We start from the raw sequence: 144,179 nt of genomic DNA, 5'->3' as shown, positions 1-144,179 counted from the left end.
TGTGATGTATCTGACCCCAGGAATGTGTCAATAAAGTTTCCCCTTCCTGGGACAATGAATTCACGTTGTTCTTATTTCAATTTCCAGGAGTGTATTTATAACAACGAAAGCAACCAATTGCTGACAAAATTATTTAGTTGGACAGATAAAAATCTACTCACGAAGTGGCAGCAGAACATGCACGTAAGTGACGGTTGCAAGATTTCGGAGGCACTGGCACTTCAGGTAGAAGTGTTGAAGGGGAAGGAAGAGGGGTGAAGGAAAAGGGCTGGAGAGGTCTAAAAAAAGAGTTAGATTGCTGGAAAGCCGTTCAGAACCTTGGGTCTGTGTAAAATTACGGTAAGGGATGAGAAGGAAACACTGATTGTTGGGGATTGATTGCATGGGACGAGATTAGAAAACCTGAGAGCTTAAAGGAGGAAGACAGGGTAATATACAGACAGAAATTACTGCTTAAACATCATTCATGAGTTAATAATAATGAAAAGCTACGTGCATTGTATGTAACAGTGGTAGGAGATGGGCTGTGAAAACTAGACGGGACAGGCAATGAAAGATGTAGAAAACTGAACAGTAGTGAAGCAAAGAGTAGTTAGAGTGACAAAATGCTGAGACACAAGAAATTAATGTATATTAAGGCCAGATGGATGGCGAGAACCAAGGCCATGTTATAGTGCTAGTTCCCACCTGCAGGGTTCTGAGAAACTGATATCTGGGGTAAGAATCCAGATGGCATGTGTGGTGATACAGACACTGAAATCATGACTGTCATGCTGTAGAGCATGCTCTGGAAAAGGATATTATGAGTTGCCAGTATTCACTCTCCGCCTATGCCAGTTCATCCTAAATGATAAGTTGGTGGTAGTCATGGCAATGTAGAAGGCCAAACAGTGTTTACATAACACTTGGTATATGACATGTGTCATTTTGCCGGTGGCTCTCCCTTTGATAGTGTATGTTTTGCCCATTACAAGACTATTATAGGTGGTGGTAGGTGGGTCCATAGGGCAAGTCTTGTAGTGGGGGTAGAGTCATATAGTAGGGAGATGGGTGCAAAAGAAGCATAATGTCTAACAACAATATTGCGAAGATTGGGAGGGCAACGGAAAGCTATTGTAGGTGTGGTAGGCAAAATTTCAAACAGAATGGATCTAATTTCAGGGCATGACTTTAGAAGTCATGGCCCTGTTATATTAGCTGATTTACACATTCCAGACCAGGATAATACTGAGTCACCAACAGTGTGTGCCGAAGCTGTTTTGTAAAGGGATTGCAGTACTAGGATTGGATGTGATGGCCTGGGAAATCTGCTTTTTAACTAGGCTGGTGGGGTAATTACATGCAGTGAAGGCTGAGGTGAGAATGGTGGTGTATTGCTGTAAAGAGTCTGCATCCGAACAAATAAGTTTGCCTTGAATGCCAAGGCTGTATGTAAGTGAGGGAAAGTTTGACACTGAAAGGATGGTAACTGTCAAACTGTAAGTACTGCTGTTTGTTGGTAAGGTTAATGTGGATAGAAGTGTGTAGCTAGCCTTCAGTGAGGACGATATCAGCATCAGGGAAAGTGGCATAGGATTCAAAACAGGGCCTTGTGAAATTTAACTGGGAGAAAGTATTCAGAGATTCCAGGAATTTTAGTACTGTAGGGTTGCGGAATAGTAAAGAGTTGGAATCGTGGAATATTGTCAAAGTTTTGTTGCCTATGCCGACAGCCAGAGGCAGTAGGTTAGCCAAGAGGTAAGAGGACTGCACATGTACCGGAATGTGTAGTCACGCAGGAGCACTGGCCTGATTACACACAACAGGTGAGAGAGAATTGCTTAGCACGAGGGTTTGTGTTAGACGTAACTCTGTCACAAGAACACCTAAGGAGCGAGTACGAGAGATGAATCAGCAGTATAAGTGGAACGAATGAGTTGATTAGAAATGAGCATGACGTCAGGACGTGGCTCGTGGTTCCTTTAAATACGCCAGCTTTGACAGCAGTTAGACTTGCAATTAGATGTGTTCTGGGTCGCTGCATAGTGCTCAGCTCGGTGATCGACATGTTACTCTTTATTAAGGAGATGTTGCAGTAAGGGCGGCCCATCCAGCAGCAGACATGATGGGACAGTACCAGCTCTGGTCCTCTCTGCTGCCACTGTCAATCCTCAACCCAGGATTAGGTGACATCTCTGCAGACTTGCTCACTGCCAATGCTGATCACACCAGTGAGCCGTTGTCGAGATCGTGCGAGGCGTAGGCCCTGTGCATCCGCCGTCACAACCGGGTGAGCCGATGATGCTTTGGGATTGCAGCCCGTTCAACCCATCCACGGCGGACGAGACACCAGGAGGAGCAGGGAAGAAGACGAGGTGGGATAGAGTACACTCCGCACTACGAGAACCCCTCTCATGCTGACAGGGAACGGGACTCCAACCCAGAGCCTCCTACATGCTGCGGCTTCCTGTCTGCCAATGAGCCGGCCGGCCAGCCATGCACCACCAGCCACGCGCAGCCGAAGTAAGGGCATTCCAACGCTACTACACAGCACGCGGCGCTGCACTAGCAAGACTGGTGTGGCCCAGAGCTGGTGTCATCGCTACAAGTCAGCGAGGACTCAGGAAAGGTCGTTGATATCACCAAGCTCAGACAGCCTGTGCTACGCAGGCAACGTTGCATTCGGCAGGAGTAATGGTGTTATGCATTAGTAATGTTTCTTTGGCGTTTCTGACGCGCCCACTGTCATTTCCTATAATTCTGACAACTGGAGGGGTCACCGCTCGGCCTCCAGTGCACTTGGACGTCTACAGTACATTAGCCTCGTCATGAGTTCATATAGTAAGGATGTCATCAACGTATCTACACCAGACCAGGGGCTGAAGATTTATGGATCCCAGGAAAGCCCCTCCAAGCGACTCATGAAAAGGTTGGCATAGGATGGAGCCATCCTGGTTCCCATGGCAATACCTCTGATCTGTTTGTATGTCTGCCCCCTCAAAGGTGAAGTAGTTGTTGGTAAGTATAAAGTTGATTAAGGCGAGTAGGAAGGATGTCATAGTTTTGGAATCAGGTGGGCTCTTAATGAGGAATTGTTCAGCAAAAGACAGACCATGTATGTGGGAGATGTTGGTGTAGAGGGAGGTGTTGCATCAATTATGACAAGCAAGGTGTGTGGTGGTAGTGGGACAGGCATGGATTTCAGATGATCTAGGAAATGGATGGTATCTTTGATGTAGGAGGGGAGTCTTTGTACTCTGTGGGTTGCAGGTGTTGATAAACTAAAGCAGATATATGTTTGGTAGGTGCTTTCAAGCCAGCAACTATAGGACAGCCAGGATGATAGGATTTGTGGATATTAGGAATATGGTAAAAGTATTAGGAATATGGTAAAAGTAGGGGGTAGTTGGACCATGGCCATTATCCACCCACTACACGAGTATGGGGATAAGAGCAATCCGGACAACTACAGACTGCCCATACAAAATTTTAACCAAGATCCTACACGGAAGAGTCAAGGAACACTTAGAACAGAAGTTAGGGAAAATCCAGTGAGGTTTCAGACCATGGAAAAGCTGTGCAGAGCAGTTCATTACTTTAAAATTGATTATGGCTTACTTCCAGAAACAACAAAGAATCTTGGACTCCACAAAAATTATTTCAACTAAAGGACTTACTCTAACCAATACTAAATACAAAGTGAAGTTTAGAAGAAATTTATGAACTATTCCTCATACAAAAAGGCTTAAGACAAGCTGACTGTCTGTCACCACTGTTCCGCAGCTGTGGATTGGAATACATAATGGGAAAATGGTACAATGATAACTCAAAGAACATAAGAATTGGAAATGTAAAAAATGATGTAAGTTTAAACTGCTTGGGATTTGTTGATGATCTTGCTCTCTTAGCCCACAGTGTTGAAGAAACCAGGTAACATGTTAAATCACTACAAGAAATAGCATAGAAAATCAGCCTTAGAATATTATTTGAAAAAACAGAGATGATGCTAGGTGACCCACCACCTGCAAACAAAATTACAACGGACGAACAGGAGATGAATACTATTGATAAATTTAAATAATTAGGTGAAATTTTAACATACAGACCAAATGAGAAACCAAAATGGCAAAACAGGATAAAAACTGAACAAAGCAAATTATTACAAAAAATACAACAAGGAAACCTATCCACAGAGGCAAAATTGAAATGTTGCAAAACTGCCACACAACCACAAATAACATATACAGGTGAAACTATATTCAAAACAACTAATACAGCAGAAATTTACTAAATACTAAAGACAGAAAGGAGAAAGTTAGAACATGAACAAATAAACACATGGGTATTGGAGAATAGTTTAAAATTAGACATCGTGCAAGGAAATGGAAGCAGTAATAATAAACATACCTCATTCTTTGGACATCTGATGAGAACTTCAGAAAACAGGATTAGTAAGGGCATAATAAAAAATTGTGGAATAGTAAGAGCAACATCATATGGCTCACATAAATTAAAGAAGGTATAAGGGAACTCTAAATTATAGTAGATAACTTAAAAAACATAACAGAGAAAACATGAGTACTGCAATTTGCACAAACCAGACAACAAACAAAGATCAGGAAAGGGACTACAGGAAGATTGATCTCTGATGAAGAAAGAAAAAAAATCTGAAAGAATGAGGAAATATTTGGCAGAAAGAGGAGCAAAACAACTTTCATGTAATAATAAATTGAAATAATTCTTGTATAACAATTGTAGTACTGAACTGTCTTAGTTAATTATTACTGAACTGAGCTGCATTACTGATTAGCAACAACATATATAAACCTATGTATATCTGTTAAGTATGGTCCAACGAAGGCCATAAAATAAAAATAACTAAAACCTCACACAAATGGAAATTGGTCCTAAGGTGACCAGTTATAGCACAGATTGAATATAGCATTATTCAATCAAGTACAGTTATGTTGAGAGCATTATGGAAATGGCAGCTGAATCCAACAGGCTAAACAGTCATCTGTGATGGAGGAAGAACTATGTCCGTTTTGTGATTGCAATGCAAGAATTATTGACCAGCTCAAAATATTACAGAGTTCAGCATGATGATTTACACAATAACCCATGAGAGTTAATGAGTTTGAACTCATACTCTGTCTATATTAAGTAGCAAAAAGTAAATGGAAAAGTTAAAGTTCAGCAATGGGGCACATTCAGACTGTGCAAAAGCATTGTACTGGCTCTTTGCTGCCCAGGAATCAAGTATCTTGCTAAACCACAGGCACTTCTGTTTTCTTCTAGGACTCACATGAAAGTGTACAAAGTCATTCCCTTGAGCATGTCACTCAAAAAGTATCTGTCTCTACTTGGCTCCAGTAGTGTTCTACCACTGCCTACTTCTCCACTGACTGAAGGCCATCACCGCCAAAAATATGTTATTCTTATGTTTTACAGACATGGTTATGACTCAACTTGACTACTTTCTGTATTTAACTAATATATTGTAACAATATTCAAATAAAATAAATGTTATAAACATAAGATCATATGCAGACTATTTACAGTCAATATAAATAAAGGTTTATTCATAAATAAATGAGCTACCATTCTAATGCCAGTGCACTCATGTTAAACAAGAACAAAACATAGTTAAATATTGTTTCAACAATTATTTACACTGATCAGCCACAACATTATAAGCACTGACCTACTATCAGTATAAACCAGTCCAGTCAATAGCAGCATCACCTGGTGAGGAATGACTGGAAGTCAGAGACACGCACGGTGCATGTTATATCAGTGAGCCTGCTGTCTGTGTGTAGAATGGGGAAGGCACATGATCTGCCTGTGTCTGACCAAGGGCAGAGTGTGATTGCCTGGAGGACTGGCATGAGAGTTTCAGAAACTCTATGACTTGTCAGCTGCTTGAGGAGTTCTGTGTTGGGTGTGACAAAACCAGGGTGAAACCATATCCAGACATCATCTAGTTGGGTGGCCACACTTCATTACAGATGTAAGATGATGTATCCTGGGTATCCTGGGCAGAATGGTAAAACAGAACTGTGGTGGAAGTAACATCAGCCTTCAATGCTGGGCAGAGTACAAGTGTGTCTGACCACAGAGTGCATTGAAAATTCCTAATAATGAGCCTCTGCAGATGATGATCCACAGTTGTTCTAAAGTTAACACATTGGTGCAGTGACAGAACATTACATGGTTTGATGAATCTTGATACCTTCATCATCATGTTGATGGGGGAGCACAAATCCATCATCATCCAGGGAAGCAGATCCTTGACATCTGTACTGTGGGTTGGAGACAAGCTATCAGTGGCTGCATTATGCTCTATGGAACATTCACCTGGGTACCCTTGGGTCCTGTGGAGCTTGTGCAAGGCGCCATCTACATCTACATGACTACATGTACATGACTACTCTGCAATTCACATTTAAGTGCTTGGCAGAGGGTTCATCGAACCACAATCATACTATCTCTCTACTATTCCACTCCCGAACAGCGAGCGGGAAAAACGAACACCTAAACCTTTCTGTTCGAGCTCTGATTTCTCTTATTTTATTTTGATGATCATTCCTACCTATGTAGGTTGGGCTCAACAAAATATTTTCGCATTCGGAAGAGAAAGTTGGTGACTGAAATTTCGTAAAAAGGTCTCGCCGCGACGAAAAACGTCTATGCTGTAATGACATCCATCCCAACTCGTGTATCATATCTGCCACACTCTCTCCCCTATAACGCGATAATACAAAACGAGCTGCCCTTTTTTGCACCCTTTCGATGTCCTCCGTCAATCCCACCTGGTAAGGATCCCACACCGCGCAGCAATATTCTAACAGAGGACGAACGAGTGTAGTGTAAGCTGTCTCTTTAGTGGACTTGTTGCATCTGCTAAGTGTCCTGCCAATGAAACGCAACCTTTGGCTCGCCTTCCCGACAATATTATCTATGTGGTCCTTCCAACTGAAGTTGTTCGTAATTTTAACACCCAGGTACTTAGTTGAATTGACAGCCTTGAGAATTGTACTATTTATCGAGTAATCGAATTCCAACGGAGTTCTTTTGGAACTCATGTGGATCATCTCACACTTTTCGTTATTTAGCGTCAACTGCCACCTGACACACCATACAGCAATCTTTTCTAAATCGCTTTGCAGCTGATACTGGTCTTCGGATGACCTTAATAGACGGTAAATTACAGCATCATCTGCGAACAGTCTAAGAGAACTGCTCAGATTGTCACCCAGGTCATTTATATAGATCAGGAACAGTAGAGGTCCCAGGACGCTTCCCTGGGGAACACTTGGTATCACTTCAGTTTTACTCGATGATTTGCCGTCTATTACTACGAACTGCGACCTTCCTGCCAGGAAATCACGAATCCAGTCGCACAACTGAGACGATACCCCATAACTCCGCAACTTGATTAGAAGTCGCTTGTGAGGAACGGTGTCAAAAGCTTTCCGGAAATCTAGAAATACGGAACCAACTTGAGATCCCCTGTCGATAGCGGCCATTACTTCGTGTGAATAAAGAGCTAGCTGCGTTGCACAGGAGCGATGTTTTCTGAAGCCATGCTGATTACGTGTCAATAGATCGTTCCCTTCGAGGTGATTCATAATGTTTGAATATAGTATATGCTCCAAAACCCTACTGCAAACCGACGTCAATGATATAGGTCTGTAGTTAAATGGATTACTCCTACTACCCTTCTTGAACACTGGTGCGACCTGCGCAATTTTCCAATCTGTAGGTACAGATCTATCGGTGAGCGAGCGGTTGTATATGAGTGCTAAGTAGGGAGCTGTAGTATCAGCGTAATCTGAAAGGAACCTAATTGGTATACAATCTGGACCTGAAGACTTGCCTGTGTCAAGCGATTTGAGTTGCTTCGCAACCCCTAAGGTATCTACTTCTAAGAAACTCATGCTAGCAGATGTTCGTGTTTCAAATTCTGGAATATTCCGTTCGTCTTCCCTGGTGAAGGAATTTCGGAAAACTGCGTTCAATAACTTCGCTTTAGCGGCACAGTCGTCGATAACAGTACCATCGGCACTGCACAGCGAAGGTATTGACTGCGTCTTGCCGGTTGTGTACTTTACATACGACCAGAATTTCTTCGGATTTTCTACCAAATTTCGAGACAATGTTTCGTTGTGGAACCTATTAAAGGCATCTCGCATCGAAGTACGTGCTAAATTTCGCGCGTCTGTAAATTTTAGCCCATCTTCGGGATTTCGCGTTCTTCTGAACTTCGCATGCTTTTTCCGTTGCCTCTGCAACAGCGTTCGGACCTTTTTTGTGTACCACGGGGGATCCGTTCCATCTCTTACCAATTTATGAGGTATGAATCTCTCAATTGCTGTTGCTACTATATCTTTGAATTTGAGCCACATCTCGTCTACATTCGCATAGTCAGTTCGGAAGGAATGGAAATTGTCTTTTGGGAAAGCCTCTACTGGCACTTTATCCGCTTTTTTTAATAAAATTATTTTGCGTTTGTTTCTGATGGGTTTGGAAGAAATGGTATTGAGCCCAGCTACAATGACCTTGTGGTCACTAATCCCTGTATCAGTCATGATGCTCTCTATCAGCTCTGGATTGTTTGTGGCTAAGAGGTCACGTGTGTTTTCGCAACCATTTACAATTCGCGTGGGTTCGTGGACTAACTGCTCGAAATAATTTTCGGAGAATGCATTTAGGACAATCTCGGAAGACGTTTTCTGCCTACCACCGGTTTTGAACAAGTATTTTTGCCAACATACCGAGGGTAGGTTGAAGTCCCCACCAACTATAACCGTATGAGTGGGGTATTTATTTGTTACGAGACTCAAACTTTCTCTGAACTGTTCCGCAACTGTATCATCGGAGTCTGGGGGTCGGTAGAAGGAGCCAATTATTAACTTAATTCGGCTGTTAAGTATAACCTCCACCCACACCAATTCGCACGGAGTATCTACTTCGACTTCACTACAAGATAAACCACTACTGACAGACACAAACACTCCACCACCAATTCTGCCTAATCTATCTTTCCTGAACACCGTCTGAGACTTCGTAAAAATTTCTGCAGAACTTATTTCAGGCTTTAGCCAGCTTTCTGTACCTATAACGATATCAGCTTCTGTGCTTTCTATTAGCGCTTGAAGCTCAGGGACTTTTCCAGCGCAACTACAACAATTTACAACTATAATTCCGACTGTTCCTTGATCCAAGCACGTCCTGTAATTGCCAAGCACCCTTTGACATTGCAGCCCATCCCGCACTTTCCCGAGGCCTTCTAACATAAAAAAAACCGCCCAGTCCACGCCACACAGCCTCCGCTACCCGTGTAGCCGCCAGCTGAGTGTAGTGAACACCTGACCTATTCAGCGGAACCCGAAACCCCACCACCCTATGGCGCAAGTCAAGGAATCTGCAGCCAGTACGGTCGCAAAACCGTCTGAGCCTCTGATTCAGACCCTCCACCCGGCTCTGCACCAAAGGTCCGCAGTCGGTTCTGTCAACGATGCTGCAGATGGTGAGCTCTGCCTTCATCTCGTAAGCAAGACCGGCAGCCTTCACCAAATCAGATAGCCGCTGGAATCCAGAGAGAATTTCCTCAGATCCAAAGCGACACACGTCATTAGTGCCGACATGTGCCACCACCTGTAGCTGGCTGCATCCTGTGCTCTTCATGGCATCCGGAAGGACCCTTTCCACATCAGGAATGACTCCTCCCGGAATGCACACGGAGTGCACACTGGATTTCTTCCCCTCCTTAGCCGCCGTATCCCTAAGGGGCCCCATTACGCACCTAACATTGGAGCTCCCAACTACCAGTAAGCCCACCCTCTGCGATTGCCCGGACCTTGAAGGCTGAGAATGATCCTCTGAAACAGGGAAGGCAGCTGCATCTGGCTCAGCCAGAGACAGTGCCTGAAACCGGTTTGTCAGACGCACCGGGGAGGCTTTCTGATCAGCCTCCGGGGACGCCTTTCGCTGCCTGCCACGCCTTGGAACGACCTCCCAATCAACCACAGGCGAGGGCTCAGCCCCACTGCGGGCAGCAACCGGGGCAACCACAGCGGCAGACCGATCTGGGGACAGACGGGACAAGGTTGACATCCCCGTGATACCCAAGTCCAGCTCCCCACAGTGGTGCCCATTGGCAACAGCCTCAAGCTGCGCGACCGAAGTCAGCGCCGATTGCAGCTGTGAGCGAAGGGATGCCAAGTCAGCCCTCATCCGAACACAGCAATCGCAGTCCCTGTCCATTCTAATCGATGTTTAACAACAGTTACCGAAACACGAGTCCGTGCCTAGATAACGCAAACGGAACACGCAAAGAATGTATCAACTAACCTGTACAAATGCCTAACGACTGCGCTACAATCTGCTGAATTTACGATTACAGTAACTAAAACTCGAAATTGCACCTCCTATACGAAACTCACACGCAATTTAAATAAGAATCTACGAAGTAAACACTAAAGCGCGATGCTACAACTGTCAAATACTACAATACACCTGGATGGCCAAGGAGTATCAAACACTGGTTGCAGCCCATGTACACCTGTTCATGACAATCATGTTTCCGGGCAGCAGTGACAGTTTCCAAGAAGATAAGGCACAATGTCACAAGGCCAGGAATATGATGGAGTGGTTTGAGGAACACAGTGGTGAGTTCCAGTCAATGTGCTGGTCCAGATCTGCACCTGATTGAGCGCATCTGGATGTTACTGAACATGGCATCAGAGCTCATCGCCCCCCCCCCCCCCCTCTCCCCAGATTCTACAGGAATTAGGTGACTTGTGGGTGCAGATGTGGTGCCAACTCCCTCTAGTGGCATACCAAAGCCTCACTGTTTCCTTGTCATGATGCATTGCTGCTATTATCTGTGCCAAAGTTGGGCATACTGGCTATTAGGTTCATGGTCATAATGTTGTGGCTGATCTGTATATGTCTAGTCTACTTGATACAAGTGCCTTTTGGCAGTCTTTTTAGTAGTGGTGTTAGCTAACATATGTGTCTGACCACTTCTTAAATTTCTATGGTTTTCTAATATCAATTATAATCAATGTTTAAATCAAGGTACTGTCAAGATTAGAAAAATTTTCATTAAATAACTACACTGGTTTGACAAGTGTGACAAGATATGAGGCATTCATGCTGTATTCAGTTGCTGTGCTATTGTGGATGATATGATGTTCTGACAAATATTTTGCCTAAAGAAAAAGATAGAAAACGTAATTAATGAATAAATAAAAGAGACACAGATACAAAGCTTCCCCGATGATATATCAAATGCAATCAATATTTAAATAAATGTACTGGCAAAAGTAGTAAAATATGTATTAAATAACTACACAAGTGTGCTAATATGTTATTGTGGAAGACATGATATTCTGACAAACAGTTACAAAAAGAAAGAGATATAAAACTTAATAAATCAAGAAATGACATACACACAGATATACAACTTTCAGGGATGATGGCTACAGTGTAATGCTGTCATCTGAGATACCATTTGTTGATATCACATGAAGCAAGATACCATTTTTTGATATCACATGAAACAATTAAAAACTGTTTATTCTAAGGTTCATTGTGAAAACATTTAGTTACTGTAAAACATTAAGTTCTGTACTTTCTAGGTTAGTGAAATTATTACTTATGATAATATGTTGTCACTATATCCCAACATGGACACTAATGGTACAAAAGTGTTGCCACAGTTTGCGACATGGCTATACATGTTAAGAATGCTTGATGTGGGACTTAGCCATTTTTCATGCAAACAGTTTAGTTATGTTGTCTGTATATTAGGGAACTACTATATGAGACTGAGCAGTGGTTATGGCAGTATCAACATATTCGGAAGGATGGTGTTTGTTCTGTATGATGACTCTGGTTTAGGTTTTATGTGGTTTTCCTAAACAGTTTTTGGCAAATTGTGGGATATTTTCTTGATGAATGCCATGTCTAACTACCTCTCCTATCTTAATGAAGTGTATGTATAAATTCTGTGTGTGTGTGTACTTTGAGCTATTTATTTTCATTGTATCATAATAGCAAGTCCAATATCATTCTAAATTATCACTAGATAAATAAATACATAAATAAATGTTTTGGAAATTGCTGTTAATATGGCCTTTCCTGGTTCCATTATCTCAGTAAAAATCTGAATAGGTAGTCGGAATCCAACCTGTATCCATGTGGACTGAAAGTAGCAGTGCTAACCATTTGACTGTGGAGGCAATGGTTCCAATTTTTAGAATTTTATACAAATCTACTTTCACAGAAAATTCCAGAAAATTGGATTGATGTCAATTCCTGAAATCACATTCCAAATCTGTTTATTTCAGAAATGTCATATGAATAATGTTCATAACTAAATCAATATTTAGAGTAAATATTAATAATAAAATTATTTCACAATTTAAAAGTAAGCTTGAGTTTTCTAAAATTAATTCTTGAGGTAACACATCTGATAAAGTTCTATAAGGAAAATAAATTTAACAATGTTTAAAGTGATTTAAAGATTATTTTCATTTTCTGTAGAACATATTAGTGCACCTGGATTCGTGCAAAATTATCATTTTTATTCAAAAGTTTAGTCAGTCATTATAGTGTGTGACATTGCGATTGCTATACTTTGTTTATACAAGGGCTATCCACAAAGTACATTACATTTTGGAATTAAAAATAAATAAAGTGTTGGAATTTTTTTTTATTATATGCAGATGAAAGTCACACTTAAATACTACTTTTCTACATAGTTGCCATTTAAATCAAGGCATGTATTGTAGCGATGGACGAGCTTGGAAATTCCTTCATCGTAAAATTCGGCCACCTGCACCTTCAACCACGTGGTTACCTCTTCTTGAAGTTGTTCATCATCATCAAAATGCTGCATAGCCAACTACTTCTTCATTGCTGGGAATAAGTGGAAGTCGCTCGGTGCCAGGTTGAGACTGTACGGCGGATGAGGAAACAACTCCCACTTAAAAGATTCGAGAACTTCACGAGTGGCATTTGCCATGTGGGCCCGGGCATTATCATGAATCAGCAAGATCTTTGAGCCCAACTTTCCCCTGCGCTTGTTTTGTATTGCTCTCCTGAGGTTGTGCAGAGTTTGCCAATACCTTTGAGAGTTTATTGTAGTGTCACTTTCAGGAAATCCACAAAAATTACACCTTTTCTGTCCCAAAAGACAGTCATTATGTGGTTGAAGGCACAGGTAGCCGAATTTTACAATGAAGGAATTTCCAAGCTCATCCATCGCTATGATAAGTGCCTTAATTTAAATGGCAACTATGTAGGAAAGTAGTATTTAACTGTGGCTTTCATCTGTATATAATTAAAAAAATTCCAATACTTTATTTATTTTTAATTCCAAAATGTAATGTACTTTGTGGATAGCCCTCGTAATAGAGTGGCAGAGCATGCCATGCAGCTTAATTTAGTCCAATATAGTCTATGCTGAAAGGTGGTTAGCTTTCATTAGGCCTTCAGTCCATTCTACTCTGAAATATATCTGTCAAGACTGATCTACTTAATGACTTTTGTCAATACAGTGAATACAAAACTAGAATAGAGTGCACATCATTAGATTAATTAGAGTGCTACTATAACAGGATGTCCCTGATAGCTTAGTGTGGGTTAAGATTCTCTGTTGCGGGATGATGATGAGCAGCTGAACAAGGTCAAGTGACAGTTGCAATGAGGTCTTTATTCAGGTTTCACTACAATCATTAGTTGGAGGAGTGGAGAATATGACAGCATCTCCCAAGAGGTGACAGCCTCCAGCTGCTGACTGAATGTTCAGCTGCTGGGCAGCTGGTGCTGTGTCATCTGGTTCATGAGTTTCCTAGGTGTACTGAGTGAGGGCAGCGGTGACAGCTGTAGAGACGCTAGATTGCATTATGTTTCCTGGCTCTGAGGGTAGCAGTGATCTGTTGGTGTCCCAGCAGGTGCAGAGATGACTGGACCCTGGTTTAGCCCTCTCAGGATGGTAGCAGAGTGTGGAGCTGACTCTGGTGCCCAGAGGTTTAGACAACAGGCTGTGGTTTGGGTCCAATCTGTGTCATTGGCATGGCATTAAGTAACACAGGTTCAATGCTGTGTCACAGCCCAGCTGTTCGATAATGACAAGATGGTTTGAGTGTCTTTAAATACTACTTCTCCATGCTGATTTCTGCTTTTCACCATAGTTAGTGTGTCATAACAAACCATTTGGAAGGTTTTCATCACCTCGAGGCAGTCATAACTGGGTGTCAATACCCTGCAGGCTGCATCACAAGTCAGCAGCAAGTATCATCTGTAATCATCATGTTCTTGGGAAGTCACTGACCATGCAAGTGTGATTGACTTGGTGGTGCCATGATTTTGTCATGACACTTTTCTTCCAATACCAAGAATCGTTTATACCTTTATCCTTTACACTCATCCCTGCCATGAAGAAAATTCACCCTCAGATTTTACTGAAATCGAAACACTAATAATTTACACCCATGAACAGTTTAGGTTATTTCATCCACTTATGGTGTCATATTGTACAGTAGTTACCTGACCTCACTAAAACTCATCTCTACACAGAGATCTTTGTACATAGTGCACATTGTCCTTCATCACACTGCTTGTGGTTGGTGCTGTTGCAACTAGTTTGAACACATAGATTGATGGCTGGCAGGGATGTATTTGGTCTACTTTCCATTTGAGTTGGTACTATATGATATTAGTTTCTATGAAAATTGAACAAATAGATGAGGCTGAAGGTCCTTTACCTAATAGTCATTGATGATGTTCACTGCAGTACTTTTTTATGTACTCTAACAGGTATTCCATTGACTTGTGGTCATGCTGTGTGGCTAACATTTGATCTATGGAGCTGAGCAGTGTTGGGTCTAATGTATTATTCAGGATGGCTATGCGTCCTGTGGGTAAAACCTCAAGGAGTAGATTAGGTACATAAAACAAATTGTGCATTACATTCAAATGGAACTGTCTGATGTTACCCTTCGTATTACATATATAAATTGAATAAGAAAAAAATCTGTTCCCATAATTCTAAAAGTCTATGACTAACATGTATACCAATACACACTTAGCTCCAGTGACAATCCTCACATTTTTCAAACCTGCTTAGAATAAAAAGCTATTTCATCATCAACTTAATGTGCAACATGCACTCTTAACAATATAATTAACTTTTTCCACTATGCACATTAAGCTTTTTCTGTTAACTCAAGTGATAAAGTTCAACTGCCATTAGTAATAGTGAAGGTATAGTTTCACCCAAAATTACTTTAGCCTGGAACTTACAGAAAATATTTGCATATATTCACCTGGAAATATATGGAAAGATGTGGTAAGCTCCTATGGGACCAAACTGCTGAGGCTTACACACCACTTAATCTAACTTTAATTTAACTTAAACTAACTTTCAGTAACGACAACACCCACCCACCCATGCCTGAAGGAGGAATCAAACCAACCTCTGGGTGGGGGGAGGGGGGGGGGTTTCCGAAAAAAGACATACAATTTATGGCATCCACAGTTATCATGCCATTTTCTATTAGCCTATTATTCCTGCACATGGCTTAAGTGCATAGTGATGTATTGGGATGATTACAGAACTCTCTCACTTTTCTTGCCTAATCTTTCCCTTTTCTCCGGATGCTTCCCTTGCCTCTTTTGAAGATACTGCTAACAATGGGGGCAGCATTTCTGTGTGTCTCTTAAATGGATGAACTGGAATTATGTGGACTACTGGGGGGTGGGAAATGAGTCAGGAATTGTAGATAGACGATAAAAGGTGACATAATTTCTGTGACCACAAAAGGGTCTTTATAATGTGTCACAAGCTTCTTACTTTTTTCCTTTGGGTACATATGGGTTGCTTATCATAACCCATTGACCTATATGATACCTAAGTAACAGTACTTTCTTATTATGGTCATATCTTGTCATTGCAAAGCTTGGGTTACATCTCTGTCAACCATTACCAAGTACAGTAGTGCCCCGGTAATTTGATCTCTGGTATTTTGAGGTTCCCTGTAATTCAAGCTGGTCTCAAGAAAATTAAAATTTTATGCAAAACTATAGTAAAAATCTGTTTTCATACTTTCTCCACTTGTACATTTTATGCACTTTCAAATGTGTTTCATTTTGAACTTCCTTTCAGTTTTCCATGTACAATACAGGTATAACAGTCCCTCTTAGGGTTCCTATTCATAATGCCTGGAAGTAACCTTGGCCTCAGACTGCTAATGCATTTCTGTAACAGATGGACAGATACCATTAGGTTTTGAGGAGTGCACTTACTCATTCTTTATAGAACCTTCACTAATTGGGACCGCCTTGACAATCAGTTGTACAGTGCATACTATCTTTATTATTACTCCTATTATTGTGGATACCCAGCAACAATGAACATTAAAATACACTGCACCAAAGTAACAATCCAGTACACATTTTACACCAATGGTTGACTATTGTTGTGTAGTAACATCTTTAGTGCAGTGAGCTCACCTGTTCATGTTAATTTTAAAGTGTTGTCTGTGTGTACATGTGTAACTGTGTCTTTCTCAATGTTTTAATTCATGCATTACAATGAGTGGTATGAGTAAGAGAGAATTTGTGCCCTTGAATGTGAAACTGGTGGCTCTGAAAAGACTAGACAAAGGAAAAACATTAAAAAAACTTGGTGCTGAGTGTGGAGGCAGTGAAGTGACAGCTGGAGATTGGCATAGAAACAGAGACGAAATTGAGGAGCTTTCATCTAACAAGTGTTCCATTTTGTCATTAGAACAGAAGTCAATGCAGAAATATGAGTACGAAAAAATAAATGAAGCTCTGTTCATTTGCTTTACTCAACAAAGACACAAAGGAAATCAAATTTCAGGGCCAATTCTGCAAGAAAAATCTATATTTTTGTAAATGAGTTAAAGGTAGGTGAGGACAATTTTACTGCAAGTCAGGAATGGTTGGATAGATGGAAGAAGTGATATGGCATAAGGCATCTGGAAATTTGTGGTGAAAAACTTTCTGCCGATTCTCAAAGTGTTACACAATTTTGTGAGAAATTAAGAAAAATTATACCAGAAGAAATTCATACTCCTGCTCAACTGTATAACTGTGGTGAAACAATGCTAAATTATAAAATGCTTCCATCTAAGATGAAATGGCTGTCCTGGACAACAAAAATTATAAAGAGAGGTTAACAGTTCTTGCTGCACTTAATGCAAGAGGTGACTATAAACCGAAGCTGCCGGTAATAGGAAAGTCTGTTAAGGTCAGGGGCTTTAAAAAATATCACTGCTTCTGCTCTGCCTGTTACGTATGTCCACCAAAAATCTGCTTGGATGGCCAAAAATAATTTTAAGAAGTGGTTTTCTGAATATTTTGTTCTAGAGACCAAAAGAAACCAAAAGAAAAGTGCTTCCCTTCCAAAGCAATCTTAAACCTTGATAATGCTAATTCACACCCTCATGAGGAAGAAGTAAACCGTGATGGTATTTGCCCATTGTTCTTATCCCCTAATGTGATGAATTGAACACAGCCTATGAGCCAAGGCATTTTATGATGCTTGAGGGGGAAAATGCATCATTGTTTGCTTCAGATGCTTCACAGATAACAGAAGGTGAAGGAACAACCAAAGAATTTCTAAAAAAAAAATTTGAAAATAGACATTTATTCATGATTTACCTATTATCTTATTGATAGTTCCATATTATTCAAGTTTTTTTTTTTATCTGAGGTAGCCTCAGCCCAAATTAGCTTGAATTACTGGTGCTCTGGTGTTTTTAACCAATTGGTGAAATTTTTACCTCTGAAATAGCACTGTTTGGGGAAAGCTTACAAAACTTAAATTGAGATGTCATCTTCTAACTAGAAACAACCTTACAGAACAACATCTTTGTGCTCTTGTGGATTTTTCAACAGTATACTTATGTGATGTATGAGAGTGAAACATCCCAGCTGTCATAGTGTGAATTAATATAGTAGTATATAAATTGAAAGTGGAGAGAGGAAGGAAGAAAGAAAAGGAAAGGAAAGGGAAGGGATCAATGCTGTCAGCTGCATTGGGACACTATGTAGAATTGGTGGCAATGAGTGAAAATGTGTACCAGACTGGGATTCAAACCCGGGATCTCCTGCTTACTAGGTAGGTATGGTAACCACTCCACCATCCGGGACACATTGTTTTTGCAACCGCATGGACTATCTCGGCCTGCCTCATGGCCGATCCACACTCCCATCGAGCGTCACCTATCTGCAGCCCCTTTCCAATTCCTCCATAATCACTCTTCCAAGATCTCCACAGGTGGTTGGGTGTATTTGTGCATCCTCAGTGAAGAAAGTGGATTAATTGCGTAGCTAGGCCTATAAAATTATATGAATGTGCTGTGTCTGTTCTTTTGCACAATTCTGAAAGAACAAGACACAACACATTCATACCTTTTAATATAGTAGCTTAACATCTTTGCATGCACCCCATGAATCCTTTGTGTTTGACCATTTACCTGTCAATGTAATGCCCTAACCCAGAGTTTCTTAATGTTGCATAACCAGGAAACTGCTTCATTAAATTGCAAATAAAGTTTGTCCCTTCTTTGGTTATTACTGTTTCAGGCATTCTGAATTTGAGTATCCAGTGGTTTAGCATTACTTGTGCTACTATTTCAGCTGGATACTATGGTATTCTATAATACAAACAACACATGAAAAATGATCAGTTATCATAAAAACTACTGGTTTCCTGCTAGTGTTTTCACAGAAGGCCCAAGGACGTGCAATCCGAGAAACCTAAATGGTTCATCTGCCTCGGGTAGCCTTTGTAACATAATCTTTTGGTGATTGAGTTCCACCCTTTGCATGTATAGTATAAAATTCTTTATGTAACAATTGGCATCCTGTCTGCATGTTTCCCACCATTAATATTGTACTGCTCTGCATTCTGTTGCACTGCAACCAGTGTGCCCTGCTACAATCAAATCTGTCCATCTATTTTCTGACTCAAATCTGTCCATCTATTTTCTGACTCAAGATACAACCGTAGACAAAATTTCTGGAGTCACAGAACAGTATGCACTGTTCCTGAAAATCTGGAAAGGTAAAAAATGCACAAGATGTTAACAAATCTTTAGTTAAAAAATGCTGCTTCAGAATTTTATGACCAATTAAACTTTATGTGTTTCCTTAACATCTGTGGAAGGGTCTTGCAATTTCAGTGAATCTTGGGAATTGCTTGTAATAAAAATTGGCAAGTCCTAAACATGATTGTAATTGCTACACTGTGGTGAGTGTCAGGCATCAAAAAGTTGTGGATCAGTGAAAATCCTGTTTTGACTGATAATATGGCTGAAGTAATGCACTTCTTGTAAAATGAAATGGTAACTTTCCAACCTAAATGTTAAACGTTCTACATGTAGATGATAGAAAATTTCATGCAAATGCACTATAAGCTCCTCAATATCTTTGGTATATCATCTAAATACACCTTACATTGCTTCAATTTTAGCTCTCAAATTACACTATCCAATTATTGCAAGAAAATAGTGGGTGCATATTTCCGCCAAAAAGAGATGTGACATTACTGATCATGATGAGTCTGGACTGATAATGCTGCCTTTGGACATTTTTCAAGTGCTACCTCTAATTGATAGTCATCCTTTGTATGTCCTTAGTTGTAAAATACTTACACTGTTCCAAATTGTCTAATGTTTCAGTTATATTTGGCATCAGAAAGGCATCTGACACTGTTTATATTTAAGTGGTGGTAGTCACAAAAGAAATGATATTCTTTGCTGGCATCTGGTGACTTTTTCAGTATGACAATGACCAGTGGTGCCCAGTGGCCATTACTTGTTTCTCTAAGCCTAGCATGATGCTATTGATTTACAAAAGTGTTGCATGACAGATCATGAGGCTTGAGGAAGACAATATTGTTTCTAATAAACAGGCACTTCATTTCTAGTGGGCTATCAGGGTATTGCATGATAGCTGTACATCATCAGGGCTAAAGTTATCAATACTGATGAAAACTACTTTGCTTCTTTAAGTTTCCTCTACATAAGATCAACTAATCCATGCAAAACACTTCACCTTGTCAAATGCTCTATTTTTTCTGAGATAAAGGTTCAACATTGCACAAAGAATTTGCTGTCAGGTTAGCTTTTACATCCACAATGATTATATTTCCATTACCTTTCAGTATGATATCATCTGAGTTGATATTAAGGGACCTCACACAAAGTTTAGGTGGTCATCCTTTGTTTAGAGGTGAACCTTGTTACATCAATGCTACTCCAGTTGTAGAGCCAACATGAAATGATGTGACATACAGTTCTTTATTCCACTCCAACTCAACTCTAATGCATTATACAACCAGGAAATCTAAACCAGGAATGACTTCATAGCTAATGCTGCCTGTAGGAAGCACCTCTACATCAAACCAGAAGTTATCTTCCCCCCACTCAGAAACATATTACTGATGAACTGAGTGACTCTACATGACCCACACCTATGCCACTTAATGCCTGATGCAGTGGATTTAATTTCATTTTGCCAAGTATGCCCTTACTTGCCACAGATACCTGAGAGCCATTATCAAATAAAAATTTACGCCATTTTCCTTTTATGTGTGGTCAGAAAAAAGTCTGCCACTGATTTTGCACTTGTGCTAACTCTTACTGGGAGTTCTATATGTGGAAATACTGCCCTCCCCTCTGCTCCCCCATCTCCCCTCCCCACCCCCACATTAAATTGTGAGTTGTGAGGTGAAAGGTCTGCCCTGTGGCTGTTTCCCATGTGCCTATGAATGTCTGTCCATACAATTCTGCTCAGAATGTCCAAAACCTCTACATATACTTGACCACTGTTCTATGCAATCATGCCTCATATGCCCTGTACATCCTAAGCTAAAAAAAATTAAATTTATATTCAAAATGACGTCCTTTTGCCAAGACTTGGTGACCACATCAATTTCACTGATTTACTGCTTCATTTAGAGTCTCTGCAAATTACATGCAAACTCTTCAGGGCACTTGTGGCTGTAACCCACATAAAATGTGTCAAGTGCTTCCTTTTCAGCTTCCTGAAAGATAGCTTTGTTAGCATTATCATCTTCTGTGAGCTAATATCTATTGACATTAGTTTTGTGAATATGATTAACAAAACTCTATACAGATTCCCCATGCTTCTGAAACATGATGTTAAGCAGCTTATCATTGTATCTCAATTTATTCTTCCTCTGGTATATGTCTACTAAACCTTCTCTAAAGACATGAAACACCTGTGTTTCAGTTACCTTTTTGTGGTACATCACATACTTCCTAACGATCCCTGCTAGTTTTAGTTTGCTGTACTCAATAGTTTCACATTATCCCGATTTTCCAACCTAGTGGCCATCTTCAGATTATCAAAAAATACGAAGCTATCCTCCCTTAATTTACCCAAATATGGTGTAACTAGTGCAGAATTGTTAGTGTCCAGGACAGATGTAATAGGATGCATCCATTGCCTCCTTTCCTCCTTTAGATGCCCAATTCTGCCTGTAACTGAGCTACTTGATTCATTAACTGCTGAACAACAGTCTGAGCCAAAACTCACTTCTCCATATTGCCTAATGACAACGAACCTAAGTATCAGTATACTGAAAATGAAATGATGAATAAAGGATAGAAAAGCAACCATTAAGGCTCAAACAAATCTTTGAATTCTGCAATTATTCATATTGTTGTGGAGGACATCCTTGCTCCAGAACATTCAAGGTTATGGCTGCTGTGTTCTGGCTACCCATCTTCTTCTTAATATCAGTCCTCAGCAGTCATCCTAACAGCAGTTACAACTTTGTAGCAGTTGGAGAAGATCCAGAGATTGGTTGCAATGAATTGTTTATTGAGGCTTGATTACAATCATAAGAGCAAGGCAGGGGGAATATGACACCATCTCTCAGGAGGCAACAGCCTATGGCTGTTGAATATGAACTCCTCTGCTGAGCAGCTGGTGCTGCATTGCCAGTTTCTGATGTTTCCTTGACATAGTGATTATGACTGGTGGTGACATACACAGGGAAGTGAGGCTGCATCCTACTCATGATTCTCAGAGCATAGAGGTCTTCTGTTGGTACCTCAGCAGTACCAGAGAAGGCTGGACCCTGATAGTATACTCTGAGGATTGCAACACAGTACAGAGCTGCCCCTGGCAGCCAGAAGCATATGTAGCCGGCAGTAGTTCAGGTCTTGGCTGCGGCAGAAGTGTCTGCTTTATTGGGACAGTGTAAAGTAGCAGCCCCTTTGCTGGCTACAAGCAACTTATCAGTGACCTGGTTTCAACATAATGCTATTTTTATAATGTTGACTAAATCTTCTGTCAATTCTTGGTAGAACTTGTTTATAACTTTATCCCTTTATGTGACAATTTTGTTTTTTCATGTGCAATAAATCCATCATGAATGTATTGCATCAAGAAAAGATTAACTGTAATCACACCTATAACAACAGAGATGATCGAAGTCAAGTAGCATACTTCCAATATTTTGTAATGCACTTAAAAAATCAATTACAAGTCAAAATACAAAGTCTGCTATTTTTTGACAGTATATCTGAATATTCTGCAGTAGATTGTTAGACCAAATACATGGTCTTCAAAATGTTAAAATTTCTTTTCTGTGCAGTTGAGGACTACTTTTCAGCTTCCCAACATTTTACATGTCCTTTTGGTATAAAATAACCAACCACTATCTTATCCTAATGATTCTAGTGTAAAGTTTTACTTGCCATTCATCGGCACAGTACCTGACCACAAGTTTTATTTCTAATTTTAATTGTTATTTATTTTAGTCATAGTTTTCTTTGTGTTCAAGAATTCCTGTGTGTATAAGTTTGTTTAAAGTTTAGTCTATGCATATTTATGTAGTTGTAATAGATTTTGATATTTCCTGGTCCATTCACATTAATGTGCCCACCACCTACAGTTGACATCAATGTGCAATAGCCACTCACAGGCAACAGACGGCAGCACTAGCAGTGGAGGATATATAAAGCATGTAGGGGGGACATGGAAAACAGAACAATCACTGTAATAATGTGAAATTGAAGCAGTTTATCTGACATCCAAAAGGGAATCATGATTGGCTTTTAGGCCAATGACGGAAACATTTCTGGAATGGTTAAGTATTTAAACTGTTCACATGTCACACTGGTTGAAGTGTACTGTGCGTGGCAAAATGGTTCTATCCAAAATTGTTGCTGCAGCAACTCTGGTACACAACGAGGCATACAATGACAGGGATGAACAATGGCTGCAGACACATTTGTGTTTGAATAGATGTGCAGCTTTAGAGTGACTGAGCATGCAGATGAACCTAGGGTCTACCAGCGGTTTCTTCTCAATGACTGTTCAGTGAAATTTTCTGTGTATGGGTCTCCACTAGTGACAAATTCGGGAACTTGCACACAAATACTACAACTGGACATCCTCTGAGTGGTGACAGGTGGCCTTTTCAGATGAAGCACACTTTTATGCTATACTGGTTATATGGCCTTTGATGAGTATGGTGTGAAATATATGAAACAAAACACCTTGCTACAACTGTCAGAAGCATCCACACCATAGGAGAGAACATGAAGGTGTGGGGAATGCTTTTTGGAATTCCCCAAAATATCTCATCATTCTGTAAGGCACAATGGATCATCAGAAGTATGCATCTATCCTTGAGGACCATGTCCATCTGTACATGTAGTTTGTTTCTACTTGGCATGATGAACATCTACCAGCAGGAAAATGCAATGTGTGACACAGCTCGTAGTATATGTGTGTAGTTCAAACAGCACCAGGCTGAGTTTACCAGACCCCCCCTTGGGCACCAAACACCCAGATTTAAACCCAATCAAGAGTCTTCAGGGCCACCTTGATTGCACTATACATAGCACAGCTGACCATGGCAGCTGAGCTGACATGGCTCCATATTCCTGTCAGTACCTTTCACAACCTCACTGACTCTTTTCCTGCATGTCTCACAGTGATCCATGGTGCAAAAGGTGGTTATTCAGGCTTTTGACTGGTGGTCACATTAATGTGGCTGGACAGTGTAGTAGGATCATTTTGTTAGGTTTGCTCATAGTTGATCTCTTGTTCCAAATCTTTCTAAGTTTGGTCTTTAGTGTCAGTAGAATTCTCACTTGAAATATCATTAAAGGACATCCCTGTAGTCACTGGATGGTGAAGTGTTTGTCTGTATGATTGTCTTTGCCTGTATTCTTTGTGTACTGTTGTTGATATGTTGCCTGTAAAATCATTTTTTTCCATCCATCTTCTAGTGTCTTGCAGTGTATGTCCAATGTCTTTCTGTGTCAAGTGCAGCGTTTTGGCTAAGTCCAACACATAACAGTGGAAGAGGTTTTGTTGTAGAGACTTGTGGTGGTAAGTTCTTATGGGACCAAACTGCTGAGGTCATTGGTCCCTATGTTACACACTACTTAATCTAACTTAAACTTAAACTAACTTATGATAAGTTACACACACCCACATCTGAGGGAGGACTCAAACCTCCGACGGGGGGAGATGAGCAAACTGTGGCAAGATGGCTACCGTGCATGGCAGTTGTGGAGACCTCCATTCTCTACATGTTCATTCAGGCTCTTGATTCATATGATAGACACATGCTGGATAAGGACAGTCATGAAATAAAACATGCACAAGCCACAGATCAACATACCTCATTCCCAGCCACTCCAGAGTGCTGTGGCAGAAGTTTTGTACAGTATATAAGAATGTCTTATTACTGGTGTCCTATTCGCTTTGTTATTTATCCCTTCTCCCAAATTTTTACAATTTTGGAGTTTTAATACCATCCTTTGTGATTGCTGACACTATGTTATGGTGTAACCACAAGCACCAGAACGAAGATGCGGAATGCAAGGGTAGAGAAGGCAGTGAGGAAATGGCACCCAATTGTGTGCGGAATGTGAGCATGCCGTGTCAAGAGTGACACCTGGCAGGAGGGAATATAAGCGACACTGCTGCTAGCCTCAGCCACTCAGATTGGCCCCGGATATCGGATGTTAATTATCAGTGATGTGACAACTTGCCTGAACAGTTCACATATAAAGGACTCTAAATTATATTGGTTGTCGCCCCTTGTTTGCGACTTCCACTTGTAAATCTTCAAAGTTAAGTACTGTCAAATGCTTTCTAGAAATAAAACTACTAATGTTACTTGTTTGAAATTTTTGTATAGCATTCCAAGAATGCTGCATCCTGTAGGCACCCTATTAACGATGAGTGGGCAAGACCCCACACACCATATCATATTTATCCCTTATCAACCAGTAAGTAGCAGCCCTGTACTGGGTGATGATTTCTATGAATTACATAGCCAATATTTTGTCAAAAGGGAGGGGGCAATTTGTTAAAGACCTTAACAAGACTCATTTTTTTCATTTTTCTTAAAATTTCCATAAAGGTTGATAAAACATTTTATTCGACAATGACTTAGAGGTTTCACCAAGCAGAGATATAATCCCCTTACCTAGGAGTGCTGTATTTTGGCAAAGCACTAAGAATCTGTCACGCTACATTCTCTCTTCACCCTCCAAGGTCATTTTACACTCTTCTTCTTTCAGTCTGGATTCAAGCTGGGAAAGTGATCAGATATATGCATGAGCAAATGTTTTGGGTAACAGTGATTATTACTGACATGGCTGTTGATATAAATAGACCTATTCTGTTCTGTTCAACAGAGGACCCAGAAAAATTTTTGGTGGTGAAAATGAAAGAATCGTCTTATTGTTTCCCAGATTTCCTCATTTAAGTATGCATCTGTGAATTCCTGCAATGTAAGAAAGATCATTTTCTGCATTAAAGAATGTCCCAGCAGATGAGTGCGTATGTCTAAATGAGGAGAAGATTTTGGACAAAAGGGGTAGATAGTAATGCAGGACAAAGTCAGGTCAGGTGAATTCAAGCAGCCCATTAAAAAACTCTTTTACAAATGAACAAACTATGGAATATGTTGTAATCGTGTACCTCCTCTGCACTCCACAAACTCCTCCCCATCATTTTTTTTATTGGAACTGGTTTTCTTAATTAACTATCACCCAAGTGACCAAATTGGGTGATATTTTGCCATTTGGGTGCCAGTGATAGAGCATTGCATGATTTTTTTAAAAAATTCAACTATCACCATTTGGGCGATATTTTTGTTGCTCCACATGATTTCTGGAGAACACAGACATATGAAATTGAGTTTTTATGCACTATTTTTATTTGATGTTATTTGTAATGATACTTATCACTCCACAGCCTTGTGAAATACCAAAATATTACAAACACTGACTTCTACCAGGCTCCAAATAACGAATCCAGTGCTAACATTAGTCTGCTATACACAGGCAATTAGGCTATTATAGTAGTGCACACATATTTTTAACTGATCATGACGCTAGTGGAATCAAAATCAATTTTCCTCTTATTTCTTGTTACAAACTTATCCATAATTAGAATATATCACAATAACAATCAACACAAAAAACAATATACTGGAGCACTTACATTAAATTCAACTGCAAATAACAACTGAACTGGTGAATGAAACAACAACTGATCTCAAACAAGACCATCCTTTATCATCATATAATTGAAAACCAAAACACCTATCAGTTTCACTACAGGGCAACTAGGTCCCATATAATTTCATTTACTGTTTAGGGCGTAGTCCCAAAAGCCTCTCCTAGCTGTTGTAACATTATTCAGGAGGTTGGCTGATTGGTTGGTTGGGGTTTAAGGGACCAAACAGCAAGGTCATCAGTCACTTGTTTCAAATGTGGTCCATTCTGATAGTGTGACATCTCAGAAATATCAGAACAATAAAAGGGAAAAGGCTAAAAAATGTAGAAGGGCAGTCACATTGTCAATGGTAGAAACAAAATGAGGTAAGTCAGCAAGAGAGCGAACCAAATGCTATGCTGAAGTAGCAGAGGCAAGACCACCTGAGACGTAAAAGGTGCAACCACTAGAATGTAGAAGTACGTATGGGAAAAGGAGACTAACCAAACCTAAAAAAAAGATAAAAACAGAGTAAAAGGGGAAGAAAAGAGAATCTCGGTCAGGGAGGGGAGTCGGGAATCTCCAAACATGGCTTACAGTGGGAGATACCCCAACTCTCACCACCCTGCCCCAACACCGGAGAGAGATTAAAAACCTAAAAACTGAGAATAAAAACCACTTTCCTGGAGGAAACCGAGAACCAGGTCGACCATCCAGGAATCGTCAGCCAACATCAAAGGTAAAGTGCAGGTTAGGCTGTCTTATCACGCAGAGCCAAAAGAAGGGGGCATTCAGCTAAAATGTGGGCTACTGACTGAAAGGCTCCACAACCACAAAGTGGGGGTGCCTCGTCATGCAAAAGAAAACCATGGGTCAGCCTGGTATGGCCAATGCGGAGACGACACAGTGTGGTCAAGTCCTTTCGGGAGAGGCAAAAGGAAGAATGTCCCGGGCCTAGCGTTACCTTAATCGCATGAAGTTTATTAGACAGGGAAGTAGCCTCCCAAGAGTTGGCCCATGATTGTGCGAAGTGGAATTTGATGTGAACCTGTAAATCCACTGCAGGAGGGGTTACAGAAAATGGGGGGTAAGTGACTGCTCCCCCAGCCAAACGATCTGCGAGATCATTATCTGGGGTACCCACATGGCTGCGACCCAAAGGAAGTCAATGGAACAAGCAGCATGGTGAATATCAGCGAGATGGTCATGGATGGCAGAAACCAAGAGATGGCGTGAAAAATACCAGTTAATAGCCAGAAGGGAACATATTGAGCCCGTACATAACAAAATGTGGTTGTGTTGGGACTGTTTAATAAAGGTAAGGGCCTGGGAAATTGCGATCAGTTCTGCAGTAAACACCCCACATGTAAGTGGCAGCAGATGATTTTTGGTTCCAACAGAGGATGTGAAGGTATATCCCACATGATCAGCAGATTTAGAGGCATCAATGTAAAAAACAACAGCATCCCGAAACTCACATAAAATTCGGAGGAAAAAGGAACGGAAGACCATCGGGGGGATGGAATCTTTTGGTCCCCGGCGCAGATCCATCCAAATTCAAGGCCGAGGAACTAACCAAGCGGGGTGGAGGGGAGGGATCAAGGAAGACAGGACAAAGGAGGAAGCTGAAAATCACAGCAAAGAGATGCAAGGCGGAGCCCAACCAGTAAACCCACCTGCGGGCGGCAATCAGGTGGGCGACGTCCATGGTCTTGGAACAGGATAGAATAGAAAGGATGAGTGGGAGAGGAACAGACAGCAGGTGCATAAGACACCAGAAGATGGGACCGCCGTATAGAAAAGGTGGGGGGGGGGGGGGGGGGGGTGATTCCAGCTTCAACCAGGAGACTATCAACAGGGCTAGTAGGGAAGGCACCAGTGGCCAAACGGATACCATGATGGTGGACTGGATCCAGCACGTGCAGCATGGATGGAGCAGCTGAACCATAAACTTGACAACCATAGCCCAAGTGAGACAGAACTAGAGCACGATAAAGATGGAGAAGGAGGAAGTGGTCCACACCCCAAGAGGAGTGGGCGAGGAAGTGAAGGACATTGAGTTTATGGAAACATCCTACCTTCAGAAGTCTGATATGGGGAAGCCAAGTGAGCTTGTTGTCAAAACGAAGACCCAGGAAACGAAACTGTGGGACCACAGGCAATCGGTATGCATCGAATAAAGCTCTGGATCAGGCTGGATCATAGTAAGGCGACAGAAGTGCAGCACCCGCGACTTTATAGGAGAGAATTGAAACCCATGCGAGAAGGTCCATGCAGAGGCACATTGTATAGCTCCCTGGAGCTGCCACTATGCAAAGGCCATCGAAGAGGGACTAACCCAAATGCAGAAATCATCCAAATGCAGGGCAGGGGCGACCAAAGGACTGACAGAGGCCACAAATCGATCGATAGCAATGAGGAAAAGAAGGACACTCAAGACAGAACCCTGTGGGATGCCTGTATCCTTGGTCCATGGAGAACTAAAAACAGTACCAACTCGAAGTCTGAATGACTGATGGAACAGGAACTGGCAGATAAAATTCGGGAGTGGGCCCCGAAGACACTACTGATGAAGGGTAAGTAAGATGTGATGGTACCAGGCCGTGTCATAGGCATTGCATAGGTCAACAAATACTGCAACCAAATGGCGATGCTGGGAAAATGCCTGCAAAACTGCAGATTCCAAGCGAAGTAAATGATCGATTGGAGACCATCCCTCTCAGAAGCCACACTGGTAAGGTGACAACAGATCCCGATATTCGAGGACCTAATTGAGCTAACGGGCTACCATCCATTCAAGTAACTTACAAACCTCATTGGTCAGACTAATTGGCCAATAGCTGTCAACAAATAGGGAGTTTTTATCAGGCTTAAGGACAGGAACCACAATGCTATCCTTCCACTTAGAAGGGAAGTCACCCCGGAGCCAGATGAGGTTAAACACTCGGAGAAGATATTGCCGTCGTGGAGCACTGAGATGTTGAAGCAGTTGGTTATGAATGGAGTCTGGGCCAGGGGCTGTATCATGAGAGTGCGGAAAGACATTTCCATTCAGTAAAAGGTTCGTTGTAAGATTCTGACAAACAAAGATTAATACATAAGGTGGAAGCTTTGGCCCGTTGTTTCCGGTGAAGGAAAACAACTGGATAAGAGGCTGATGCTGATGCCATTGCAAAATGGGTCACAAGATGTTCTGTGAGAATCAACGGGTCCATGCAAAGGCCATCTGGGAGGTGAAGGCCTGGGAGGGTGGACTCTCGATGGCAACCTTGGAGAGAGCGAAGTGTAGCCCATACCCATGACATAGGGACAGTAGAACCGAGGGAAGAAACAAATGTTTCCCAACATGTCCACTTGCTCTGTTTGATTAAATAACGGGCTTTAGCGCAAAGGTGCTTAAAGGTAATAAGGCTGGCAACAGATGGGTGCCTCTTAAGGTGTTGTAAAGCTCAACAGCATTCACGGATGGCAATGGCAATGGCCGTACTCCACCACGGGACTTGCCGGCGATGAAATGGTTCAGATGATCACAGTACAGCAACGTCGGACGTCATCAATATAACCTGACAAAGAGGGAGAAACCACGACCTGTGCAGTGTATAGAGGCCAATCAGTGAATTGGAAAGACCAATGAGGTAACCTGTCCATTGGGGAGCGGGAAGGGAGAGAGAGAATCAACAGGAAATGGTCACTATCACAAAGGTCATCATGTGGCGACCAGTGTAATGAAGAGAGGAGAGAGGAAGAAGAAAGAGAAAGATCAATGGCAGAAAAGGTACCATTAAAGGCACTGAAATGAGTGGGGGGAGCCATCAATTAGAACGCACAAGTTGTGGTCTGTAATAAACTGATCAAAGAAAAGACCTGGTCTAGATGGAAATGCACTGCCCCACAAGGGATGATGAGCATTAAAATCCCCGAGAAGGAAAAAGGGAGGAGGCAGTTGCTGAAGAAGGGCAGTTAAGGCAGTAGGTGTAAGAGTCCTGTCAGGAGGGAGATAAAGATTGCAAACCATGACCTCAGAGTCCAGGTGGACCCAAACAGCAACCGCTTTCAATGTAGTTTGAAGAGGAATCCACATGCTAGCAATGTCTGTACGGACCAACGTACAAATGCCACCAGAAGCCCGCAGGGGTCCGACCCGATTCCGACAGAAAACACAGAACCCACAGAGGGTCGGTGAGTGATCATCAGTAAAATGAGATTCCTGTAGAACCACACAAGCTCCAGAGTAAGACGAAATAAGGGATTTCCATTCCAGAAGGTGACGGTAGTATCCAATACAATTCCATTGGATAACCACAGAACGATGATTTAAATGGGGATTGAACAGGCTAAAGTCAGTCATACCGCTGGGTCACCACCCGTCACCGATAAGGAGGGGGTGACATCCATGAATGACAGGTCAGAATCTGGTGAATCCAAGGATGGGACCTGTGGTGACACCAGAGGCTCTTGTCCCAGGACTTACGTTTCTTCTTCTTTTCTGGTTGAGATAGAGGAGGGCTGTGTGGCATAAAGGAGCCAGCTGCAGCAAGATTTGGAACAGAAAGAGATCGGGCAACCTGGGGGCTGACAGACCGCAAGGGAGGGGAGGAGGAGAGGAGTCTGGGATTGGGGTAAGGAAGGTGGAGGAAGGGGTGAAGATGTAACTAAAGCATAACTAGACGTCATGGACACAGAGTGAAGACATGTATACTTCTTACAAGCCTCTGTGTAGGTTAAACGATAAAGGGACTTATACTCCTGTATCTTCTTTTCCTTCTTATATACTGGGAAATCTGGTGAATGTGGAGAATGACTGCCATGACAATTAACACACACAACAGGGGGGCCACAGGGACTCCCCTCATGGAGTGGACATCCACAGTCACCACAGAGAGGGGCCTGCAAACAGCGAGAACACATGTTTCCAAAACGCAAGCACTTAAAACACCTCATAGGAAGTGGGACGTACAGCTTCACATCACATTGATAAACCATAATCTTTACTTTCTCAGGAAGAGTATCACCTTCAAAGGCCGGGATAAAGGCACCAGTATCGATGCAATTGTCCTTAGGACCCTCCTGAACACACCGAACAAAGTGCACACCCCGCCATCCGAGATTGTCATGAAGTTCCTCATCAGTTTGAAGGATGAGGTCCCATATGAGAGACTGGTAGGGGGTAATGGACACAGGAATTGTGCCTAGATGGGTACAGGCATGAAGGGCTGCAGACTGGGCAGCTGAAGGAGTTTTGATCAGCAACGAACCCGACCACATCGTGCTCAGGGAGTCCACTTCACCAAACTTGTGTTCAATGTGTTCCACAAACAATAAAGGTTTGGTATTGGGGAAGTATCCCCATCAGTCCTGGTGCAAACCAGATAGTGGGGGAAAGGTTTCGCCCCTAGCCGGTGGGCCTGACCCTCTTCCCAGGGGATAGCCATGGAAGGGAAGGCCGAAGGGGCAAGAGAAGCAGCACTAAAAGAATCAGTTCCATGCAGAGAGACAGCCGCAGAAGAATGGCCACAGTTATGGATCCATATGTGTTTCATTTGCATAGCGCCCACCCTGATACCACCGATTCTGATCAGGGGCTCTCCTCACTGGCGCCACCCAGCCACAACAAGGGCCATCTGGCATGGTGGCCATTGCCGGGAGCTTTGATGCTCCAGGATGACAAGCAACCACTCCAAGGCTTGCATGAGGAGGTCACAGTTCAGGTATGAGAAGTGTGATCCCTCAAATGAAAGGGTACATAGCGACTCCACCACATGGGCTAGCTACCGTGCTGACTATGCACACTAGCATAAGACAACGATGTGAAAGAAAAGGTGGAATGTACTAGGAGGGCACACATCAGAGACACTATGTAAGGTGCTCTTCCCCAAATGGCTCACACTACAGAAGAGAAATTTAGTAATGGAGGTCAAACCCCAGAGGGGGGCAAGGGAGTGCCAAAAGGAGGAGGTGATTATGCAACAAAGCTAAATTGCAAAACCAACAGAACCATGAGGATAGTGGGGGTCAACATAAGCAAGGACACCAAGAGAGGGAGAGGAGAGAGCAAGGGGGAAGGAGCAAGGAGGGGAAAGGAGGGGAAGGGGGAAGGAAATGCAACCCTGGAAAGAAGGAAGACTGCAATAGCTCGGAGCCCCGTGCTCGCCATGCACGTATCCACAAAAGAGTTGTGGACCCCGTGGGTGGATTCAAGAGGTGGAGATGGTTTTATTGTGTACTGGCCATAAAGCAAACCATGCACTCAAAGAGTGCACAATGATAACTTGTTAGTATATGAACTGGTAAGTTGTATTACATAGTTTAAATTCTTGACACTTTGTGAAGTAGTTTCTCTGCTTTTTCTAGTGTGTGTCTCATTTGATTATTAAATGATAATTTCTGGACAATATTTTCTCCCAGGAATCTTGTCATTATTAATATTATTTACATTTATGGCTGTATGTATTTCAAAATTCTGTTTGAGTAATATGTGTAACATCATATTGCTGGCTGTTGACAACTTATGTTGTCAGCACCATTGGTCCATGAAAAGTAGTGTGTAAGCAGTTTTGGATTCTTCATGCATGAAGCAGTTTTGGATTCTTCATGCATGCTTGAATCCTCAGAAACTATAATGAACCAGTAGTTCACATAAAGAATGACTCCATCAGGACAGTGGTCCCCACCCAGTAGATGTAGTGAGAATCTCAATGGTGATGTCCTTAAAGATGGGTCTATAGATAGCACTCTTTTCTTTATTTATTTGGTGAATTTTTATTTAACACTTGTTATTCACCCACTCTGCCTTTACAGTAGCCCTGCAGGCTCATGAAAGAGACCAAACATCTGGGAGCACCAAGTAATATCGAAACTGTCTGCTGTGAGTATCAATATCACCACTGGATATTTTCATTTCGAGTTTTCGTCAATTCAGAAGGCCTGATTTATTGTATCATTTACTGATTTATTCTTCCTAAAGCTGAATTAATTTGGACTCAGTGTCAGGAGTTTCCTGCGAGACTATAGGTAGTTGCACAGGAGTAACCCTGAACTTAAGCTAGAGTGTTTAAAGGGCATGTTGGCGTGTCGCATTTTGGGTGGACTGAATTCAGTTTATGTAGTTTTTATCTCGAAATTGAAATGTTCCCACCTCCCACAATGATAATATTGAAAACAGTTAGTAAATGAATTGCATTTTAGAACAGACATCTTGTCTTGAGGATGATTTCTTCTGTTAAGCTGCAATCAACAATGGTCCAGGGCTTTTGCAGTTGCTTGGATAAAATGCAAAGTTCCTTCATGGCTATTTATTCAGTCCAAGGAAAATCTCTACATATACTGTGCCATAAATGGTACATTCCATTTGTATCATACTTTAGTGGCACCACCGTTTAGGATAGGGAAGTTAGTTTTGTGCAATATTCTGAGCACAAGTTACAGCCAGATATGGGCCAGATTGCAGTGATTTACACATACCAATGGCTGTGGAGTAGAATGGAGGCCACAGGTCCATCAAACCACTGAAAGGAGTAAACACAGCAGTTTGCATGGTGCAAGTTACAGGCAGAAGGAGCCAACTGGCCCAATGTAGGTGTCATCAGTACGTGACTCAGAGCAGTGTGTTAGCAAACCAGAGATGCACAGCCGCATATAAATAGGTGTGGGTTTCTCACGAGATTCATTCAAGTGTGGCAGCTCTCCTGGATTGGGGGGGGGGGCATGTGACACCACCAGCTACTTGCAGCAGCAGATAGGGTGCCAGCATTCCAGCTCATGGTGGGCCACTGGTTTGACCCTCTGAGGCTGATGCGGGGTCCGCAGTCAGCCAGCCAGCGGCGGGCCACTCTTCAGCTTGCTACCACAGGCAGTTGTCTTTAGCTCCCAACCCATGCCAGAGGCATCCCGGGAGGAGGGCGGCAGATTCAGACACAGGATTACGGGCACTTGTGGTCACCGTGATCTCAGCTATGGCAGCAAGGGAGGACGCAGCAGGCTGCTCGGCGGCTCCCAGCAGAGCAGTGGTGAATCTGTGGGGAAGAAGACCACTGAGTCGGCTGCTGGTTCAGCACTGATGATGCGACCCTACAAGGCGGACACACTGTACTGCATTGCATTGCACTGCGTCCCTGGAGTGGTGGCCTCAGTATTGTGGGACCCTATGGCGCAGACCGAGGTGAAAGGGGCACTTTAGTGGAAACAAATAAATCATATGGAAAGCTCGGATGAGTCTTAATATGGTGCCTTCTACCTCTTCCCGCTACATTTGGTCATCCTGATTCATTCAGTGGCAGAATATACTACTACATTTGGTGTCAGAATAGCAGACGTCGTCTATCCAGTATGACATTCAAACCCACTGCCCGCATTACATTCACAAGATGTGGTGAGTTTTGACCAGTTCTCTCTTGAGTGTGGGACGTTTTCTTTCTTGTTTGTGTTTTGAGTATGGCCTGTCAGGAGCCACATTTTAGATGTTTTGTGTAGGCATATTTTTTTTGTCAGAATAAGTGTTGGTGTATTTAGGGCAGTAAGATTTATTATTTCCTTCTTTTCATGGCATTTAATTACTTTTGTATTGGTTTGAGTATGATGTTTTCCAGTATGATGATACTGAGATGTAGGGAGTTGGGTTATTCTTGATTCTTGTACTTAAATGTTTTGCTTTGGGACTAACTGGGAACAAAAGCGACACAACGGTAGAGTCAGGGACACGAGGTGTGTCAGAACCAGAAGCGGTACGGATTTCGTTGGAAAAAGTAGCACAATTGACAGCAGACAATATACAGTTGAGAAATGAATTAACTTCTAGAAGCGAGTGGGAAACTGCTTCTAATCAGTTGTTGTTGCCTATGGTGCAGGAGATTGATCCAGATGTTGCGAGTTTGATTATTCAGTTTTTTCAAAAGGCATCTGAGGACGTGTGTTAATTTTTGAAGGACATGGAGACTTCAGCTGTGATGAATGGTTGGTCTGATGAGTGGTTGTTGCATATAGCCAAGATTAGATTAATGGTTGAAGCAAAAACATATCCAATCTTGTTCTGAGGCCTTAAGGAAGGCAGGACAGTTTAAGCATTTAAAGGAAGGGCTTTTACAAAGGTACAAAAAAAAAAACAGAATAGCACTCGTTACTTTATGGAGAGGTTAAGTATAATGACAAAGAGACGGTAGAGAAACTGGCAGACAGAATAAAAGAAATTAACAAGTATACTCACGAGTTGGGTCAGAGCGATGAGGAGTATGGTGTTCTGTTGCAGGAAGCCGAGAAAACGGCACTTGATGTATTTTTGAGAGGGTTACCGGTGCATATGTCACAGAAAGTGAGTGAAGGGCCTCCAAAAGATTTGTATTTGGTCATTCAGCTGGCAATACAATGTGAGGAAGTAGACATGGTAACAGGGGTACGTGATAGGCAAACAGTGTTTACAGCGGGTATAAAATGTTGTAAGTGTGGTCGTATGGGACATGTGCAGAGGCAATGTATCCAGTCACCAAGGAATAGAATAAGGGGTGGAAATCAGCAGTGTGGAGGTTGGAGAAGTGGAGATAGGGAGGTGGACAAGCGTTAAACAGCAGAGGAGGCCCAAGACCCACTTAAGGGAGCTCCCATTTAATTTGGATGCTACAAATATGTAGGCAGAGGTGGATTGTTCAGTGGTAGGAACCATAGAGAGTAAAAAGTGTAAGATTTGGTTGGACACAGGGGCACAAGTGTCAGTGGATACTAGGAATATAATGGGACGAAGGAAGCTAGACCCCATGACTTTAGGGTCGGTGACAGTTGACTTTCGAATAGAGAAAGTCCGATTTAATGCATGCATGGAGGTAGTACCGTGGGTAAGTGAGGGCTACGACATGATCCTAGGAATAGATTTCTTGCAGCAACATCATACCAAAACTGACCTTCGACAACAAATTTGAAACTTAGTGGAATGTTATTTTAGCTAGGGGAAACTGTTGTCAATGCAGAGCTGTTGCGAGGGTCATTCAACGCAGTGAACAAACCAATTGAACCGCCTACATTAGAATTAAGGCTTAATTCCCATAAGTGTGTGTCTAGTAGCACTGGGAAGTTGCTTTGGATAAGTGTGGAGTCAAATCTACCAGTGGGTACAGTATGTGTTATTGAACCACTGCAGGATTATGAAGTTTTGGGTCCATTGGGTTGTTTTGTGGAATGTGGTGTTGTATGCATACAGGAGAGGAATGTTGGGACAGTAGTTCCTGTAAACGTGGATAATTTTAGGGCTGTAAACGCGAATTTGAGGAAAGGAGTTTTAGTAGCAAATTTGGATGTGCCAAATGATGAAGACTGGTGTTCGAGAGGTGGGGAAAAGCGATCAACCACTAACTGCCAATAGAACTGTATTGCATGACAAAATTAAGCATTTGAAAGGAGGAGAAAGAGAGCACATGGAAGAATTATTGTGGAAATTTAAGGATTTATTTTTCCCACAAGGGCCATTTCCAGCAACTCTATTAGTTCAACATAGGATACCAACAGGGATGAAGCATCTGTTTACCATAAACCATACAGAATACCAAGGTATTTGCAGCTGATTGTAGAGGATTTCATTGATCAGCAGCTTGCGAACAGCATTATAGAGCATAGAAATAGTTTCGGGGGAGTGGGCATTGTCATTGTGCCCAAAAAATCTATGGATGGAACTAAGAAATACAGGTTCTGTTGTGACTACCAATACCTCAATAATAAGACAGTAATTGACGCATACCCCATTCCAAACATATCAGAGACTTTGGATAGTGCCATTACTTTTCTACGATGAATTCGACAAGTGGTTATCATCAGTTAGAGGTGGATAAAGGCAATTGTCCAAAAACTGCGTTCTCTACATCTGGAGGCCCTTAGAATGCCATTCGGTTTAAAAAATGCTCCGGCAATGTTTCAGGGGTTGCTAGACAGTTCCTTGAGGGGTTTGAAACCACGACAGTGTCTGGTCTATTTTGATGACATGATGGTGTTTTCAAGTAGTATGGATCAACATAGACAGTGGTTAAAGGATGTCTTTATAAGGTTAAGAGCAGCTGGTTTGACATTGAGCCTGGAGAACTGTCTTTTTGCATTAGAAAAAGTAAAATATTTCACTCATATTATCAGTAAGGATGGAATGGGAATGGATCCAAGGTTGGTACAGGCTCTAAGGGAATTTCGGGAACTAAAAACAGTTAAGGAAGTGTAATCATTCATCAGAATTTGCAATTTCTATCAAAAGTTTGTGAAGGGTTTTGCAGCTTCAGCACAGCCATTGATGCGATTGTTAAGGAAGGATGTGAAATTTGAGTGGACAGAAGAGTGTCAGAAAGCGTTTGACAAACTGAAAGAAGAGTTAACATCAAATCTGGTTCTTGTTTTCCCAGATTTTGAAAAGGAGTTTATACTAGCATGCGATGCATCAGATCAAGCATTAGTGTGTGTTCTTAGTTAGGAATTTGATGGGAAAGAACATCATGTAGCCTATGTGTCTAGGCAGTTGAATGCAGCAGAGAGGAATTACTCAACAACTGAGAGGGAGCTGCTTAGCATTATCTATGGAATCACGAATTTTAAAGGTTATTTCTATGGTACAAGATTTTGGGTAGTGACAGATCGTGGTGCATTGAAGTGGTTGTTGTGGTTGAAGGATCTGTCCACTAGACTAGCTACATGGGCTGTGAGGCTTAGTGAATTTGATCATGAGGTAGTGCACAAGCCTGGGAAGAGGCACGGTAATGTGGATGCACTAAGTAGGAAGGTGGTAAAAGTAGAAGTCATAGGTTATGTATGACCTAGCAGTATGGCAAGAACTACAGGATGCAGACAACGTTCGAAAATTGTATCAGATGCAGCCACAATTTAGTATGCTCAGCAAAGCTGAGGGATGAAGTTTTAAAGACATGATCACGTGTTATCTGTTCATAGAGGTTGTAGAGCAATGAGTAGGAGAGTGGCGGAGAGGTATTGGTGGAGAGGTAGGAAAGGGGATGTGGATCAGTATGTCAAGAATTGTATACCATGTCCACAGAGAGGAGATTTGATCTGGAAACAGATACAGCTATAACGATTGCCAGAAGCAACATGTCCATTTTCTTTGTTGGGTTCAGATGGTTCAAATGGCTCTGAGCACTATGGGACTTAACATCTGTGGTCATCAGTCCCCTAGAACTTAGAACTACTTAAACATAACTAACCTAAGGGCATCACACACATCCATGCGCGAGGCAGGATTCGAACCTGTGCAAGTAGCGGTAGCGTGGTTCCAGACCGTAGCACCTAGAACCACTCGGCCACTTCTTCCAGCTTCTTTGTTGGGGATTTAGGCGATCACCATCAGGGAACAGAGTCGTTCTGAGAATAATAGACCATTTTTTGAGGTATGTGGAGATGGTGGCTATGCCAAAATCAACAGGCAGCAATGGTCATGCAAGCATTAGTAAACAACTGTATTTTGAAGTATGGTGTACCGGAGACAATGATTACTGACCAAAAGACCATCTTCATGTCAGATTTAATGAAGGAACTGTGTAAATTGTTGAACATAAAGAAGTTGAGGATAAGCGCATTGCATCCACAGGCCAATGGAAGGACAGAACAGGTACACAGAGCAATCGGGAACATGCTGAGTTTTTCTGTGGATTCTCATCACTGTGAGTGGGATGAGCATTTGAAGCATATTGTATGTGCATACAATGCAAAAGTCTATACAAATACTCATTTGTCTCTATATGAGGTGGTGTACAAGTGAAAAATGCCATCACCGTTTGATTTGGTGAGGCTACAGAAAGGAAGGAAGGACCGGTGCATCTGTACGTCAATTCACAAGGACAATTCGGGATATTTGGAAATGTGTACAAAAGGCGAATACAAAGGCTTTGGAAAGGCAGGAAGATGCAGTAAAGTGGAAAGGAAGTTTACCGCAGTATCGAGTGGTGCAGTAGTAACACTGTCCAGCCTTTATATGCAAAAAGGGAAAAAGAAGAACTCACTCTCGAGGTATCAAGGGCCATACGAAGTGGTTGAAAACACATCCCCAGTTAATGTTAAGCTTCAGTTGCCAACTAGAATAACGATAGTACACATTGGGCAGTTATGGCCATTTAAGGATTGCCTGGTTGTGACTCCAGGCATGTCACAGGAAGGAAAGAGGAAGAAAGAGAGACTGAAGAGAGGTGCTACGCACAGAGAAAACCAGGATGACAGAGTACACCATAAAGTACCATATGCTTTGCGATCTAGAAAGTAGTAGAGTATTTGAAGTTTTTTCTCATTTTCTTATCATGTATAATTGGGTTTACATAGAGTACTTAGGCATTGTATTTTCATATGTTGTATGTATTTTCGAATCTAGCCTGCTGCGGACAGCAGTCGTTTTAATGAGTGAGGAAGGATGATGGTGATTCCAGTCCTTGGGTCACTGAAAAGGGAGGTGTGGCGTCTGACATTTGTGGAGTGTTGTTGGAGGAGAAATAAATGCAGTTCTGGAGAAATAAATGGGTCAGAGTAAATTTTGTGGTAAAGCCATAGTAAATATGTGTTGAATGATGTCAGAGTCATACAATTTCCTGTTTAAATTTTTAGTTGTCAACAGTGGTCCGGGAAGTCATGCTTATTGCACCAGTTGATATAATGTAAATTTAAGGATGAAAGTAGTCACACAATCGATGTTGAGTTTGGATAAAAAATAGTGAATGTTGGAGGAAACTCTGTGAAGCTACAAATATGGGACACGTGCACGGTGCAGTTATTTTTAGCCAAGGGGAAAGGACTAGACTGTCCAAGGGACATCGTGGAGCCAAAATTGAGCATGCAATGGGTCAGGATGCATTGGATCTTATCCATGTATGAGAATTGGGTAGTAGTAGCAAGTTGTTTTGAGCAAGGAGTATTTGCAGAAGCGACACATATAGAGCTTGAGGGGAGCAGAATTTTAGTAAGTGGAACTAAGTGTAACATACTAGGACCAACCTTCCACCTGTGAGCATCAATTTCAGGAGTCACGTAATTGAATGTTACGCAGCCACAACTGTACTGGGCAGAAGCCACTTTAGAGTTTTTGTCAAGGCAGAATCTGACCTTGTTAAATCAAACTCTGGAGCCAGTCTTGAGATCCATAAACCAGTTCGTTATAGAGCAAGAGGGGCGCATATCATCCAAACAGCTTGTGCAACATGTCACTCAGTATAGGGTAAGACAAGGGCTAACAATTATCATTTTGAGCACCTCTGTAACAAGTGTCATCACAGCCTTAACTTTGTTATGTGTTGTTTTCTTTCTGATCAGGTGGAGAGCTAATTCCAAGAGGGAACCAAGGGTATTCCAAGTCCCAGTGGATTGGATACCGAGGACGTGAGACGAGTAGCTAGGGGGCTGATCGAGCAGTGGTCGTCCAGTAAGGAAATTTTATGTTTTGTTTCATGTCATGGTTTTAAGGGGCACTAGTCGGAAGATGGACTAAATTACTGTTAGGAAATCAAGAAATAGTGGAACAGCTACAAAAAGCAACTGGAACACATGACAGGTGCTAAGTATGAGGATGAGCATGGAATAAAACAAACCATGTAAGAATCAGACATGTGTGGATAATCTGAAAGACATATGTAATCTGTGTTTTCAAATAATGTGTCTCTTATTTCAGCACTGTTTGCTCTTGCTGTTTGTATACACTTATTAGTTTTGTTTCAAAATAAACATTTTCATGTTCTTTTGATAAGTGTGAACTTTGTTACACATGCCTCAACATTGATGTGGAAAAAGATGTAAATTTGTTATTTTGAAATATAAGATGATTAAATTCTTGCCCAAAATCTTTCAAATGTTAGAGTGTATTCCACTCCATACATATAAAACAATCCTAAAATCATTCAAATACACCATTCAGTGTACCCGAATAGACCGTTTATTTCGTGAATGACACATAAGATCTGTGTGAGCGATCATGTCAAGAGTTATTGCATAAAAAATGAAGGTTTAATTATAGCAGAAAAGATGAAGAAAAGAAAGAGAAGTGATAGCTAACCTGTGTGTGCCAGGCTTATGGGAAAACTATGGTTGTAACTATGGTTGTTCCAGGTCACATCTTTTCTCCATGCAGTATGCTGCTCATGGCAAGAGTTCAGGGGTGACACAGACTGTGTCTCAAAATGACTCCCAAAGAACATTGTTGCCTGAAATGGAAACTCACTATGCAGTAAGATATAATGTGTATAGCTGCTCCACTCTGACCTCTAGGTGTGACAGCATACAACAGTCCATTAATATCACTTAATCATCTTCATATTATTGAAAACTGTAACTCATGTGTTACTGCACTTACATCTCTTATAGGTTATATACACTGATCAGCCATAACATTGTGACCACCAATCTCCTAGTGATATACACCCATCCAGGCAATAGCACCATCACTTGGCATGGAATTACTGCTAGTCAGACACACGCATGGTGCATATAGTATCAGTGAGCCTGGATACCAATGTGTAGAACAGGGAAGGTGCATGGTCTATCTCAGTTTGAGCAAGGGTAGATTGTGATGTCCAGAGTTTCAAAAACTACATGATCTGTTGCATTTTTTAAAAGTGCTTTGGTGAGTGTCTTCAACACACAGTGAAATTAAGGTGGAACTATAAATAGATGGCGTGGGGTTGGGAGACCACCCTTCATTACATATGTTTAGCATAGTAGGCTTCGCAGACTGGTAAAACAAGGCAGCTGGCGAACTATGGCAGAACTAATGTCAGACTTTAATGCTGGGCAGAATACAAGTGTGTCTGAACACACAGTACACTGAACGCTCGTAACAATTTGCCTCCTCAGCCAACAACCCACGCATTTGTGAATGCTAACTAGAGCACTGTATGGTCTTATGAGTTCTATTACCTTCTCCATCATGCCAATGGGAGCGTGCAAATCTGTTGTCTTCCAGGGAAACAGCTCCTTGACACCTGTACTGCAGAATGGAGGTAGGCTGGTGGTGGCTCCATTACAATCTGGCAAACATGCAGGTGGGTGTACATGGGTTCAGTGGATCTCGTAAAAGGCATCATGACAGCAAAGGAGCACTGTACACTGGTTGCTGCTCACATACACCCCTTCATGACAATCAAGTTGCTTGACGACAGTGACATTTTTTAATAAGATAATGAGCCATGTCACAATGCCAGAAGTGAGATGTAGTGGGTAGAGGAACAGAGTGGCAAGTTGCAAATGATGTGCTGGCCTCCCAATTTTCCAGATCTGAACCTGATCAAAGACATCTGGAATGTGACTGAACATGGCATCAAAGCTCACCATCCCCTCTCCTCGGAATTTATGTAAATTAGGTGACTTGTATGTGTAGATGTGGTACCAACTCCCTCCAGTGATGCATCAAGGCCTCACTGTTTCCATGCCATGAAGTGCCACCTGTTACCTGCACTAAAGGTGAACATACGGTCTATTAGATAAGTCATAATGTTCTGCCTAATCAGTGTATGGTAGTGGAGGTGTGCTCCATAGAAAAATACTGTTTTCCAACTAAACATACTGTTCTCTATATGTTCAAAGCTGTTTATTGGATCTAAGGCTAAGCATTGGACTCTGACATGGTGGTGGGTGCAATCAGCACAATCTGGCTTTTGTGCCTCACAATGATACTCAGACATATAGTGTAATCATTTCTACATTAACATATTTTCAGTTTATTTCATACATCATTACTCTTTATAAATTTCAACTTAAGGGAGCGTTGTACATGAAATTCGTTCAAATCTGACATTTTCTATTCTCTGCTCCATAATGTACTTTGGACTTTCCTGAACATTTTGTTAAATAAAACATTAAAATCAGACAATTGTGAAACCTTGAAATAATATTTTGAATGTTGATGAATGACTGTCAAATTTTTGCCGCTACACATGTACTGCCACAGTTGGGCAGTTATATCTTGGGAACTATGCAGTCAAGAAGGCTGTGAATAGCTTTATTTTGTGACTACTGCTACGTCTCAGAAGTCTGCATTATGAATAAACAAATAATTCCTTTATTTCTGATGCTAGTTTCCGATGAAATTAGTGCGATTATCAGCTATTTTTGGAGTAAGCTAACTTCTATTGCTTTTTATACATAAATAAAATGACTAAACATAAAAGTAACTTCAAGAAAGGAAAATTTGTGGGTAACAGATATGTGAGACCTGCATTTCTTTCTGAAGTACTTGAAAACACGTGAAGGACACACTTGGTGTAAACATAGGCAAGCTGAAGTTTCTGGCACCCTGCATGATTTTACACATAAACATTCTCTTCCTTTAGCAGTAATGGAGGTGTGGCAATCATTGACTGCCAGTAACTGCCACCTACAAAGTGCAGAATAAACAGTCTTTGGGGACTCATGATTCTTTGGTTCGGTCTTGTGGACTGAGGTTACGATGTGCGTGTTGTGAGTTTCTGTATTGTTCTTCTTGTATTTTGTTTAATTATATGAACCTTAATAACAGTGCTTGATCATAGTAAGTTGGAATTTTCTGTGTGCGATCAGTTGGTATAGCCAGAAAACCCACATTGGTGACCCCAAGTTGCGAAAACATGTTTCATTTGCTCACTGTGTACCACCGATTTCGTGGCGATAGCCAATGTCACAACCTCTAGTTTTTCCGGCAGTGCAGGATGCCATGACCACAGAATGGACATTCAACTTTGAAGCACAGCACTTTACCTTATGTGCTCCTAATGCACCAGGAATGTTCATATCTCTGGTGTTTGCTTCGACTGGCCAGACGGCCCTAACCTCCTCTGGCACACCACACCGGATGCTATGCACATTGGCGCGGACACCTTCTACAGCATTCTACACTCAACAGAATTCTCCTCCAGCACAAGATTGTGGAAACCTCTTGCCCAAGTTTCTACTGCACAACATGGACCACGCAGGTGTCTAGTTTTGGGGTCCACATGCATGACCACCTCTTCCTCAGAGTGGTCCACCGTTTAATGTGACCCCCTCTGTGCCGCTCGAATTCAGCTGCCCTACATCCATCACCACTGACCAGGGAAGGCAATTTGAATCCCTGCTGTTTAACAAACTCTGCGGGATGGATAGGTTGTGCGCTACTGTTTACCACCCACAGAGCTACAGACTGGTCAACCAGTGGCTCAGGACTCTGAAACCTGCCATCATGTGCCATGGTGGTTAGTTCTCTGATGCCCTTCCCTGGGTTATGTTAGAAATGTGCTTGGCTTACAAGACAGATCTCGAGGCTTCACTTGTGGAGCCCCTGTATGGTGAAACCGTAGTTTTCCCTGCAGAGTTCATCGATGAAAAAGCAGTTGTCGATCTGTCTTACCTCCCTGCTCTAGATGAGCATGTGCGGACACACATAGCTGTGATCTGCATGCCCTATCCATGACCACGGAGCCATCCTCCGGTCTTTCTGTATTCAACACTGGACTCTTGCGAGTGCATTATGTTACAGGATGACACAGTCAAACCAGCATTACAGCCACCTTACTCTGACCCACATTGAGTAGTGGCTCACATAGACAATGCTATGGACATTCTCATCAGTGGCCTTCAACAAACAGTTTCCCTTCAATGCATGAAACCAGCGTGGACAATCATAGAATCTATACCATACCCTCTCGGGTTGAGTGTTCCTCTGTCAAGTGATGACACCAGTCTCACATGGGCTGCCCACCCTCCTGCACCCCACCGTGATCATATGTGCACAGAGCCTACACCTGTGGGCAACTCAGTTGTTGCGTGTAATGATACTCTACCCTCGTTTCACTCAGGGACTGCGTGTGACTTCCACAACCTCATGCTCAACCACATGTTGTGTGTGACATTACCCTATCACAAGTGGCAGCACCCAATGCCTCCACAGAGCATTCCAGTGTTTCTCCAGAACTACGTTATTTTTACCCACCACCAACCATAGTGCCCCCTATGTCCACTGTCAACAAAATTTGCATCTTGATCAGTGCCTCGGAGTACCCACAAGACGAGCTTTTCTTGCAGCTCCATGAGGGATCCATCGTCGTCTTCTGCATAGGGGACACTTCACACTAGTTCACTCCCACATCACATATCACCATCCTGCGCACAGTCTCCATCCCAAATTGGGTGGACACGGCTAGCATAGCTGCAATGTTCAACTCTGACGGGATGCTGAAGATTTGCAACCACCTCTCCACCTGCACTGCAACACTGACATCTTCCACGTCAGTCCAGTTCCTGCCTGCAGGTCGACCACTTCATCCCCCCCACTGGAAGACAGACTATACTAGTGCTAGTCCACCCTGCACTGACAGCATGGGTTCTTTGCACATGCCTCTATCAACCAGCAAGCATCCCACAACACCACTACACAGGAAGATGCCCACGTCCTTTCCCAGTACTCTGCACTCCCGGCTCTGTGGTGACCATCGATTGCTAGTAACTGCCACCTACGAAGTGCAGAGTAAATGGTCTTTAGGGACTTGTGATTCTTTGGTTTGATCTCATAGAATGAGGTTACTATGTGCATGTTGCGAATTTCTGTATTGTTTTGTGTAATTATACGAACCTTAATAAAAGTGCCTAATTGTAGTAAGTTGGAGTTTTCTGTGTGCGGTCAGTCGCTATTGCCAGAAAACCCACATAGGCAATCAAACCTATTTACAGAGATTTGGCAAATCCTGAGCCACTAAAGAAGTGTTTACATGGGAAGACCAAGTATGTGAATGAGTCCTTCAATAATCTTGTGTGGTGTCGTGTGCCTAAAATGTATTTGTTGATCTTATGACTCTAAAGTTAGCAGTGTCTGATGCTGTAATAACTTTTAATGGTGAGAACTATAAAAGACTTATGGTTCTGGAGAAGTTAGGGGTAAGATTTGGACAGAACAGAGCCAAAGGGCTGCCGGAACTGGATAAGCTTTGTGTACATGAAGCAGAGATAGCTGCTCAGTAAATGACAAAAGAAGCCAGAAAGAAAAGGCGCTGTTGTGACATTGAAGAAGACACAGACCATGGGCCAGGGCAATTCTAGGGCATAAAAGATGCAGAAATGTAAGTCTATATAAGAATTTTTAATAAAAAAAAGTTCTAAACCTCAATATCTCTGAACGATATTTTTTTACAATAAATTACCCGTTTTCTAAAAAGTACTGATGGTAGAGACATGGAATTTTCAAAGCATGCCAAGTGTGAGATTCAACACATATGAAACTAGAATAATTAAAGTGTCCTGAGTTGTTTTGTTTTCAAGTTCATTTATTTATCAAATTCTGTCAGAAAATTGAGTGTTCGAAAAACAAAAAGGTAACATGTCGCACAATACTATTTTAGTAATAATTCTAGTTCAGTGTATCTAGAAAGGTGCATTCAATAATTATGAAAAATTGTAAGTTGGTGCCTTAAGAAGTTTCCAAGATAATGGGTCATTTCTATAATTTAACATTGGCAGCATAGGACATACAATGTCCCTTTAAGCTTCCTAAGCTCACTCATTATTAATCATTTTAACATATTACACTCTTGATTAACTTTGACTGTGCTCTGGGGACAACAGCCAAAAGTCATCTTGCCTCACCCAACGACTTACAAGGGGTATAGCAAATCAGTTCTCCTTAAGGTGTTAGCCACTTGGATTCAGGTAGCAACAGGACTGGTGGTGAACATGGGGCAGTATCAGTGGAGAATGCTGGAGGCCAGTAACAATCAATGTGTTTTAATATGTGAGCAGCTCATCCCACAGACCAAGTTACAGTGCAATGTGGCCCAGTGATCTAGTTGGACAGGCCAACCAGATGGTTGACAGGCGTGCAGGTGGACAGCAGGTAGATGATGGGTTTGGGTGGCGGCAGTGACAGGTGAGCAATGCCAAACATGGGAAACACACCTGTATACTTAATGAGGCTGCAAGAGTGCCACGAGTGCAGTGCCTATTTTTTTAGGCCTCATGTATATGGATGACTTTGAATGGTGTGGCACATACTGGCACACAGCATGCATGTGTAAGTGTAGTACGTTGCTCTTCATAGTGAGGTGGGCTCGTGGCTGCGAAAGGACGTGCTGTGTGTGGTGGACGTTACAAGATGGTTGTTGGTCTAGGATTGGGACCTAACTACAAGAACAGGGAGCAGCAAAGGAGGTAAATCTCTTCTATGCTGCTTGTGGCTGATACCAAGGAGCAAAGAGAGCCTACATCTCTGCAGAACAGCTGGTTCCCAAATGGGTCTATTCTGTCTGAAGGAAGGATACGAAGAGATGAAGAGAGTGAAGTGACTGAGTGTTGCTCCTCAGGACCTTCCAGTGGCCACACATATAACTCATTTCTTATTGATGGACTGGATTTGCGAGCAAATTCAGTAGAGGCATGAAGGACACTGCTGTCAGGACCTCCAGCCATAGAGAACTACCTAGGTTCTGGAAAGCTGGCTGCTTGAGAGTCATGTAGATATGACTAAAGTTACAATGGAAGAATACTTATAAAGAATTTAGTGGGGTCTTTCAAATAAAAATTTATTAACAAATTCCCAAAATATTTCCTGACTGGCTGGTCACCCTGAACAGCTGTGATTATAGGAGGCAGAGCTGTTATGGTTATATGTCCCTCAACCTAGATGGCAACTGTCTATGGCATGCTATGAGGGAATACTTGTCTTAGTTGAACCATGAGACCTTACATTAAACTGTTATGAATAAATGGACTACAAAAGAACACAATAAATTATGACTACCATAAACTTTCATACAATGAAGACTTTCTTCCACACATATGAGTAATCTCAGAACATACGTGTCGATCAGTTAATAATATGAGAAATCAGCCTTGTTTATTAACCATTCCAAAGTAATGAAATTATCATATATGTGTAGACTTCACTGCAAAGAAATGAATTTGCTAGCATTCTTATTTTTCTTATTATAACAAATACACTATGCCAAACACCAGCTGCCTATCTTTTAACATTTATTATTTTTAAATTATATTCTTCCTGTATAACAACTAGTATAGAAAATAGTATTCTTTCTAAGAGAAGGGTCATAGTAGTAGTACTGAAAGTAGTTATAAAAGGTTCAGTCATGTGTAGGTTAGTTTCCAGGCTATTGTACATGTCTTGGTATTAAAATTCATAAAATTACAAAAACAAACATAATTCATAAATACAGTTATTTACATACTTACAGGTCTAGCTTGATGTGGATGGAACGTGGCCTTATAGCAGCAACCATCCCATAATTTGTCTAAAGTAAGTTAGGCAAATCAGAGAAAACATAAATAAGGATGGCCAGATGAAGACTGCAGCCTCCACATTCATGATAAAAAGGCAAGTCGGTTTAAAACAGTGCTCATTTGCTTCACCCCTAGTGTCGATACTCTTAATGAAAAGAAGTTATCTAACAATGTAAAAGCATACAGCCACACTGTTCTTTTCATTTCTCTTACCTAGCCATTGTCCACACTATACATATTGCTTCATCAAAACATGGCACTGCACACCTTATCAGTTGATGTCATGACCATAGTGATGATGCTCGGCTTCCATTTTGAGAGCCATTTGCTATCCTGAAAAAATAGTCAGCATCCTTCCGTAATGTGTGAGATGCTGAGTTCAGTAACAGGGTGAGCTGTAAGTATTAGACATTGCTTAGCTTTGGAAGTAAGTTTTTACAGAAAAAAGGAGAAAAAATATGGTGTGAAAGTTTTAAGTAAAATAATGTCCTTTTATTACTGTTGTTATTGCTATTTATATATGCCACATTTTTTGCTAAAGCTCTGCTCTGTGTTACCTAAATAGTCCTTCAATGAACAGACTGTACTGCCTAAAATGTATTTTCCTACTGCACTTTTAAATAAGATTGTTTTAGTAATTTCTTCAATCTACAGTCTCTTCTAGGAATCAGGGACTATGAGGAGGGGGTTTATGAGTAGGTGTCTCTACATCAGAAGTGAGTAACAGTCTGGGAATTTGGATTTCAGATGAAGCATGCTCAGATGGCTGAGGCGATTAAGACAACCACTCATGTAAAGTGGGAAGTCTGGGTTCGAGGTCCAGTCTGGCTCAGATTTGCACCTGTTACCCTTCAATGCCGTCACAGCTAATATCACTAAAACCTTTACAGGTGTCTTTTATTTCAGACATACAAACCTAAATATGTGATGTAAATGACTGCATTCACTTAGAACCGTAAACTGTTTACACTGTCAAGGACTGAGCGAGTTGGCGCAGGGGCTAGCACACTGGACTCGCATTCAGGATGACGACTGTTCAATCCCTTGTCCGGCCATCCTGATTTAGGTTTTCCATGATTTCCCTAAATTGCTCCAGGCAAATGCCGGGATGGTTCCTTTGAAAGGGCACCGCTGACCTCCCACCACGTCCTTCCCTAATCCGATGAGACCGATGACCTCGCAATTTGGTCTCTTCCCCCAAAAACAACCCAACCCAACAATCGAATGTCAAAGAACCATAGACCTTAGTATGTGACATGAATTTTGACTTGATATGATTTCCTATTTCAGAGAAAATTGTTTCTAACCAGTCAGACAGACAGACAGATGAACAGACAACAAAGCAATCACATATAGGTTCCATTTCTACTGACTGAGGTACAGAACCCTAAAAACAATTGTTTCAAAATAAAATCTTCTATACACAAGATAAGGCTTTTCCATTATGTATAATGACAGGCTGTAGTGATGTAGAATGAGGTGCTCACTTAGTGTAAGAAAAAGTAATTGGCGGAGCAGCTGAACATAAATCCATAGCTTTCACAAGTAAGGTATTGCAAACACATGAAAGGCTTACACCATGATAGAGAAGGAACTTATGGCTATTCATTGGACATTTAACAAATTTAAAAATTATCTATGGGGCTGTAAAGTAAGTATTTATGCTCATTGTTAGGTGTTCAGTTATAATGATCCTGACTTTATTACCTATGTCAAACATTGCAGAAATGTATTTAAAAGTGTTGTCAAAACTGTCAAAGTAATATCAAATAATATGTTCATTTTAGGGGATAATAATAAGTCTAAGGCACTATGGTCTGTTACTGAATCCAAATTAGGTACAGCAGTTAACCTCTAAGAAATTTCAGATATTAAACAAGAACAACCCTGTTTTAAATCCTGTTCAAATATCTCAATGCCATAATAAATTTCTCATAAAAGTATAAATATCTAATCTTCACATGGTTATTTATCAAAACAGTGTACATCTCTTAATGCAGATGTTAAACCACTACACAAAAAGTATCAAGGGATGATATCTGCCTGCCGCGGTGGTCTCGCGGTTCTAGGCGCGCAGTCCGGGACCTTGCGACTGCTACGGCTGCAGGTTCGAATCTTGCCTTGGGCATGGATGTGTGTGACGTCCTTAGGTTCATTAGGTTTAAGTAGTTCTAAGTTCTAGGGGACTGATGACCACAGCAGTTGAGTCCCATAGTGCTCAGAGCCATTTTTGATGGTATCTAAAGTTACCATTCTGTCTCTATCCTCCCAGTGTTATCCAAGGTATATGAAAAAATAGCTGTGGTGCTGACAACAAATTTTATCACAAAACATTATGTTATTCTCAAACACCAATATGGGTTCCAAAAAGGGGAAAGCACCATGAATGCAATCAATGAATTTCTTGAAAAATAATCAGTTCATCCCTGGACAAAAGCAATAAAGCAGCAACTATTGTCTATCAGCTCACACTGGCATTTCATTCAGCGAATCACTCCATACTGCTTCATAAACTAGGCAGGTACGCCATCAGACAAAATGTTTTACAGTGGCTTAGGTCTTATCTGATAAACAGGAAGCAAAGGGGAATCATAATATCTAATACCACAAATTATGCTTCTCAGTGGGATACAACTTCTAAAGGAGTACCTCAAGTCTCAACATTAGGGCCAATTTTGTTTTTCCTGTACATAAATGATTTCCCTCTCAATATCAGAGCCGAACTAGTCATGTTTGCTGATGATACTTCAGTACTTACTGAAAGCGAAAATGTGAGGGAACTTCTGGAAGCTCTAATAAACAGGACAATAGTGTCCTTGCAAGAGACCCCCCAAAGAGGAGCGCCCTGCACTAGTAGCCTCCTTGATGGCCCGAAGTTTGTTAGATGAAGGAAGGGTGCACCATTCTTCACCTCAGGTGTGAAGTATCTTCTGCTGCAAAACTGACCTGAGGTCACTCTCCGAAAGGCCAGTTTGCAAGGCTGGTGCACCGACAGCCTGTTTGGCCAGCATGTCAACACATTCATTCCCTGGGACACCAACATGACCTGGAGTTCACACAAAGACCACAGAGTGGCCACAACAGGCAAGAGTATGGAGGGACTCCTGGACAGCCATCACCAGACGAGAGCGAGGGAAACACTGGCTGATAGCTTGTAAATTGCTCAGGGACTCACTACAGATAAGGAAGACTCAAGTAATCAACTCAACCTCTGGCTCACCATGTGTTCGAGCAACTTGCAAAGAATGTTGGTGAGCCTAATGGGGTGGTAGCTGTCCACCTCCTGTGGGTTCTTGCCAGGTTTCAACACATGGATTTAGATGATTTCCCGCCATTGTGACGGTAACTCACCCTCAACCAAGATACGGTTGAAAAGGTCCAGGAGGTGTGGCTGGCAGTCCACTGAGAGGTGTTTGAGCACCTGACAGTGGATGCAATCTGGCCTGGGAGGCGTATCAGGGCAAGCGCCTAGGGCACCACTTTGGAATTACCACTCACTGAACGGAGCTTTGTACGATTCAGGGTGGCACATGTGAAAGGGAAGGCTTTGATGTTCCAACCACTCTTTCAGGAAGCGGAAGGCCAGTGGGCAATTTGCAGAAGCAGAACTCTGAGCAAAAAGCTCTGTTAAGCAGTTTCCAATTGTGTCAGAGTCAGTACAGACTACTCCCCTCAGTGGAAACGCAGGTACACTGACAGGGTTACGATAGACACAGAGTCACCTAATCTTAGCCCAAACCTGTGATGGAGAGCTACAGATGCCAATGGTGGAGCCATACCTTTCCCAGCACTCCTGCTTGCACTGGCGAATGAGGAGGCCGGCTCGCGCACAGAGCTGTTTAAAGGCAATAAGGTGTTAAAGTGAGGGATGCCACTTGTGATGCTGGAGTCCCCGCCTGCGATCTTTAATCACCTCAGTGATCTCAGGCGAGCACCAAGGCACATTTCTCTGCCAAGGGGACCCAGAAACACAGGGAATGGCAGATTTTGCGGCAGTAACAATGGCGGTGGTGACCGAGTGAGCCACTGTATAAATGGTGTCATTGGAAAGAGGCTCAATAGTGGCAAAAGTGAAAAAGTCTCAGTCAGCTTTATTCATAGCCCATTTACAGGGGCGACCAGGACACTCATACTGTGGCAGTGAGAGAAAGATTGGAAAGTGGTCACTTCCACACAAGTCTTCATGCACACTCCACTGGATAGACGGTAATAGGCTAGGGCTGCAGATCGAAATGTTGATGACTGAGTACGTACCATGTGTCACCCTGAAATGTGTGAAGGCACCATTATTTAAAATAGAAAGGTTGAGCTGTGCCAATACTTGCTCAATGATGCTGCCTCGGCCTGTTGCCAATGATCCACCGCACAGAGGGTTATGGGCGTTGAAGTCGACCAGTAACAGAAAAGGTGGCGGCAATTGGGGTATCAGCGCAGCCAGGACATTAACAGACTGGGGCATCCACACCCAAACAGCAACAGTCTCTAAAGTTGTTTGTAGAGGCACTGACTCACTGTAAAGAGAGTGAAGGACGTAGATGCAGATGCCACCAGATACCCTCTCATAAGCTGCTGGGTTCTTATAACAACCCCGATAGAAAGTGGGGGTTTGCATTGCCAGAAACCAAGTTCCCTGAAGAGCAATGCTGAGGAAAGGGTGGATACTAAGAAGTTGTCGAAGCTCAGCAAGATGGTGGAAAAAACCACTGCAGTTCCACTGGAGGATGCCATTGTCCATGGGCAAGAAAAGCGTGAAGGGACCGAGGAGGCAGATTATGCCGCTGGGACACTTACTGCCACCAACTGAGTACCGACGGGAGCGAAATCCATCATGTCTGAGTGACTGGGCTGATCTAGGTCCTCAGCGGAAGCCAGAATCTCCACCCTATCTCAGACGCAGAGCTTGTAAGTGGCAGTGGAGTGGGTGCCACCACAGTTTCCTGGGTGTCAGGGGTCTTTGATTTCGATTTCTCACGCTGTTCCTGTGGTTGCCCTTGCTGGGAGGGTTTCTTTGATTCAGTCTCTGGGACTGAAGAGGACTGCAAAGCCCTACAACCAGTTACCTGGCGGGTGTCTGGTTTGCCACTGGTAGGAACCTGGGAAGGGAGTCATCCAAGGGATCCCTTCCTAGCGTGAGAAGCCAAAGTAGACTAACGCTTCTCTGCCTTAGAAGTGGGGACTAGTGTCCCTGATGCCAACCATCAAGGGGGTAGATGTGGTCATTCGGCTCTGAGAGCTGACTGTATGTGGTGAAACGGATGGAGCTGTAACCGGAGTGACAATGGCGACATAAGATGAAGTCATGTGCATGGGATGAAGACGTTCAAATTTCCGTTTAGCCTCAGTGTAGGTCAGTCGGTCCAAGGTATTGTATTCCATTAGTTTCCTTTCCTTCTATAGAATCTTACAGTCCGGCTAGCAAGGTGGATGGTGTTCTCCACAGTTGACACAGATGGAAGGTGGGGCACGTGGAGTATTGGGATGAGATGGATGACCACAATCATGACATATGAGGCTGGAAGCACAGTGGGAAGACATATGGCCAAACTTCCAACACTTGAAGTACCGTATTGGGAAGGGAGGGGGGGGGGGGGGGGTGATATATGGCTATATGGCTTGATATCACAGCTGTAGACTATCACCTTCAGTTTCTCTGGTAATGTGTCACCCGCAAAGGCCAAGATGAAGGCACCGGTGGAAACCTGATTATCCTATTACATGTTTTAGAACGCTGATGTCAGTAGCAACCAATACCAGGTCTCTTAAAGTTGTAGTTCAGAGGTCATGTGCTACTATCAGTTCCATGCTAAAAATTACAGACGTCAAAGATCTAAAGCAGGCGACCTAAAACTATTTATGTGATATTAACCAACTTACCTACATGTATGCAAAAATTACGAAGATTTTAAATTGATTCATAACAATGTTATTAATTATTGTGTGTCCCAGAAACTGGCTGTTTAGAGACTGCTACTATGGGCATAGGGCAGATGAGAGAAAGTGTTCCCTTGGGTATCTGCTGCACCACATACATAAATACAGCCCTCGAGAAGCAACACTAGGCTTCATTTTGCCCCCAGCTACTGCAAGATCCATGTTATTAAATGCCAAGGTGCATTCTGCCTCAGATGATGTCAGAGACAGGCTTTACAAAATGCTTATTTCCAGTAATAATAGAAAGTGAACTCTCAAGGACTGTACACCATCCTGGATTGATTAGATTTTCCTGAAGTAACTGTCAGTGTGCTGCCCATAATGTTAACAAATCCATATGGCAAGTAGTGACAATAATTTTCCACTTTTGTGGCTAGCAATTATTGTGATAATCAGTAGTCATGGGGAAAGACAATTTAGTAGGAACTTCCCATAGAGGTTGCCTCTGAACTGCTTATAGTGCTGTTTAGGATAAAAAGATCTGCAGTGTGTGTGTGAAATTTTACCAAATATAAGTATCAAATAGAACTCAAATATTCATTTATAATTATTGTTCTGATCCTGCTGAGCAAATTGAGAATAGAAACAGTTTTTTCAGAGGGCTGGACAAGAATGTGGACTTTCAGACAGGGAACTATGGCCAGTATGTTCTCCATTGATTTCTGACTGACCACAGAGATATTTGCCAGTCTCTTGTAACAGACAGCAAACAATATTTACAACAGTTCCAATATCCTCCTATGATTTATGATTATTACCATCATTTTCATCAACCCCACCACCCCACATTGGATGGGTATGATCTGGGAAATCGAACAGTGAAAGCGATCGGTTGTAACCAATGAACTCGGTAGGTACTAACAGGATACTGCAGTTAAATAGGCAGAAACCAGTGGGAGAATAGTGCTAAGATTTATTTGTGAGTGTAGGAAATGAACTGTGAATGTAAGCTACATTAACCTTGACCATATTGGAAGGCGGAAGAAGACGACACTAGACCGCAGCTGTCACTAGCTGAAGGAGGTGGTGTGTTACCACGGAGCTGTGTGGACCTGCGAGACACCTGCAACCTGCTGTGCATGCTCACCCGTGCCCAGCCCCACCTGGAGCTACTGCAGCAGGCAATACCCACTGCACCCTCACCACCACAGCTGCTGCTGCTGATGCCTGAATTATGACGTGACACGTAGCATCACGTTTGCTGGTACACCGCGCCATCACCATTTGCCGAGGTCAAGCAATTAAATTAAGTGAAGAATATTTGAAGTATTGGTTAGTTGCTGCTAACAGGTTACTAAAAATGGAGAACTGTGTGGATATTAAGATGGAACCAGTCGCTAACAATGATTCCTCATAATCAGACTGAATTTAATGAGGATAAATCAAAAATCAGAGTGTGATTTGTTGACAGTAAAATCTGATTCACATTTCAATAATACTGCAAAGTTAGAACCATTTTCTGATGATGAAGTAATTGAAATGAAGGTCAAAAAGAAGAAGATAGAACTAATAACATTATCAGATCATGAAAGTGAGCTCAATGTGTCTGAAATTCAGCCAGGTCAGGAAATGCAAGGAACTACTTTAAAATCAGTGGAAATGCCAAGTACCAATATAGAGGCTGCAAATTGGATGCAGTTACTGTTTGCTAAACTTGAATGGCATCATAAATAGCTAAACAGTAACACTGAATCCAGTAGTAAGGAGTTAAAGGGTAATAATAAAGAACTAAACCATAGGACTGAGTCTGGTAATAAAGCACTAAGGGATGAAATGTATAGTATAAATAATAAAATTGATGCAAATCATCATGACATACAAATCAAAGAAGGGCAACAGTTAAATAAACTGCATAGTACTTTCAAAAGTGAAATTGACAAAGTTCACAAAGATTTCAAATACGCAGATAAACTTCTGGAAGGGAGGTTATCAGAAAGAATAGGCAATTAATCCAAAGTTTGGTCTAATTGATTTGAAGAAGTAACTAGTAGAGTAAATGCTCCTCAAAAAGATATGAAGAAAGTAAAATCTGTGAGAAATTATGTGAGGGTCTGAACAAAAGATGTTCTGGCAGAGTGGAAGCAGAATAAATACAAGTTGAAGAACTAAGTGCTAGTATTACTAATATAGAAAATAGAGTAACCACTGGTAGTGCTAGCAACACTATTGTACAGCATGTGATTTCAGTTGATGCCACTTTCATTGGATGTTATCTATTTTTACATTTTCATTCAGACAGACAAATTCACCCATTAGAGTTCTGGAATGATTTTGAGGATGTTTTGCCTCATGCATGGTCTGAGTGATTGAAAATTTTCTTTTATAAGAAGTCATTTGTCAGGAAATGCGTTGTGGTGGTCAGCTGACGTAATGATAAGATGTAAAAATCTTTCTGAATTTGCATTTATTAATGACTACTGGTCCCCCAAAAACAAAATGGTGTCTTGCGAGAGTTAGAGTGGTAAAATGTTTACTCCAGGATGGGAGTCAGTAAAAGAGTTATCTAGAAAGTGGGTTTCATGACTGTCACATCTGACAGCAAAGATGAAACCGGAAATGGTTATTATGGGTCTAGAAGGTAAGTTACCTTGGTACTGGCAGAAAAGAATCATTTCTGCACCTAGAAGTAATATGGATAGGTTCACTGAATATTTAGAGTGAGTAGAACGAGTAGCTGCTGCTGAGGAGCAGATGCAGAATAAAAACAGATCTTCTAACAATCATGTGAACGACAGAAATAACAATAGTGGGAATGTGAATGTTAGAAGTGTGGAGGTTCGGAATACAAGGTCTAATTATCATAATCAAGTCCATGGTTAAGGAACGGGGGTACACAGTCACCACACTTTCACAAAAGTTAACATGACAAAAGCAGAAATGTAAATACTGTACCATTGAGACCAGACGGAGAGCAAAATCCTACTCTCTCTGATGCTGTATCAAATGAGCATAACAGGCCAAGTGTGGGAAACAAAATCCCATCTATGAGGAAGCTGGTACTCACAAGGCGGTAACAGTAAAACAGCCAAAACAAAAGCACAGACCACAGTCAGCCAACACATGCAAACAGAAAACAGGGATGATGAAATAGGAACATATACTACCAGTGATGTGTTAAACCACTCTCATAATATAGTTGACAGTATTTTGGATAATTTGGAAAAATGAGTCAAAGAACAGCAAGAAAACGCTATAGATAAAAGGGAGGAAGAAATTAATGGGTTTGAGTCTGATATGGCTGAAGATGAGGTAAAAGCTTACGTCTTCGACAATGATGACAATCTTATGGCTAAAGTTTTGGTAGAGGAAATAGAGTCAGTTATGCAAAGTTTTAAAGCAGAGGAATTGATTAATGAAAGGGGTAGCAAAAATAATGACGTCAAGGAACCTGATAGTTGTATTGTCTTGCCATAAACAGTAAAAGCTGATGACATATTGTAGGTAGCATTGTTGTGCTGGGACACAGTTGCTTTGAGTTAGAGAACAGTTTAGCTGATGTGCAGCAAACAGAAGTAGAGGGATTCACCAAGTGCTTTGATTTAAAATTGATGGACAGGTTGAAAAAGGCAGCTAAAAATGTAGAGACTGATGAACCGGAGAATCTAAGTTTGAATGTAATTTCAACTAAACAAAACTACTTTTGCTGGAAACAAATTGAGAATGATTTATTAGAAGATGTTTATGAGAAACCTGTTTATAGTAAAATAACTCACCATATTATAAAAACTAACATCTCAGGAGTAACATCACATTGTCTTCTTGACAGAGGCAGTGAAGCAAGTGCATGATTCTAATCCTAATAAGAGTTAAGTAAATGTGATGAAGTAAGTGGTTTGAAAATAATAGGTGCTACTGGAAAAGGTTTCTAGACCAGTACAGCATGAAGCTTTGATACCTATTAGTATAGGTGACATGATAATAGACCATCTATGTTTAATCATACTCGATTTAAATGCTGAAAGGTTAATAAGTACAGATTTCTTAACAAAGTATCAGGAGAGGATTGATTTTGACCAGAACAACTTAGTTTTAACCTTCCCTGACTCTCAGGTAGTAAAAGAGCCTTTCATAGGAAGTTATATAGGCAGTAATAATGAAACCTGGGAATGGCTTGTTAGGGTGATGAGGAATAAAGGATACATACAGGAAGGTACTGAATTCTGTAATAGTGTGGAAGATGCTAATGCTGAAGGGAGCTATACCCTTGAAGAAATAGAACCAAAGGTAGAGTCAACAAATCAAATTTCTGATAAACAGAGAGCAGAATGAAGGAAAATATTAACCACACATCGCAATGTATTCCCGAATACACCTGGTGAAGTTAAAAGGTATGAATGCCATTTGAATGTGAAGTCTGGGTAAGTATTTATGAATAAACCTTAACACATACATGTTCAAGAAAACAAGCGGTATGTTGGCATGGCCTGTCATTGAGCAAGCAGTTAGTGAATACAATAATCCTCTTGTTGTTGCGCCTAAGTGTGATGGAAGTGATAGATTAATACCAGATGCACATTGGTTGAATGAAATTGTAACAAGAGAGAGTGACCGTCCCCAGAATATGGAGAAGTTAATTCAAAAATTCCAAGGAGTTAGGTAGCTTACAGACTTTTTATATGAGGGAGTGTGCTACCAGTATAAAGTAGGCCCATTTAGATTCAATATTTCTGTGTGTGCCTTTGTTATAGTAATGGCTCATGTATTGAGGCAGGAACTGTTAGATCAGGTACCGTCAGCAAGGGTAAAATTGGCCAACTTTTCCACAATATTTGACAAGTTATGCTCTTGGTAACTGACAGAGTACTGGTAAACTGTAATACAATATTTTTAAGGAATCTATATTCCATGTGTGACAAAAACGGTCTAATGTTACATAAATTTAGAAACTGTTTATAACTGTAATTTTTTTTAAGTGGGCCAATGTTACCTTTACGTGGGGTAACTTTGTCACACATGTTCAAATCTGTCTACAAAAGCCTAAAAAATTCAATGAGCCAAAGTTCAACCAACCAAAAAGGATCATATAATTATAGAATGTTACTAAACTGCAATAAGTCATTTAAATCCCAAAATTGAGTTAGATAAATAACATTTAAAGACAGAGAATGAAAAAGGAAATACAGATTAGTATATATTTATTTAATTATTTATTGTAAAACCTCAGAGCAGTTTAAATATTGCAGAAATTGATGAAATCAAGTTGTCCAATTCAGGCACTGAGAATTGGTTCCTTTTAGATACCTTTTTGGGTTCTTTTATTTTGAACAGCACATCTTTTCAAGAATATAACATTGAATTTGGTCTTTCAGGCCACCTCCAACACTTAGGTCTCCTCTCCATGCATTCAACAACACAGCCCATCTCATTGACCTGTTTTATTTGTTCAACATAATACACATTACAGTTTGATGAACACTCCTCAGGCACTGAAATTGTTTCACTTTTTTTACTTGATTCTTCCACTGACACATCATCAGGTTCATCATCACCTGAACAACTTGACAGTCTGCTGCCTTTTCTTATTTTTCTGGGAGAATGGAGAAGAAGCAGGTGTCTCGGCAGCAAGTGGTTTCAGATTGTTAGCTGAGATGCGTTACTCAGCAGACACATCTTGCTTCTGTCTTCCTTTCTTACCATCAGTTGAGGAAATTAAATATTCACTTCTTTTTCTAACTGTTCTAGGAATGCCTCTCCTACCATGTCAACTTGATTTTTATTCACTGGCAAGCATTCTAGAAGCTTTTCCTTGTTTTATGGAAAAATTCCACACTTTTCAAAACCGGATGTAAGATTTTTGGATATGTTCACTTTTAAGCCATCCATTAGTTCATACAGGAGCACAGGAAACATGTCTTTAGGCACTGTAGTAAACATAGGGCTGGACTTTGACTCTTTGCACTTTCTCAAGATCCATTGTCACAGTTTGTTCATAGGAGCAAAAACAGCAACATCCAATGGTTGTGCGAGATGACTGATCTTAGGTGGTAAACACACAAACATAATGGCATTTTCCTCACACATCAGAAGCACTTGTTGGTTAATATGGGACGACAGATTATCACCATTGAGTACAACTGGTTGTTCTTCATGCTTCACTGCAGGGAGAAAGTAAGATAAAAACCAATCTTCAAATGTCGCTCCATCAAACCAGCCAATTTTGGTTCTGTTGTATTGAGAGTGCTGAGGTCCATTTTCTGTCCATGTGGACCAACTGTGCCCAGCTTTATGCACTACATAAGGTGGAAAGTACCCGCCCTCAGCATTGCCACAGAACATTATAGAAGTTGAGCTCTTACTAAAGTTACAAATTTTTTCTGCATATTTTTCACCTCATTTGCAGATCACCTTCTTACTTCCTGGGTCATCACAGAGGTTCATTTCATCTTAATTCCAGATCTTTCACAGCTTCACTTAATTTATACGTATAACTGTACAAGTCTGCTTCACTGATTTGAGCTCTTACCTTTTTGATGTTTGAGCTCATTCTAACAGAGTTCAATGTTGCGTTTCAAAAAGTATTTTGACCACTCATAATTATTCTCACACAGGAATATTGTCACCCTTTTTATCTAAATAACTTCTGACAACCATATGAAAGTTCAGTTCATCAATTGGAAATCCAAAATCGCATGACTTTATAGGATGGTGTTGAAAGGAAAGTTCTTCCTCACCTTTAAACAGTTGAGATCAACCTACACTTTGTGAATGCTTGACAGCAACCTTGTTTTTTATGGTCAATCTGGGTATCCCAAACATTTGTTCTGCTTCACATTGCGTCATTTGATGTGCACAAATTGCTTCTAAACATTCTTCCAACTTCTCCAATGAGTAATATGCGTATGATCTACAACCAAGTTTCTTCTTGTGTATTTGTGGGATTGGCTCAAATGGCTCTGAGCACTACGGGACTTAACATCTGAGGACATCAGTCTCCTGGAACTTAGAACTACTTGAACCTAACTAACCAAAGGACATCACACACAACCATGCCCGAGGCAGGATTCGATCCTGCGACCATAGCGGTCGCGAGGTGCCATACTAAAGTGCCTAGAACCGATCAGCCACATCGGCCAGCTAGTGGCACTATGTGTAAAATTACAAGAAAAGCATTTTTCAGTGTCACTGGGAAGAACTCTGTTCAAAAGAGTAGGGAATCTTTAAAATAATTACTGGTAGATAACTAAACAAACAACCTGTAAGCCTAACATTGTTTGGGCGAAAGTAACCCCAAAACGTGGGCCAATGTTACCCCACGGTGAAATACAATATTTATTTTGTACTTACATGGAGAAATTTACATCTCTCTGTTTTAAATCTTAATCGAGACAAACAAAGCGATAACAAAAACTACTTACCGAAAATTAAACCACTTCCGTAACTTCCGGTCGTGGTGGTCTCGCGGTTCTAGGCGCGCAGTCCGGAACTGTGCGACTGCTACGGTCGCAGGATCGAATCCTGCCTCGGGCATGGATGTGTGTGATGTCCTTAGGTTAGTTAGGTTTAAGTAGTTCTAAGTTCTAGGGGACTAATGACCACAGCAGTTGAGTCCCATAGTGCTCAGAGCCATTTGAACCATTTTTGAACTTCCGTAACTGATAACCAAATTCAAGTTGGAATCAGACTAATTTGACATGAGTTGCAGGACATAACAAAACAAATGTTGCTGCAGTGGATAATTCGTGAACTACAAAACCAGTGAGCAAGCAGTGTAGCTGGTACTGCCACCTATTGTTTAACCCTAGAAACATGGATATTCGTTGGCATATGTATGAGATGCAAGACTTAGATTCTTTGTTTTTCTCTGGGTCAATTTTGCCTGCAAAACGCCAATGTTACCCCAGCTGACAGTAACTATTTATGTAGATGGTATACTGTTTGCAACTCCCACATGCCAAGAACATATCATTCTACTGGACAGAGAGCTGGGAGCTATAGAAAAAGAGAATGTACCCAATGTTTTTGTTGTGATTGACGGTTTTAGCAAATATATCAAACTATATCCAATAAAGAAGTGACAATTATTTTCCACTGCTGTGGCGGGCATTTATTTTGATTATCAGTAGTCAGGGTGAAAGAGAATTTAGTAGGAACTTCCCATATCTGCACCTGCATCTACATCTACATATATACTCCACTAGCCACCAAGCGGTGTGTGGCGGAAGGTACAATTTGCGCCAAAGTCATCATCTGCCCCCCCCCCCCCCCCCCCCCCCCAAACCTCGCGATTTGAAAGTTGGTAGTAATAATATATGCTCTACATCCTTGGTGAAGAATGGATTTCGGAATTTAGAATGTCGGCTATCTACAAATATGTCTCACTTCAATCTTTCAATGAGATTTGTAATGCTCTCACGATGGCTAAATGTAGCAGTCTCTTCTTTGGACCTTCTCAATCTCTTGAATCAGACCCAACTGGTAAGGGTCCCTACAGATGAACAATAAGACTGGATGAACTAACGTATTGTAAGCAATTTCCATAGTAGAATGACTGCATCACTTCAGGATTCTACCAATAAACCGGTTTCTAGAGTTCACCTTGCCTGTTACTTGTGTAATCTGATCATTCCATTTGAGATCATTTTGATTAGTCACACCCAGTTACTTGAAGGATGTTACTGCTTCCAAAGACTGGACATTTATTTTGTACTCATACACGTATGGGGATTTTCGCCTTGTTATACACAGTAGGTTACACTTACTCTTATTGAGACATAACTGGCAGTCATTACACCACACATTTATTTTCTGCAAATCCTCATTGATTTGTTCACAATTTTCATGTGATACTACTATCCTGTAGACTACAGCATCATTGGCAAACAGTCTAAACAGGGCAACCAAGAGCACAGGAAGACTTTAGTGCAATAAAATTGAATGACAAGTGCACTAACAAACAATCAGAAATTGAAAATATTTTGAATAATCATTTTTTAAATGTTGTGGAGAAAATAGGATCTAGATCTTCACTAGAAGAGGCAAGGCTATTAATAGAAGAGGCCATACCTGCACAGTTTGAAACAGCTGTAATTCCACCAACCTCTCCCTCTGAAATCAGTAAAATAATAAACTCACTGAAAAGTAAAAGCTCTTATGGAATTGATGGCATTTCCAGCAAAGTACTTAAAGCTTGTTCCCCACAGATAAGTAGAATTCTCAGCCACGTATGTAATAGCTCTTTGGAGCAGGGTGTTTTCCCTGATAGACTGAAATATGCCATTGTAAAACCATTGCATAAAAAGGGGGATATGTCGGATGTCAACAACTACCGCCCAATCTCTCTTCTGACAGCTCTATCAAAAATTTTTGAGAAAGTAATGTATTCAAGAGTAGCCTCCCATATTTGTAAAAATAAAGTACTAACAAAATGTCAGTTTGGTTTTCAGAAAGGCTTTTCAACAGAAAATGCTATATATGCTTTCACTGATCAAATATTAAATGCTCTGAATAACCGGACATCACCCATTGGTATTTTTTGTGATCTCTCAAAGGCCTTTGATTGTGTAAATCATGGAATTCTTTTAGATAAGCTAAATCATTATGGTTTGAGTGGGGCAGTGCACAAATGGTTTAATTCATACTTAACTGGAAGAATGCAGAAAGTTGAAATAAGTGGTTCGTGTAATGTTAAAACAGCTGATTCCTCAAACTGGGGTGCTATCAAGCACGGGGTCCCACAGGGTTCAGTCTTAGGTCCTTTACTGTTCTTGATATACATTAATGACTTACCATTCCACATTGATGAAGATGCAAAGTTAGTTCTTTTTGCTGATGATACAAGTATAGTAATAACATCCAAAAACCAAGAACTAAGTGATGTAATTGTAAATGATGTTTTTCACAAAATTATTAAGTGGTTCTCAGCAAACGGACTCTCTTTAAATTTTGATAAAACACAGTATATACAGTTCCGTACAGTAAATGGCAAAACTCCAGTAATAAATATAGAATTTGAACAGAAGTCTGTAGCTAAGGTAGAATTTTCAAAATTTTTAGGTGTGTCCATTGATGAGAGGTTAAACTGGAAGCAACACATTGATGGTCTGCTGAAACGTCTGAGTTCAGCTACGTATGCTATTAGGGTTATTGCAAATTTTGGTGATAAGAATCTCAGTAAATTAGCTTACTATGCCTACTTTCATTCACTGCTTTCGTATGGCATCATATTCTGGGGTAATTCATCGTTGAGTAGAAAAGTATTCATTGCACAAAAACGTGTAATCAGAATAATTGCTGGAGCCCACCCACGGTCATCCTGCAGACATCTATTTAAGGATCTAGGGATCCTCACAGTAACCTCACAGTATATATATTCCCTTATGAAATTTGTTGATAATAATCCAACCCAATTCAAAAGTAATAGCAGTGTGCATACCTATAACACCAGGAGAAAGGATGATATTCACTATGCAGGGTTAAATCTGACTTTGGCACAGAAAGGGGTAAATTATGCTGCCACAAAAGTCTTTGGGCACCTACCAAACAGCATCAAAAGCCTGACAGATAGCCAACTAACATTTAAAAATAAATTAAAAGAATTTCTAGATGACAACTCCTTCTACTCATTGGCTGAATTTTTAGATATAAAGTAAGTAAAAAAAAAAAAAAAAAAAAAAACTTAATCATTAGTGTCATGCAATATTTTGTGTAATGTAATTTCTTGTACAGAAATCTTTTATTAACCTGACACGTTCCACATCATTACGAAGTGTCGTATTCATGATCTATGGAACAAGTATTAATCTAATCTAATCTAATCTAATCTAATCTAATGCCACTGTCAGTAATATCAACCAGATCGTTTATGTAAATTGCAAAAAGCAGTGGACCTATTTCGCTGCCCTGGGCACACCTGAGGTTATGCTTGTTTCTATTGAAGTCACTCAATTCAGGATGACATACTCTCCATCTGTTAGAAAACTATCTATCCAACCGCATATGTCATTGGATAGACCGTAAGCACCCACTTTTTGGGGCAAGTGACAGAGCAGAACTGAATCGAACGCTTTTCAAAAGTCTAGAAATATGGCATCAACCTGTGAGCTGGTATATAGAGCCTGGGGTATATCATGCACAAAGAGGGCCAGCTGTGTCTCGTATGACTGTTGTTCCTAAAACCATGCTGGTTTCTGCAGATGAGCTTCTCAGAGTCTAGAAAGGTCATTATGTCTGAACACAAAATACATTCCATGATGCTGCAACAAATCAGTGTCAGTGAAATTGGCTGGCAATTATGTGCATTTGATTTTCTCCCCTTTTTATAGATTGCTATGAACTGGGCCTTGTTCCAGTCCTGTGAAACTTTCCACTTTTCCAATGATCTCTGGTAGATGATGGATAAGAATGGTGCTATATTTCTAGCGTAGCCAACATATAATCTTACGGGGATACCGTCTGGGCTAGATGCCATCCTGATGTCTAAGGATCTTAACTGTTTTACAATCCCAGATACACTAAACGCTATCTCCGCCTCCTTGGGTTTGTCTGATAAATAAAAGGGGGAATGGTGCTGCAGTCCTCTACAATAAACGTGTTTTTGAAAGCTCAGTTTAGAATTTTGGCCTCCTGTTTATCATCATCCGTTAGATTACCCGTACTGTCAGCAAGAGAAGGTATTTAATTATTTGAAGCATTCATAGATTTTACGTATGACCAAATTTTTAGGGGTTATTTTTGAAAATATAGATAAAATAGTACTTTCAAATTCGTTAAAAGAATCTCTCATTGACCTTTTGACAGCTGCTTTCATTTTGCATAATTTCTGTTTGTCAGTGGGGCAGTGACTAAGTTTAAAATGACTGCAAAATTCTCTGCTTTCTCACCAACTCTCTAATATGTTTGTTGTACCAAGATGGATCCCTTCAGTCCCCTGTATTTTTGTTAAGCACATACTTCTCTAGCATGGGGTGGACAATACTTTTAAATTCCAACCAAAGATGCTCAGTATCTTTATGTCCTCGTGTGAATGCTTGGAGCTGACTATGAAGATATTCATTAATGACACTTTTATTTGGTTTTCCAAACAAGAAAACTCTATGCTGTTTCTTTGGTTTTTTTGCAACTTCCACTGACATAGAAGCCACAATGACATTATAGTCGCTAATACCTTCATTTAGATTAACATCCTCAAAAAGATCAGGCCTGTTTGTCGCCAAGACATCTATGATGTTCCCATCTGGAGTTGGCTTCCTAAACAATTGTTCAAGGTTGTATGATGAGAGTGCTCCTAGAATAACTTCATAAGAGTCTTTGCTTCTCCCCCCTGTGATAAATGTGTAATTTTCCCAGTCAATGGAGGCCAGATTAAAGTCTCCACCTATAACTAATGGATAATTTGGATATTTATTTTCTATGTAATCAAGACATTCCCTGAAATATTCTGCAACGTTTGTTGTGGATACTGGTGGTCTATAAAAATATTCTAACACAATGGTCAACCCTTGTCTGATTGACAGCTTTATCCAGAGTATTTCACAGTCCGACCCAGTATCAATCTCAAATGCATTTAAACAGCTTTTAACTGCAATGAACACACCACCTCTCATAGCATCAGTCCTAGGTTGCCTCTGAACTGCTCATAGTGCTGACTAGGATAGACAGATTTCCTGTCGGTATGAACATAATGAATATTACAATGTTGTGCCTGTGAAACTTTACCAAATATACACATCAATTATAAATCAAAATCTTCATTTATAATTACACTCAAGATCCTGCTGAGCTAATTGAGAATAGACACATTTCCTTCAGTGGGCTGGATAAGAATGTGGACTTGCAGACTGGGAACTATGGTCAGTATGTTCTCCATTGCTTTCTGGCTGATTACAGAAATAGTTGCCAGGCTCTCGTAAAAGACGATGAACAATATTTACAATTTCAATTTTCTCCTGTGACTTACGATTATCATTATTACTCTCACCAACCTGCCACCCCACAAACTGATAATCATATCTGCTCATTTGTCTCTGTGTGGAGTTTCTGCTATTCTGTCCAATAGCAGTCTACAAATATAACAGTTAACTAACTGCCCTCTTGTATAAGGCATCAGTCTCTTGTGATTTTGGAAATTGGAAATTAGTGGTAACTTAATATGGGACCAAACTGCTGAGGTCGTCAGTCCCTAGGCTTACACACTACTGAATCTAACTTAAACTAACCTACACTATGGACAACATACAAACCTACACCGGAGGGAGGACTCGAACCTCCAATAGTGGGAGACGTGCATACTGTGGCAAGGCACCTCAGACTATGCGCCTACCCTGAACCTGCGATTTCTTCATAGGCCTGTTGTTGCTATAAATCATATTAACACACCATGCATTCATTTGAGCTCAGTGAGCAAGCATGTCACAAGATTATCCTCAACATATGAATCTACACTGAGCAGCCAGAACATTATGACTGTCAACCTGCTATCGATATAAACCCATCTAGCCAATAGCAGCATCACCTGGCGAGGAATGGCTGCTATTTTGACACATGCATGGTACTTGTAATATCAGTGAGTGTGCTGGCCATGTGTAGAATGGGGAAGATGTGCAAGATATCAGAGTTTTACTGAGGGCAAATTGTGATGGCCTGGAGGCTCAGTCAAGTCAGTACTGACAGTTCCACAGGGCCACTCCCGCCTAACATAGCAGCAGTTGACACTTGCCTGGACATGAGTGTGCATGCGTGACAAGCGTTACGTGTTCCTGAACTGACAGCTCCTACCTCTCCCCTTGCGGACATCACCTGTAACTATTCAACTACGGCTCCTGCGCACCACCTTGTGACCGCCTCTGACAACAAAAACAGTGCACTTGCGCCTAGTGCTTCGCTCGCGTCCTTGCTACCACAGGCCGCATCCTCGGACAATGGACTCACTAATGGCTCACAAGCTCTACCAAGCTCAACTGAGCTTGGGGCCACTGCTTCGGGCCAGTGACCATTTTGTTGCTTTGACTCCTGGGACACATTGCCTCCTCAGCTCCCATCAGATCCTCCGAGTGGCTCCAAACACGACGTCCACGCCTCGCCCGCCGTGCCCGCCACCTGTGCCGCCGGCAACATTTCCATCGTCACCAACAGCACAGTTCACAAACTTCACCTCATGCCAGGTCCCCTGATCTCTAGTAAACCACGTTGACTTTGTCCTGAGTGCCTCTCTGACCTTAAAAAGCTGGTTTTTGAACTTCTAAGCTCCGGCGTCATTGAACCCTGTGCCAGTAGCTGGTCTAGGCCCATTCATAAGACACCCAAGAAAGACGTGTCCTGTTGCATGTGTGGTGACTGCTGTCGACTAAATGCACGAACAATAATGGACACCTACCCCATACCCAACAATGCCGACTTTACCAGTTCCCTCGCAGGTGCGACCACGTTCTCCATCATTGATTGCAAATGGGCCTACCACGAGATCCCCATGGTGCTGGCCGCGGTGGTCTAGCGGTTCTAGGTGCACAGCCCAGAACCGCGAGACTACTATGGTCGCAGGTTCGAATCCTGCCTCAGGCATGGATGTGTGTGATGTTGTTATGTTAGTTAGGTTTAAGTAGTTCTAAGTTCTAGGGGACTGATGACCACAGATGTTAAGTCCCATAGTGCTCAGAGCCATTTGAACCATTTTGAGATCCCCATGGCACCTGAAGACATCGAGAAGACAGCAACCACCACCCCAATCGGGCTATTTCAGTTTCGATTCATGCCCTTTGGTCTGAAAAACGCAACTCAGACCTGGCAACATTTCATCAACGAAGTGCTATTCGACGTAAAATTCTGCTTTGCATATCTTGATGACATTCTTGCGTTCAGCTCCTCAATGGAGGACAACATTCGACATGTGCAAACTGAGATGAACTCTCTATCAGCAGCAGGCATTGAGACCAACCAGGATACATTACAGCTACATCAACCTGCTGTCACTTTTCTTAGTTTTTGGGTCTCTGCCGACGGCATTTCGCCGCCCCCTGAGAAAGTAAAAACAATACTAAACCTACTCAGACCTGCGTCATTCAAAGAGCTCCGTTGCTTTCTGGGGATGGTTAATCATTTTCGCTGACATCTACCTCAGCCTGCAGAGATTCAGGCTCCACTGACGGACGCCTTGGCAGGCATCCACACGTCTGGATCTCGGACTGTTCCATGGACCCCTGCTATGACCGAGCCTTTCACCACCCTCAAGAATCTTCTTGCCAAGGCCTGCACCATTATCCTCATCCCAATGCGTAGCTTTTCATCACCACAGACGCAAGCGATACTGCCATTGGCGCTGTCCTTAGCCAGACTATCGACAGCCAGACATCGCCTCTGCAATTGTTCTCACATAAGCTCACCAATGCAAGACAGAAGTATTCCGCGTTTTCAGGGAGTTGCTCGCGGTCTACTAAGTGATCAAGAATTTTAAGGCTGACGTTGAGGGACGCCCTTTCTATATTTTAACGGACCACAAACCCATGGCTGCGGCCATTACAAACCTGCCAGTGGACCCACCTCCTCGCCACTTCAGATACATAGACTTCATATCTCAGTTCACCACCAATGTCAGACATATAAAAGGTGCTGAAAATATAGCAGCTGATTTCCTTTCATGAGTCGACGCCGTCCATTCGGTGTTAGACCTCTCTGGACTGCCTAACCTCCAACCCCCCGACAAGGACACACAAAACCTGATTGCAGACTCTACCTCTTCTCTACACTTTGTCCGCACCACCTTCCCTGGCATTTCTGATGAGATCTGGAGCGACGACAGAACAGGCACATTACGCCCCCTCATCCCAACCACGCTCCGTTGAGCTGTCTTCAATGCACTGCATAATTTAGCCCACCCTGGTGTTCATACGTCCGCCCGCCTCGTAGCAGAGCTCTTTGTGTGGAGAAATGTCAAGAAGGATTGCCAGCAATGGGCACGCTCCTGCATTGTATGCCATCGATGCAAAGTACACAAGCACGCTGCACCGCCCCCCCCCCCTCCCCCTCTGAGCCTTTTCAATCCCTCCTGGGCGTTTCCAGCACATTCATACTGACATTGTCGGCCCTCTAATCCCCTCTAATGACTCTCGTTATATTCTCTCATCTATCAACCAAACAACTTGCTGGGTCGAGGCTGTCCCCCTCCCCAATATTATGGCAGAAACTGTTGCTCGAGCTTTTGTCGAGTCATGGGTGTCCAGCTATCATCACAACTGACCAGGGCAGACAATTTGAGTCGGCCCTGTTCAATGAGATTTGTAACATTTTCAGTATCCGGCGCATCCATACCACAACATATCACCAGCAAAGTAATGGGCTAGTTGAGCACTGGCACCACACTCTCAAGGTGGCTGTTCTTTGCCATGACTCTCTTTTGGCTGAGGCCCTTCCCCTTGTGCTACTCGGCATTCGTGTGATCTATAAGGAAGACCTCAAAGGCACAATTGCCAAGTTCATATACGGCCAGAACATTGCTCTCCCTGGTGAACTCGTGAGCCCTTCTGCTTCTCTGCCTCAGTCTGACTTACCTTCTTTCGTGGACCGCGTCAGACGCCATGTCATCAACCTCCACATCACTCTGCCCGCTAGCCATTAGTCATTCCCGCCCTAAGGTTTACATCCCGAAATCTCTGGACAATTGTGAGTACGTCATGCTCCAAGATGACACTGTCCATGCTCCCCTCCAACCTCCTTTTTCCAGCCTGTACTGAGTTCTCCAGTGCTCAGCCAACACCTATGACATCCAGATGAAAGATTCAGCCGTCACAGTCTCTATCAACAGACTTAAGCCTGCTCATTTCGAGCCTTCTTCTACCCCACTTCAGGCCACGAATTTATCTGTAGTAAGTGGGGAGCTGTGTAATCAAACAAATTATAGTGCATGCCTTACACGCAATCAGGTACCAAGGTAGCAGTTGTTGCTTACAGTGCTTACCTGACCAAATTATGGAGACCATACAGTTTACAACACTAGGTACAAGCCCAGGTACAAGCCTAACTTTTCATAGAAACTTCAAGATATCTGGTTTAGACCCTCCACTTGACTCAGATCCAGTGAGTCATGGTCTGCTCTGGGGACAAAGATGGAGACTGTGAGCTTCATTGACATTTTGTGCCAAAGGAATGGTCTTCTCAACCTTCTCTGCCAGTCTTTGGCTAGGTCCAATTATGACCTCAGAACTCAGACCAGAGGCATAATTTGTTCCAACTTTCACCACAAGCTACAGTATGTTGCACCCTGTAGGTTCAATAGCCGCTTAAAAACACTCTTCAAAATGTAGAATGAGACCTTAGGTCGCACATACTAAGTGCACCAAGCGTGTATTATGAACTGTAGCCTAAGCTTGTATGTACTGGATAAACCAGTGTTTAATTTAATAAACAGTCAACCACATTTTGCTGCTATATTTTCATGGAAGAGGCCAGGTAGAGCAGTAGCTGTTGAGTAGTGGTTATGATACTAGATTGTTGGATGGACGGTCATGAGTTCAAAACTCACCTCAGCTGTAACATTTTAATTTGTATCCTTGGTTCGAGTACTAGCTAAAAGAATCCACAAATGGCAAGAATCATTGCACTGGAAATTTCTGTGGCTGTATATGTGCTGTATGTCTTGTGGCCGGAGGCAGTTCGCTCCACACTCTTGTATGTGAAAGTGCTGAATAAACCTTCATTAAGTGAAGTTAGTGTTTGTTATTCACCTACTTTCACCTTCCTCTACATGACATTATTCTGGTGGAGACGCTGGGTATTGGAACTTGTGATAGCACACTTTATCGACGACACGGTGGCTCCCATCAGGCCATGACAGAGCCGCCGTTTACATGGCGAGAAACCCGAGTTTGATCCATATTGAACAGATCACAATCTACCGGAGACAGAAGAAGAAAAGGATGTCATGATGACAGCAGCTGTGGCGCCACCACATGAGACATTCTTCCGGGTTCTCCGGTGACGATGGCCAAGATCCAAACAAGTGGCTGAAGTAATATGAGTGTATTGCCAAATTTAACAAATGGGATGACACCATGTGTTTGGCTAACGTATTTTTCTACTTGGAAACCACTGCCAAGCAATGGTATGAAAACAATGAGGAGAAGTTCACAAGCAGGAAAATATTCCAGGTGGAACTGCACAAGTATTTCGGAGACACACAATGACAGAAGTGCAAGGCTAATGATAAATTAAAGTGCAGGGCACAGCATCCAAGAGAAACTACAGCATCCTACATTCAAGACGTCTTGGTGCTGTGTAACATAATGGATCCTTGAATGAAGGAGGAAGATAAGATTTCACATCTAATGAAGAGTGTTGCTGAGGACATGTATCAAGCCCTACTCCTGAAGGAGGCTTCAACAGCAGATGACTTCATAAAATGGTGCCAGTATATTGAGACAATACATCAAAAAAGAATTACATGCAAGAAATCTGAACGACTGATTTCACATGTGTTGTTTGTCAGATAGTGAGAGAGGAAGTTCAGAAGGCACTTGGATTGCACAGCGTGCAAGAAACCTAGATGCTGCAAGAGGTCATAAGGGAGGACGTGGAACAGACATTGAACCCAATCTCTTGTCCTTCATTTCCCTTTAAAACAGTAAAACAGTTGAGACGCAGGCAAAGTTATGTTCCCACAATACTGCATGAGTAACCTGTTTGGGCACCAAGGAAGACTGACATCTGGAGGACCCAGGACAACCAACCAGTGTGTTTCCACTGCAAAGAACCGGGACATGTGGTGCGCTATTGTCGAGATAGAAGGTGAATATTTGATGATGCCCATTCCAGAAGACAGCAGACCGATCTTAGCCGATACCAACTCTGGGACGACGAGGATTAACAAGAAGATGTGGGTGCAGGATGATGTAGGTCACCATCGCTGCAAGGTAGCTGCTGGAGTAGATGTTCCCCAACACTCCGATCAAGGTCTCCATCGCCACTTAGAAACTCCAGCCGATCATCTAGCCACCGCAACCTGGAAAACTATGGCATGCGACCTTCCTTGGTGGTGAGGTCGCCGAAGAGAAAAACCCTCTCCCATTGACCACTACAAAAATGATAGGAAACTACGTTGATATCCTCATGGGTGGCTGACCAGCCCAAGCTCTTGTAGACTCTGGAGCATCATATTCAGTCATTTCAGAGAAGTACCGTCGCCAGTTGCAGATAACTGTATTCGTTGACAACAAAACATCTCTCCTGAAGGTGGCTAATGGGAAATATGTAAAACCTACAGGAAGAAGTGTCATTCATGTGGTTATAAGTGGCCATAGACAGCCCTTAGAATTCATCGTCTTACAAGACTATAGTCATGACGTCACTCTCGGATGGGACTTTTTGAAAGCTTCTCATGCAATTATGAATTGTGGTTGTTCAAAGATTATGCTAGACGAGATGAGATACAGTGGGCAGGAAGATGCGCATCCAACTGTGTGGAGACTATGTGTGCTGGATGAAGTGAACATTCCTGCAGTCAGCGCTAGAAATGTAGCTGTCATGTGTCATGCCATGCATCAAGCCATGGATCTTATAGTGAAATGTAAGAGAAACATATCACTTAAGAATAACTTGCTCATCCCAGCCTCTGTCATCTCGTTTAAGAATGGATTCGGTGAATTGTGTATCGTTAACTGTCGCAGAGAACCGCAGATCCTCCCAAGACGCATTTGCATAGCTAAAGCTGAGCCGTTAATTGCAGAACAGCTGAGCATCATAGAAACTTCCTATGCCGAGTCTGTGGACGAAATTAGCGCTACCACTACGAGATCATCTAGCTCAACTATCACCATATCTCAGCAAGGAACAACAGAAGAAGCTACTTGCCATTCTTCAAGAGTTCTCTGAATTCTTCAATCCACAGGTGAAGAGCAAATTAGACAAATCAATGGTGAAGCACCGGATTAGCACTGGAAACCATCAGCCAATGAACCAGAAAGCATACCACGTGTCAGCAATGGAACGTCGAATAATTTGCGATGCGGTAGAGAAAATGATGAATAATTACATGATTCAACCTTCGCAGAGCCCATTGTCGTTACCAGTGGTTCTCTTCAGGAAGAAGGAGGACAGTTGGTGCTTTTGTGTTGATTACAGGAAGCTTAATAAGATAACTAAAAAGGACATTTACCCCCTTCCACGAATTGACGATACGCTAGATTGTCTGAAGGAGGCTAAGTTTTTCTCAAATTTGGACATGTACTCAGGATACTAGCAAATCAAAGTAGATGAGGCTGATCATGAGAAAACTGCATTCATTACCCCTGAGGATCTGCATCAGTTTAAGGTAAGGCCGTTTGGTTTGTGTAATGTACCAGCAACTTTTGAACGAATGATGGATGATCTTCTAAGGCACCTGAAGTGGACGATATGTCTTTGTTATTTAGATGACGTTATAGTTTTCTCAGAGACATAAAAAGACTGAGGGCCATTCTTAAGTGTCTCCAACAAGCCAGACTGAAACTTAATCCAAGAAAGTGTCTCTTTGGAGCAAAAGAAATCAAAATACTTGGTAACCTTGTGTCAAATGAAGGTGTATGTATGCCCAGACCCAGAGAAGGTGAGATCTATAATGGAATTTCATATTCCTAAAGGTATTAGAGGTGGCAGAAGCTTCCTTGGATTGTGTTATTATTACTGTCATTTATCAAAGACTTTTGTATCAAAGCCAGGCCACTCCAAGAGCTGTTAAAAGCCGATGCTAAATTAATCTGGGATGGTGCTCAACAACATTCTTTTGATGTGCTGTACTTGGTCTGTATGATGAGAGAGAACCTACAGATCTACACACACATGCCAGTGGGTATGGGATTGGTGCTGTTCTGATGCAGATTTCGGATTTACAGAAGCTGAGAGAAACTACTCAACTACAGAAAGGGAATGTCTTGCTGTGATCTGGACCATGTGCATACTTCGACAGTATCTCTATGGAAGGCCATTCACAGTTGTTACACACAATCATTCATTTTGTTGGCTGATAAGTCTTAAGGATCTAAGAGGATGACTCACCCGATGGGCACTACGTCTTCAAGAGTATGACATCACCATAGTGTACAAAAGTGGAAGAAAACACCAAGATGCTTACTGTCTCTCAAGAAAGAAGAGTAGCACAGTCACCATAGTGTAGTGTTTATGATATTAGATTGTTGCATGGGCGGTCGTGAGTTCAAAAGTCACCTGAGCTGCAACATTTTAATGTCTATCTTCAGTTCTAGTACATTCTAGAAGTGTCCACAAATGGCAAGAATCAATGTGCTGGAATGTTCTGTAGCTGTATATATACCATATGTGTTTTGCCAGGAGGCAGTTTGCTCTATGCTCTTGTATCTGCAAGTGCTGAATAAACCTTCGTTAAGTGAAGTTAGTGTTCATCATTCATCTACTTACACCTTCCTCTACATGACAATATTGTTTTAGATGTTTTTAATACTTATTACAACTTTTAGAAATGCATAGGTGGGTGGGTGGGTACGTGCCCACAGGTTTGTGGTTTTGTATACAAGACTTTGATAGTTTGACTCTAGACCAACAATCAATCTTTCATCAAGTCTTGGAATATTTTGGGGGCATAAAATATTTTATTTTGAACTTTTTTTCCATTGAGTCTTTGAAGTATCCTCCCAGTATACTTCTAACAGTGCCTATGTGCCAGAGCAGCCTGCCCTTCAGGATAGAAGCAGTTCATTCCAGTGAAACGCACTGCAAGGGGCGCTTTTTACCATATGGTGAATAATGTGGCATACTTGTGGCATCTCATTAACCATTTGGGAATGCCAGAACCGAATCAAGTGTAGTGTTGCTGTATGGCTTTGCAGGGCAGATGACAATTGTTTATCTCTTTTAACTCCAATCAGTCCTATAGAGTGAACGGTTACCACCATATGTCACTGGCTTTGCTCAATGGGACCAGGCATCAGCCACATGAACGTGAAACACTTTCCTACACTTCCCTGTTTCTTTCTTATTTTCGACCAACGTGGCAGTAAGCCTTTTACCTCCACCACCAGGGCGAGCCCTTCTTGCATGTACCAAGAATATATCTCAAGTTCAATGAATTCAACTTTTGTATTTTGCCATCTTCCCTTATATGCTAACACACCCCTCTCTGCATCCTGTGTAGGAGGTGTCAGAATCAGGATTTAACCCACCATTTGGGGTGAATGGTGACCAGAAAATTTTTGGATCACTTTCAGTGCTGTGTGGGATCTGATAGATCCAAGTGAGACTGAGAAACTTAATGGTCTGTGGCTTTCCTTCCAAGACCTAGATGCCAGTATAAAATCTGTACTTCACCTTGAATCAAAGACGCACTCTCACCAAGGTTTAAGGTTCCAAACTCTTTCTTCTATACATAGACAATTTAGAACTGGGAAGAGAAGGGGTGGGTGGTGGGGGGGTTGGGGGGGGGGGGGAGGGAATGTGGCGTAAACCATATAGACTCTCACTCCTGTTCAACAGGTCAGAAATTATTTTCATTGGGGTCCATGGAAACTGTGTAGGATAGGACAGAGGAAAGAAGAGAAAGAGAATCATGGCATGAAATCAAAACAGAGGAAAACAGCATGACCAGCTCAGACTCTGTGTTGCTTTTAATCCAAATAATGCAAGCTGCAAAATCCTGGAGATTAGTTGAAAACTCTACCCTGTAATCACCTTAATGAGTAACAAGCAAGAGTCATTGCTGTACATGCTTCCAGTTGTGGTCACACCTTGCCATGCAGTCTGGAATGTGCTGCATCTGCACATTCCGCAGTGCCAAGAGGAGAGACTACTACAACAGTGTGGACAGAATCTCATCACAATTGCACTGAGCTGCACCATGCAGCTGCACATGTTACACATGTGCTGCTGGGGCCAGTTTGATTGTCACATCTGCCAGTCAGTGGCAGAAAGAACTTTCATGTCACTGTGCATCAACCCCAATCATGAAGCTCTCCACATGTACAAGTCATCCAAATCATATATTTGGTTCATGATACTGATCCAACATTACCAAGTAGTAACCTGCCACTCTCACCTGGGCAGTACAATCTCCCTACAACCAGTGGCAAAGCAGTCCATTTGCCACCCATACATCAGTGTGGCTAACTGCTCACGCCAAGTGATCTGGCTTCAACACAGGAGTGTTTTTCCTCTCCTCTGCAGTAGCCAGCAGCCACCACTGGGTCCATACTGTCTCCCTATGTGTGCCACCTGCCTGTAGCCATGCCCTCCACACGTGCATTGCTGCCAACCACATTGTGTCATGCTGTCATGAATGGGTAAGTACCCTTTAACTTCTGCGTAACAAGAGCAAATAGGAATTCTAAGGCTATGAAATTATAATTTTAAATGGAAAATGTTCAGGGATTACTGACAACATTGATTATTCTGACACTGACATTTGAAAGAGATTCATTTTGACTAGTTACTAGTCCTAATTTTGTAGGTACAGCATTTAAATGGAACTTGTGAAACTTTATTGCATTAATCTGCCACATTGTTTGCATTAATGAATGTGAGGAAGGACACTGCCAGGTACAGCATTATTTACAGATATGTGCTTTTCTTAGGTGTTAACTTTAAGGCAATTTATGATGCCCACTTTTAATGCTTTGTTGATGGCTGAAGTTTGGACTACGAGGAAGCATTTGTAGATGTATATTTTTTGCTTGTTACTCATTAAGGTGATTACAAGGTAGAGTTTTCAACTAATCTCCAGGATCTTGCAGCTTGCATTATTTAGATTAAAAGCAACACAGAGTCTGAGCTGGTCATGCTGTTTTCCTCTGTTTTGATTTCATGCCATGATCCTCTTTCTCTTCTTTCCTCTGTCCTATCCTACACAGTTTCCATAGACCCAATGAAAATAATTTCTGACCTGTTGAACAGGAGTGAGAGTCTATATGGTTTATGCCACATTCCCTCCCCCCCCCCCCCCCCACCCTCCACCCCCTCTCTTCCAAGTTCTAAATTGTCTATGTATAGAAGAAAGAGTTTGGAACCTTAAACCTTGGTGAGAGTGCGTGTTTGATTCGAGGTCAAGTACAGATTTTATACTGGCATCTAGGCCTTGGAAGGAAAGCCACAGACCATTAAGTTTCTCAGTACCACTTGGATCTATCAGATTATTAGCAGAAATAGATGGCATTCGGCTTATGGATACCTGCTCAGTCATCATACTATGATTAGCATCTTCTACCACCAGAACCACTAGGCTACTGAGTAATTTACCAGACTATGGGGCTAATGGACTGAATTATTTCCCTCCAGCTTACACCTAATACTTCATTTTCTTTTTTCCTCTCTCCCTTATTTCTGCATAGTAATATTCAGTCCTCCTATCTACACATGGCTGAGAATAAGTGATGGTCTCTGTGAGTTGTGAACACAATGTTAACATATATAATGTGTTTTGTTAAAGGTTAAACATGTGATACATAGTAACACTGATGTAGGTAGACATCGAAGTTGTCACACTACAAGTCTGAGTACCAACTGCAATGCATAAAAGCCATGTTATGCTGATTGCTAGCTGTTGCGAGTTAGGGTGCAATGCTGAGTTTTTGAAGCAACAGGAAATTTTGAGCATTATAGACAGATGTATGTTTGGTTGGAACATGGCACTTGCTAAGGACCATGCCTCTACTACTATCTGTTATGATGATGTGTGATAATATAGCCTATTATACAGTGAAGTACCAAAGAAACTGGTATAGGCATGCATATTAAAATACAGAGATAGGTAAACAGGCAGAATATGGGGCTGCAGTTAGCAAAGCCTATCTAAGATAACACGAGTCCACTGCAATTGCTACAATGGCACGTTAACAATATTTAAATGAGTTTGAACATGGTGTTATAGTTGGCACATGAGCGATAGAACACATCATCTCCAAGATAGCAACAAGGTGGGGATTTTCTTGTATGACCATTTCATGGGTGTACCACGAATATCAGGAATCTGGTAAAACATCAAATCACTGACATCACTGTGGCTGGAAAAAGATCATGCAAGAATGGCACCAACAACACCTGAAGAGAATCGTTCAGTGTGACAGAAGCCTAACTCTTCCATAAATTGCTGCAGATTTCAATGCTGGGCCATCAACAAATGTCAGCACATGAACCATTCAATGAAACACCATTGATATATGCTTTTGAAGCTGAAGGTCTACTCCTGACTGCATGACACAAAGCATTACACCTCACCTGAGCCTGTAAACACCAAAATTGTACTGTTCATGATTGTAATTATGTTGCCTGGTTGGACGAGTCTCATTTCAAATTGTATCAAGCAGATGGATGTGTACAGGTATGGAGACAACCTCATGAATCCATAGAATCTGCATGTCAGCCAGGGACTGTTCAAGCTGGTAGAGAGTGTATGCAGTTGGAGTGATATGGGAACTCTGATGTATTTAGATATGACTCTGACAGATGACACATACGTGAGCATCCTGTCTGATCACCTGCATCCACTCACGTCTGTTGTGCATTCTGACAGACTTGGGAAATTCCAGCAGAACAATTCAACACCCCACACATCCAGAATTGCTACAGAGCGGCTCCAGGAACACTCTTCTGAGATTAAACACTTCTGCTGGCCACCAAACTCACCAGATATGAACATTATTGAGCATATCTGGGATGCCTTGCAACATGCTATTCGCAAGAGATCTCCAGCCCCTCAGACTCTTACGGATTTATGGACAGCCCTGACGGATTCATGGTGTCAGTTCCTTCTAGCACTACTTCAGACACTACTCAAGACCATGCCACATCATATGGCACTTTTGCATACTCAGGAGGGTCCTACACAATATTAGGCAGGTCTATCAGTTTCTTTGGCTCATCAGTGTAAATGTAAGTGCACGTGTACTGAATACTAAGTGAATTCTATTCCATCATTACCTACAGAGAGCAGAGAAGGTTAGTTGAGTAAGTTGTTAGTTCTGCATAGCAAGTTCCCAGTACAACATGCGATTCATATATTTTCTATCACATATGTTAAGTCAACATGTATATGAATAGCCTTAATGATTGATGGTGGTTTTACTAATTCAGCTCCCCAATTAATGAACTGAATACTTTTGCTCTACTCTTTTTGTGTTAATAATTAAAACGTCTGTAGTTTTTAAGAATAAATTGAAAGATTTTAGGAAGCAGCATGTAACACCTGATATCAAGAAACCAGTTGTAAGAACTTGGAAAGGTCAGTCAACTTATGTAGCTGGCTTCTACATTCTGTATAGGTTAAGTGATCATAAATATTAATGATCTTGGATAGAATGAACTCAGTTTTCTTCTGAGAGACTGCATCAGGAGTATGATCAAATAGGCTGCCTTGTGACAGCATGGTGACTCAGTACATTTTGGTAGTGTTTTGTTCTGTATGGCCATAATTACATTTCACAGCTTTTTACATAGTACTCAATTGATGTACTCACATTTAAATATACAATTTATTATCAGTGTAAGTATTAGTTTAAAATATTTGAAAATGATCAGAAAATTTGCATAAAAAAGGAACAGCTGAGACTGCTAGTTGTTATGATTTATTATTGTAAATGTGGTTCATTTTTAAATGATAGTCTCACTTACATCTTTAATGACCACTAAACAAAGAAAAAATTATAAACTCATATGTTGTTGATTGTGCAGATACATTACATTAGGCTTAACTAAAGAGTGACATAACTGTTTTTTTACCATCTTTTCAAGAGAATATTCCCGTAAGTATCTACAAGAAAACATTTTTTATGGTTTCAGATGCCCAGTATATGAGACAGGTTAAATACCTTCAGTCTTCAAGAAGAGCGTAATAATTCCAATACCAAATAAGATAAGTTTTCATCAATGTGAAAAATATCATTTTAGTAAGTGAGGACTACAAAATACTAATAAGAATTATTTACAGAAGAATGGAAAAACTGATAGAAGCCAATCTTGGGGAAGGTCAGTTTGGATACCAGAGAAATGTAGGAGCACACAAAGTAATGCTGAGCCTTTGACTTATTTTAGAAGAATGACAAAGGAAAGGAAAACCTATGTTTATAAATTCTGTAAATTTGGGGAAAGCTTTTGACAATGATGACTGGAATATACTCTTTGTAATTCTGGAGGAATAAGGAATAGAATACAGGGAGGGAAAATTATTTAATACTTGTACAGTAATCAGATGTCAGTCATGAGTTGACAGGTATGAAAGGAAAGCACTAGTTTAAAAAGGAGTGGAGACAGAGTTTTAGCGTATCACTGATGTTATTCAATCAGTACACTGAGAAAGCAGTAAAGGAAACCAAAGAAATATCTGTAGAAGGAACTAAGTTCATGGAGAAGAAAGAACAACTTTGAGGTTTGCCAATGACATTATAATACTTTCAAGGACATCAAAGAACTTGGAGCAGATGTTGAACATAGTGCATAGGGTCTTGAAAGGAGGGCTTATTATCAACATTAACAAAAGCAAGACATTTGTAATGGAATGTAGCTAAACTACACCAGATGATGGTGAGGAAATTACATTAGGAAACAAGACTCTGAAATTAGTAGATGAGTCTTGTTATTTGGCCCGATAATGTGTGAAGTAGAGAGGATGTAAAATGTATACTGGAAATGACAAAAAAGTGTTTCTGAAGAAGAGAAATTTGTTAGCAATGAATATCAGTATAAGTGTTACAAAATATTTCCTGCAGGTACTTGTCTGGAGTGTAATCTCGTATAGAAGAGAAATGTGACTAATAAAAAGTTAAGACAGGAACAAGATAGAAGCTTTTGAAATGTGGCTTTACAGAATAATTCTGAAAATCACATCAGTAGGTCATGTAGCTAATGAGGAGGTACTGAATAGATCTGGTGAGAGAAGATAGTTGTGGAATACATTGGCTAAGCAATTCAGAAGCATGCTACTAGATTTGTTACCAGTAGGTCTGATTAGCACCTGGGTGCTGTGGAGATGCTATGTGAACTCAAATGAGAAACTGTGAATTGAAGATTACATTATTATCATGAAACACTGCTGAGGAAGTTGAGATAACAGGCACTTGCAGCTGACTGCAGAATATTTCTACTGCCACCGAGATAAATTTCGCATAAGAACTGTAAAGGAAAGGTAAAAAAACTTAAAGGCTAATATGGTATCATTCCTTCCCTTGTGCCATTTGCAAATGGAATGGGGAAGGAAATGAAGTGAATAATAAAGGTACATGGTAATCTCTGCCATATTCAGTATGGTGGCTTGCAGAGTATGTATGTAGATGAAGATATCATGTAAAGAGATTATGTGGTAGTACATTCTAACAAGCTTTGTAAGAAGTAGTTCAGTCTTTTTATGAGAGACCACTCCACAAGTATAAGGAAATAGGCTTTCAGGTATTGAAACATAGCCTCACTCATTTATTGTTTATGTTGCATGGCAAGACCCTGTACAACAAAGTACCATTTCTTATATTCAGCAGATTATATTATACAGAGATGTTGCAGTTATCACTACTGTAATTCTCTTTAAGTGGCTGTGATATATAATCCATTTCATATTATTTTCTGTAATAAAGGATTTTACTTTGTCTGTTTTGACTCTTAAGAACTTCCTTTAGGTTTTTATGCTTATATTAGGATTTTCTTTGGGATTGTAAGAGTGCATAAGGGTTTCCTCGCCATGTGGGTTTTTCTACAGTGACACCTTTTATAGGTTTGATTTGTTGATTGTTCTTGTTTGGAAACATCCATTTTGCTTTTTTCCTGCAATGAGTATAAGTAAGTGATTAGAACTATGTGTTTTTTTTAAACAAACAGTTTGGTAAAGTTGCCCTGCTCTTTTGTCCAGTGAAGTTTTGTACTCTTCCCTTGGCTACTTGTTGAAATGGTATCTGAAGTTGAAACTGTCATACTTCTTACCACATTCCAGTTCATTTGAGACAAATTCCATGTCACTGTTGTGGTTTCTATGCAGATATGGATTCCTAACATGAGTGACCAGAACCTTTGAGTCTTGGGTTTGCTGTATCCATGCTATGTTACCTTATTTATGTCCTCTGCTGTTAAGGTTGGTCTGGTGTTATATAAAAGTTAAGGTCCCTTAATTCATGTACAGAATTGGTGTCAGTCTGTCAGCTGCTTTTGCAAAAGTGACACAAAGTCCCTGCTGACTATTGCTGGTGCCTGTTCTTTGCTTACATGTTACTGTCTTACTGTGTTTTACATGTAGCGGTAGCTCTGTGGCTGGTGCATGGCCCCAGCTGTGCTTTAGAACATACGGCTTCTTCAAGGTCATTTAGACCTCTTTGCACATGTGGCATGTGTTAACATGTGCCTTCAGATGCCTCCTGTCAATTCATGGTGCACACATGTACACTTCTTGCCTTGCAGCCTGTCATGTTTTGAGTGGAACACTGCACTGTAGCACTTCGTGTACTGCTTGTAGGCTATATACATTTTTTTCTTTCTCATGTATAAGGTTCATAGTGCTATTTTGTCATGTCTATTAGTATTTTAAGAAATGAATATTTTTTTGTATGATTTATGTTTCAATGGGTTTGGGAGTTGACTCTTAAGTTTAGTTGGCATGTTACTACTCTTATACCCTGTATTTCCTATTGAACGACAATGGTACACTTAAAGGATTTTTGTATGCCAAGAACTGCCATTCAATAATTAGCCAATACTTCTGAGTCTGATCCATTAGCTGTATTGTCTATGTAGCCAAAGCAGTAATTCCTATATCAGCCATTTTTTAATCAGTGTTGAAAGTGTGTACTGATATTTTCATTGTTTACTGAATGGTGTTTCAGATTTCCACTATAACTGCCATTGCTGGTTATACCATTCACTTTACACCTCTATCGAGTTCAGGAAACTGCAGTGGAGTGGTTGTGATCGAGGAAAGTACAATGCTCACAAAACTTTTCAGAACAGTTGGGTTATATTTTCTTTCTGTTTGATTAAAGATACAGTGATACAATAACTGTGCTGTTTCATGTCACTCTAATTTTTTATTAGGTTTATTGTAATGGGTGTTTAACACTTCACCACAGTGGACTTGAATTTTTTTCATGCAAATGTTACGAAGGAATAAACTAATTTTCCATTTCTGTTATATTTTCTGTGGAATTTTTCACTCAAAGTGTACGTTATGTGACAGATGATAAATGAAATACATTACATGAATAAGAAAGACCCATAATCTTTTGAAAAACAAATGGTGAAAAGAATTTGGAAGGAGGTGGATGTGAACCTGCTACTTTTCTCTTCACAGCTGATAGACCACAGTACTATTAATTGTTCTATAGTTTCAACATAGCTGCTGGGCCTCCATACTTGAGATACACTGTGTAAAGACTCTATTTACAAATGTCATTATTTGATACTTAATATGAAAATTTTATCAAAATGGCCAACTTTTATAAAAAAACTGTAGCTAAAATAATGAATCTTTGAGAGATTCTTAATTTTTCATTCCATATACTCAACGAGAGAGAAAATCCACCAAATACAATATTTAATGCCATAAAATATGGCAGCTCCAAGGTTCTGCTTGTGATGTAAAATGATGTCGTATCTCATTGGCCAAAATCCTCTCCATGAGACAAAAGTCTAACATTCCAGATTCTTTATTTGACACTCTGCTGGGTACTGGAATGTGGAATTCCATGCTGGAATGTCACCAGCTCCTCATCCACATGTATTTACAAGTTCAGTGAAAGGACAGCCATACCAACTAAGCATTGTGAGAGGGCTGACTTGGACCCACAACAGACTGAGACTAGTTTGGACATTCTTATGGTGACATGGTTTCTTATGCTGCTGACGAAGCATGACCAGAATGTCTGTATTGCCGATCTGCATTGCCAAGGTAGGGAAGTTCATGTTAAACCCTTCCAGTAGTACTCGTTTTTCAAACTCGTTTTTTACATCCACGATCATTGACACATTGTGTCACTCTTGTTACAGTGTCCACTAGTGCCATCCCTTAAGCTCTGCCATTGAAAATTCCAGTAAGAAGCTAGCCCTATCAATCTGTATAAAGTTTCCCTTGAAATCTATGAGCTCTGTTCAAAAAATTCCAGAAATTTCTCCACAACATTTATTTGTGCTTGCCTTTTACTTATTGTACATGATGTCCTTTGAAATACTCTCCTCCACAATTGATTAACTGCTTCCAACAACGTTTCTAATTCTGGAAGCAGTCTTGGTACATCTCTTGCATGGTTGTGTGAGACGAGGTCTGTGAATTTTCTTTTATCTCGTTGATCATTGCAAATTTTCATCCTTTCAATAAGGTTTTAAACTTTGGAAATAAACAAGTCTGTAAAGGCTAAGTCTGGAGAGAACAGAGAATGAGGCAGCACACTGATTTCATTTTTTGTGCCACAGTCATGCATGAACAGGGATGAATGTGTGGGTGCATTATTGTGATGCAAGAACCATGAATTGTCTCGCCACATTGCAGACCATTTCCTTCTTACATTTTCTCACAGGTGTTGTAATAGTGTCTTAATGGATCCTGATAGTACCATGGATTAACAGTTTGTCCCTGTGGCATGAATGAACTAATCCATCAAAGTCAAATCAGAATCGCTTTGACATTTGACCTGACAACCCAGCCATTTTTAAACCATGTGAACCATTCATAACACAAAGTGTGGCTTAAGCTCTCATCACCGTAGGCTTCCTGCATTATTTTGTGTCTCTCTATACAGGTTTTCTTGAGCTCCACACAAAATTCAATGCAGATGCATTGCTCCTCTAATTCTACCATCTTGAAATTCACAAACTGTGCAACATGACATTCTACTCAATACAGCAGTGAGCAATAACTAACATACATATGACAACAAAACTTCTGGCAGTTACATATTAAACATAGGTACAAGCAGGGATGCCAGCCACATTTCGCTCCAACAAACCAATGGTATAAAATTATGAATGTTTTGGAATTTTTTGAACAGACCTCATATTTTGTAGCCCTGTTTAATTTTATAGCTTCGAATCTTGAGGAGATATTTCACTCCACATCCAAACTCTTTCTTAAATTTGGACCTCCTATTTTTCTTGTGCCTTTGTCCTGAATTGGTACAGGATCAGCATAATTGTTAATGGATTTGGCATGGTTAATTTAAGGGGTGACCAAATGCACTTCCTATTTCCACACTGTCACTCCCCAAGGTGAAATGTGTCTACCTCAACTGGTAAGTATATAGTGTTATTCATGTGGTAGTCAGTGAAATTTTTCTGAATGTCAGCAGAATGAATAACTGTGGTGGGACTTGGGCACTAGCACGGTATTCACCTAGTGGGATATGGGAAATGGCCTAGAAACCACATCCAGGCTGGACAGAACACTAACCCTTATTGTTAATCTTCCAGGCAGATTTGCTCCGGTGTCAGCACACCTTCTCCCATGGAAGCAGCACTTTGACATTCATGGATATCTGGGCAGGTTCCTTAAAATAGGACCTACTTATTTTATTCAGAAGTTGTGATTTTATCATTGTTATATCCAAACAATACAATCTATGTATGTGCAGAGGCGATTTACCTAAACACAAAATGTAAACACACAATCAGATTTCTCTACATTACTCAATAGATGTAACATTATGTTCAGAGAGTAAAAATTACTTGTCATCTTCTAATTTGTGTAGTTGTAGTCAGTTATAGAATATTTCTGCTATTTTGAAGGTAAATGTGCTTGTTTATATGTGCATGAGAGAATTTATTCTGAAAATAGACTTTTTACTTCTGTATTTTTTGATACAAATGTGAAGATATAACAAAATTTTATCCATGGCAGAGAATATTTATGTTGTTAATGAATGATAACTGTTATGCTTGTAACAAACTGGAATGAAATCTCTTCCAAACTATTCAAATAGCTAGTGGGTGTTCCACATTTCTTCATAGACACATGCAAAGCCATATTTTGATTGTGTTTTAGTATTTTGTGGTGTTATAATAGGATAAGATTAATACACTTAAATACTTTTACAAATTTTCATGGTAGTTCAATGCAGTATGCGAATAAGAGTATTACTCAGCTACTTAATATCTGATTTTCATAATCTGATTTATTAATGACAGTGTAGGTTTGCACATAAAATGAACATCTGGTGTTTCTTGTTACAACATTATGTGACAAGTTTGAGAAGTATAAGTGTATCTAAACTCCCTCTCCATGGCAATATATCATCAAAAATTTTTAAGTATATGTAACTACACTACTCACCATTAAAATTGCTACACTACGAAGATGATGTGCTACAGATGTGAAATTTAACTGACAGGAAGAAGATGATGTGATATGCAAATGATTAGCTTCTCAGAGCATTCACACAAGGTTGGTGCCTGTGGCAGAACTTTCAATGTACTATCATTAGGAAAGTTTCCAACCGATATCTCATACACAAAGAGCAGTTGACTGGCATTGACTGGTGAAATGTTGTTGTGATGCCTCGTGTAAGGAGGAGAAATGCGTACCATCACGTTTCCGACTTTGATAAAGGTGAGATTGTAGCCTATCACGATTGCGGTTTATAGTATCGCGACATTGCTGCTAACGTTGGTCGAGATCCAATGGCTGTTAGCAGAATAGGGAATCGGTGGGTTCAGGAGGGTAATACGGAAAGCCATACTGGATCCCAACAGCCTCATATCACTAGCAGTCAATATGACAGGCATCTTATCCACATGGCTGTAATGGATCATGCAGCTAGGTCTCGATCCCCAAGCCAACAGATGGGGACGTTTGCAAGCCAACAACCATCTGCACAAACTGTTTCTACGACGTTGGCAGCAGCATGGACTATCAGCTCGGAGACCATGGCTGCAGTTACCGTTGACTCTGCATCACAGACAAGAGCCCCTGGAATGGTGTACTCAGCAATGAACCTGGGTGCACAAATGGCAAAACGTCATTTTTTTGGATGAATACAGGTTCTGTTTACAGCATCATGATGGTCGCAACTGTGTTTGTTTGGCAACATCGTGGTGAACGCACAATGGAAGACAGTATTCATCATCACCATACTGGTTTATCACCTGGCATGATGATATGGGGTGTCATTGGTTGTACGTCTTGGTCACCTCTTGTTCGCATTAACGGCACTTTGAACAGTGGACATTACATTTCAGATGTGTTATGACCTGTGGCTCTACCCTTCATTCGGCCCCTGCGAAACCCTACATTTCAGCAGGATAATGCACAACCGCATGTTGCAGGTCCCGTACGGGCCTTTCTCGATACAGAAAATGTTCGACTGCTGCCCTGGTGAGCACATTCTACAGATCTCTCACCAATTGAAAACGTCTGGTCAATGGTGGCTGATCAACTGGTTTGTCACAATACACCAGTCACTACTACTGAGGAACTGTAGTATCATGTTGAAGCTACATGGGCAGCTGTATCTGTACACACCATCCAAGCTCTGTTTGACTCGATGCCCAGGCGTATCAAGGCCATTATTACAGCCAGAGGTGGTTGTTCTGGGTACTGATTTCTCAGGAACTATGCACCCAAATTGTGTGAAAATGTAATCACATGTCAGTTCTAGTATACTATATTTGTCAAATGAATACCCGTTTATCATGTGCATTTCTTCTTGGTGTAGCACTTTTAATGGCCAGTAGTGTACTTTTTCGGAGTCCCTTGGATGCATTTATTTTAACAGAAATTCACTCTGCTTGGCTTATGAAGAGTAATGAAATGACAAACACAGTAATTGCAACAGTATTATAATCAAATCCCATGTGCCTCTCTGTGTTATTTTGAGATGAGCATGTGGCTCAACAAGCAGAATGTGGCTATGATGAACTGCAGAAATGACATGCACATCTAGAAAATAGATTATTACTAATCAATAAATTCATGCTTTATAGAGGATACTCTATACAAATGAACAAATTTTACTCCATTTATAATATTTACGCTCAACCTAAAGACAACTTGTCTCTGTTTCACAATTCTTGAGCTGTATGATGATAAAGAAATTGGAAAAAAGTAGAAAATATAAAAACCAAGAAGATGAGAATAATCACACAACATAAAAAAGTCTAAATAATCAGTTGAGAAGGGAGGAGTAGCTGAAAAAATGTGATAATATAGAAAACCTGCATGGAAAAGTGCAATATGATCAACTTTATATGTAGTTATGGAAAATTACTTTGGATATATTGGCAATGAAGAGTAGAGGAAGAGACACAGAGGCTGAAAACGATAATATACTGTGCAAGGAAACAGTAAGAAGATGAGGAAAGGAATATTGAAAAGAGATATAGAGCATGGGAGAAACCACATCTAACCATCAAAATGGAAGATGTGATACAAGAAGATGATAAAGGAGTTTCAATTTTGAACCCTGAAGAAGAAAAATCACTAAGGGAAATGAATGGAGATAAATCTACTGGACTGAATGGTCATCCTACAAAATTATTTCAGTGTATGTATGGAAAGAGTTCAGTAGAAATGACAGCTTTGTGTGACATGACATTTAAAAGTGGTATATGACCAAAGAACTTTGTCAGGACAGTGATAGTCCTAATCCCTAAAAAACCACATACCATGAAATGCACAGAGTACAGAACAGTCAGTACAATCTCTCACAAAGTCAGAATTATATTGAGGGTACTGAATGGTGTGTATAATTGAAGAGAATGTAAGGAAAGAGTAATTTTGTTTCTAAAGAGGAAAAGATAGAAGAGATGCTATGGGACTAATTCGAATTATCGGTGAAAATAATATAAAGAGGAAAAAGAAACAGTTTGTGCTTCATAGGTATAGTAAAGAACTTCAAATGGCAATGGGTACTCACAATAGGTCACTCTCTGATACAGTTGAAACTTGGGTGGTAGGAGGAGGAAAATGAAAGGAAACCTATTTTGGCTTAGGTGCCAACACGCAACTACTTTAAAGAAAATGATGGTAAAAGCCTCAACATGACTTCATCAAATTTCTAGTGCACTGAAAAACCAAGTGTAATGGTAGTGCAGTGGCTAAAATCAAATTTTCCACATATAATATCCTGTGTTCCAATCGAATCTTATATTTAAATTTTTGTTGTTGTTGCCAAATTATATCACATCAATATTTTTATTACATTATGAAATACTATGAAGTTAATGGCAAAAGAAATCAAGATTTAAAATATTATTAAAAATATTTTATCATCACAACTGATAAATTATGTAGGCCCTAACATGTTCCAGAAAAATGCCATCAAAAGTTTTCATGTCTCTCCAAGAAGTTAGTGACAAACTTGATCCTTGAACCCATCAAGATATAAACTGTTTAATAGAATGACATCAGAATGTGCACACAACAGCCACAAAATCTGGAAAGCTCACAGAATAAACATCATCATTTTCTGGACAAAGTTTTTGAACCCTACATAAAAATGGAGCCATTTCCATACATTACCAATGTGCTGTTTGACAATGAAATCAGAATACCAATATGTTCATTAAAATTAATTCCACTGAATTATAAGCTATTATTTAAAACCTGCAAGGTATACTTTTACAGGCAGGTGAAGAATTACTTTTGCTGATTACAGAAGTTCCCTACAGTCTTCACACAACAAAGTCAAATCACTGGTAGAAGTGACACAGTTAAAATACACAACCTATGTTTTAATTTTCAATTACTGTTAATTATATACAGTTACATAAGATTTGTGATGATACAAGCTATTTTTAATAAGATTTGAAAACCTTATTTCTGTTGTCAATAACTCCATTGCATTTTACAATGCCACAAAAAATATTGATGTGACATATTCCTGCAACAGTAAAAAGAAAACAGAGCACAAGACTGTATTTGAACATGGGGCATGAAATTACAAAACTGTGCTCATAGCCAGTGCGATAGCAACTCACACGGTTTTACGATATGCGAATGGATTGATCAACTAGAGTCAAAAGCTTAACCATCATTTTCTTGAAAACTACCGAGTGTTGGCCCTAAGCCAAAATATGTAGTAGTAATTACATTACCTAAAAGAAAATGCTTGTGTGGATTTTATACTTCCCCCCTCCCACCCTCCACCCCCAAGTGTGGAGCACCAGATATGTTGGGGTACTTAAACTTCACCTCTTGGCCTGCCCAAGTGCAGATGTGGGTGCTGTTTCATGATTTCTCTGATGCATTAGGTCCCATGGTGTGGAGTTCCAGTGGGTCACTGCTGTCTGGCTCAGCAAAGGGTGTGGATTCACTGCGAGGTGTGTGTGACATTGTGTGTGATATTGCAGTTCTTGCTGTGATTGTCCAAGCAGGTTTTACCCACTCAATGAAAACCTTGGTCAGCTTTCTCTGGAGGAGTATTTCCATTGTGTGTGTGCCCCATCCTAGTACTTGGTATGGTCCAGTGTATGAGGGCTATGAAGCATGACGTACCAGGTCTGTGTGGAACATGATGTGAGCACAAGTATCAATGGACTTGTGTATGAACACTGGGTGCATGCCATGCTGAGACGTTGGGGCTACACATAGCATCTCTGCCTGTTTCCTCATTTGTTGCAAGAGGTGGGGTAGTTGTATCTCATCTGGGAGAGGAACTGGTGCAAGGAATTCCACTGGAACATGTAGTGGTTCTCTATATACAAACACGGCTGAGGATCAACCAATGTCTGTTTTTAATGTGGTCCATAATCCCAGCAAAACCAATGGCAAAAATTGAATCCATGAGTCCTCGTGGCACATCAGGATGACCTTGAAAGTTCAGTACTACCTTTCCACCAGACCATTGCTGGCTGGGTGGTAGACAGTTGTCCAGTTTCAGAGCTTCGACAGTTGTTGGAACAGTGTCAACTCAAATTGGTGTCCTTGTTTGGTGGTGACAAAAAATGGACACTCAAAATGAGCTACCCAAGTTTCCAAGAATGCCCACACAGTAATCTCTGCAGAAATGTCTCTGATATGTGTAGCCTCTGCCCACTGTGTGCAATGATCCACTGCTGTAAACAAGTACCCATAAATTTCCAAAGGAGGGAGAGGTCCAACCAAGTCAACGTGTATGTGCTCAAAATGTGCTGTTGGAATCGGGAATTGTCCTACTGGAGCATAAACATGGCATCCCACTCTGCTATGTTGACACTGATAGCAGCTGCGGGCCCACTCCCATGTTTCTTTCCTGACTGATGGCCACAAAAAATTGTCCATAACTAACTTCACTGAGGCATTGGTTCTTGGGTGTGCCATGTTGTGAATGATGTCAAATACCTTTCATCAGAACTGGGGAGTGAGGTATAGGCATGGTCTAACCATAGAGGTGTCACACCATACCTTAACTGGGCTGCAGGGGGCATTCAAAAGCTGTAAACGTAGGCCAGTGGATGAGTCCACCAACAAGGACTGCAGCTGTGCATCTGAAGCCTGAGCCCTTGCCAATTCAACTTTGGACTTATCCCATTAATGTGGCAAGAAATAGTCTGCCACAACGTTGTCAGCCCCATGGATATGATGCACGTCTGTCAAAAACTGGCATATACACTCGATATGGCAAGCCTGGCATGGGAAACACGAATTGCTGATTTCGTAGAAAGCTGCCATGAGAGGTTTAGGTTTGGTGTATGTGGGGAATGGCATGCCCTCAATCAAAGGGCGGAAGTACCTAACACTTTTATACATTGTGAGGAGTTCCCTGTTGTATGCACTCCAATGAGTTTCATCCCTTTGTATTTTTTGTGAGAAAAAACTTATGCCTGACAATGACCCTTCACTCTCTGGTGAAGTGCTGCACCTGCTGCAACTTGGCTTCTATTCACTACTAGGGCTAGCTGAGCTCCTGGTGTGGGATGTGCAAGACCCACTGAGTCGTGCAGGCAGTTTTGCAGTGCGTTGAAAGCAGAGTCCGTCTCGGGTGTCCATGGGAAAGGGCCCTTGCCAGTTTTGTTGTGTTTGTTCAAGGCATTGTTCAGTGGCATCTGGATAGCTGCTATTACAGAGAGGTGGTGATGATAGAAATTTATCATTCCTAAGAGTCGTCGGAGATTGTGGTAGTTTTGAGGCTGTGGTAGGGTATCCAGCAACTCCGGCTTCTCTGGCAGTGGGAAAATGGCCTGAGCTGGCACTTTATAACACAGGAAGGTCACCAAGGGTTCCCCAAACACACACTTATCCTTGTTAAGTGTTACTCCATGAGCACTAAGTCTGTTTTGCTCCTTGTTTATGTGCATCTGATGTTCAGAAATGTTCTCAGAAAACACCAGAATATTGTCTAGACAAGCAAAACAACATGGCAGCCCTCTTAGCATGCCCATTGGGATCTGATCATAAGCCTTGTGGCAATCTAAAACACTGAATATGGTTGCCCCAGCCATTGAATGGGTGAAATCCTGTAAATGTGGCACAGGGTACCTGTCTGGAACAGTTCGGGCATTCATAGCTTGATAATCACCACACAGGTGCCATGACCCATTCTTTTTATGGGCAAGGTGCAGAGGAGAGGACCATGGACTGTTGGATGAATGAACAGTTCCATCTTGTAGCATCTCATTGAAAATGGTCTTGGTTTCCTGCAAGCGATCAGGTGCAAGTCTGCGAACATGTGAGGACACTGGTGGGCCTGAAGTTATATGGATATGGTGCACCGTCTCATGCTTCGCCCTGATCTTTCTTTTCCATGTTCTGGCTTAGGTGTTGCCTTTGTGGTTGAAACAGTGGGAGCCTGTTTTTGTGCTGTCCACTGTTTTGATGTCATTTTGGCCTTCTGCAGATCAGACTCCTCCATCGCTATGGTGTCCTCCCAGGTGGGTGTGCTGAGGTTGTCTACACTTGGGCATGCATGAGAGGTCAGACGTCCTTTTATTTCCGGGATAACTCATCCATTGGCAGAATGGACGAGGTTTGACTTGTGTAAATCCATGGACAATGCATATTTTTCCAGGAAATCAGCACCTAGTATAGGTTGGTCAATATCAGCCATAACAAAGTTCTAGATGCATTTTTCTGGTAGCCCAATGTCCACTGCCAATGTTTTCTGTCCATATGTGTGGATGATTGAATCATTGACTGCTTCCAAAGTGGCCTGTTCAGCACACTTGTCTGAAGTAAAGAAATTTACAGGCAGAGTGATGACATCTAAGCTGGTGTCAACCAAACACATTCATTCTGTAGAGCAATCAGAAACAAAAAGTCTTTATGAAGCGACATACCTGCATACCTGTTAGCTGTGGGTGAAGTGGATCTGCTTAATGTAGGCTTATGCTGGAATGGGAGTGTCCTCTTCCCATGTGTCTGTGAGTTAAGGTGCAGTTGCTTATTGTCATGGTTTGTGTGTGTGTGTGTGTGTGTGTGTGTGTGTGTGTGTGTGTGTGTGTGTGTGTGGAGGCGTCACACCAATCAGCTCCGGCAGTGCTTGCTGGGAATTGTTAGCCGAGGTGGTTGTGGCGGCAGCCACTGTGGCATGCAAGTCGAGCAGGGAGTGTGCTCTATCAGCCACTTACAGCAACTCGCCTAATGGCAGGCCATAATACACAATTAAGGTTAAGCACACCTGCGAAGGTAACTGTTGTTGCCAGAGGTACAGAAGTAATGTGTCTAAGAACACAAAAGGATCCACCATAGCACATAAATACTGATGAAAGTCTGAAGGCAGTCTGTCAGTGCGTTTCTCATGGAAGCTGTGTTATCCACTGATCCACAGGTTTTGTGCAACGTGAAATTAACACTGTCTTGAGGGTGGTGTAAGCTTGTTGTGGTGGGGGTTCCATAATTATATCTGATACCACTGACAAAGCACATTGGTCCAGGTTGCATAAACTAGCCTAAACTGTTCAAAATCATCAACTATTTGATGCTGCATAAAAATTTTCTCCACAGTAGTGAACCAAATATCTGGACATTAGGAAATAAAAGGCGGGGGCAAATTTGTAATCACGATGCAGATGGGTCACAAGAGCTGGCGAATGGAAAGTTTGAAACTCCTGGGAGTGGCATCAAGGTGGGTGATGAAAATGTGAACACATTTGGTTTTATATCAGGTGAGTACATTTGGTTTGATATCGGCATATCCTGCAGGCTGGTTGTGCAAGGAAATATCCTGTGGCAGCAGCATGAGAACTGCCGGTACACATGGCGTGGTTGGAAACTTAACGTCATGTGTGAACTTGGTATGAGATGTAGGAATTTGTGGCACTGTGAACTGAGGGCTTTGCTGCTCCATGTCAAGCTCATTCTTGATATTCTGGATGAAGCCATCAATGTTGCAGAAGAGGTTCTATGCAGACAACATGTTGATATGAGACAGTGTGGAAAATGCATAAACAAACTTGTCTACTACCACATCACTGTAGTTATGGGGTTACCACTTATGTAGGGGTAATTATACTACAAAAAAATTCTTATGTAGATTTTATACTGGAAATAATCATTTTTATTATACTGCACAGACACAATACAAACATACATTAACACAGGAAACGAAACACTGTTGCTTTCCCCAAAGAACCTCATTCGCAAGGAGAGTGTTTCAGTGTCCCGTCAACTATCTATTTGTCAGTCTCGCATACACGAGGCAGAAATCAGTCATGAAACTAATAAATAACATGTGAGACTGGTTGGAACTGGAGCAGGTGTAAGAAAGGATTGTCTTTCACTAGCTGTGTTTACCACATATATCAAGGGCTTGGTAATAGAGACAATGGAAGTAGAGAAGGAAGGGGTAACCATAGGTGGCAGGAAGATCAGCTGCATCAGAAATGCTGGAGACATGGTACTGCTTGCATATAAAACAATATCTCTTCAGAAAACACTATCAAGGCAGATGAAGGAGTGAAATAGTATGGAATTAAACTCAAGAAAAAGGAAATCAAAGGTCTGAGATTGTATAAAAAAGAAGGTATGAAAGTCAATGTCAAATTGAACATGTTGCACGTTACATATATCTACATCTACAGCTACATGGATACTCTGCAAATCACATTTAAGTGCCTGGCTGAGGGTTCATTGAACCACCTTCACAATTCTCTATTATTCCAATCTCTTTTAGTATGTGGAAAGAACGAACACCTATATTTTTCCGTGCGTGCTCTGATTTCCCTTATTTTATTGTTCTCCCTAGGTAGGTCAGTGTCAACAAAATATTTTCTCATTCAGAAGAGAAAATTGATGATTGGAATTTCTTGAGAAGATTCTGTCGCAATGAAAAATGCCTTTCTTTTAATGATGTCCTGCCCAAATCCTGTATCATTTCTGTGACACTCTCTCCCATATTTCGTGATAATACAAAACATGCTGCCCTTCTTTGAACTTTTTTGATGTACTCCATCGGTCCTATCTAGTGAGGATCCCACACCACGTAGCAGTATTCTAAAAGAGGACGGACAAGCATAGTGTAGGCAGTCTCTTTAGTAGATCTGTTACATTTTCTAAGTGTCCTGCCATTAGCATGCAGTCTTTTGTTAGCCTTCCCCACAACATTTTCTGTACGTTACTTCCAATTCAAGTTTTTTGTAATTGTAATACCTAGGTATTTAGTTGAATATCTGTAGAAGGAACAAAGTTCATGGTGAATAAAGAACAACTTTGAGGTTTGCCAATGACATTATAATACTTTCAAGGACATCAAAGAACTTGGAGCAGATGTTGAACATAGTGCATAGGGTCTTGAAAGGAGGGCTTATTATCAACATTAACAAAAGCAAGACATTTGTAATGGAATGTAGCTAAACTACACCAGATGATGGTGAGGAAATTACATTAGGAAACAAGACTCTGAAATTAGTAGATGAGTCTTGTTATTTGGCCCGATAATGTGTGAAGTAGAGAGGATGTAAAATGTATACTGGAAATGACAAAAAAGTGTTTCTGAAGAAGAGAAATTTGTTAGCAATGAATATCAGTATAAGTGTTACAAAATATTTCCTGCAGGTACTTGTCTGGAGTGTAATCTCGTATAGAAGAGAAATGTGACTAATAAAAAGTTAAGACAGGAACAAGATAGAAGCTTTTGAAATGTGGCTTTACAGAATAATTCTGAAAATCACATCAGTAGGTCATGTAGCTAATGAGGAGGTACTGAATAGATCTGGTGAGAGAAGATAGTTGTGGAATACATTGGCTAAGCAATTCAGAAGCATGCTACTAGATTTGTTACCAGTAGGTCTGATTAGCACCTGGGTGCTGTGGAGATGCTATGTGAACTCAAATGAGAAACTGTGAATTGAAGATTACATTATTATCATGAAACACTGCTGAGGAAGTTGAGATAACAGGCACTTGCAGCTGACTGCAGAATATTTCTACTGCCACCGAGATAAATTTCGCATAAGAACTGTAAAGGAAAGGTAAAAAAACTTAAAGGCTAATATGGTATCATTCCTTCCCTTGTGCCATTTGCAAATGGAATGGGGAAGGAAATGAAGTGAATAATAAAGGTACATGGTAATCTCTGCCATATTCAGTATGGTGGCTTGCAGAGTATGTATGTAGATGAAGATATCATGTAAAGAGATTATGTGGTAGTACATTCTAACAAGCTTTGTAAGAAGTAGTTCAGTCTTTTTATGAGAGACCACTCCACAAGTATAAGGAAATAGGCTTTCAGGTATTGAAACATAGCCTCACTCATTTATTGTTTATGTTGCATGGCAAGACCCTGTACAACAAAGTACCATTTCTTATATTCAGCAGATTATATTATACAGAGATGTTGCAGTTATCACTACTGTAATTCTCTTTAAGTGGCTGTGATATATAATCCATTTCATATTATTTTCTGTAATAAAGGATTTTACTTTGTCTGTTTTGACTCTTAAGAACTTCCTTTAGGTTTTTATGCTTATATTAGGATTTTCTTTGGGATTGTAAGAGTGCATAAGGGTTTCCTCGCCATGTGGGTTTTTCTACAGTGATACCTTTTACAGGTACGTTCCTTCCAATTAAAGTTGTTTGTAATTGTAATACCTAGGTATTTAGTTGAATCTACGCCTTCTAGATTAGACTGGTTCATCGTGAGAGAGAGAGAGAGAGAGAGAGAGAGAGAGAGAGAGAGAGAGAGAGAGAGAGAGAGAGAGAGAGAGAGAGAGAGAGAGACTTCTAGATTAGACTGGTTCATCGTGTGAGAGAGAGAGAGAGAGAGAGAGAGAGAGGGGGGGGGGGGGGGGGCGGAGAGAATGGAACTCAAATGAAAACAAAAATGGTCATAAAGGATACCTTTGTGATCTGGTTTACACATAGGGGCATCATGCCACACGATAAGCTGGTGATTGTAGTGACATATTCTGTGAAATTCCTCTCTAAGTTTTCTTGGAAGACTAATTCCTGAGAGTGTTCAACAAGAATGTATAACATAATTCCGCTTCCACAATGGCAGTTAAAAAGAGATAGAAATATTGGCAGTTATAATGCTGTACAAGGGAACCCAGAGGCCCAAATGCACAAATATTTTATACTTACAGTTTCACATAAACACAGTTTTTTTGTCCATTGCCTTCCTGGTGTTGTAACAACAATCAAGTGGGTCACTCGGGAGTAGATCGAGTCATCATGAGTAAAGTCATCCTTCCTATCAGATCATGACTCGGGGTTGTCTGACTTATTAGATGGAGGGCTCTCAGAGAAACATTCAGTGAACAGAACTCTCATGTTCTGAGTCCCCAACCAGAGCATATGCTTGATGGCTCAGTCATCAGAATTAAATTTTAGTCTTACCTTCACGGCTGAGATGGGACTGGAGCAAGTGGAGTTACCTTCTCTCACCTCCCTCGCAATCTTCATTGTGTAATCCCCATCAGAAAATAAACATATATAATTTCTTTTTCCTAAACATAGATTTTTTTCTTGCAAGAACATGCTACTATGAAATTCTAATTACACACCTGCCCCTATCTCTTCCTAATTGCCATTGTGTAGGGGAAAGTATATTATACATTCTTGATGAACTCTCTCAGGAATTAGTCTTACAAGGAAACTTGGAGAGAAATTTCACTGAATATTGTTAATAAAGAGGTCATTAGAGATGGAGAAAGGTGAGTGCTATCAGGATGTTTGTTTTAAGCAATTACAAAAAATTATGGGGACCTAAAAATTGGTGGTTGAACATTGATTTTAACAGCACTCCTGATTCCACTCAGTGATCAATAAGACTATCGTACTGAGCCCACTCAATAAGACCCCATACTGTGTGACTCTTTCCTTGGACATTGGAGGGGATCAAACATAATTATACACTAATAGTATTTAAGACAAAGGTAAAAAGTGTCTGATGTGAAGACATGATGTTGATGTAGACAGTTGTAATATAAATTTAAATATAAACCTCACATAAATATATTAGTCAGGTACAGGTGCAGGATGGAGTTCTGTGTTTCACTGCCAAAGCCTTTAATGAATTACTCACATAGGTAACAGTAGAAACTGGAAATGCCCATAAATGCAGAAGTAAATTATGAAGTTGGAGATGAGGTACTGGTAGAAGTAAAGCTGTGAAGATGGGGCGTGAGTCATGCTTGGGTAGCTCAGATGGTAGAGCCCTTGCCCACGAAAGCAGATGTCCCGAGTTCTACTCTCGGTCCAGCACACAGTTTTAATCTGCCAGGAAATTTCTTATTTCATAAGGAACTGTTGAGTAAATCACAACAGCTATGATAGTAAACTAAAATATTATAATGTCTTAGAAGATTCTGCAAAATGGTTCACATCATATCCACTGAGGAGGGAAATGAAGAGTGTTAATAGAAAAGAGTCATCTATTAAGCAAATATCTTCATTTGAATGTGAACTAATTACATGTTGGATCCACGAGTTTCCATCCAAGAGCCTTATTACCAAATGTTAACTTCTTGTTTACACATGACAAGAAACATTGAAATAAACAACAAATGAAATATAGTTTCATAATGAGTTCCTATTGATACATTCCTGGGTATTAAGAACAGATTATAGCCAATTAATTCCCATTTAAATATGAAAATACTCATTATACGTAGCTCAAAGCTTCAAGTGGATTCCATTTGACATAAATATGAGCACATGTAAGGAGAAGATGTTCACATGAATAGATACTTTGTATCTAAACAATGCAACTAATTCTTATGGAAGGAGTAAACAAGAGAGCTGCTTAAATGTTAAGAACTGCTTTATGCAATACACAGCGGTGAGCGATTTTGGTCTAGTATCAGACCGTTATTGGGTCTATGCATTAACAGAACTGGAATGACAGTCAACAGGTGTACATTGTTCCAACACTAATATTAGCTGTTTATACATGACACTATGTCCATTGAACCCCATTGACACTTAATTGTGTGATATTCTTATGCACTTCAGCAACTGAAATTGATTGTCTCTAATAAAATATGCTGTTACAGGTGTGTATTGCATAATGCAGTTCTTGCCATTCATTAAACCTATGCACCACCACCTCTATAAAAATGTTGACATGCCTAACACATCTTTGTTTGTGATGTGAGTATTGTCAGACAGTGGCAATGTAAACAAAAAGTATATTTGGCTGACTTTTATTCCGTAATATCAACTAGTATCACATTTTGAGGTAGCTCAAGTGTAACATGCATTATTTATCACACCATTTTATGATCACCTTGGAGAAGATAGTTCAATGAACAGCATATACACTACTGGCTATTAAAATTGCTACACCAAGAAGAAATGCTAATGTAAACGGGTATTCATTGGACAAATATATTATACTAGAACTGACATGTGGTTACATTTTCACTAAAATTTGCTGCATAGATCCTGAGAAATCAGTACCCTTGAACAACCAACTCTGGCCATAATAACGGCCTTGATATGTCTGGGCATTGAATCAAACAGAGCTTGGATGGCGTGTACAGGTACACCTGCCCATGCAGCTTCAACACAATACCACAGTTCATGAAGGTTAGTGACTAGCGTATTATAACGAGCCAGTTGCTCAGCCACCATTGACCAGACGTTTTCAATTGGTGAGAAATCTGGAGAATGTGCTGGCAAGGGTAGCAGTCGAATATTTTCTGTATCCAGAAAGGCCCATACAGGACCAGCAACATGTGGTCATGCATTATTCTGCTGCAATGTAGGGTTTCGCAGGGGTCGAATGAAGCGTAGAGCCATGGGTCGTAACACATCTGAAATGTAACATCCACGGTTCAAATGGCCGTCAGTGCAAACACGAGGTGACCGAGACGTATAACCAATGGCACTCAATACCACCAAGCCCGGTGATATGCCAGTATGGTGATGATGAATACATGCTTTCAATGTGCATTCAGTGTGATGTCACCAAACACGAATGTGACCATCATGATGCTCTTAACAGAACCTGGATTCATCCAAAAAAAAAAAAAAAAATAAGGCTTTGCCATTCGTGCACCAAGGTTACTCATTGAGTACACCATCTCAGGTGCTCCTGTCTGTGATGCAGCATCAAGGGTAACCACAGCCATGGTGTCCAAGCTGCAAACTTCATCAAGCAGTTCATGCAGATGGTTGTTGTCTTGCAAACGTCCCCATGTGTTGACTGAGGGATCGAGACGTGGCTGCAAGATCCATTACAGCCATAAGGATAAGATGCCCATCATCTCGAGTGCTAGTGATACAAGGCCATTGAAATCCAGCACGGCATTCCGTATTACCCTACTGAACCCACCGATTCCATATTCTGCTAACACGAGCAGCAATGTCACGATACGATAAACCGCAATCGTGATAGATTACAATCCGACCCACATCAAAATCAGAAATGTGATGGTACACATTTCTCCTCCTTACACGAGGCATCACAAGAATGTTTCACCACGCAACGCTAGTCAACTGTTGTTTATGTATGACAAATTGGTTGGAAACTTGCCTCATGTCAGCATGTTGTGTGTGTCGCCACCAGCATCAACCTTGTGTGATTGCTCTGAAAAGCTAATCAGTTGCATATCGCAGCATCTTCTTTCTGTCAGTTAATTTTTTTCGAATCTGTAGCACATTATCTTCATGGTGTAGCAATTTCAATGGCCAGTAGTGTATTAGCCACTGAGTCTCAATCTGCCTAACAATGATATTCTTCTTGGGTCTTCAGCCAGATTGAACAGCTAGGTCAAGCTCTTCATTTGTATTTCCCAGTACTCTATTTATGGAAGGTTTTAAAGACAGGGTGCTGTGGACAGCATTTCTAAAATCTTCCTGATTTTGGAGGTACACTGATGATAGATATATGGTATGAACACATGGAGCAGTTGCTCTGAACCATTTCCTGGATCATTTTGATTGCCTTCATTCCAGCAGAAGGTTCATGGTGGAAGCCAAAAGAGATGGAAAGCTTTCATTTCTAAATTTAGTGGTGTATAGAAAGGACAATGAGGCAGTGGGACAAAGTGTTTATATAAAACAGGTGCATGCAGAATGCTATGTGGAGTAGAGTGACATTATACAGAGTGCACTATCCCAAAATTACCTTGAGCAACTAAACAGAGAACCAACTCACGGGCATAACATCTTGGACCTACTCATAACAAACAGACCTGAACATTTTGAATCTGTAAGGGCAGAACAGTTAATCAGTGATCACAAGGCCACTGCACCACCCCTTAATATGGAAGTAAATAGGAATATAAAAAAAGGGAGGAAGGTTTATCTGTTTAGCAAAAGTAATAGAAGGCAGATTTCAGACTACCTAACAGGGAAAAATGAAAATTTCTGTTCCGGCACTGACAATGTTGAGTGTTTATGGAAAAAGTTCAAGTCAATCATAAAATGCATGTTTGACAGGTACGTGCCGAGTAAAACTGTGAGGGACAGGAAAAACCCACCGTGGTTCAACAACAAAGTTTGGGAACTACTGTGAAAACAAAGAGAGCTTCACTGCAAGTTTAAACTCAGCCAAAACCTCTCAGACAAACGGAAGCTAAACGATGTCAAAGTTAGTGTAAGGAGGACTATGCGAATTCGAAAGTAAATTCGAAAGTAAAATTCTATCTACCGACTTGACAGAAAATCCTAGGAAGTTCTGGTCTTATGTTAAATCAGTAAGTGGCTGAAAACAGCATATCCAGACACTTTGGGATGATGAAAGCATTGAAACAGAGGATGACACACGTAAAGCTGAAATACTAAACACCTTTTTCCAAAGTTGTTTCACAGAGGAAGATCACAATGCAGTTCCTTCTCTAAATATTCACACAAATGGAAAAATGGCTGACATCAAAATAAATGTCCAAGGAATAGAAAAGCAACTGAAATCACTGAACAGAGGAAATCCCACTGGACCAGACGGGATACCAATTCGATTCTACACCGAGTACGTGAAAGAACTTGCCCCCCTTCTAACAGCCATGTACCGCAAGTCTCTAGAGGAACGGAAGGTTCCAAATGATTGGAAAAGAGCACAGGTAGTCCCAGTCTTCAAGAAGGGTCATCGAGCAGATGCGCAAAACTATAGATCTATATCTCGATCTGTTGTACAATTTTAGAACATGTTTTTTGCTTGCATATCATGTCATTTCTGGAAACCCAGAATATACTCTGTAGGAATCAACATGGATTCTGGAAACAGCAATCGTGTGAGACCCAACTCGCTTTATTTGTTCATGATACCCAGAAAATATTAGATACAGGCGCCCAGGTAGATGCCATTTTTATTGACTTCTGGAAGGTGTTTGATACAGTTCCACACTGTCGCCTGATACACAAAGTAAGAGTCTATGGAATATCAGACCAGTCGTGTGCCTGGATTGAAGAGTTTTTAGCAAACGGAACACAGCATGTTGTTCTCAATAAAGAGACATCTACAGACGTTAAGGTAACCTCTGTTGTGCCACAGAAGAGTGTTATGGGACAATTTCTTTTACAATATATATAAATGACCTAGTAGATAGTGTTGGAAGTTCCATGTGGCTTTTTGCAGATGATACTGCAGTATACGGAGAAGTTGCAGCAATAGAAAATTGCAGCAAAATGCAGGAAGATCTGCAGTGGATAGGCACTTGGTGCAGGGAGTGGCAACTGACCCTTAACATAGACAAATATAATGTATTGCAAATACATAGAAGGAAGGATCCTTTACTGTATGATTATACAATAGCCGAACAAACACTGGTAGCAATTAGTTCTGCAAAATATCTGGAAGTATGCATGCAGAACGATTTGAAATGGAATGATCATATAAAATTAATTGTTGGTAAGGTGGGTACCATGTTGAGATTCATTGGGAGAGTCCTTAGAAAATGTAGTCCATCAACAAAGGAGGTGGCTTACAAAACACTCGTTCGACCTGTACTTGAGTATTGCTCATCAGTGTGGGATCCGTACCAGGTCGGGTTGACAGAGGAGATAGAGAAGATACCAAGAAGAGTGGCCCATTTTGTCACAGGGTTATTTGGTAAGCGTGATAGTGTTATGGAGATGTTTAGCAAACTTAAGTGGCAGACTCTGCAAGAGAGGTGCTCTGCATTGCAGTGTAGCTTGTTGTCCAGGTTTGGAGAGGGTGCATTTCTGCATGAGGTATCGAATATATTGCTTCCCCCTACTTATACCTCACAAGGAGATCACGAATGTAAAATTAGAGAGATTCGAACGCACACAGAGGCTTTCCTGCAGTCGTTCTTCCTGCGAACCATGTGCGACTGGAACAGGAAAGGGAGGTTATGACAGTGGCACATAAAGTGCCCTCTGCCACACACCGTTGGGTGGCTTGTGGAGTATAAATGTAGATATAGATGTAGAACTGGATAATTTTTATGTTAGAGGGTTCACAAAACAACAAATAGGGATTTACTCTCAAATGGTGCAGGTCAAACACAGAGCAAGAATTGACATAGGAACCATAGGTATTGTAGTAGTAAATTTTTGTAGCTGGGTTGGGTAAGAGCCAGAGCTACAGGCGCAAATGGAAAGCACTGGAGCAGAAATCTTTATAGGTACTGAAAGCTGACTAAAGCCAGAGATAAGTTCAGCTGAAAATTTTCCAAAGAACCTATTGATGTTCAGAAAAGATAGCTGAACTTCAACTGGTGGTGCCATATTTGTTGCTGTTAGATGTAGACTATCTTGTAGCAAAACTGAAGTAAATAATTTGGGGCTGGGTGATGTCCTTGACATCTAGAAAAAAAATTTATAATTTCTTCCTTTTACTAACCTTCTGATTCAGATGATACAGTTGCTGAATAGTTTGAAGAAGACTTGAGTCTTATTTAAGATGGGTACCGCACTCATACAATTGTACTTGGTGGTGACAACAATCTACCCACAATATGATTGCGAAAATACATGTTTAAAATCAGTGTTAGCCATAAAAAATTGTTTGAAATTTCTCTTATGGTTTATTTTGAACAATTAGTTCAGAAGCCCACTAGAAGTTTAAATGGTTGTGGAAACATTTTAAACCTCTTAGCAACAAATAATCATGAGCAAATAGGGAGCATTATGGCAGATACAGAGATTAGTGACCACAAAGTCATTGTACCGAGACCGTATGCCATAACATTCTAACTCACCAGAAATAGCGCAGAATGTATCTACTTTAAAAGAGGATAAAAGTTTGCTTGACGCCTTCCTAAGGGACAGCCTCCATACCTTCTGAACTAATTATGGATGTGTCAGTCAGACATGGGTCAAATCCAGAGAAACAGTATTGACAGCAATGATGAGATTTATACCAAGTAAATTAATAAGAGATGAAACTGACCCCACCCATTGCCCACAGAACAGGTCTGAACAATGTTGCAGAAGCAAAGAAAGAACCATGCCAATTTAAATGAAACAAAAATCACCAAGTTTGGTGATTTTTTCAGAAGCTAAAAATTTAGAGTGAACATCAATGCAAGATGCTTTCAACAGTATCCACAATGAAACTCTGTATTGAAATCTGACAGAAAAGGTTCAAAGAGATTCTGTTTGTATGTGAAGCACAGCAGCGGCAAGAGACAAGCAATACTTTCACTGCATGACAGTGACGGTAATATTACCAATGACAATGCCACCAAAGTGGAGTTACTAATTACCATTTTTTCTAAATTTCTTCACCAAATAGGACAAAGTAAATATTTCAGAAGTCAAATTAATAACTGCTGCCAACATGAGTGACTTAGATGTAGCGATCCTCAGTGTAGCTCGCAATCTGGGAGGACGACGGTTCAATCCCATGTCCAGCCATCCTGATTTAGGTTTTCTGTGATTTCCCTGAATTGCTCCAGGCTAATGTCGAGATGGTTCCTCTGAAAGGGCACGGCCACCTTCCTTCGCCATCCTTCCCTGATCTGATCTGATGAGACCGATGATCTTGCAGTTTGGTCTCTTCCCACAAACAACCCAACCCAACCCAACCTCAGTGTAGCAAAGCAGTGTAAACCTCTTAATAAAGGCAAGTTTCCTGGTCCTAGATATATAGCAATTAGATTCCTTCCAGAGTATGCTGGTATAATACCTCCATACTTAACCATGTTCAACTGCTCATTTGCCAAAAGATCCATACTTAATGACTGGATAGTTGCACAGGTCACACCAACAGGCAAAAAAGAAAGCAGGAGTAACCCAACGAATTACAGACCCATGTTGTAGGATTTTGAAAGTCACACTTTTTATATACTCAAGCAGCTAGTTTGATTGCTTCAGGGTACACTGAATCTGATAGGTTGGCTGTGGGCTGGTGTGAATGTTTGTTGGGGTGACAACAGTTAGACGTACTATGACATGAGAGCTGTGCGGAAGTAAAGATGGCTAGAAAGCCACAAGGCCCAGGAGTCATCAGGGTTTTTCCAGGTGGAAGGAGATGTGTTCTGTGGCAGACTGGTCATGGATTGAGCTGAGATTGAGGGGTCTGTGACTTCGAATATCATTGCTAATATAATTTTAATGAAGATACCTAAAATGCCTAACAAGCCTCTAGAAAAAAACTAATGATAGCTTTGGATCTGCAGCAGTGAGATGAGCTCATTGAACATATATCCATGTCTGAAGCTGTAATAGTAAAAAAGTTATTAAAATTATTGGTTACAATAAACTGTAACAACTGAACCCATCACAAAAGTGGCACTTACCATACAACAGATGAAATAGGATTTTGCTAGCAAAATAATGAACAGGGTATTTTTATAATTTAATAAATCTAAAAAAATGTTATAAACAGTTGAGTTTAATAATGTAAATAATACCATAACTATGGAGTCCTCAACATCAACAAAAACTCTGCATTTTTTTAAATGTTGCAGCAAACTTTTGATGCATATTTAATTACATTTCTTGCTAATAAAATAGACCAAGTCAATGTTTTGACTTGAGTGCCAGATGTGATGATTTATATGATTGAAGTTTGTCTAAAATTCTTGAAATAATGCTCAAGCAATTTTATTATAAGTTCGTTGTGTTTTTGTAAAATGTAAGATACCTATTAATGTATTTCATAGAGATGCTGTAGGAGATGGTAATGGTTGAATAACTGTTGCTCTTGTCAAGCATATTTCTATTGCAATGGTGGGTCTCAAAAGTTTCAATGAGAGAAATGTGATTATATATAAAACTTTTCACATTTCTGAATTTGCCAATAAAGACTTTGAGAAATCTATGATTCAGAGTGAGGCTTCACTGCTGTTGTTTTCTCACAACAGGAGGAGAGTTGGTCCAGCTGAGAGTGTTTCTTGTTGGATGAAGGGTCATGGTACTACAGAAGAAATTAGGTTAATTGGAGATGTAACACTGTATTGTCATCATTAATAAAGGTTAGTTTCAAAAACAAAAACAAAACATTGATATTGAAAAAAGCCGAGAAGTGTTTCTCCTTGGAGCTGTAGCTCTCTGTGTAGGCTTTGGTCAGTCACAGTTTGTCCATGGGTGATTCACTAACTGCTAGTAGATGGTTTTGAATGGACATTATTACACTCAGTTGTTGGGCTATAGAGTGATGATGTATGGCAGCCACCCCTATTGATGAAAGAGAGCCACATTCAAATTTAATGGCTGTACATTGCCTGAAGTCTGTCGGAATTTACTGCTGCATTGTAATTGTTTGCATACAAATGGGCACACAAAGTGAGTAGGAATATTGTTGCTGCCAGTAACATTTTGATTGGGTCCGCTTGTCCTGGACTTGACTGCATTTCCATTCTACTGTGAATTATTTCAACACTGGTTATCCCAGTATCCAAGGCATGGTAGTGAGCAGTTAGCATAGGGGCTCATGAGTTTCTTTATAACGTGGCCGTGGCAAAAGTAACAGCAGCAATAGCACAATTAGTGCAGATGATAGGCTTAATTATGCATGTTAGCAGCAGCAGCAGCAGCAGCAGCAGGAGCAAGAGACATTGGCTACACAGAGTGTCACCAGTACAGTAGTTCATGAGGGCTAAGTCATCAGACTAAAAATATGGCATCTTCACAGTGCCACACATGCATAGCATCACATTGGCACTAGGTAGCAGAAGTAGCATCTTCACAGTGTGCCACACACAGGCAGCATCTCAACTGCAGTGAGCTGCGTAAGTGACATCTTCACAGCATGTCACATGTGGGTGGCATTGCAAGCACAAATTGTGGTTTCATACAGCATCACACAAGGCAGATTGCAGGTGGTACTGCATTGGCATCAGACCATATGCAGAGCAGCCGAAGTGGTGTAGGTCAGTGGGATAATGCAAGTTAAGTACAGTCACAAGCTACATCACAAATTTGTATTCTGATCATCAGCTATGCCTGATGAAATTAATAATTTGCAAAGTGTCTGTGGATTAGAGGGCCTGGGTAGTGATATTAGTTGTGTTAGCATGCCAGAGGGAAGGGAAAAAATAGGATGAGTGCCAGGAATAGATCTGAATGCATTTTTGTAAACATTGAGTAAGAAATTAAATAAGATAGTAAGAAATTTTATTTATTTATTTATTTATTTATTTATTTATTTATTTATTGATCCATGGAAAAATAAATATTGTATGGATGTCGTCAGTTTACAACACATGAGCACACATTTACATTTAGAATGAATCAGGTTTCTCATATTTTTTGTAGTTTTTATAACTAGTCATACACACATTTATAATTACATAATATTTTGGTGATAATGTCATATGTTGCTAATAATCTACATCTATGTTAAATATTCTTTTACAGTATAACAACTTTTACTTACTAAAAAGGTTTTAAGCTTTTGTCTGAAAGTGAGGGGCTCATTTATTTCTTCAATTTCTTGTGGTAATTTGTTATACAGTTTTATCCCATTATAAAATATACTTTTTTGTGTCTTTGCCTTGTTCTTTCTATCTAGATGGAGGTGGTGACAAGCTCTTGTTTCATGGTCATGTATTAGGCTGTTTGTGTTGTACATGTTGAGATTTTTCTTAATGAACATTATGTTCAGAAAGATATACTCACAAGAAACAGTTAGAATGCCTAGCTTTCTAAATAATTCTAGACAGTGGGCCCTGTTGTTGCTGTTTGTTATTATCCTTACAGCTCTTTTTTGTACTCTGAACACAGTTTGTATGTTACTGGCACTTGTTCCCAAAAACATGATCCCATAGCTGAGGACTGAGTGTAGATATTTGTAATATGCTATTTTAAGACACGTATTATTGCATACCAGTGCAAGGATTCTAAGAGCATAGCATGCTGTGGATAATTTTTTTGACAAAATGTTGACATGATTTGTCCATTTCCATTGGCTGTCTACATTCATCCCTAAGAATTTGGTACTTGTTACACATTCTAATTCATTATTATTAACTTTTATTCTAGTGGCATTGTGTTTTTTGTTCAATTGGAAGTTAATATAGTTAGTTTTCTTTACACATAGGGTTACTTTATTTTTAATGACCAGTTGTGGACATCAGTGAGAGCCTTGTTTGCTCTTTCTGACAGTTGTGTTGGATTTTCACCTGTTATTACTATGTAGCTGTCATCAGCAAAAAGTATTTTTTTTTTCTCCATGTCTGATACTTTGCGGGAAGTTGTTAATATATATATATATATATATATATATATATATATATATATATATATATATTTCTTTGTCACACCTCTTATTCCTATTTGCCCTAATTTATGACGTAAGATTTTCTGGTCAACTGTATCAAAGGCCTTGGACAAGTCTAAAAAGATATCACTTACATTTTCACCTTTGTCCAGTGCTTCTAAAATTACTTTAGTGAACTGTGCTATAGCAGATTGTGTGCCTTTTCTGGGCCTAAAAACAAATTGGTCATTGGAAAGAATGTTATATTTATTCAGGTAATTTAGCAGTCTCTTTTTGACTAATATTGCTATTATTTTAGAAATGATAGACAGTACAGAAATCAGCCTTTAGTTCTCTACAGTTTCCACATCTCCGTTTTTAAGGATAGGTATAACTTTTGCTTGTTTTAGGTACTCTGGGAAGTATCCAGATTCGAAAGATTCATTAATTATGTCTGTTAATGGGCCCTTTATGGATTCTATACATTCTTTAATTACGCAGACTGGGATTTCATCAAGTCCTACTGAAGTTATATTTTTTAGTTGGTGTACTACTAGTGCCACTTCCGTTTCTGTAGTTGGCAAGAGCACCATTGAGTTTGTTGGCTGGTTCTGAGTAGGTAAATCATACGTATCTGGAAATTTGTGCTGTAATTTTTTTGCAGTACTACTGAAATATGAGTTTACAAAATCAGCTTATTGTTTAGGGTTACTACTGGTACATCTTTGTTTTTAATATGTGAATTGAGGTCCTTTTTAGCAGAATTAGCTGTTTCCTGTTTGACTATGTTCCACACTGCTTTGCTCTTGTTTTCAGCTTCAAGTAATATTTTGTTGTTTGAAAGTTTTTTGTGGCTAGCAACACCTTTCTGTATATTTTCCTGTACTTTTTGTAGAATTGCAGAACTTCTGGGTTAGATTGATTATTTTTTGTGGAGTTGAGATATCTAAGAGTTTCTGAGGATTTTTTGATACCTGTAGTCACCCACTGATTTATCTTTGTAGTTTTAATTAGATAAATATCTCTTCAAATCTGAGTTTAAAAATTGACATGAGCTTCATAAATTTCTGATTTGCATTGGTTTCTGCATAGACTTCCCTCCAATCTTCATATTCTAGCTGGGATTTAAACTGATGCAGGGCTGATTTGGAAAACATTCTTTCGTATGTACAAAGTTTAGGATGAGTTTCTACATGAATGTTAGTTTTTAAGATATGGCAGAAGTGGTCCGATAGGCTCAGGTTTTGGACAACAATATGACATTTTTTACTATCAATATCAGTAGGTACATGATCTATAGATGAGGAGGATTCCTTCATCATTCTAGTTGGACAATTAACAAGGGAGGTCATTTCATAACAAATTAGAAAAGATAGTAAGAAATTAGAAAAGATAGTAAGAAATTAGAAAAGATGGTAAGAAATTAGAAAAGATGGTAAGAAATTTGAAAAGATGGTAAGAAATTTGAAAAGATGGCAAGAAATTAGAAAAGATGGCAAGAAATTAGAAAAGATGGTAAGAAATTTGAAAAGATGGTAAGAAATTTGAAAAGATGGTAAGAAATTTGAAAAGATGGTAAGAAATTTGAAAAGATAGTAAGAAATTTGAAAAGATAGACTCATAATTTGGAAGTATAAAATTTGAGATAGTTGGAGACATAGATTCATAAATGAAGAGTAAAACTGGGAATATAGATTCACAATTAGGTGAAATGGAATTGATGATAAGTACAGCAAGTGGAAAGTTCAAACATCTAGATATTAAATTCACTGAGCTCATAAATAAAATTGAAAATGATGTTAAAATTGTCAAGGGAGTTAACCACAGAGTGTATGAGGTTGAAAAGGGACTGGTAGCCAAGGTGGAAACCATGGAATGACATCTTATAGCACAAGAGCAGAAGTGTATAAATTATGAATTACAAATGCAGAGTTTGTATCAATGAATGTAGGCATTGCTGAATATTATAAAAGTGTAGGTGGAAATCTGTAAGAGGAAGTTAGCAAGAGAGAATATCAGATAAATTTATTGAAGGAATTAGTAAGAAGTGTAGCAGCTCGGCAAGGGAATTTAATGGTGGAGCATCCGATGAGGCAAAAATTGTGTACAAAACCATTCAGTGGAGAGGTTAGGTGGCATGCAGTGGACTTCTTGCTTGCATGTAAGGATAATTTTTTCGCTGGCATGAGTGAGATGGCTGAAATTAAATTTGTAAGGAGGCAATTCGAAGTGGAACTCAACATAAGGGCATAGAAATCTGTTGACTTCAGGCCTTTTGAAACGATGTGCTTCAAAAAGTACTGTGGACAAGGTAAACAAGTAAGATTACAAAATATGTCTTTGAATGGGTCAGGATATAAGAGGGAATGAGGGTATTTGGTTCAAGCGAATTAAATAAATTAATACAATTGTATATGCCATTAGTTCCTCCTGCATTAAAAGAGGAGACTTCCAGAAACATTGGAGTGGGAACTCATCCACAGCCCTACTGATTTTGTAGCGGAATTTGTGAATTCCATAGAAAACACAGACAGGGCTATGCATTACATATCAAAATTTGTTGAGCAGAGGGACGGCAATGGAAATTATAACACAGCTAATTACAATTTAATTCAACGGAAATCACAGAAAAGGTGGGAGAAGTGATATGAGTGCACATAATAATTACTACATGAACTGAAGTGAGAGGCAGCAGAGTGAGAAAGGCAACTATAACTAGAGAAGGGAGATGTTTGAACAGAGGAGAGAGGCAGGAAGGCAAGGACCAAGACAAGAGGGTGCACAGGGTGCAAATTCTCAAGGCAGGCACTCAGGAAACTAACTGGAGCCTCACTCAAGGTAAACAGGGGAGCTAATAAATCTGCAAAGAATAGGGCCAGGTAGGGTTATAATAGGCAGGAGAGTTACAGTTAGAAACAGAGGAGTAAGTGGCTATATGCAATTTGGATGCAATTATAGGAAATGAGAACACATGGGGCAGTTTTAATAACTACAGTTACTGAAGCAGGAGGAACAATGTTAGTAATACATGCAATATAAATAAATATAACAATGATGATTCTAGCTATTATGTTGGAGAATTGTTTGCTATAGACAAAGTGGTTGAACTGGGAGATAGTGAAGAAAATACTCTGGGTTTCTCTTCAATGAAGATTGCTGAGGTATTCGAAACAAAGGCAGTTGTTATGCCAGAAGTACAAACAACTGTTGATATGTAAATGATGGGCAAAGCAACAAAGCAAACAACATTGAAATTATTGGTAATCAGGTTATGCATGTAGTAGCTATAGAGATGAATAATAATGGGAGCTCTTAGAAGATTAATGTATGAGAATCTGCTCAACATGGAGCATGCACTGTTATTGATAATTCTGACAATGTGCCAGTACCAGTGGTGCCCATGGTGATGAAGCAGTAGGTAATGATGTATATGTATACCAGTGGGTGAATCTAATACTGTTGTGTGTGATAATCACGAATTAGTGAGTGATGTTAACTGCAGTAATGGGAACATGGTTGAGTTTTGGCCTGAGGGACAAGTTAATACACATGTTTCTATGGAAAATAGTCAGATGCATCTGGAAAAGAATATTAGCACTGGTTGGGCAGAGAAAAAGGGAGCTGAGTATAACATTAATGACTGGCTACCTTATGCTATGACCCATATATTAAAATTCCTGAGGAATTGGAAATTTTAAAATTGAAAGTGGCAAGGACAATTGAAGAATCAAGGGGTGAACAGGATATGATGGAAGTGATTAATGATTTGTTTAAGGAAGATGTTGATATCAAGTATGGGGCTGTGCATGTAAGTGTTTCTATATATTGGGCAAAGAGAACAGGGAAGAAATTGAAGGAGATCTGTTGGAAGAAACTGAATTAAAGAGTGTAGTTATTGAGAAAGGAATTCATAAAGCCCTACACATGTAAACGGTATACAAAATTTGAGGTATGTAATTTTACAAGCAGCTGGTTTGATTTCCACAAGACAGACTCAATCTGACAGGTTGGCTCTGGGTCACTGTGAATGTTTGTTGGGGCAGCCAGCTGTCAGACGGTCTGTGAAAAGTGAGCTGAGCATAAGTAAAGGCAGGTGGCAAGCCACAAGCACCAATGGTCATATGGGTTTTCCCAGGTGGAAATAAATGTGTTCTGGCAGCATGACCATGAGATGAGTTAAGATGGAGGGGTCTGTTACATGGAAAATCATCATTATATACTTTTAATGAAAATATGTAAAAAGCCTTACAAGCTAGCTAGAAAGAAACCAATGACAGCTGTGGAACCACAGCAATGACGTAAGCTCATCGAACATAAATCCATACCTGAAGCTGTAATAGTTCAAAAGTTATTAATATTATTGGTTATAATAAACTGTAACAACTGAACCCATCACAAAAGTCACACATATGACAAACGAGATGAAAGAGGGTAATGCCAGGAATATAGTTAATAAATTATTTTTCTAATTAAACAAATATACAAAAATATTATAAACAATGGAGTTTGCCTATGTAAATAGTGCCACAACTACGCCATCTTTGACAGAGTCACAAATGATCTTATCAGCATGGGTTTCCTTCTTGAATATTATGAAGTACCTCAAGGAAAATGATCAGAAAAAATAATTCTTGTGAAACACAACTAGCTTTTTAGTCTCATGAAGTAATGAGTGCTATCTACTGGGGATCTCAAATTGATTCCAAATTATTAAATTTGCAGAAGGTGTACCATACCATTCCTCTCAAGAAGATTCTAATCAAATTGTGTACCTATAGAGTATCATCTCAGTTGTACAACTTAATTCATGACTTCCTGTCAGATAGGTCACTGTTCATAGTAAATAATGGTACGTCATTGAGTAAAACAGAGGTGACATCTGGCATTCCCCAAGGTAGTTTTATAGGACCTCTGCCATTCATAATCTACATCAACTATTTAGAAGGTAATCTGAGCAAATGATAATGCCATTTACCATCTAGTAAACTCATCAAAAGATCAAAACCAATTGCAAACTGGTTTAGACAAGATATTTGTATGGTGTAAAATTTGACAATTGGCCCCAAATAATGAAAAGGATGAGGTCATCCACATGAGTACTAAAAGGAATCCATTACATTTTTGTTACACAATAAACCACACAAATCTAAAGGCTGTCTATTTAACTAAATACCTACATTACAATTATTAACAGCCATCACTTAGATAATGTTCTGGGGAAGGCAAACCAAAGTCTACATTATTACTGCCAGAACACTGAGAACATGCAACAGGTCCACTGAAGAGAATGCCTACACTACAATTGTCCATCCTGTTCTAGAGTACTGCTGTGCAGTATGGGATCCTTACATGATAGGATAAATGGAGGACATCGAAAAGATTAGATTACATTCATACTTGTTCCACAGATCATGAATAAGACACTTTGTAATGATATGGAATGTGTCAGGTTAATAAAAAGTATCTATACAAGATATTACATCACACAAAATGTTACATGACACTTAATTTTTTGGTAGGGGGGTTGGGGAAATTATCCACTTACTATATCCAAAAATTCATCTAATGAGTAGAAGGTGTTGCCATTAAGAAATTCTTTTAATTTCCTTTTAAATGCTATATGGCTATCTGTCAGACTTTTGGTGCTGTTAGGTAAGTGACCAAAGACTTGTGTGGCAGCATAATTTACCCCCTTCTGAGCCAAAGTTAGATTTAACCTTGAGTAGTCAAGATCATCCTTTCTGCTAGTGTTGTAGCCATGTACACTGATATTACTTTTGAACTCTTTCGGATTGTTAATAACAAATTTCATAAGTGAATACATATATTGTGAGGCTACAGTGAAGATCTCTAGCTCTTTAAATAAGTGTCTGAAGGATGATCTTGGATGATCTCCAGCAATTATTCTGATTACATGTTTTTGTGCAATGAACACTCTTTTACTCAATGAGGAGTTACCCCAGAATATGATGCCATACGAAAGCAGAGAATGCAAATAGGTATGGTAAGCTAATTTACTGAGATGTATATCGCCAAAATTTGCAATGACACTAATAACACAAGTAGCTGAACTCAAACGTTTCAGCAGCTCTTTAGTGTGTTTTTTCCACTTCAAACCTTCATCAATGCCTACACCTAGAAATTTTGAATATTCTACCTTAGCTACCGATCTTTGATCGAAGTCTATATTTATTAATGGTGTCATTCCATTTACTGTGTGGAACAGTATGTACTGTGTTTTGTCAAAGTTTAATGAGAGCTCATTTGCAGAGAACCACTTAATGATTTTCTGAAAAACATCGTTTACAATTTCACCAGTTAATTCTTGTCTGTTGGGTGTGATAGCTATACTTGTATCATAGGCAAAAAATACCAGCTTTGCATCTTCATGAATATAGAATGGCAAGTCATTAATATATATTAAGAACAGCAGAGGACTCAAGACCAAACGTTACAGCACCCCATTCTTGATTGTTCCCCATTTTGAGAAATCACCAGTTTTTTGTATATTATATGAACTGCTTATTTCAACATTCTGCACTCTTCCTATGAGGTATGATTTAAACCATTTGAGCACTGTCCCCTTTAAACCACAGTACGTGAGCTTATCTAGAAGTATTCCATGATTTACACAGTCAAAAGCCTTTGAGAGATCACAAAAAATCTCAACGAGCGACTTCCGGTTACTAAGAGTATTTAATATGTCATTAGTGGAAGTATATATAGCATTTTCTGTTGAAAACCCTTTCTGGAAACCAAACTGACATTTTGTTAAAACCTTATTTTTACAAAGGTGTGAAGCTACTCTACAATACATTACTTTTTCTAGAACTTGGGATAAGGCAGTCAGAAGAGAGACTGGGTGGTAGTTGTTGACATCAGACGTATCCCTTTTTTTACGCAGTGGTTTAACAATGGCGTACTTCAGTCTGTCTGTGAAAATACCCCAATTCAGAGAGCTATTACATATGTGACTAAGAATCCCACTTATCTCTTGGGAACAAGCTTTTATTATCCTGCTGGAAATGCCATCAATTTCATGTGAGCTTTTATTCTTGAGAGAGTTTATTATCTTCCTAATTTCAGAAGGAGAGGTGGGTGGAATTTCAATTGTATCAAATGGTGTGGGTAAGGCCTCTTCCATTAACTGCCTTGCTTCTTCTAACGAACATTTAGATCCACAACATTTAAAAAATGATTATTCAAAATGTTTTCAACTTCCGGCTTGTTGTTTGACAAGTTTCTGTTTGCTTTGATGGTAATGCTGTCATCCTATACTCTTGGTTGCCCTGTCTCCCTTGTAATAATATTCCAAATTGTTTTGATTTTGTTATCAGAGGTATTAATCTCAGACATGATGCACATGTTTCTGTACTTTTTAATAACCTTTGTTAATGTAGCACAGTAGTTTTTATAATATTTGGCTTTTTCTGGGTCATTACTCTTTCTTGTTGTTGGATACAGATCCCTTTTGTGGTTACAAGATTTTTTTTATTCCTTTAGTAAGCCAAGGTTTTTTGCATGGTTTCTTATAATTAGATTTAACTACTTTCTTGGGGAAACAGTTTTCAAATTCTCTTACAAGTGTATCATGAAATACTTTATATTTTAAATTAGCATCGAGTTCCTTGTACACCTCATCCCAGTCTAACTGCTGAAGATTTTCTCTGAAATTTCTAATTGTTGAGTCATTAATTGAATGCAAAACTTTGGAGGGTAGTTTTGAATTACTGAATGGAGCCATGTCATATACTGTAACTAGCTGAGCACCATGATCAGAAAGGCCATTCTCAACAGGACAAAAATTTATGTTTTTAAACTTATCTTAGTCTATAAAAGTGTTATCTACCAATGTGCTGCTCTCCTTTACTACCCGAGTAGGAAAATTAGTGACAGATGTCAAATTGAAAGACCCAAGCAAGACTTCCAGGTTGTTCTTCCTATTACACTCTTTCAGTGAATCAGCACTGAAGTCCCCACAAATAATAATTTGCTTTCCCCTATCTGACACGTAGCACAACAAGGCATCCAAGTTTTCCAGGAATAAATGAAAGTTTCCTGAAGGGGACCTATATACTGTTACAATTATAAAAGAGCCCTCTTTCACTTTAAGGTGATGGGAACATGCTTCTATATGTCTCTCTACACAAAACCTTTTTTGTATCTAAGCTTTTTAAACAGTGATAACTTTCGACATATATGGCAACTCCTCTCACTTTATTCTCTCTACTTATATGTGCAGCTAGTTTATAACCACTGATATTTACCTTTTCCATATCAGACACAATGTGATGCTCAGACAGGCATAGTATATCTATTACATTATCAGATTCAATGTCATCTAAACAAACCAGGAGTTGATCTACTTTATTTTTCAATCCCGGAATATTTTGGTGAAAAATGGTAACATTATTTTTTACTTTACTTTTGTGAGAATCTACTTTTTTCTTTAATTCATGAATATTTTTGTTAAATATGGTAAGATTATTATTTACTTTACTGTTGTGAGACTCTTGTGAGTTTTGGACCTCTTTAGCACGTGCCTGCCTGAACTTCTCGTTGGACACTGATATTAGTCTTAAAAAGAGCCATGAGTACTAGTGAACCCCTTATGGATTTTGCTAACAACCCTGCCAGTTTACCCTTCCCTTTTCTATTGAGGTGTAGGCCATGCCTTGTGAAATCCCCACTATCAATAGCCTCGATAGGAACCAATCCAATGTCTGACAGAGTGGCCACCCTGCGCAACTGATCCAACTCCATATTTACCCTCCTAACAGAGCGGTTCAACGGGGGCTGATCATGCTGCACGAAAGCAGCCACCAGCCCAACATTGGTATGGGTTGTTGCAGAGGCTATTTTCACCAGGTCACACTCAATACTGTAGCCCTCATCCCTGTCAATAGCGTTTCCCGCTCCACCCACTATCACCGCATGATCTTGCTTTGAGAAACCCTCAAACAAGGAACCTATGTTGTCTACCACATGCACTTGGCTTGAAAATGTTTGTGACCTAGTACCTGTCACCTAATTTTTCCCTGCAAAATCTGGCCCACACCTCTTCCATGGCTGCTACCTAGCAACAGAACTTTCCTCTTACTTTCCTTTTAAAAAAATCTAAAGAAGAGTAGATCATTTTGTATTATCACAAAATGAGGAAGAGGGTGTCATGGATATGATATGCAAATTAGGGAGCTAAAAATTAAAACAAAGGCATTTTTCACTGTGGTGATACCTTTTCACAAAATTTCAGTATCCAACATTCAACTCAGAGTGCAAAAATATTTTGTTGATGCCCTCCCACATAGGGAGAAATGATCATTGTAATTAAATACAAAGAATCAGAGCTCACATTGTAAGTTTTAAGTATTTGTTTTCCCCTGTTAGTGACAAAGTGTAGTGGTAGAGAAATAGTGTTCAACAAAACCTCTGCCAGGCAACTAAGTGTGAAATGCAGAGTAGTCGTGGAGACATAGATGTATCTGCATGCAGCAAGTTGCCATCCTTTGGACCAATGCACTGGGGTCCACCAGACATTGGCTTGGCAAATGAGTTGTATCACCTGTAGCTCATGGTAAAGCACAATGACAACAGAAACAGATCTGTGATGCCTTTGAGTTTGGGCCTGTGCCGGGACTGCAACAAGATGCAAAACATGTAATATCAAAATGTATTTTGTCCACCAGAAAAGATTAGATTATTTCTTAGCTTGGTTAAGGATGACTTAGGGCTGATGAAGTCTGATGTTTATAAAATCTCTGGTTACTGTGGGAAATCATATCTATGCCCGACAGTTTGCACTATGCAACAAAGATATACTGAGCACCATTGTCACACATGTTTGATGCAGGCTGAGAAATCTGTGGTGGCAGTGCACTGTCTCACCAAAGGACTCAGAATATTGTATCATAAGACACAAATTGCTGCCCTCCATTTAACTACAGAGACTGTGTTTTAAAGAAAGCTGTTGGAATTAGACTGGCAGACCTCATTATAAATACAGACAGAGGTTACCCTTTAAGTAATATTTGGAATCCTTATTTATTTGGCATTAAAAAAACAATGGTCATTCACTCAGCTAGCACAATTTACTGACAATGGTACCTGATATTGATTTATCATTTTTGCCCGTTCTCATCCCTGTGGTGCTGTACATTCATTTGCGCTAGTGGGCAGCAATAATGATTTGTGGAGCAGGCACTTTTGACCTTCAAAAGTGTATAAAAAAGGTTCGTTCATGTTATCAATCAGTTATAGTGAGATTAGCAAACAACATTCTCACCTGAAGATAGCAATCAAGTGGACCATGGAAATGTTGTGTTAAGATGATTGATTGATATGGCTGTTGACCCAAGATGAGTATCATCAGTTAATACCTGTGAAAGTCTACATATTCATAATATATTTACACCTTAATGAAATTTGTCATAGGAATATATCTCTCTTTGAAACCAACAGCTCAATCAATGGAATCAACCGCAGTCACTTGTTGTGGCCCAAAAAAGTGTCAATTACTTAGGAACGCTAAATTTGAATACTATATTAGTAATTGTAAGCAGTTAAGCTTCTAATAAACTATAGACTGAAGGGTTTATCTGTGACCAACTGTTTCTACACTGCTAATGTATTTAAGCACACAACAAATCCAACTTCCTTACAATTACCTACGTCACATAATGAATGCCATGTACTATGTGACCTCTGCACAGCTTCAATGCAGCATTATGACCTATGTAAGTAAAGCTGTTAAATTACATTTATTTTGACAATGGTTAGCTGCAAAAGCATATGAGTTATCATTTTCTTGATTGATTTGTCAATGAAAAAAATTACCAAATGTTTACTTTTCATCTACATCTACATCTACATCTACATGACTACTCTGCAATTCACATTTAAGTGCTTGGCAGAGGGTTCATCGAACCACAATCATACTATCTCTCTACTATTCCACTCCCGAACAGCGAGCGGGAAAAACGAACACCTAAACCTTTCTGTTCGAGCTCTGATTTCTCTTATTTTATTTTGATGATCATTCCTACCTATGTAGGTTGGGCTCAACAAAATATTTTCGCATTCGTAAGAGAAAGTTGGTGACTGAAATTTCGTGAAAAGGTCTCGCCGCGACGAAAAACGTCTATGCTGTAATGACTTCCATCCCAACTCGTGTATCATATCCGCCACACTCTCTCCCCTATAACGCGATAATACAAAACGAGCTGCCCTTCTTTGCACCCTCTCGATGTCCTCCGTCAATCCCACCTGGTAAGGATCCCACACCGCGCAGCAATATTCTAACAGAGGACGAACGAGTGTAGTGTAAGCTGTCTCTTTAGTGGACTTGTTGCATCTTCTAAGTGTCCTGCCAATGAAACGCAACCTTTGGCTCGCCTTCCCGACAATATTATCTATGTGGTCCTTCCAACTGAAGTTGTTCGTAATTTTAACACCCAGGTACTTAGTTGAATTGACAGCCTTGAGAATTGTACTATTTATCGAGTAATCGAATTCCAACGGATTTCTTTTGGAACTCATGTGGATCATCTCACACTTTTCGTTATTTAGCGTCAACTGCCACCTGACACACCATACAGCAATCTTTTCTAAATCGCTTTGCAGCTGATACTGGTCTTCGGATGACCTTACTAGACGGTAAATTACAGCATCATCTGCGAACAACTTAAGAGAACTGCTCACATTGTCACCCAGGTCATTTATATAGATCAGGAACAGTAGAGGTCCCAGGACGCTTCCCTGGGGAACACCTGATATCACTTCAGTTTTACTCGATGATTTGCCGTCTATTACTACGAACTGCGACCTTCCTGACAGGAAATCACGAATCCAGTCGCACAACTGAGACGATACCCCATAGCTCCGCAACTTGATTAGAAGTCGCTTGTCAGGAACGGTGTCAAAAGCTTTCCGGAAATCTAGAAATACGGAATCAACTTGAGATCCCCTGTCGATAGCGGCCATTACTTCGTGCGAATAAAGAGCTAGCTGCGTTGCACAAGAGCGATGTTTTCTGAAGCCATGCTGATTACGTGTCAATAGATCGTTCCCTTCGAGGTGATTCATAATGTTTGAATACAGTATATGCTCCAAAACCCTACTGCAAACCGACGTCAATGATATAGGTCTGTAGTTAAATGGATTACTCCTACTACCCTTCTTGAACACTGGTGCGACCTGCGCAATTTTCCAGTCTGTAGGTACAGATCTATCGGTGAGCGAGCGGTTGTATATGAGTGCTAAGTAGGGAGCTATAGTATCAGCGTAATCTGAAAGGAACCTAATCGGTATACAATCTCGACCTGAAGACTTGCCCGTATCAAGCGATTTGAGTTGCTTCGCAACCCCTAAGGTATCTACTTCTAAGAGACTCATGCTAGCAGATGTTCGTGTTTCAAATTCTGGAATATTCCATTCGTCTTCCCTGGTGAAGGAATTTCGGAAAACTGCGTTCAATAACTCCGCTTTAGCGGCACAGTCGTCGATAACAGTACCATCGGCACTGCGCAGCGAAGGTATTGACTGCGTCTTGCCGCTTGTGTACTTTACATACGACCAGAATTTCTTCGGATTTTCTACCAAATTTCGAGACAATGTTTCGTTGTGGAACCTATTAAAGGCATCTCGCATCGAAGTACGTGCCAAATTTCGCGCGTCTGTAAATTTTAGCCCATCTTCAGGATTTCGCGTTCTTCTGAACTTCGCATGCTTTTTCCGTTGCCTCTGCAACAGCGTTCGGACCTTTTTTGTGTACCACGGGGGATCCGTTCCATCTCTTACCAATTTATGAGGTATGAAGATCTCAATTGCTGTTGCTACTATATCTTTGAATTTGAGCCACATCTCGTCTACATTCGCATAGTCAGTTCGGAAGGAATGGAAATTGTCTTTTAGGAAGGCTTCTAGTGGCACTTTATCCGCTTTTTTAAATAAAATTATTTTGCGTTTGTTTCTGATGGATTTGGAAGAAATGGTATTGAGCCTAGCTACAATGACCTTGTGATCACTAATCCCTGTATCAGTCATGATGCTCTCTATCAGCTCTGGATTGTTTGTGGCCAAGAGGTCAAGTGTGTTTTCGCAACCATTTACAATTCGCGTGGGTTCGTGGACTAACTGCTCTAAATAATTTTCGGAGAATGCATTTAGGACAATCTCAGAAGACGTTTTCTGCCTACCACCGGTTTTGAACAAGTATTTTTGCCAACATACCGAGGGTAGGTTGAAGTCCCCACCAACTATAACCGTATGAGTGGGGTATTTATTTGTTACGAGACTCAAACTTTCTCTGAACTGTTCCGCAACTGTATCATCGGAGTCTGGGGGTCGGTAGAAGGAGCCAATTATTAACTTAATTCGACTGTTAAGTATAACCTCCACCCACACCAATTCACACGGAGTATCTACTTCGACTTCACTACAAGATAAACCACTACTGACAGACACCAACACTCCACCACCAATTCTGCCTAATCTATCTTTCCTGAACACCGTCTGAGACTTCGTAAAAATTTCTGCAGAACTTATTTCAGGCTTTAGCCAGCTTTCTGTACCTATAACGATATCAGCTTCTGTGCTTTCTATTAGCGCTTGAAGCTCAGGGACTTTTCCAGCGCAACTACAACAGTTTACAACTATAATTCCGACTGTTCCTTGATCCAAGCACGTCCTGTAATTGCCAAGCACCCTTTGACATTGCAGCCCATCCCGCACTTTCCCGAGGCCTTCTAACCTAAAAAACCACCCAGTCCACGCCACACAGCCTCCGCTACCCGTGTAGCCGCCAGCTGAGTGTAGTGAACTCCTGACCTATTCAGCGGAACCCGAAACCCCACCACCCTATGGCGCAAGTCAAGGAATCTGCAGCCAATACGGTCGCAAAACCGTCTGAGCCTCTGATTCAGACCCTCCACCCGGCTCTGCACCAAAGGTCCGCAGTCGGTTCTGTCAACGATGCTGCAAATGGTGAGCTCTGCCTTCATCTCGTAAGCAAGACCGGCAGCCTTCACCAAATCAGATAGCCGCTGGAATCCAGAGAGAATTTCCTCAGATCCAAAGCGACACATGTCATTAGTGCCGACATGTGCCACCACCTGCAGCTGGCTGCACCCTGTGCTCTTCATGGCATCCGGAAGGACCCTTTCCACATCAGGAATGACTCCTCCCGGAATGCACACGGAGTGCACACTGGATTTCTTCCCCTCCTTAGCCGCCATATCGCTAGGGGGCCCCATTACGCGCCTAACATTGGAGCTCCCAACTACCAGTAAGCCCAACCTCTGCGATTGCCCGGACCTTGAAGGCTGAGAATGATCCTCTGAAACAGGGCAGGCAGCTGCATCTGGCTCAGCCAGCGACAGTGCCTGAAACCGGTTTGTCAGACGCACCGGGGAGGCTTTCTGATCAGCCTCCGGGGACGCCTTTCGCTGCCTGCCACGCCTTGGAACGACAATATCATCTTAGGATCATTAGAGTATCACTTCTTTTTCCAGACATGTGCTTTATTGTGAGACTTGCATATCCATGATGACCTCACTAGTGGTCTGGGGAATAAACTGCCCAATTAATTTGACTAAATTACTGTATTTTATGATTTGGTAAAAGTTGTTTCTTATTTGTGCTGGAAGTAATAACTTATGTAGTATATGAATTGTAAGTAATGGCTCCCAGATGTAAATGTTATGGAGACAAATCATTCATGAGATAGCAGCTGTTGTCCATCATGTCACTGGCTGTCCCTCCAGCAGAACAGAGGATTTTAGCATAGGTAAATCATCTTGATGAATTTCTGATAGGAATTCCTCTTCTGATTAGTGTATTCAAGCAGGAAAGTAGGCAGTTGGCGGAAAATCATGATTTCCTTTTCACTAAATTGCATTAGTATTAGTGTAGCTAGTGTAATTCATAGAAGGGACAAGCCACAGTCGGGTGAAGCTCACAGGTCTCACAAAGGTTATTCATGCAAAATAGCGTTATTCATGCAAAATAGCTCACCTGCTGTGTTGAAGCTTGCAGTTTAACAAATCAGTCTCTCTCTCTCTCTCTCTCTCTCTCTCTCTCTCAATACTCACATTTTGGGAAGCAGAGCTAAAGGAGAGGAAAAATCTTTCTGATTCTGGACCTGTCCTTTAGGGTCTCTCAACCAAGCATGCCATGTGATTTTACTTTATTACTTATACCTACTACCCACTTTACCTATGATTGAGTCTAAGTGATCATTCCACTGCATATCCCTACAGGCTGTTACACCCAAGTATTTTTATGCTTTACAGGCTCTAATTGTGTGTCAATGATATTATAGCCAGAAATGTTACTGTATTTTGTCAATGACTGACCATCCAAGACAATGTTGTATCCTCCACCTACATCTTCATCTACATCTATATACATAAGCTGCCTGACCATCTGTGGTGGAATGTTCTTCTGGTGCCACTATATTTTCCTCTCATTCCCATTCCACTCAATAATGGTACATAGGACTTATGATTGTTGGTAAAGCTCCTTATCATATCTCATTTCTCTAAATGCTCTTCATGATCATTGCATGAGACATACATGGGAGAAAGAAATATGTTGCTCAACTCTTCTTGGGATATAAGTTCTCAAAATTTCAACAAAACACCTTTTTGTGCTTCACAATGCCTCTCTCACAACACCTGCCACTGGAGATTTCCAAGTATCTCTATAAACCTCTTCTGCTGAATAACCAGTCTTTTGGTAAACTGTTAAGCTCTTTGTTGGAACTTTCAAATCTCTTCTATTAATCCTGATTGGAAACAGTCCAAGACTGGTGAACAGTGCTCAGCAATTGGTTGAGTAAATGATGTGTGGCTGAATTGAATTTCATTAAGATCTTTCCATTGAATCTCTGTATGGCATCTGCTTTTCCTACTCTTTGCTTTATGTAATCATTCCACTTAGGTCACTCTGGATGGTTACTCAAGTATTTTACTGTAGTTACTGTTTCCAGTGATTTTCCACCAGTAGTGTTACCCAACAGTATGGGATCTCTTCACTGGTTTATGTACAATGTGCCACATTTATTTACATTAATGTTCAACTACCAGAATCTGATCCAGTTAATGATCTTCCATTACATGCAGTCTCCCATCTTTCATCAAAGACATGAACCACTTTCTCGAATGCCTGGAATCCTTACCCAATCTGTTACCCCCGGAAACTATCCTTGTAACCATTGATGCCACTTCCTTTTACGCAAATATCCCCCACATCCAGGGCCTCGCTGCAATGGAGCACTTCCTTTCACGCCGATCACCTGCCACTCTACCTAAAACCTCTTTCCTCATTACCTTAGCCAGCTTCATCCTAACTCACAACTTCTTCACTTTTGAAGGCAAGACATACCAACAATTAAAGGGAACAGCCATGGGTACCAGGATGGCCCCCTCATACGCCAACCTATTTATGGGTCACTAAGAGGAAGCATTCTTGTTTACCCAGGCCTGCCAACCCAAAGTTTGGTACAGGTTTATGGATGACATCTTCATGATCTGGGCTCAAAGTGAAGGAGAACTCCAGAATTTCCTCTCCAACCTCAACCTCTTTGGTTCCAGGAGATTTACCTGGTTTTACTCCAAATCCCATGCCACTTTCCTCGATGTTGACCTCTATCTGTCCAATGACCAGCTTTACACATCCGTCCACACCAAACCCACCAACAAAAGACAGTACCTCCATTATGACAGCTGCCACTCATTCCATATCAAACGGTCCCTTCCCTACAGCTTAGGTCTTCGTGGCAAATGAATCTGCTCCAGTCCCGAATCTCTGAATCATTACACCAACAACCTGGAAACAGCTTTTGCATCCTGCAACTACCCTTGCGACCTGGTACTGAAGTAAATTACCAGAGCCACTTCCTCATCCCCTCAAACCCAGAACCTTCCACAGAAGAACCCGAAAAGTGCCCCACTTGTGAAATGATACTTTCTGGTACTGGATCAGACTCTGAATGTGGCTCTCCAGCAGGGATATGATTTCCTCAAATCCTGCCCTGAAATGAGATCCATCCTTCATGAAATCCTCCCCACTCCACCAAGAGTGTCTTTCCGCCGTCCACCTAACCTTCGTAACCTCTTGGTTCATCCCTATGAAATACCCAAACCACCTTCCCTACCCTCTGGCTCCTACCCTTGTAACTGCCCCTGTGTAAAACCTGTCCCATGCACCCTCCCACCACCACCTACTCCAGTCCTGTAACCCAGAAGGTGTACACGCGCAAAGGCAGAGCCACGTGTGAAAGCACCCACGTCATTTACCAACTGACCTGCCTACACTGTGAAGCCTTCTATGTGGGAATGACCAGCAACAAACTGTCCATTCGCATGAATGGACACAGGCAGACAGTGTTTGTCGGTAATGAGGATCACCCTGTGGCTAAACATGCCTTGGTGCATGGCCAGCACATCCTGGCACAGTGTTACACTGTCCGAGGTATCTGGATACTTTCCACTGACACGAATTTATCAGAACTCCACAGATGGGAACCTGCCCTTCAATATATCCTCTCTTCCCGTTACCCACCAGGCCTCAACCTCCGCTAATTTCAAGTTGCCGCCCCCGTAATCACTTGTCACTCAACACCATTTTTGTCACTGTACTTCCGCCTCAACTGACATCTGTGTCCAAACTCTTTGCCTTTACATATGTCTGCTTGTGTTTGTATATGTGCAGATGGATATGTGTGTGTGTGTGCGTGCGTGCGAGTCTATACCTGTCTCTATTTCCCCCTAAAGTAAGTCTTTCCACTCCCAGGATTGGAATGACTCCTTATGCTCTCCCTTAAAACTCACATTCTTTTGTCTTTCCCTCTCCTTCCCTCTTTCCTGATGAAGCAACTGTGGTTTGTGAAAGCTTGAAATTTGTGTATGTGTTCGTGTGTTTTTTATTGTGTCTATGTACCAGTGCTTTCTTCATCTTTTTTAATATATTTTTCCCATGTGGAATGTTTATTTCTAATATATATATATCTGGTGACTCTACAGCAAACAGTACTCATATCTCCCAGTTTCCTAGTTGCATACAATGTATTTAGGTCAAATTAAGACCATTAATCTCTGTGGCTTATTTCCTGTTTCATTTGTTATTTATTTATTGCCTGTGTAGCCTGACAATATTAGAGTCTTAAGGCCATCTCTTACATCTGACGAGGAAAAACATATAAAAAGATATTACAAAACATTCGGAATAATAATACTAATAATAATAACAACAATAATAAAGGGCATTAAGAAGGGCACAGCTTGGCTTAACACATCTGAATTCATATTTTGTATTATCAGAACAAGATGCAGAAGAAGAAGAAGAGATAAACAAAGAGCTGAAGATTGAAATGACAGTGACAGTGGCTGTTACAAAAAAACGGAATTTAAATAACAAACTCTGCTGGCAGGGATGAAGGAAAAGTTGTTGTGGAGGGGGACTGGTGAGAGTGAACCACAGACTAGTAGTTGTGGCAGTGTGATAGAAGATGGAATATTACTTGCCTTTTGAGGTTTGAAAAGGATTTAATTTCTCTGATGTTTTCAAGAAGATTGTTCCACTTGGTTCCCCCGATGTTTGGGCATCTTGGGTCTTCTACTTCTTCCTTTCAGCTTTCTAGTAGACCGTTTCCTCTATTTTGCTCATAATGTTGCTTCGACCACTGGTGCTGGAGCCACTGCTCTTATGTCAGTTGTCTCTGTTGTGGATAATGATGTTGCATTTCTGTGTGTCTGAGGTTAATGCCCTTTTGGTGAATTCAATGATACCCTCAGATATCCCCCTTGTAGATAATAAAATGTCAGTTATAGGTTTTTGGAGGAGTTGTTCCTCAGGTGCCAGTGATATTCTTATTACTGCTGTTTCTGTTGTTTGTCTACTTGTTGCTACTATAATTATAGCTTTCACTTCTTTGTTTTCTTCTGTGTCAAATGTCAAAAGTATATGATTTCACTTGTGAAGTGTTTTCTTGTCCGAGTCTTTCCTGACATAAGGGTTTTCTGACATAGGGCTGATTCCCCATTTTGTTTCTGCACAATCCATGTATCAAGAAGAATTGTTTTCTGAGTCTGGTGTCTCTACAAGTGCAGGATTCTTAAATCCATTTCAGAATTTTTTGACTCCTATTTTTGTTAATTATTCCCTTGAATATACATGTGGGGAATGTATACTTTTAAAATATTAAAATTACATTTTAAAAGGTAAAATATGAATTCAATACACATTGTTCCTCTTACTCACTCACAGTCACATTTTCAAACAGAAGCAGAAATTATGGAAGACCAGTTAATTTTGTAAGATCCATTGTTAAAAAGAAAAGACTGTAACTTCACAACAGCTAAGATAATATAAAACAGATCTGTGTTTGGCTGATCACTAGGAAAAAAATTGAGTCAATCACCCACTCTGAGAACAATCTTCTGACTGATAGTCTACATAGAACATAAGACATTACACATTATCTTAAAACAGGAAACACATTGGTTTCATCACCATCTAAAATAGAGCATAAATCAGTTAGTAAACCAACTGGAGCCTGCACATCATGATATAAAACATATTCTGTTAAAACATAATGTAAAAGGATCAGTAAACCTCAAGCACTGGTGGGTCTTTCACAGGTGGAGGAATCCACACATCAGAGGACAGTGTCCCATCCTATACCCCAGTCAGTGTACTTACAAGCACCTTATCAGCTGCAGGAAAGACTGACGTGTACTATAAGTAGATAGTATACTACACTCATGTCAGTATACAATCTAATCCACTACTTTAGTGTACAGCTTGATTCATTACCTCAGTCTACAGTCTGCTCAACCTAGCCACATTTGCATTGTTCATCAGCAATATCTGAGTACTAAAACACTTTTCACTGGCATATGTTATTTTGTTACTTTCATACCCTCATAATTAAATTATTAATCTAATGTTGAAACTATACTTCAACATGTAATTATTTTGAGTAGTACAATAATTGCTATGCACAAAATGCTTTTATATTACAGTGAACATAACTCTGTATCTTTGCCCTTCTCCGGATTTAACATTTTTCCCAAATTTAGAAACTATTTAAATCTGACTGTTTTGATAATTTTTTCTGTAACTGCATTTATCTTATATTTAATATGTTTCAGAAACTGAATGTCCAATGTTTAAGTCTCATGTGGTTGATAACAATGAACTTCAACAAAATTATTCTAAACAATGTAACTTTTGTTGTCACAATTATTGGAATTTATTGAAACTAATTACTGTATATAAAATAAAATAACTAAAATTTGCATAACTGAGAAAATTACACAGCAAATTCTTGCTACTAAAAACAACCATAGTACCATTAAAGACTATATATCTTATGCCATTTATATTAAAATTATCTAAATGAAATTGAGTTTAAGCAAATATCTATATAATATCCTGCCAGATCATTTGTCATATGAAATTTATATAAAATAGTAATGTAAAAGATATGAACCTGTGTTATGAGCACTGGGTAGAAAGTTGAGTCAGCTGGCATTTCGAAGCACAAAGAGCACGATATTTAGATGAAATGTGTGAAGTGTAGTATATGATTGTAAACTGACCAAAATTGACAATGTTAATATTTCAGCACTGTGTACAGAAAATAAATCACTTTCAACAGTAAAAATGCTTCATTAATGAACAGATGTTGAAAACCAAAGAATCTCAAATATTTCAGGAAATGATCAACCCAACGATAATGATGGAAAAAATTTGCAAGATAAAAATAAATACACTCCTGGAAATGGAAAAAAGAACACATTGACACCAGTGTGTCAGACCCACCATACTTGCTCCGGACACTGCGAGAGGGCTGTACAAGCAATGATCACACGCACGGCACAGCGGACACAACAGGAACCGCGGTATTGGCCGTCGAATGGCGCTAGCTGCGCAGCATTTGTGCACCGCTGCCGTCAGTGTCAGCCAGTTTGCCGTGGCATACGGAGCTCCATCGCAGTCTTTAACACTGGTAGCATGCCGCGACAGCGTGGATGTGAACCGTATGTGCAGTCGACGGACTTTGAGCGAAGGCGTATAGTGGGCATGCGGGAGGCCGGGTGGACGTACCGCCGAATTGCTCAACACGTGGGGCGTGAGGTCTCCACAGTACATCGATGTTGTCGCCAGTGGTCGGCGGAAGGTGCACGTGCCCGTCGACCTGGGACCGGACCGCAGCGACGCACGGATGCACGCCAAGACCGTAGGATCCTACGCAGTGCCGTAGGGGACCGCACCGCCACTTCCCAGCAAATTAGGGACACTGTTGCTCGTGGGGTATCGGCGAGGACCATTCGCAACCGTCTCCATGAAGCTGGGCTACGGTCCCGCACACCGTTAGGCCGTCTTCCGCTCATGCCCCAACATCGTGCAGCCCGCCTCCAGTGGTGTCGCGACAGTCGTGAATGGAGGGACGAACGGAGACATGTCGTCTTCAGCGATGAGAGTCGCTTCTGCCTTGGTGCCAATGATGGTCGTATGCGTGTTTGGCGCCGTGCAGGTGAGCGCCACAATCAGGACTGCATACGACCGAGGCACACAGGGCCAATACCCGGCATCATGGTGTGGGGAACGATCTCCTACACTGGCCGTACACCTCTGGAGATCGTCGAGGGGACACTGAATAGTGCACGATACATCCAAACCGTCATCGAACCCATCGTTCTACCATTCCTAGACCGGCAAGGGAACTTGCTGTTCCAACAGGACAATGCACGTCCGCATGTATCCCGTGCCACCCAACGTGCTCTAGAAGGTGTAAGTCAACTACCCTGGCCAGCAAGATCTCCGGATCTGTCCCCCATTGAGCATGTTTGGGACTGGATGAAGCGTCGTCTCACGCGGTCTACACGTCCAGCACGAACGCTGGTCCAACTGAGGCGCCAGGTGGAAATGGCATGGCAAGCCGTTCCACAGGACTACATCCAGCATCTCTACGATCGTCTCCATGGGAGAATAGCAGCCTGCATTGCTGCGAAAGGTGGATATACACTGTACTAGTGCCGACATTGTGCATGCTCTGTTGCCTGTGTCTATGTGCCTGTGGTTCTGTCAGTGTGATCATGTGATGTATCTGACCCCAGGAATGTGTCAATAAAGTTTCCGCTTCCTGGGACAATGAATTCATGGTGTTCTTATTTCAATTTCCAGGAGTGTATATTGGAATGTTAATATTTTAATTAATTTATTTATTTTTATTTGGTCCAGTAAATCTTTTTCAGGACATTATTTCTACATCTGATGAAGGACAAGTCAAAGGTAACACAATTTATAATTACTATAGTATTAAGTGAGACTGCATGTTCCAAACAATTGAAGTTAACTATAATATAAAGTGATGCTATAAATAATAACATAATTAAAAACATATAGTAAATTAGGTTTACTTAGTTTCGAGCTCCTTATAAATGTGTTGCTCTTTGTAATGTGGAATTCCGTAAGACTGAGACTCCATAGATCAGTGGTGACTCTATACTGCCACAGTACACTGTAATCACTGACAAGCAGCTTGTATTCTGAGTGAGAATTCCAACAGCATACGTAAGTGTATTCAGTCTTTCATTGTTTTATTAATTGCACTTCAGTGGCAGCTCCCATTTTCAGGCAGGTAAATGGCAAAATCTAACTAAAACAACAAGAAAATTCATTTGGAATTTGCCAAAAATCTACATCAAAGTGTCATTTGGAATCTGCCGAAAATCTACATCAAAGTGCGAACTTAATGTTATTTATTATTCTAAGGAAGTGTTGTTTTAACAAACAAGGGGCTGTTTAGATGTATGTTTCACTGACTACAGTTTGTTATTCACCAATCCTAGCTATGCCTCCTCCCACAGACACATAATCCATGATCATAAGCAGCACAATGTAAAACTATAGTGTGTTCACTAAGCTACTTCAGTTGCTGCTAAATTACACTGAATTCCCAAGTGCCCTGGCAACCAGCAGAGTAAGACCTTCTTGTCCTGCTCCTGTAGGTGGATAAGGGAGTCACAGGTTAAATGGATGTCCTTCTGCCGGTTATGTGTGATGAGCATGTGTATTCAAGAGCAGGCTGCATAATACCCATTTTGCATCATGAGGATCTACTGATTTTGCTCTCTGATGATGATAGCCTAAGAATTATCATAGTGCACAGTACATCTGCATGTTCTCTGACAGGTTTTTCATAACCTTTAAAAGAATAGTATGTTCAAAATTTTTTGACTAGTTCCATATCCATAAGGACCATTTCACTTGGGATCTGTTGAAAGTACATTAGGGTATCTTTTTTCCTTTGTAAATATTTACTGCTATTATCTTGTTTTCTGACATGTACTACATCCTAGATGATCTCTTCACTATGGATCTGTGGAACAAAAGGTACACCTAATCTAATCTACTGCCACATTGCAAGAGCTGGCTACCAGCTTCAACACAGAAGCTGTAAATGTAACTAGTCCAGTCCCCTGATGATGAAGAGCATCACTGATTTTAACATATGATGGTGTAGCACAGCTGCAAACCACTTATCAGTGGTCGAGAAAGGACCACACAAAAGCCTTGTAACATTGGAACAGGCATATTCAGTATACTCCTCATAGTCCATGACTGTTTAGTATGTTCAGTGCCATTAGGCCTTTCACCTCATATTCAGGTGTGTAACCAAGTCAGTGTAGCATCAAATATGAGACTCAGAAATCCAACTAAACTTTTAAAATTGAAAATAGTGCCTCAGTTTAAGAATGGGCAGGTTAAAGAGTGAGGGAAATTTTAAAATTAATGCAAACACATTTATCAAAAAAATTGTTCAAATGGCTCTGAGCACTATGCGACTTAACATCTGTGGTTATCAGTCGCCTAGAACTTAGAACTAATTAAACATAACTAACCTAAGGACATCACACACATCCATGCCCGAGGCAGGATTCGAACCTGCGACCGTAGCAGTCGCGCGGTTCCGGACTGAGCGCCTAGAACCGCTAGACCACCGCGGCCGGCACACATTTATCGCTAATTTAAAACCTGTGTTATTTATCTCATCCTTAAATCACCTTACTGTACTGGTGAATAATCAGCACATACCACCAAACCCTGCTTTAATTGCTCTGATAGAGTATCTCTGACTCAGTATCTATGAAACTGTCTGATAAGGAAGGACCGAAAAATTATATGTGGATGTCCTTGCAAGCCCCATTTATGGAGCTGTCCAAGGATGTTATGTATCCATGTTATGTCATAGAAGCTCTCAAGAGTGAAGACTATACCTATGAGATGCGACTGCATATGAAATAATGCTGTATTCGTGCTTTCAGTTGCAGGAGGTTCCAAGTGTTGACAGATACCTCCTAAATTCACACTAGAAGTGATTAAATATTCCTCCATTTCTAGCATCTATGTAAGTTGCATGTTGAGCATAATTTCTATCTTTCTTGCACAGCTAGTGACGGCCACACTGTGGTACATACTAGGCCATGTGCAGTCATTCCCTAGATTCAGGAGGGGCACTAAAATTGCTTCCAACCATGAGTCATTAAAGTCTCCACTTAATCAGACTGTATTATAAAGGGGTAGGAAGGTTTTGTTTGAATCATTTTTGAGGTACTACAAAATGCTGTCCTGGATTTGATTCTTAGCTGGTGTAGTCTCCTGGGAATGAGACAATGTAAAATACAGCTCCCACATGCCCCACATTGTTGTTGGAGCAGAAACTCCAACCACTCACCTCAGTAATGCTTGATCACAACAGAACACTGTATCTTGGTTTTCAGTGGCAGTGAATTAACTGGAGTACTGTGCCATTGGTCATGCAGTGGCTCCAGCTGTTGATGGAAGACATCTCAGCTTCAGGACGGGTACTGATTTATGTACTCCAAAAAGTCTTCCTGTGACCTTTCTTTGCTCTATTTAATTGTTTTTCATATATTTTCCCTTGTCACTTTAGAAGTTGTAAGGATTGCAGCTGATGATTGGCATTTGAAATGTTACATGCACTGAGATACTCTTGTTCCAGTGCTCTTTCATTTCTTTCTCCATGAGTCGAGATTCCTCTGAAATGGTCCTGAAGTCTTCAGGAGAAATGCGTCAGCAGCATGGGCAATCATACTTATGGCATGATTCCAACTATTCTAGACATTATCTTGGTTCAGTTTTTGTACAGGGTCAAGTGGTGTTCAGTTGCTGTTCAGAGGAGGAGGAGGAGGAGGAGGAGGAGGAGGAGGAGGAGGAGGAGATTCGAGTTTAACATCCCATTGACAACTAGGTCATTAGAGACAGTTCCCAAGCTCAGATTAGGGAAAGGTGAGGAAGGAACCATCCTGGCATTTGCCTGAAGTGATATGTGGAAATCATGGAAAACCAAAAACTGGATGGCCGGGCACAGGTTTGAATCGTCGTCCAGTGTGCTAACCACTGCGTCACCTCATGTGGTGCTGTTCATAACTCCATTTACTCTGCTGAACATCCATCATGATAACTTGCTTTCAAGGACTACTCAATCAGAGAGGGATCCAGATGAGGAGGTGATCACATGAGTGTGAGGCATCAAACACTTCACATTGAGCAGCATCTGCACAGGCAGAGGATCAGAAAGTATGGTCTACAGTGGAGAGTGACTCCACTACAGCTCTAAAGTGTATGCTGCCACACAATTAAGAAAAAAACATGCTTTATATGATTGATGTAGATCCCCAAAGCACATTACATGCATTAAAAGCTTCTATAGGTACGAAGGTTTGGGGTAGTTGTGAAATCAAATTAGAAACAGCATCTCTGTGCAGTGCTTCACTGGGTGGCAGACGTAAAAATGTAAATTTGTATGGAGTCTGCTCTTTTATAGTAACTACCTCATCAACTCTAAGGAAAGTTAATGTAGTGGAGTAGTAGGTGTCATTCACAAAGATGACCAATCGACCTGTAACTCTGTCCGCACCGAAAACATCTCGGCTTTGGAACACTGGGTGTCAATACATTAAAATGAGTCTCCTTTAGGCACAAGGACAGGGTCTCCTCTGTGCTAACAGTTTCAATGCCTCCATATGTTTTCAGAAGACATTCAGGTTCCACTGTAATAGAGGAGCCATTTATCAGTGAGGTTTTCGTCTCCCTCTTTCTCTCCTATTCGTAGGAGAACCCACTTAAGCAGGTGGAGAACTGAGATGACTTGAGGATTCATTGAAGCTCTCTGTAATGATCAAGACTAAGTTATCACCACCACCATCAGATTTTAGATATACCTAATGACATGCTTGTTCTGATTCCACCTTCTTTATGGGGCTATGCTTCACCTTAGTTTCCCCCTCCTGATTTCATTACACTGGTTCCAAAATATATTTCACCAATTTCCTTTCCACTGGGCTATCTACTTCTCTGATTGTGCTGGCACAATCAGAGAGGTAAACAGTGGAGCTTTGAGGCTAGCTAACAAACATCATTGTTGGAGAATTTGAAATCATGACTGAGGGTTAAGAGAAATTTTACCTTGGGAGACTGAAAAGTTCTTGCCTAAGATTCTTGACTGAAGTGACTCTCATAAATTTTTCTCTTATAGACTTAGAAAAAATGTCTGTTAAGTGATTTAGAAAAATTCTACTCCATCAAACTGATGAATTTGGCCTTGCAATACTCAGAACAATCTTGTTTCCTGAGACACTAATGAGCTCCTGAAAAGTGTAATTTTTCCAAATCCGTACAAACAAAATCATTCTCAACATGAATGTTAGGAGCCCATCAGAGAAAAATTTATCTGAGTCACCTGTCTTACAATTGACTTTCTTGGGCCTGTCTTTTCTTTCTGCCTCCTCTACATATTTAAAAAGGATGGATTACCATGGGGTGTTTTATTATTTATGTCAATATCTCTTGAAAGACACGTATCTGTTAGACACCAAAGTAATTTTCTGAAGGAGCACACTTGGATACTGTATGTTTTGGCTTCACTTAGTGTGGTAAACAACAAGGAGCATGTACAAACAAATGGGTCGTGTACACTGTAATAAGTCAGTTGTCCTGAAACAAGTTTGCTGGATGTTTTGATGAAGGAAAAGCCTAGGAAAGCCAATTATAGTAGAAGTGATTGGTACAATTTATTTTTCGACTATAATCTGTCTGAAATGGTTGATTACATGCTATTAGAAATAGTGAAATAATAAAAATTGTTGGCAAGTGTTGCAATAATTACGCAGCCACACAAAGGTTGTATGCCGAAAGGTATCCAGATGCCCGTCATCACCATGAAGGTTAAAATTAGATCTCCGGCAAGATGAGCTGAAAGTGTGACCTTGAAATGGCAGAGATGAAAGATGGGCCATAGACTGGTGATTACGCTTGGAATTTGTGCTATATTCACTGAAGATCCACACCTTTCGACTCTTCAGATTCAGCAAATGCATGGCATGTCTTGATCAATGATATCTCATGTTTTAAGATACTTTAAATTTCACCCATATCATCCAAGCAATTGAGCCTGGGAATCCTGCGAGGCACCTGGCATTTTGTCAATGAGGCAAACTTCGACAACATGTGAGGAGTCAATCTCCATAATGCACACTACTGGGCAGAAGCAAATCCTCATTGGCAATGACATCACCAAACACAGAGATTGAGGTCAATCAATGTCTGTTGGAGATTACATGATAGGTTGTGTTTTTTATGGCAAAATGTTGTATGGCTTGTGCTATCTTCATGTTCTCCAGAGTCTGGTGCTTCCTTTAATAGAAAACAGACCCATATACATATGAGCATGTACATGGTTACAATATCATGGCACCCCTGCACATCAGGCCTTACCTGTCAGAAGATACCTTAATGCAACTTAGCTAAATTGATGGATTGGTATCAGTGGTGCAGTTTGTGAATACCCATCATGACCGCCAGACTTAACACCATTGGACATTTCCTTATGGGGAGCTGTGAAGCAGAAGGTGTACTCCAATCCACCAATGATGTCAGAAGATATGAGAGAAAGGACTATGGCAGCTTTCCAGGAAATCACTCATGAGACATTGAATGATGCCGAGACCAGTTTCCGACAGAGAGTGCAAATGTGCATTAGGTAAAATGGGAAGTTGACTGAGCATCTGAGATCCTGTATTTCCAGTGAGAACCATGTTAATCAGACCCTTTCATTGCCAATGATGTGTGAAGTATGCTGGGTAACCTACATGTTGTTCAGAAACCATACAAAATTTTAATTCAAAGTTTCTCTCAATCTCACTTTGTTCTCAAAATAGTGGTAACCTGCGAAAGTTACAATGAAGTGTCCTCTGGTGAAAAACCATTGATTTTTCAAAAAAAAAAAAAGTTCCCTACAAATAATGCACATGTTTTCATGTAGAATATGAACATGGTATAAAAATAAGGGTTACCATTTACAAAAATGAACTTGATCTTGGTTTGCCTTTGAAAGCAGTGTTCATGGTCATTTTGAGGTAACCATTCCCCGAGCCTCCTCAAACCTCACAACTTTCACTAGAGACAGTTTTTTGCAGAATTGTGCCACTCCTGAAATATCAGCTAGTATAGATTAAAATGGGGTACCCTGTACATAATACATCACATGCAGGCTGATCATCATGTGTTTAAAAACAATCAATGTGAAATTAATGAAAAGTAAACATGACAGTATTATTTTGGATCATTAAATAACTATTTAAATCTCCTAGTAGTCCTTGAGAGAATAATGGTAGCAGAATACTTATGATTTTTATGAGGTATCGAAAACCAATTGGTAAGCTTACACTATGGCACACCATGTGGTCACTGGAGCATGCCCAGAGCCCACAGTTACAGAGGACTAGCAGTGATCACCAGTCCCCCGCACAGGAAATCTGGCCTCTCGAAGCCAATGAAGGCTAAACATCTAAGCTGTTCTCCATTTAGAATGACCCAGGGGGTACATATGTTACTTTACAGAGAATAACATAGCTGGAGTGAGTATTATCCACCTGTGGCAAAACAACTTACAAGGATTGGCATCTGAGGAAAAAAAAAAAAAAAAAAAAACAGTATTGGGGAAATGCTGGTATATGCAAAGCGTAGTTCATTTCATATTATTCACAACGAAAGTTTGAGCCAGGTCCACAAACATGCTCAGATAGTGCAACAGTGAAGGTGAATACTTACAAAAAGCAATAAATCCATGTTTAGAGTCATAGTCGAGCAAACTTTTTAACTGTCACATCATATTCATTACTCTCCAGGTTCTGTATATCTGAATATTGTTCACACATATCTGTTCACATCATTGCCTGTCAGACTGTAAATGAAAATCAATAGAGGTTAATTCTGTACTGGTGCTCTCAGAAGTGAGAATAGTATCATCTATTCCAATGATACTATTCCACTGAACACATGGGGGACACTGCAGGAGCCTCCACGAATATTGCGTTCACCACTCGAACAACAAGCAATCGGGCATCCCCTGGAAATGACCTAGTCAGCCAATCCTGCAAATACCGGAGCACCAAAACCAAAGATGACAAAACAACTCTCCGAAGAGACTCAAAAAAGGCCTTTATTAAGACCATCACTAGTGACAACTTCCTGCAATATTGAAGGCTTATCTGTAAATAAAGAAATTTTATTATCTGACATGTGCAAACGAAACAACTGTGATGTTTTAGTGTTACAAGAAACACACAGGGCACCAACTAGCCACAGACCAAAAATACAGGGCATGAAATTAGTTCTTAAGAGACCACATGAAAGGTACGGAAGTGCTATATTTGTGAAACCGAACTTATACATATGCTCCTGTGCTCTCACCTGGGAAGAAAATATAGAAATTTTAACAATTAAGCTACATTCATGTACTGTAACATCTGTGTACAAACCACCCAGTGCGAGGATCAAATTTACGGAGCCTGGAAATTTCCATTCAAAAAACATTAAAGTTATAGTAGGAGATTTTAATTGTCACGGTCTCGCATGGGGTTATAAAGAGACAAATGATGATGGTGAAATGCTGGAGATCTGGGCAGACCAGGCTAAACTGAAATTGATACATGACCCAAAGTTGCCTGCATCATTTAACAGCGGAAGATGGAAACGAGGATATAATCCAGATAACATCTTTGTCTCCGAAAAGGTATCCCTGCAAACTGTAAAGCAAATTGAGGACCCAATCCCAAGATCGCAACACAGACCAATAACTTGCTGCATTACTGCAGTAATCAAATCAGATGTAATGCCCTTCAAGAGACTCTTCAGTTTCAAAAAAGCTCATCGGGAGCTTTTCACAGAGGACCTTGACAAGGAGATCTTGGAAATTAAACGAGAGATACAATCATATGAAACTTTTATAGACCTTGTCAAGAAAATCTCTCGGCGACGCATACCTAGAGGGTGCCGCACCCAGTATATCGCTGGACTCAATGGTAGCAGCAAGGAAGCTCTGAAAAAGTATGAAGAACTGTACAATAAGGACCCCTTCTCAGAGGAAACGATCCAGGCAGGTGAGGAACTGATGTCTGGTATATTCGAAGCGAGAAAGGAAAAGTGGTGTAACCTCCTACAAGAGACGGACATGAAGCACAGCAGTAGGAAGGCATGGAAACTGGTCAAAAGTCTCAGCAACAACCCAAGAGAACCAGAACCAAATTACAGTGAAGTTACACCTGATCAGATAACTCACCAACTACTCATGAACGCAAAAACTAAAAGGAAGATCAGGAATGGCAAAATTAAAAGAAAACTGAACGAGGAGATTAGCTTCCTAGCTTGCCCGTTCTTCATTCAGGAGCTACAAGATGCCATCAACGATTTGAAAAACAATAAGGCCACTGGCCTCAATGATCTGAGACCTGAGCAACTTAAACATTTTGGACCGAGAGTACAAACATGGATCCTAGAGCTAATGAATCACTGTATTACAACAATGCAAATTTCTAAACTGTGGGGGAAAGCTCGAGTTATTGCGTTACTAAAACTAGGGAAAGACCCAGCTGAAGTTAAAAATTTTCGGCCTGTCTCACTGCTTTGTCATTTATTTAAAGTGCTGGAGCGAATGATCCTCAAACGCATAGCCGATTATGTAGACAAAGCCCTCATTAGTGAACAAGCTGGATTTCGACCAGGAAAATCATGCTGTGGCCAAATTCTTAATCTCACACAGTACATCAAAGATGGCTATCAGAGAGGAGAAGTAACTGGGGTCACATTCCTGGATCTTAGTGCTGCATATGACACAGTTAACCATAAATTGCTTACCCAGAAAGTGTATAATGTCACTAAGGACTACACCCTTTCTACGTTCGTGAAATGCATGCTACAGAACAGACGCTACTATGTAACCTTACAATCTAAACACAGCCGATGGAGGACACAGAAAAATGGACTTGCACAGGGTAGTGTCTTGGCTCCAATATTATTTAACATCTATACCAATGATCTTCCCATCAGCCACCAGACACGAATGTTCATATATGCTGATGATGCAGCAGTGGCCACACAGGATAAAACCTTTGAACAAGTGGAGGAGAATCTCACAGGAGCCTTAACAGAACTTGCTACCTATTATGATGGCAATAATCTCAAACCAAACCCTAGTAAATCTCCAGTATCCGCCTTCCAACTTAGGAACAAACAAGCCAAACGGAAACTCCGAGTCATGTGGCAAGGGGAAGAGCTGAAACATACAAACAGCCCAAAATACCTGGGAGTAACATTGGACAGAGCACTTACTTTTAAGCAGCACTGTCACAACACTAAAAAAAAAAGTGTCTGTGCCAGAAACAACACACTCATACCTGAAGGTTTGACTTTCATAAGCAAATTTGACTGTTATACACTATGTGATCAAAAGTATCTGGACACCTGGCTGAAAATGCCTTACAAGGTAAAGGCTCCCTCCATTGGTAATGCTGGAATTCAATATGGTGTTGGCCCACCCTTAATGACAGATTCCACTCTTGCAGGCATACATTCAATCAGGTGCTGGGACATTTCTTGGGGAATGGCAGCCCATTCTTTCTGAAGTGCTGCACTTAGGAGAGGTATTTATGTCAGTGGGTGAGGCCTGGCACTAAGTTGGCATTCCAAAACATCTCAAAGGTTTTCTGTAGGTTTCAGGTCAGGACTCTGTTCAAAACTGGTTCAAATGGCTCTGAGCACTGTGGGATTTTCATGTGGTCATCAGTAACCTAGAACTTAGAACTACTTAAACCTAACTGACCCAAGGACATCACACACATCCATGCTCGAGGCAGGATTTGAACCTGTGACCGTAGCAGTCACGCGGTCCAAGACTGAAGCACCTAGAACCGCATGGCCGCACTGGCTAGCAGGACTCTGTGCAGGCCATTCCATTACAGGGATGTTATTGTCATGTAACTACTCCTGCACAGGCCGTGCATTACGAACAGGTACTCGATCATGATGGAAGATGCAATCACCATCCCTGAACTGCTCTTCTACAGTGGGAAGCAAGAAGCACTGCCACTGAATTTTATTGTTGGCACAACACATGCTGGCAGATGACATTCATCGGGCATTCACCATACCCACACCCTGCCATCTGCTCACCACATTGTGTACCATGATTTGTCACTTCACACAATGTTTCCCCACTGTTGATTCATTCAATGTTTATGCTCCTTACACCAAGCAAGGTGTCGTTTGGCATTTACCAGTGTGACATGTGGCTTATGAGCAGCTGCTTTACCATGAAATCCAAGTTTCCTAACTTCCTGCCTAACTGCAGTGGATCCTGATGCAGTATGGAATTCCTGTGTGATAGTCTGGATAGATGTCTGTCTATTACACATTACGACCCTCTTCCACTGTCAGCGGTCTCTGTAAGTCAACAGATGAGGTTGGCCTGTATGATTTTGTGCTGTACGTGTCTCTTCACATATCCACTTCACTATCACACTTGAAACAATAGAACTAGGGATGTTTAATAGTGTGGAAATCTTATGTACAGACATACGATGCAAGTGACATCACAGTGGCAGCACAGTGCACCTAATATGAAAAACGTATGGTGCTTTTTTTTTTTTTTTTTTTGGGGGGGGGGGGGGGGGGTACTTCTGATCGCATGGTGTATGACAACCTCATGAATGTATCAAGTATCATGTTGCTACAATGGTCTTTAAACATATATTGCCAAAGTTAGGCAGTTAAATACATTCCATTTTGTGTACAGGTTGCTATCCCAATATAGCTGGAGTATGTGTTGCAGAAAGTTGGACTGGAGCTGTCTGTCTTTGCACTAGTGTCACTTTTTCTCTGTTCCTTGATGTCATCCTATTGGTTGAATTTCAAAATTTATTTCAAAACTGAACATCAGGGTAAAACTCAATATTGTGGTATGTGGAAACTTAGTATAGAAAAGGATCTGGTGTTAGTGAGAAATAGTGAATACCATAGGTTAAAATGATGATAATATGGAAAACATGAACAACAAACCTACATGAACTACTAGCACTTCTACAACAGATGGTCTACTTTTTTAAAAACAGTATTTCAGCTGTTTAAGTGTAAACCTCACTTTTAATATTAGATCTGATCATAACTGTTTGAAACTGGGTACAATTATGTCTGGTATAACCACACAAAAAGGAACTTTCCAGCGTATACTGGTATGAAGAAGATTCATAGCAAATAAAAGCAACATAGTCACTTTCACATATGTGCTCCATAAACCTGACTGGAGGGATATCTATTGTGGCAACACTGTTGACAGTATGCTTGATCAATTTGAGTGTTCTGTGGGAATGTTATTATGCAGCACTTACCATGTAA

This window comes from Schistocerca gregaria, chromosome X (genome assembly GCF_023897955.1).
Source record: "Schistocerca gregaria isolate iqSchGreg1 chromosome X, iqSchGreg1.2, whole genome shotgun sequence".
Lineage (NCBI taxonomy): Eukaryota > Metazoa > Arthropoda > Insecta > Orthoptera > Acrididae > Schistocerca > Schistocerca gregaria.
This window is presented reverse-complemented; position numbering follows the sequence as displayed.